The sequence below is a fragment of the Peromyscus maniculatus genome, chromosome 5, assembly GCF_049852395.1.
Source record: "Peromyscus maniculatus bairdii isolate BWxNUB_F1_BW_parent chromosome 5, HU_Pman_BW_mat_3.1, whole genome shotgun sequence".
Taxonomy (NCBI): domain Eukaryota; kingdom Metazoa; phylum Chordata; class Mammalia; order Rodentia; family Cricetidae; genus Peromyscus; species Peromyscus maniculatus.
In genome coordinates, this window is record NC_134856.1 from 77,076,109 (window position 1) to 77,181,422 (window position 105,314).

The 105,314-nt window shown below is 40.5% G+C and overlaps 1 protein-coding gene across 1 annotated transcript; it reads right to left on the minus strand.

Moving 5' to 3' along the window:
- Positions 1-2,329: 2,329 nt before the first annotated feature.
- Mrc1 (mannose receptor C-type 1) lies at positions 2,330-93,938 on the minus strand. The gene is made up of 30 exons (XM_006989943.4): positions 93,648-93,938; positions 81,644-82,045; positions 76,571-76,744; positions 71,584-71,748; positions 62,838-62,951; positions 58,713-58,859; positions 52,895-53,080; positions 48,713-48,870; positions 46,695-46,805; positions 40,685-40,800; positions 37,128-37,276; positions 34,141-34,340; positions 31,968-32,095; positions 31,061-31,148; positions 29,711-29,855; positions 28,163-28,204; positions 26,675-26,838; positions 25,657-25,724; positions 24,010-24,110; positions 23,241-23,383; positions 22,406-22,520; positions 17,880-18,046; positions 16,322-16,424; positions 12,868-13,100; positions 10,520-10,685; positions 9,462-9,611; positions 6,590-6,703; positions 5,900-6,064; positions 4,591-4,632; positions 2,330-3,330 (listed from the first exon to the last, which is right to left on the minus strand). The coding sequence occupies exons 1-30, from the start codon at positions 93,706-93,708 to the stop codon at positions 3,080-3,082; spliced, it is 4,368 nt and encodes a 1,455-aa protein (XP_006990005.2). The 5' UTR covers positions 93,709-93,938; the 3' UTR covers positions 2,330-3,079.
- Between the last annotated feature and the right edge of the window lie 11,376 nt (positions 93,939-105,314).

Below are 105,314 nucleotides of genomic sequence, written 5' to 3' on the forward strand. Positions count from 1 at the left end.
ACAATTGTGAAAATCAGAAGCTAGTAAGGAGATCAAGAGCTTTGAAATAGCTAATCTCAGGGATAAACTTCCAGTTAAAGACAGGTACACACACCAAACCTGTGATAGCAGCCCCAAACATAAGTGAATGAGTAAGAAGATCCACACAGAGACTGCTCTTTTCTGCCCAATACCCACTCTGGAATGCACCTCTGATAACTTAGTGCAGTCTTGGGTGGGCACCTGCATACACAAAACTTACCTATTTGGTTGTGTGCTCAAGGGAAGGATGTGAAAGTGTGAAATACAATATTCAGCAGCTCTGTCAAACACAAGTTGTTCCTTAAAATGACAGTTTTATGGAGCTGTGATGAATGCTGTTTGTAGTACAAAGTATTTTCTATGGAAACATAACCCTGAATTACAATGAAATAACTTGCATTAAAAAACTGTAAGCCATGCTCACTTGTGTATTTCCCTGTTTCATACTTGCTGTTATTTTCATGTGCCTTATGGAGAATGGTGGGACAGGGACACATACACACAGAGAAAGGAATCTCACATCATTTCCCAACCACTGCTTTGACACCATGGCCATTATTTCTGTTGGAACATGCTCACTTGGAAAATGTTTCATTTTTTACCAAGAAAATGAAAAGCAGTTTGCTTTCTATTCTTTGACGAGTAGAAGGGAGTTGTTTGTGCCCAACATCATCTCCCACAATTCCCACATCTCAATTCCTGTCTCCTTCTTCCTGCCTCATGTGCTAGCTCGGGTACAGGCAACTCCAGCTCCATCACACCCCTACTCAGTCTCTTGCTTCTTAACCTTTTTAAAATTATGGGCTTTCTTGAAAACATAATTACTCTGTCCTCAAATAAAAACCCACAAGGACACATGCACACAAACCCACAAAATTCTCATTGGGTGTGGTGGTACATAGCTATACTTCCAGAACTGGAGAGATGGAAACTAGAGGACTCCAGCAATCTGAGTCCAGCCTGGGCTACATAGTGAGTTTAAAGCTAGCCCAAACTGCATAGTAAGACTCTACCTAAAAAAAAAACCAGAAACAAAGAAAGGAAAGAAAAGAATACAGTTTACATTGTCTCCACCTCAGTAATATTGGACAAAGAGGCTGTGCATGAATGATCCCTTAGGCAAGTGAAAGCGTAAGGCTGGTTGTGCAAGCACACTACTATAATCAGCACTGGGGAAGCAATGGCACCAAGAGCAAGAATTCCAGGCCAGGCCAGAAACATGTCTCTTGCCACCAAGACAGACTGCCTGAGTTTGATCCCTGTAATCCATAAGGTGGAAGGAGAGAACCAACTCCCATAAACGTCCTCTGACCCCCATATCTGTGCCTATGGCACATGAGTGAATGGGGGCACATGCACACACACACACACACACACACACACACACACACAAATACAAAAATATAAAAAAAATGAGAATTTGGGGCTGGAAAGATGGCTTGGTGGTTAAGAGCAAGTAGTGCTCTTCTAGAGGACCAAGTTTGGTTCCCAGAACCCATGTCAAGTGGCTAACAACCACCTGTAATTTCAGTTCTAGGAGTGGAGAATCTGACACTCTTTTCTAGACTCCATGGACAGACACACACACACACACACACACACACACACACACACACACAGAGTCACAAAGTCACACATATATACACATAAATACAAATAAATCTTAAAAAGCTAAACAAGACTTTGAAGATGCCCCAGGCTCCATGGTTAGACTCTGTCTCTAAACAAATAAGTAAACAAACAGAAGCAGTGGCTCTGGGGTAACTGTGGGAATTTTGAAAGCTACAAAATATTTTGCAATTGACATAGAACTTTTTTTTTAATTTAAGGCAGTATTTTTAAATAAGGAGAAATTACTAAAAGGGAAGAGGGTTATTTGGATTTCTCATTCCCAACAACGGTGCCTTTGATTGCTGGATTCTGAGTTGTATCACTGTTAAAGTGGAGGATCTCAGATGATTGTGTAGCTGTTATAAAAAAAAATTATCTTCCACTGGGCGGTGGTGGCGCACGCCTTTAATCTCAGAACTTGGGAGGCAGAGCCAGGCAGATCTCTGTGAGTTCGAGGCCAGCCTGGTCTACAGAGCGAGATCCAGGACAGGCACCAAAACTACACAGAGAAAACCTGTCTCAAAAAACAAACAAACAAACAAACAAACAAACAAACAAAATAATCTTCCACAGTATTCAGCAAGAGATGAGTTTAAGTTGGTATTTCCCTACAAAGAGTTCGCTTATTTTAATAGTAAAATGTAAAGTAACTAAATTGCATAGCCAAGCAAATTTATACTTAACAAGATCACAGAAATCTATTAAAAATAGATGTCATCTTTAATGTTTATTTCACATTAATTAGATAATAAATAATGTTATTTATTATCTAAGTACATCCAGTTATGCAAATTTACAGGTGTTTTTTTTTCTTCACATAGTCACCTTCCTGATATACATACAACAAGACACAGAATACATTTGCAACATTCAGCCTGTCAGACCTTGCCAGGGACAAACAAGATTCTCAGTAGCTTTATTATTTGACCAGTGGATAAATACAGTTCTCAATAATTGGCATGAATCAAGCCTGCTGAAAAAGAAACTGAGTACTCTTATTCTATCCGGGGTTATGTGCACTTGTTTATTTTAACATGGTCTTTGAATTGTTGAATTACAACTCAGTGCATAACTTATTTCTGGGAGGTCCTTAAAACACCCAAAGTAGCTTAGTGGTTATTTCTAGAGCTCTTGAAATCTGCACAGAGTTGACATGAGAGACCTACCACCAATGTAGCAGTGTTGAGACTGTAGTGCTGTGTGTTCACCTAGGTATTTTCCAAAGTGGTAATCAACATTGTTACCCCTCTCTTAAAAAAATAACAAATAAAAATAAACCTTGCCAGACTAGAAAATGAGCAACTGTTATTTCCATGAGATGAAGAAAGAAGACAGACCGGTGCAACCCAGTACTAACTTGAAAAGAAACAATCACACGGCAGAGACAAACGGAAGACTTTAGTTAAAACTTCATGCAATGAAAATATAAGACAGTCGCATTACGGTGCTAGATGACGGCGTGCTCGTTCTGTTCAATGTTGCCCATGAGATCTTTCGTGTCACTTATCCCTGGACTCCGATGACTGTCAAAGTAGAGAGTGTTCTCGAAGGTGGCCTCTTGAGGTATGTTCAGTGCACGCCTTTTCTTATAAAAGAAGTACGCAGCAACACCGGCACCCATCAGAATCAGGAGGACCACGATGACCACTCCGGCTGTTCTGGAAGACCTCTTGGGTGGAGGATCCATCTTTTGTTCAGCTATAGACAAACCATTAGCAAACAAGTGGGGGGGGAGCAAAGGTTTAATGCTAGGAAAAACAGTACAGCAGATCTTGCTGGGAATCTCTGATGCATAACTATTCTTTCAAATGGCATTTGTCACAAGACGTGAAAGCAGAAGTCAATGAGACATAGAGGACACTTTAACATGTTCAGATGGTAATTTAGTTGTTGGAAAACTTCATCTTTATTTAGTTGTTAGGATAGCTCACCTCTACCTGAAACACTGAAGGAGTTCATCAGTTGAAATTCACACATATACCTTGTATCAAGGTAATTGAAGGATGGATGAAGGGGAGGCTCAGGGGCTAGAGGCACTTAATGCTCTTCCAGAAAAGAAGAGTTTGGTTCCCAGCACCCACTTCTGACAGCTCACAACTGCCTGTAACTCTAGCTCCAGGAGATCTAATGTTTTCTTTCTCTGGCTCCTCCAGGTGCCTGTATTCACACAGACACAGACATATACAGACCCATACATACAGACACACATTAAAAAATTAAAAATATTTTAAAAATGAAATAATAATTTAAGAGTGCTTACACAAACATACTTTCAGAAGGTAAGAAAAATGGTGGTGGTGATTGTGGTTGTAGCAATTATAAACAAAATTTTAAAACTAGGGTCAAATAAGAATGAAAATCTGAACTCCTGAATGTAATTAATAAACAAATGTCACCAAAAAGGTTAATAAGATATCTACAGGCAAGCCATACCTCTCACTTTGAGTTTGTTTAGCAATCTCTACAATAAGTAAGATAGAATTAGTCACCTAATTCATGTCTACAAAGACCTAGAAAGACCTTGAAGAAAATTCCTTCCATGGAGAGCTCTCACGAGGCAACTTTTTGTAATATAGCAACATCTTCAAGGACTTTTTAAGATAAAAATACCAATCTGACTCCAAATCTTCTTTTTTTTTTTTTAAGTTTTTTTGAGACAGGGTTTCCCTGTGTAGCTTTGCACCTTTCCTGGATCTCACTCTGTAGACCAGGCTGGCCTCGAAATCACAGAGGTCCGCCTGCCCCTGCCTCCCGAGTGCTGGGATTAAAGGCGTGCGCCACCACCGCCTGGCTCTCAAATCTGCTTTTCTTAAACATCCTGAAAGGTGGTTTGTGACCCTAATGACAAAGGTTGGCATAAGCCATTCCACTGAAAGTGAAGGAGGAGAGGGATGGATATTATGGCTTTTTAAAAAAGCTGAATCGTATGGTGACCTAGAGATTTCATAATGATCTTACCTTTTGTTGTGATGGACGACTGTGTAGTTGCAGGGTCAGTAACTGTTTGAAAGAAGGAAAATAAATAGTAAAAATCCATAATCACTACATGTAAACAAATTGTATTTAGGTCAGCTATGCATGGCATCTTCCATCATTAAGTGTGATGTGATGTGATGTGATGTGATGTGATGTGATGTGATGTGATGTGATGTGATGTGATGTGATGTGATGTGATGTGATGTGATGCGATGTGATGATGGACCATAACATAGGAGAATTCATGGATGGTATGTATCTGTACCTTCAGCTACCTACTACCTACATACATATCTACCTATCCATCCATCCATCCATCCATCTTTCTCTGTCTTTCTATGCAACTCCAGCATCCTATACCTATGTGATGAGTCTGAATAAACTAGAATATTTGAAAATATGATCCTTCAAGTTTTATTTGAACATTGATACATCCAAATAGCTATAAAATCCACTTGTAACTAAAGTATCCTAGGCTAGGGGTTTTGAAATTGGCATACCCAAGTCTAAACTGTTACAAGACATTTGAATGAAAAGTAAAATAAAACACCAGCATTAGTTCAGAGGCTGTAACCACAACTTTACACCAAAGGGTGTAGAATCTTAGGCAGAGTTAAAAACTAAAAATCTATGCAGTTCCAAACAATAAGACCCATTGAGGAAATAGAACTACTTTATCCAATGTTTGGCCAACTTGCTTGATTGACTGATTACAGTCATGGGAATCAAAGTCTGGGTCTTCCCCATGCCAAGCAAGTGTTCTACCACTGACCTACACCCCTGGTCTCCTAATTCATTTACTTCTGATTCCAACTAATAGATTTCTCTCTCTTGGGAAAGATAATGTATAAGGCAGAATGGCATAAAAATGTCCCATCGGTAGCACACAGAGATTTACCAACTGTTTTTCCTTTTATGATCTACCATTCACTCACAGATGGAGATTGGGTTGGTTTTACATGGCTTAATCCTCTAGCTTCTTATGATGTGGACAAGTGGCAGCTTTCCCCCTTCCCCTAGCATGGTAAAACTGTGGAGATGGGCAGCCCAGACTGCTTGTAACTTAGGAAGACATTACAAAAGCACCAATAAACCATGTTATTTGGTTTATTCAAGTGAGAGCTGGCACCTCTCACTTAAAGCCACTGGTGGAGACCGATCCTCACTGCGGGATGGTTCTCACCAGTAATGGGAAAAGCTTACAAAGGGGCTGCACCCGCCGTAGTCCTGTGCCAGCATGTTACAGTCGAAAAGAAATGGAAATTACCATACTACAACATTTTTAACTTACTTTTTGGCATTTTACAAATGAACCCTTTGTAGGAAGTACAGTGGATGTTATTCCAAAACCCAGAAGATGAAGATAAAACTACACAATCATTCCGTTCACCAGAGGGATCGCCCGTGTTCCAGTTGACAAAGGAGACAGGATTATTATTCAACCAAAGCCACTTCCCTGGTCATCAAACAAACAAACAAACAAAACCACAAGTTAAAAACAAACCTTCTTATGTCCCCCCTTAGCACAAAACGTTTAAGCCTATTATTTTACACTAGAACCAATGGTTTCTGCACCTCGATTTCTACCCGGCAAGACTCTAATGAGGAATTATTACAGGGAAGAAAAACAAGATGTGTTTGTTAGATTACTTTAGTTGAAAATTTATTTCTACCTAATGGAAAAAATGTATACTTATCTCTTTCTAGAATCTTTATTATGGCAAAAGGAAAGGGAAATTGTTCTCTGAATATTCTTTAACAGCTACAGGAGAGTTTTTAAATTAACAACTTCTAGGACTGGATAATATGTGAGTCATTTAAACTTTTGGTTATCACAAATAAAAGTATGATTTTAACTTTTCAAACTCACTACAGATTAATCATTATTTAAGGCAAGAAAGGGTCTCTGGAACCAAAACGCTGTTTTATATACAATACTTTTTAAATACTAGTTATTAAATAATGGGTTTGTGAGAGTTACCTTCAACATTTCGGAACATGCCTATCCAAAAATTGGTTTTACTTTTAAGAGGTTCAACACGATATGACAGAAAACTGGACTCAGCAGCCGTTTCGATGGAAGCCAGGGAGGCCCCTGCAAAGCATAAGGTGAGGATGAGGATGAGGATAATGATGAGAGCAGCTGAAACTATTCCTACAAATGGTCCTGATGTTAGGACCAACAAGTGCCATTCTGAGCACTACTCAGGACACAGTACACTATAGAAGTTTTAATTCAGTGTTGTGCATAGAATGATTCAAAAAGGAAAAGGAAAACTGAACACTAGTCAGCCCACATACAATTGACAACTCACCATCAACCACCAGTGTTAGCTTTAATCCTACAGCATAGTACTAACTAATATATTTTAAACAATGACAGATAGTTTGCCTTGGACCTTAGAATCATTCTTCTGTTAAGTCTTTATAAGACCATATAACAGGTAATTTTGCTAACCCATTTTTTCAAATAAGAACAATAAAGCACACACATAAGTAATTCATTGCCTGGGGTCCCAGCACCGGCTGAGCACAGAATCCTGGAGTGATCTAGGCATTCTAAACCTGGAGAGGGAATCTATAACCACGTGGTATCTATCCCTTGGTGATTGTTAATTACGTGCTTATTTAATCCCTCAATGTATTTCACACTATTAGGCATTTCAAACGTTCATTGTTTTGATGAATGACAATCATTCCTTTTATCTGCTAGGTAACACACCTAAAACTGAAAATAAAGTTTCTGCATATTCATTGTAAAATTAAAAAAGAAACCCTTAAGCAACATGAAAGAATTTTTATTTTAATTCGAAAAGTCAAAGGCAGACTTCTGATGCCCTTATCATAAATAACAGAGTAAACACCTCAGAAAACCCTTTGCTTTGCAAAAGAGATGGGAACATTTTCTCAACTACAGGCTTGAGAAGGGGAGGGGAGTACACGCACGTGCGCATGCGTGTGTGTGTGTGTGTGTGTGTGTGTGTGTGTGTGTGTGCGCGCGTGCGCATGATGTTGGTAATAAAGGAGGCGCGCCATGGGTTTTGAATTGTCCTAAGTCCACCACTCTCATTCTAACTCTGCAGTACCTTTGAAAGCCCAAATCCCCAGGGCCACAATGCAAAACAGCAGCCCAGTAGCCACAAGGGGGTGTCAGAAGGAACCTGGAGCCCTTTTCAAGTTACAAAGTTGATCATAATCCTCCTGGTAACCACTAACAACATGACTAAACAGCAACTAGAGGTTCCTCGGCTTACAGTGGGGCTGTGACCCAACAAGGTCATTGCATGGTTCAAAAACCCTAAGTTGAATGAACCATTGAATACTGGGGACCACACATATAATGACAGAAACAGAGTTAAACAGTAGAAATGGGTTCTTAATACGAAAGAAGGCAATACTGGAGGAGTGGTAAACGAAGACATGAGACAAACAGGGAAAAAAAAAACAGAAAAATAACAGACATAAAAGCTCCTTTCAGTATTACACTAAGTGTAAATGGCTTAAACACAAACACAAAAACAGATCTATAGAATATCTACACCAATGAATCAAAAAGATCAAACCACATGCTGTCTAAAAAAGACACACTTGAGCTCCAAAGTCATAAACCAACTGGGAGTAAAAGCACAGTAGAAGATACGCTACACAAACAATCGCTTTAAAAAGGCCAGAGTAGCTGTACTAATATCAGACAAAAATGGTGATTCTTAGACAAAAATGATTATTCAAGACAATGAAGACAGTCTATAATGGTAAGGTTTCAATTCACGAGGAAAATACAATCATTACTGGCATGTGTGTATCTGACAACAACAGAGCCTCCAAACATGAATGAAACCCAAGTAAAGCAGGTTCCATCTCCCTCAGGACGTAGAGTGCAGAGTCAACAGTGGGTCTCGAATGACCGTGAAGGGAAGGAGACTGTAACCCCTGCACCCCCCTGTGAACAGAGAAAACTCTAAATGAGGACTGAACAAAAATGTAGTTTAAACGGTCGCAGCGAAACAACCAGTGGCATTTAGTCAAATGGCTTTTAAATATTTTCTGAGAAACCATCTTGTGCCAGGTGTGGTGGTTCTTAGGATACTTCAAGAAGATAAGGCAGGAGGATCATGAGTTCAAGCCCTGGCTAGGATGCATAGTAAGCCTCACAAAGAACTAGTTCTTTTTAACTTGGGCATGGTGCTGTATGCCCATTATCTCAGCACATGGGAGGTGGAGGCCGGAGGGAAAAGAGTTCAGTCATCCTCAACCACATGTCAAGTCTCACAGCCACTGGGATATGTGAGACCCTGTCTCAAAACAACCACAAAGCTATCTTTGCCGTTTAAAAAATTGAGTTTGGTTTTGTTTTTCTTTACAAATATAATAGCCAGGCATAAAAGCGTTTCTGTGAAGAATAAAGAAGACAGTTCCTGGTCAGCTGTAAAATCTAAATCTATGAGTGAGAATTAAGCCTGAAGCTTTGAACACCTGAGGACCAGAATCCTAAGAGTTTAGAACATTACGACAGAAAGAAAGATTTTATATTTTAGTAAATGGACTTTTTAACCTAAATTCTTCAAAGTTTTGAGGGGGTGTGATTAGAATTACATTTGTGGGAAATGATGTTAACTGTTCTATTAATAAACAATTATGTATTTTTTTAAAAATACACATGTGGTTAGGAATCCAGCTTAGGGGCAGAGTTAGAGAGCACTTGGCTAGCAAAGCCCTATCTATATGTTATCCCAGCACCACAAAATAGTAGAAAGGTACTTATATGCCTTATGTTTTCATGTATAGTATTATTAATACCACTGAACTAAAAATAGGTTATTATGGAATTTTCTTTCAGGAAACGTGACACTCACCCATTCGGAGACATTCCAGGGAAGCCTGGCCCCAATTCCTTGTAAATGAAGACTCGATATAGTAGCAGTGGCCGTGAAAAGGAATCCACGCCGTCTGCTCTGACTCCGGGCACTTACCAGGCAGTTGTGGAGGTTCAGTAGCAGGGGTTTCTGTTAATAAACCAGTATTTAAATCAGACTCAAAATAAATCATAAATCAAAGCTGGAGTTCCTGCAACCTGTGGAATATTTTTACAGCTAAGGAAAATTATATGCTCTACCATTTCATATAATTTACGAATGTCTGTCTTTTAGAGCCACCATTTTTCTTGGGTTTTCTTTGACTTTATTGTTTTAAATGTATTGCAATAGAAAACAGTGGCTATGAATCATATTCCTCATCATTTATAATTATCAATATTTAGATTTCTGCAATAATGCTACAGGTTTAAGTTGGGAGTGGTGGCACATGGCCTTTAATCCCGGCACTCTGAAGGCAGAGGTGGGTGGAGCTCTACATAGCAAGACCCTATCTCAAAAAAGGAAATAAATACAAATAATGTTGCAGGTTTAACAAAGTACTCAAAAATAATTAATAAAGTGGATTTCCTTTTCGAACCACTTCTCTTTTTCTGAAACTCTATTTCCTCTTAGCTAATGACAGATCCTGGGAGAGAACTACTGTAGCTAGAATTCTAAGACTGTGTCCACAGCATTGCTGATTCAGCACTCTATACACTTTCTGGGGTAGCTCTGCTGAAGCAGATGTGCTGTTGACACCCAAAGTAAGCCCACTTTCTTAGAAACTCTGTCACTGTAGATTCAGAGGACAACCTCAATAACAAATATTCTGAGATCTATCGTGAGCAAGTAAATCCTAGAAAAATGTCTATCTCTGTCATTTCGACCTCTACGTATTGGTTGATAGCCACATCAGTCTTTTTACTAGGTTGAAGGCACTTTCCATTTTATTCTCAGCAACCCAAGATACATGATTGGTAATAAAGTCAGCAGTGATGCGGAATAGTTTATTCCAGAAAACTTGAGGTTCCCCAAACCCTTTTTGTATATCCAATTACCGTCTGATTTTTTGCAGAGAAAGTAAAAGCTTTCATTGCAGTACGATGTCTTCCAGTAGCCATCAACATCCATGTAAACGCATGCTGACTTCAGCTTGGGCTCATCAGTACCCCAGTTAGTGTATCTCACCCTCCATTTATCAGTCCACGTATACTCATTATTAGTCTGCCCAAATAAAAACAATCATGACCCTTCAGCCTTACTTCTCATAAAAAGCATGAAGGAAACAAGCAAAAAATAAGTATGATACTTAAGGTGGTAATTTGACATGGAACATTGAACACTGTAAAATTTAATAAAATTGTAAGTCATTTCTACTAACTCAAATTCATAAAAACATCCTTTCTTAAATGTGACTATTTCATGAGGGCCTTAGGTCTAAAACCGGGAAACGATTTTGGCAATTTTTGTGTTATTGGTTTTCTGTTGTTGTTTGATTTTCATCTTTCTTTTTCTTTTTTTTCTCTTTCTCTTTTTTTTTGAGAGGAAGGGAGGGAGGGGAGACAGAGTTATGAAAGATATGGGAGAGAAGAGAGAGAGAGGGTGAGAAGATAAAGTTGAGTGGGTACAGAGGTGGAGATGACCCCTGGATGGAAAGAGTTGGAGATAAAAAACATGATCAAAATATATTGTATGAAAAATTTGAGGAAAAAGTTACAACTAATGATAAAAAAAAGAAAGAAGGAAGAGGGAGAAGAAGAAAACTGGTAAGAAAAGACAATTATTTAAAAATGTGTCTTATTTTATAGAACTGCCTTTGTTTTCAGGCTCTTATGGCCAAAGAGAAGTTGGATCCTTATAACAATGAAATGTACATCTTACTGAAATGATAATAAGCATTAATTTCATTGAATCCCTGAAAGAAACACTTCTTGTCATGATCTCATTGTTCTGCTGCTGACATCAATGGCTAGTGACAGCTAAGACCATCTATCCTTGTAGACTCTAAAGGAGCTAGGTGTCTTAGTACCAAATGGGTAACCTTTCAACTACATGGATCAAAGCTAGTTGTTTTGTTCCATTTGCATATTTCACTTACTTTCTTATTAAATTTAGACAAATAAATATATGACCCCATCCAAACGAATTGGCGACATAAAAAATACCACTTGTCAATCATAGTACCCAATCAAAAAGTGGTTTTATAACTAATGACTAAGATCAGATATAAAAATTAACCAAGAATAAATAATTTTTTAAGGTTGCAATTCTTTTCTCATTTTAATTCCATCAAGTTTACCAAGACAATTACTAAAGATCCAACACCAAAATTAAAAGCACATGTTATTGCAAAGTAAATTGTACCACATTCTCCAATTTACACAAATAATTCTTGAATATCATTGACTTTGTAGGTGTCATAAAAATAGCATTACTCTTACAATCATGAATATCAGCATTGTAGGAAAGTACTTAATCTTTCTAAAAGTATTTGATGGCCTATTTGAAGCTCATTAGAGACGTGTAACCACATCTATGAAAAGAAATGAATTATTTATCAGATATATTAATTATTTAAAAAATAGTCAACTGAGATATGAAAATATCTTGTCTAAGCTCAGTCACCAAAGCCATTTGGGGCTAATTATTTTAAATATTCACCATCCTATTCAGGAAGTACCTAGTACATAATAAGTTTTCATTGCCACTTCCCAACTGAAAGCTCCATAAAACCTGACCCCGGTCCACTGTCCAATCCTTACATTTTTCTTTCCTTTACTATCAAGCCCTCTTGAGCCACTCCCCTGCCCCAAGCCCTCTGGCAACACTGTGTGCTGGTTTGCTAGCAACTGGGTGGGTATAAGGAATCGGAGAAGATTTGTCTCAAGGGTCTCTTTACTATTCTGTTGCCTCTTTTTGTTCAGAGCCTCATCCCCCACTCTGTCCTGGTTCTCTACCAACCTTGCTCTCTCTGCTGTGGAATAAAAGGACGAGACTGCAGTGAAACACTTCTCACACATAGATGGAAGCTCCGTAAGTCTGAGACCCATTATAATTCTAGAATGCTTTGCAACAAAAAGTAAAGTACTCCCACCCCCCCACTTCCTATGCTCCTGACCTACTTTCTTAATTCTCATGGTGCAGTTGTGTAACCATGACACTGGAAAGAAATAAACAAATGCATGAAGCGGATTAGATGTATAATTTTGGATATAACTATTCAAAGCCAGTTATAGTAAAATACCAGCGACTTCTCAGTTTGGTTTCTGACACATATCACTAGGTCACTAGATCACTGACAGCAGTGGAGTCCCATGAAAGTGTTCAGCTGAAGAAACAGAAAGAGAAACATATTGCACCATAAATGACCAATCATGCCAAGCTATTAATGTTTCTAGCATCTTACCAAGTTGCTGTTCAGGGCAATCCATATGGGTACATTAAACGGGTGCATTTTCATCCATGCAAATGCATTACTGTAGGGATCTAGAATGCTAGCAAGCAGGGAGGTATGATCCTTGCAGTATTTCTCTGCTTCGTGCCATGGTAACTTCAATTTCATGAGGGAATAGCTGCTTTTACCATATTTAACAAAGCCATCTGTTGGGAGTGTGGTTGGAGAAACAGGCAAGGAAGGGTCTAGAATAGAGAGATTATTTTCATTAGCATTATCAACGAGCAATAATTGAGCACCTTCAATATACAACTCCCATGCCCATCTATCATAGAAGTCAACACAAAAGCATAAGTCAAAACTGGCAGGGCTTAACAATATTTTCACCAGACATTTTACAACAGAAAACTAATTTAAATATCTCTGTGTATGGGTGCATATTCGTGTACATTCATGTGTACAGGAGCACATGTATATGCATGTGTATCTACAGAGCCAGAGGTCAACTCAGTTTTTTTTTTCCCTAGAAACCAACACCTTGAAAGGACCTCTTATTGACCTGGAATTCCTCAAACAGTGCAGGCTGGCTGGTCAGTGAGCCACAAGGATCCCCACTGCTGGGATTACAAGTGTGTGGCACTTCACCTGTCTTTTTTATATTGGTTCTGAAGGTGGAACTCAGGTCCTTACGTTTGTAAGGAAAACACTTTACTGACTGAACTATCTCCTCAGCCCAAAATGTTGGATTAAACCACTTCTAATCTGTATGAAATACATATGTATGCATGTGTACGTATGTATAAACATTCTGTATATGTATGTGTAATATATATACATATAAATATACACATATATGCAGTTCCAGGGAAGGAATATAATGCCCTCTTCTGACTTCCAAGGGCACCAAGCGTGCACATGATGCACAGACGTGCAAATAAGCTAATCACTCCTACACATATTAAATTAAATTATGTTTAAAGAATATATACACAAAGGAACAAGTTTCTAAGTAGAAAGACTTGCAAATCCACTGTGACCTAGTGCCACAGTTTCATGCCACAAACTAAAGAATATATATATGTCTTCCTCTTGTCATTAATTCTGCTTTCCTCTCATGGTCAAAAGTCACGATTAAGAGCATCTTCTGGGACCAGAGAAATGACTCAATGGCCGAGAGCATGTATGGTGGCCCTTGCAGAGGCCCCGGGTTTGGTTCCCAGCACTGGCATAGCTGCTCACACCCATCTGTGACTGCAGTCCCAGTGTATCTGATGCCCTCTTCTGGTCTTCTCAGGCACTGTATGCACATGATACACAGACATGCACATAAGCCACACACTCATAAATATAAAAATACATTATTTTCTAAGAGAATATCCTGTGGCCCCTTCAGCCCTTTCATGATTTCACCTTTATATCTCTCTAACTTTACCTGCAATACCCCTATAGGGACCGGGGCTGCCTTAGCCACACTAATATGGAGGCATGGAGCCCCTCTAAGACAGAGGTTTTTTCTAATGTTCTTCTCCCTTTTTTAATGTTCCAGCCTGGCCTTCTAATTGCCATTTTCTATGTGAACTCTAAGCCACTTAAGACACAGAAAGCAGAGGTTATTCCTATGAGCCTCGGCTGATGCCCCGGGGCAGAGACCAGCAAACAGGCAAAGAGCGAAAATCTGATCTTTTCTCTAAACTACAACTCGCTGGCAGAGGTAGGGGAGACAAACAACTAATATTTCTTGACGTTGTATGACAATCAAATCTGTGCCTATAAAGTTTTATTGGAAAGCAGCCACTTGCATTTGTTTACATAGGACTAACATTGTCCCTAACCATGACAGAGCGGAAGGATCTTAACAGACACGGTGTGGTCATCCCACCTCAAACACTTGAGTCTTTAAAGAAAAGTAATCAGTGGCCTCCAGTTCTAACTCCCCTTGCCTACAGGTTCTGTCTGGGCCAGTTCTCAAACCTGTTCCACATAAACATCATCCGTGATGTGCCTTACTCAGTACCTAAGAGACTGCCAAACTTTCTTTTGGGGCCGTGTGTTTTAACCATAACTCATTTTCAGGAAGGGAGCAGCCTCCCTCTCCTCTGCTGCTGCCATCTTGTGTTGGTAGGAGACCCTCTGACCAAGGGACCCTGCACAGGCTCCTTAGACTGTCACATCTTGTGTGGAAGTGTTATAACTCCCCGGCCTAAAGAGATCTGGGCACCATTCCATCGGAAATGTTTTGGACCATTAAAAGTGCTAAATAGAGCTTGAAGTGAAGCTAAAAAGAAAAAAAAAAGAAAAGAAAAAAGAACAGTTTCACAGAATTTACACACAATCAGAAAGTTTGAGTTTTCTGTCTAGTTTGCTTGTTCCTAACAATATCTGCAGGGACAAAAAAAGCTACCAAAATATTGAGAGGTTTTTTTCCATACCTCTTAGATCTTAGGCAATGTTTTATTTTTAATTTTATTTTCTGTGTGTAGGTGTTTTCCATGCATGCATGTCTGTATACCCTGTGTGTGCAGTCCTCACAGAAGCCAGAAGGTGTCGGGTCTCCTGGGACTGGAGTTACAGATGACTGGAACCTGAGCCTGGGTCCTGTACCGCTGCTCTGACATCTCTCCGGCCCTACCATGTGTTTTCCAAAAGCTCCATCACTAGCCCATGGCACTACTGGGAAGAAGAGCACTGGAGATGGGTCTTAATGGGAGAGAGCTGTCACTGAGATCATGCTCTTAAAGGGGCCAGAGCTCCTTTCTTCCTTCCTTCCTTCCTTCCTTCCTTTCTTCCTTCCTTCCTTCCTTCCTTCCTTCCTTCCTTCCTTCCTTCCTTCCTTCCTTCCTTCCTTCCTTCTTTCCTTCCTTTTCTTTCTTCTGTTCTTCCTTCTCTCTCTCTCTCTCTCTCTCTCTCTCTCTCTCTCTCTCTCTCTCTCTCTCTCTCTCTCTCTCTTTTTCTCTTTTGTGTCTATGCTTCTCTGTAGCCTGATCCATACTGGATTATGCATCGCCACAGGCCTGAAGGGATTGAGCCTAGAGACCAAGAAATGAAACCTCAGAAACACAAAACCAAAATAAACCTTTCCTACTTTTAAGTTGATTCCTTCAGGTATTTTCTCATTGTCACACACACACACACACACACACACACACACACACACACACACACACACACCTTACTGGCATATATTCCAAATTTCTAACAATTTCTTTTTAAGTTTTCACTTCAAATTTAATTTACACAGAACTTTCTGGAATGATAAGGGAGCAGACTCATAAATAAACTATACAAAATACAACCTCTTTGGGGAGGGGGAGGCCCCACTTCTTTTAACTGTCATGGGCTCATGTGGATTAAACTATCAAAGAAAAACCTACTGATATACAAGAAAATGGCCTTCCTTTTGAAGACACGTGTAAAAATCCAGCCCTTGCTGGTGAGGTTTGGTTCGGTGAGGTTTGGCAGAACTTACCAGGCTGTGTCTGGCATATATAGCCTTGCTTGCTGTCACAAGTGTCATCCATCCATGCCCCTGCCTCTCGAGACTTGCCACCGATCACAACAACACAGTCAGCCTGCACATTTGTGGATAAGGAAAAAAGGAAGCAACAAGTATAAATTAATGATTATTTAAGTCAATTCTTTAATAAGAAAACACACTCTCATTATTCCTCACTGACAATATTTCAGATAATCCTTCTGCCCAGTATATTCAATCCATCATCACTTTCCAATTGCTATCTCTACCCCTCACGCAGATTCTTCACACCTGAATGTTCACTTCATGTTGCTGTCCTGGTGTGTTCTGTCTATTTTAACCTCAGTAAGTTTTCAGCCCTATTTTACACAATCAGGATAAATAATTTCTGCAAAGAAAAAAATCACTTACTCATCAAGAGAATATATCTACCTTGGATATAGCAATCAAGTCAATGGTCGTAAGAGCATTGTTGGTCAGATCATTTCTCCACTCAGTGTTACTCTTTGCTCTCTATCTGACAACACCCAGACTCCATCATGGAGCATCAAAGTTCCTCTCAATTCTGCTTACTCCGAGCTTATTCCTACTTCTTTTCTAACATAAAACCCCCCACTGTTGCCAGAGACATTTACTCATTCCCAAACACACCTGGCACCTTTTCCAGGATGTCTTTGTTCAGCCCACTCACCTAGCATGGCTGCTATCTTCAACCTCATTAGTGTCCCTGATGTTATGTTTTAAGATTTTTGAAAAATTTCCCCACAGCTAGTTCTTTTCCACAGCCCTCCCCCATACATACATCGTGTTGTGCAATGACATTGTCTGACACAAAGAGCCCCATAGGCATGTGCCCACCAATAAAGTCACCCTTTCCATGATGCTGTATCCTCTCTCTTTCAGGATTGGGAAGCAGACTGTCCATGTTACACTCTGCTACCTTGTTTCTAATATAAGACTTGTGCTCTGGTCTAAGACTTTCATGAGATAAAAACAGACTCCTATTTTTTCATGCTGTTCTTATTCCCTAGGGTGATATTTGATATCAGCCAATTGATTATTCAATTATATAAAACTGTAATAGAGTTTTTTAAAAAAAGAAGGTAGAGAAGCAATAGTCTATATTGTAATGTATAGAGGCATTTAACATGGTGTTTGGCACAGATCAAGTACCATATAAATATAGGATGAGTAATGGTGCTGATGCTGATGATGTCTTCAAAAGTAGTGATGGCTTCCAGATCAGCATCACAATCCCTGCAAAAGCTATAAGGGATGGGGGCAGATGGCATAATCATAACCTTAGGTTCATGTCTTTGTCCTGGGTATCCAGTGAGGCTTACAGCGAAGCTGGATTTCTACTGCTTATTGCAGTTCTTAACTAAGCCTACAGCCCTTCCTTTAAGGTTGATTCAGCCTGAAACTGATAAAATCTGCAAAAACAGAACACAGAAAGGAGAAGTCTGGTGGAGATTTCACAGCAAATTAATCAATAAGATGACTCTATGCACATGGAGAGGCTATGGAGAGGTGATCTGAGAATTGTACTCACATCTTCGTAAGACAAGCTGCTTCTTCTTCCACCAGGGTAGCCTTTCCCCCAGTTTGTATAATGAACTCCTCGTCCATCTGTCCAAAGGAACGTGTGTTCTGAATTGACATCATTTAGCCCAGTCCAGGCATTAAAAGTGGAGTCTTTCATATGATAGGTAATAAAGGCTGAAAGAAAGTTATACAAGACAATTTTTAAATTGGTATAGTGAACAATCCAAGCACACAAAAAATATTTTAAATATGCTAATTTCAAAATATGAGCATATAAGCCAAGACTTTCTGTTACTATTTCTAAACAATGCAAAGCATTTAAAGAGCCACAGTCTAATCTTTGTATCACATCAGCAACTGAGTTTTGGACTTCGATGTGTTCCTAGGTTCTACATAACCACTGCAGACAGTTGGGAGAGCTGTATCCTAGCCAGGGGCACCAGAGAACAGGCTAAATGAGTCTCAAACCCATCCTATTTCCCCTCTTCATGTTAAATACCTCAATATGGTGCTGTGGCTGCCTACTATCCTGCAGAAAGAAGCATGCTCTTCTAATTCATTAAAACTTAGCCTATAATGTTATTTTGCATTTTCATTTTTCTTTTCTTTTTCTTTTTCTTTCTTTCTTTCTTTCTTTTGTTTTGTTTTTTGTTTTTTGTTTTTCGAGACAGGGTTTCTCTGTAGCTTTGGAGCCTGTCCTGGACTAGCTCTGTAGACCAGGCTGGCCTCGAACTCACAGAGCTCTGCCTGCCTCTGCCTCCCAAGTGCTGAGATTACAGGCATGTGCCACCACCGCCCAGTTTGCATTTTCATTTCTAAGGGTTTATTTTTATTGATGCACGTGTGTATGTGTGTGTGTGTGTGTGTGTGTGTGTGTGTGTGTGTGTGTGTACGCTTGTGCGTACTCGAGCATAAAGGTCACAAGTGTTGGGGTGCCTGCAGAGGCCAGAAGAGGATGTTGGATCCCTTGGAACTGGAGCACAGGGGGCACAGGACTGTAGTCCCAGTAATCTTGAGGTTGAGGCAGGATGATCACAAGTGCAGCATCCTCTGAACTACAGAATGAATTTAAGGTCAGCCTGGGAAACTTAACATGACCCTATCTCAAAAGATAAGATGAAAAGGTGATTGATGATATAGCACAGGCAAGACTCTGTTTTCTTTCTGTCCCCTTTACTTCTCCCGCTCCAAAAAAAAAAAAAAAAAAAAAAAAAAAAAAAAAAAAAAAAAAAAAAGTCCTGTAAGTTATCAGTTGTCCTGATTCTATAAATAAAATAATCTGGTGGAAATAGTTAGGAGAAGAGTTTCCAACCAGAAGGCTCTGAAAATCAAAGTCATTTATCAAAACAAGAATCACCCTGTTCTTAAAGTTTCTGTGTCACAGGATATCCAAGCAAGGGTTACCTAAGTGGGATCTTTCCAGGAAAGCAACTCATGGGGGCCACTGGCCACTTAATAAGGAATGTACAGACCCAGGCATCCTTAAGCTAAAGGGTTCATATCATAGAATTAGAAGATCTAGAGTATATAGAACAGTAAGGCTTTTTGTTGCATCAGTAATTTCTGTGGTAGAGAGGATAGGAACAAATATCAAGAATCAATGACAGATTTCAATGTCTGTATGCCCAGTACCTTCCCTTTAGTCTGCCCCATGCCTCTCTCAGCAGCTGCCTCTTGATCTCACCGTCCATACCTGACCCATGGACTGCCAGGTAGACAGAGTCTCTGTTTACTAGAGCAGCAATATATGTCCCCTGAAGATGGACAAGAAATGGAATGGCCCAGCATTTGGGTACTCTGATAGACAATGCAAAATAGGGGGCCAGCGAGATGGCTCTATGGTTGAGAGTGCTTGCTACATTTTCAGAAGACCCAAGTTCAACTCCTAGTTCATAACCACCTGTAACTCCAGCTTCAAAGGATCCAATACCTTCTTCCAGCCTCTGCAGGCAGACACATGCATGTGGCTTTCACACACTAATAAACATAATCACTCACTTGTGCATGAACAAACAATTCTGTGGAACAGCCAGTGCTAAATCAATACCCTGTTTTCAAATAGAAGAGCCTTGTTCGGATATTCTTTTTTCTCAATAACTAAAAATAATAATGCCCCCAAATGTTTTTCTTCCAGTATTCTTTATTGAACTAAGAGTGCAGATAGATATTCATTTTGATTTTATTTGTTTCCTAAATAAGATGGAAACATTTGTGAACAACTTGAAATGCGATGTGGAACAGCTCTATCTGGGAGCATACCGCAATGACTTCTGATGCCAACAGCCACATTAAGTATTCAACAACGTGTGTCTGTTTTGCCAGGAATAATGTTATTTTATCTGAAAATTGCTTCCTTCTGCACGTCTCCACTGCTCAGGTTCTAATTATGTTATGCCAGGAATCAGCACTTTGTGGTGAAGAGAGGAAATCCATTACCGTGTTTCTCTGCTGGGTAGCTGAGGCAAAAATGCGGTAAGCCAGCTCGAGAAATGTGAATGTTATGTTCTTGTATCATGTGTTGTGGTTTGACCCTTTGCTTCGGGTGTCTGAACAGCTGGTGAACTTGTCAAAGATTCTTGTGGAAGCGTGGTTGGATTCATGTGTAATGTGTTCTAAGAGTGTGTACATCTGCACAGTAAGAGACCAAGGCACTTGTGAGAGCCACACATAGGTTTCTAGGATCTTCTTTCCTGTACTTTTTCATAATTTTGAGTAGTGGTTTTGAAAACAAGAAATGCTCTGTGGCTGGAGATATGGAGAAGTAAGTAAGAGTGGGGACCCAAGTTTGGATCCCCCAAACCATACGAAAGCTGGATGTGATGATATGCATGCCTGTCATCCCAGCACTGTGGAGGATGGAGACAAGAAGGGCTGGCTGGATGCTAGCCTAGTTACAACTTCAGTAAGAGACCCTGACTCAGAATAACAAGACAGAGAGTCACAGAGTAGAGGACACCCAGTATCCTCCTTTTGTGTCCATATGCGAGGACACAGCTATGTGTACCTGCACACATAGGCATGTGCACATCATACACACACACACACACACACACACACCATCATCATCATCATCATCTATTCAACTAAAAGAGATGTTAGAGCATATCTAGTCTAATTTATTTTCTACAACCTTTTTATACATTTAAATACATAGCAAACCTCTATTGGACTTCTGTACACAACATGCTGGCCAGTATATGTGGCTTTATGGTGTCCTGCTGGGCATCCCCCAACTTAAACATTTCAAAATTCTTTGAAAACCTCACCCCCTCATGAAGCAATGTATCTCATCAGTTCTGGCTACTGAAATGGCTTCCCGATTTTGAACCTATATGTATTTCCCTGCAACTGTCACTCAATGGCCCAGATTTTCCTCTTAGGACCATATAAGGTAACCCTTCAAAGGCCATGTGTTTTCTTTCTCAAAGTGTTTAACCTAAGGGTCTCTGATCCATAACTCATTTGTGGTTTCCAAACTCCATAATACTTTAGTCTAAATCTCCCAAACTTATTCAACATCTTCCTTAAAGAACATATCATAACTTGAATCTTATACCTATTTCAGCAAGGGTAGTCCCCAAAGGATCATGCAAGAGAGGTCAATGCCTTTCATTCTGTGTAGAAAGAAAGAAAGTCTGTGTGTGCATGCATATGGGCATGTGTATTGAGACCAGATGTTTTTCCTCTGTGTTTTTCCTCAGGAACCAGCCATCTAAGAGTTTTTGAAAATGGGTCTCTTACTGGCCTAGAGACTTGGTTTTGTTAAGCTGGCTAGCCAGGGAATCCTCAGGATTTTTCCTTTATCTCCCAGTTCCGGGACTTAACATGTCACCACACCATGCTTTGAACACCAGTGAACTCAGGTCCCCATGCTTCTGCAACATGCTCCTTGTTGACTGGGCCATCTCCCCAGCCCCAGTTTCTTTTGACAGAAGAATGAACTTGAGGACTTCTGTCTGGCTGTGGTGAATACCAGACACTCCCATAACTCCAGCGTATCCTTGTGTCTCATCAAAAGACTTTTTCCTGCACTTGTTCAAAGTTCACATTAGAACCTCACAGTTTTGCTGTGTTGTAAACAATATAATCAAGAGCCAGACAGGGAGTATATGGAAAATGAGCAGCTGCTTGTTGTAGTCTCAGAACCACTCTCCCTTGGCTCTCTGCATAACAGGAATCGGGCAAAGGAATGGGATTTGCGCTGGCACCCAGGGTTTTGATTCCAAACTCCACCTTCTGACCAAGCATGCTCCTTTTCACAAGGCTCTATGAACATCACTTCCTTGTCCACAAAGTGGAGTAATAATTCTTGGTTCATAGAATTAAAATTGGAAAGGATTTTATGTAGAAAAAATCCCAGTATGGTATCTAACACTAAATAAAATCAGTCCTAATAAGTAATTTATATGATTTTCCACTACTGGCTCTTATTCTAGAAAAAAATAAAAAATCAGTTATAATAAGCAATAGTCTATCTCTCTAAGGGCAAATTCACATATACATTCGTTACTGACAGGAACATAGCCTACGCACCTTGCTCCTTCGCATTCTGTATGGACACTAAGTTTCCTTTAAACCCTATGCAAGTTTTTCGTGCCTCTTGCCAATTTTTTTTTTCCTCTTCAGCAAATCCAAAAATTCTTAAGCACTGAAATGGAAGGAGAGGACAAAAGCAGAGGTTTTAAGCTAAAGATAATAAACTTCACATCAAGAAATCAAGTTATTCATGAAAATTATAGCTAAATACAAATTTTCTCAGGACCAAAAGAAAAAAAAATTAAAGTCAGCTTAATGGTTCACAGATTTTCTTTGCAGAGTTTTATTTTTCCCTTGAGATAAAGGGCACAGCTCTTCGAATATATCTCAAGTATTTACTTTCCATTTAGAATTTGCAATGGGAATCTCCAGTTTTTCCTGTAAAAATGGTCCTAAAGTGATGAAGTACGAAGAAGGGGACTCTGAATGGTGAGACTGGCATCTGTCACTGCTCCACGAGGAACAACGCTGTTGGGGTTAAGTGCATCTGAACACTTGGTCCCCAGCTGGTGGTGCCGGGTTTTAAAGAGTATGCAATCTTTGGGACATGGGCCTGACTGGCGGATATAGGACACTGGAGGTAGGCCTTCAGGGGTCCAGCTCCTCCCTCTTCCAGCCCTTTGCTTCCCAATCCACTCTAAGGTGTGAGGAGCCTCTACCATATGCTTCCACCTCCATGGAGCCGTTTTTGCTCTACCTACTCTGCTCTGCTAGCCTCAGTCTTCTGAAATTCGGAGCCAAAATCTCTCTTGTTTCTATTGTATATTTTGTTACATCAACAAGAAAAGCAATTGTTACAAATGGCAGGACTGAGATTAATTTTCCCCAATACCTTGTTGTTGTACAAATGCCAACCTTCCTTGCAGCCACCCGGTGTCGGGGGTGTTGTAGGAATGGCAGTGGCGTTGATGCTGTTGTTATGCCTCTGGCAGATGAAGTTATTTGGAAAACCACAGTTGATGTCATTCCAGAAACCTGCAAAAGAGAACAGCTAAGGTGGATCTACATGCTCCTAGTTAAAAACAAACCTTCAAAGACACAGTATCTGAGACAGAGTCTCAGAATGCATTTTCCTCATTTTCACACATGACTAGAAGAGCCCATGCAATATCTATCTCACTGTTTCACTTAACTATGTGCTGAGCAGGCTCTTGGTGTTGCAGATATATTATTAAATTATTCATCACCCATAGTCAATCTAACAATACTTAAGTATGTGTTCATCTTTAGATGATACTTCATTTAATCTTGTCAACAAAAGACAAATTACATCAATATTCCCATTTTATGGAATGAAAAAGACTAGAGAGAGAGAGAGAGATAAAGGTAGTTATAAACATATTCTAGGTCTTTTCCTCACATAAGAACATTATAAATGTCTCACAATTTGGAAGAAATAAGATGATGTGTCATTTGTTAGCTTGCTCATAAACATCCTGATAAATTTATCTTTGCAAACTGAACCATTATGCTGATAAAATTGGGAGTCTCTGTTCTTTTCTTTATAAGTGCATTGCTTGCTACTTTCAACCTAAAGATACAAGGAATGCCACATATCACACCCCAAAGCAAGTTCAATAAGATTGGTGTATACAATCTACCTGAATTTGTGTACATCGTTACACAGTTTTCATCATCGTTTGCAAAGTTGGGTTCCCCTGTAGCCCAAGCCACAAAATCTACTTTGCTTCCATCCATCCAACTGGAAAAGAAAATTGAAGTATTTTTCAGCAATTCAGCCATTAAAAAAATGACTGGCTACAACTTAGAGATGGGAAAGGGCAAGTGTATCAAGATGAAGGGAGCATAGGATGCTTCACAAACAGAAGGGGAACCTGGGGAGATCAGCAGGAACTCCCAAATGCCTGGTAATTGGCATCCCTTGTGTTCCCCTGTAGTGACCCTGATACCTTCAGGTCAAGTTCACAAACAACCACAGTTAGATTTAATCTTGTAAGATACAATTTGTCTTTATTTGGGGATTTCAGACTCCATCACTAAAGAATCTACTAAGAAGATGCACCAGAATGATGTGAATACTGAATTCTGGTCTACCCTCTTTGCTCTCCTTAGAACAAGCTCCTGATAGACTTGAAGAGGGAGACACACATAGCCTGATTAGTCTGGAAGCCAGCAGCAAAATTCCTTCCACAGTACTCTTCAATCATGATTTCCACACAATTTAAATGAAATCACACAATTTAACTACCTATAAAAGGGGCAGCAAGTACAGAATTTCTCATTAGCTCCGTTTTGAGTCTTTTGCTTATTCTGTTTTTTCATAAAGTGGGTGAGCCAATGACTATTTTCATAAGTTACAGAAATTCAAGGACTCAGAGCTGGAAAGAAAATAAATCATAAAAATCAGCCCTCTTATTTTAGAGATGATCAAATGAGTGTTGGTCCATAAGGGCATCCAATGTCTCTATTCCTTAGAAATAACAAGCTTTGACATTGGTCAAAGACAGCAATCAAAGCCACACAGAATATATGCCACTAAGACAGCTGTATGAAGGATGGACAGACACATCTGCTCTTGAAATTCAGGAGAACATATTAATGAACATAGAAAGAAACTCCTAAGTTATAATAATTCCCTCCCTCCAGTACAGCCATTCCTGATCCTGGTGTCTAACAAAGCAGTAAGTCTTTTCTTCTGAGAGGAAAGTTTCACCATCAACTTGAATACATTGCTGTGAGGTAGGGCAAAGGAAAAGAGACATTTGGTACTATGTACCAACACTGGTCCAAAAGGATCACAATTTTTAAAATAAATTCACTATTCACCTCTATTTAACATACTTTCTTATTCAATGATTGACTGATGGCTGAGGACCCTAAAATAGAGACTAGTGACATTTTATGAGGTTAAATCCAATTTTGAGCTTTTTTTTGGTTTTGTTTTTGTTTTTTGAGACAAGGTTTCTCTGTGTAGTTTTGGTGCCTGTCCTGGATCCCGCTCTGCCTCCCGAGTGCTAGGGTTAAAGGCAAGCACCACCCCGCTGCCCAGCCACTTTTGAGCTTTTAAATAATTAACAATGCTGAAATTCTTAATATAATAAACTTAAATAGGTTTCCTTTCGTGTTTTATAGGGTTTTTGTTTTGTTTTGTTTTGTTTTCAGATTCAGAGTGCAAAGAACTTTTAATGCATTCGGCAAGAAAAGGTCTCGACAACTCATAGCTAATTTCATAGAGAATTTATCAGTTCTCTATCCTAAACCATGACACTTTAGCTTGATTTACTTACATGAACTTCTTATCCAAGCTGATCAACAAGCCAATAAAATACGGTGACTGTGCACCATTCTTGTTCACCTGGAACATGAAAATTTACAAACACAATTTACAGTCATCTACTAAGAAAGAACGTACACAATTTACAGTCATCTACTAAGCAACTTCTTGGGCAAAACCTATATATTAGTAAGGCAGCCTATTTATTCCTTATGCAGAAATACTGTAGAATTATATTTATAAAAATGAAAAATGTGCTCACAATGCAATAATCTCTGTTTATAAAGCAAATGCCTTAAGTCATTCATTATAATACAAATGTCTGTGACAGTTGGTAGCTGAAGAGAACCTTTAAAACAAAATAGGCAGTGGGATTTGTACATCAAAAGAAACACTTTTTCACACATAAGGATTTAATATGTAGCATCCACTCCAGACAGGCATTTGTGCAACATTAGGATATATCCTGAGAGTTTCAAAGCAAAGTATAGCCACGAAGATGCTAAGGATAAGCTATAGCTTCATATCCTTGTAGTCAAGTGAACTTTTCCTTTAAATATTGATAAATCCATTTTTTTATACTCTCCCACTTCCTCTCTGGCAAATAATAAGGAGGACCCGTGAAGTTTTTTGTTTTTGCTTTTCTTTTAGCAGAAAGGTACTCAGCAGGAATAGCTGAAAATTTGGGTACTACCGAAATTTTTATATGAATAATAAAATTGTACTGTCCACCAATAATTTGATCCAACAAACAGATCTTTTAATAAGTAATCATACTGTTTGTTATGCAAGTGGTCTGGGATTGAGACATAACAATTAGTTAGGATATAATCCTTGAAAACTAAATTCACCAACTCAAAGGAGTTGTCACAATGTTTAGACTTATGGCCCTATCTCAGAGCCTCTGGAACTTTTATCATTTACCCTCAACTTCAAATTTAGTACACAATTTGAAAATATGTTCTAAGGTACCAGTCTCAGGAATTATCTTTGTTTACAGCATGTCCTTCTACTCCTAACCATAATCTTACATATTTCCACAGGAACTTCTTTTCACTTTCACTTTTAATTGTAGCAAGATCACCAAAATTCTTCTTGCAAAATGCCCGTGCGTTGTCCATGGTATCCTTCTCTTTGCTAAAATAATACTGGTAGTCTTTGTAAATGACCCACCCATCTGCAGTAACTGGTGGATCTGAAAAAAGAAAGCCACAGCAAAAGGTGATGTTTGTATTCAGATAAATTAAAGAATACGGTAAGTAGAGGAAAGAGCTATGTCAAAGATATGAACAACTCTAGGACTCCAGAATATGCAGGATGTCTCAGTCACAGACAGACTGGATTATTCCAGGCCAAATATCTATTTCTACCTTCTGCCAATCCTACAAAGCCTATTTCTCTTCCTAAGCAAGATCCATGGGTTGCTAGTGGGTAAAAGAACTCCTGGCATTACTTTCATTGGCAGGAAAACCTAGCTAGGAAGACTTATACAGGTGTCTGTAATGTTTGAGGGCTAAGACATTGGGGCTACGAAAACTCATATTCCAGCCCACTACAAAAAAAAAGACTTCTTTTTTTAAGTTTTATTTATTTATTATTTTATGTATATGAGTGCTCTGTCTTCATGCACAACAGAAGGGGTAATCAGGTCCCATTACAGATGGTTGTGAGCCACCATGTGGGTGCTGGGAATTGAACTCAGGGCCTCTGGAAGAGCAGCCAGTGCTCTTAACTGCTGAGCCAGCTTGTTTATGGTAGAATTAGAGTACCAGGCAGTTCAATCATGAAGAAGGTGGCTTCTAAGATTTCTTTCAAAGGGTGGAATTTTATGTTTCTATACTGCAAAAGGTTACAAAGACCTTCATAACCTAATTCTAGGAACCTGCATACATCAGATTACAATGGAAAAGACTTTGTAAATGTGATTAAATTAAGGATCTTGAGAAGGAAAGATTATCCTGGATTATCTGGGTGGGCTTTAAATCTAATGCAAGTGCCCTCAAAGAAGGATGCAGAGAGGAAGGTCCAATACACAAGGAGGTCACATGACAGCTGAACCAAGATGCTACAAGGTTGGTTTGAAGATGGAACCAGGGGGCATTTAGGGAAGAATTCAAGGAATACAAGTAAAGGCAACTGACCAGAACCTCGGGAGGGGTGTGGTTATGTGAGTGAAGGTTTGTGTTTTGACTCAGAGGAACCAATTTCCGGTTCCTGACCTGCAGAACTTTCAGAGAATAACAGTGCTGTTCTGAGCCACTGAGTTACAAGTCAATATGCTCATGTGCTAAAGTAAACCTTAGACTGTTGGATTTGACTCCTAAACACAGAAATCATACTAGTGGGGCGACTGGTGTGTGCAGCCTGCTCATTGGAGACAAAACTCCAGCCCTCCATGAGATCCTCAGAGACACTAAGAACTCTCTGCTTACCATCCTCTCGGGATAATGTTTTTCATTATAAAAGAAAAGGAATCAGAAGGCTATAATGAAGAAATCAGAAAACACAGGAACACTTACTGTCTTGAGGAGCAGGTGTGGGCTCAGGTAGTAATGTTTTTCCTATAAAAATAAGGAAAAATATACAAGGTAATCAAGCATCTGCTAGTACCACTCCTTGTATTTTCCTGTGTCTATCAAACCTTGACATTTTCCACCCTTCCCCCATTCCTCCCTCCGACCCACATCACGCTGTGGTTAAAGAATGAAAGAAAAAGAGAGGAACTAAAGTTTATATAAATTGGATAGTGGCCACCGTAATTCGGAAGGCATTTCTAGGCCCAAAGAGTGCCACATAAAGGAAATAAAAGAACACTAATTTCAGAATCGTAAAGCCCAGCTTCAAATGCGAAACACAGGATTACACTGCTTGGACTTCATCTCCATCCCCTCCGATTACAAAAAGGAATTAACAGGGTGTATAAATAGGCAGGGTAAAAATTTAAATTTTTGGTATGTGGTCAGTGTTCACTACACCATTTTCTAAGGGGACATGTTAGCAGAGGCTATGAAATAATGTACAGTTTACTATCTGAAACTATTTAATGTGAAGTCACATATGGATAAGACACAAATATATTCTTCTTAAAGAATCTTATGCTTGTTAAAGGTATATCTTACTGGAATTTTTAAAAGGTATTTTTCTTTCGAAACAGTTAATATCTGGATTTTGTTGGAATTTAACAAGATAATGCATGTCTCCGAGTTACCACATTTTCTATCTACCGGAGTAAAAAAAAAAAAAAAAAGCTACTAACAACATAAAAAGACCAATGCGAGCCACTGGCAACAAGAGACCCTTTTAAAATACAGCTCGCTGATTTCTCTCTTCTGGAAACTCAGAAGGATGCTAATCCAGAATTAGGAAAACGTGTGCATACAACCAGCAGAGGGCAGCACCAGGTCTCTTAACTGCAGAATGGAGCCAGCGGCCATGCTTCCCCGACAGCAGAGGGCAATGTGGTTCCATTCATCTACTGCAATGGCGTCAAGGTACGTTTTGATCCAAGGGTGAGCTTCCCTGTTTCTTTGTTTCTTGTAACCCAGCTCCTCTGGCCTCAATGCCTGACCTGACTTTGCGCTCTTTTCTAAAATAAAAATAACATGGTGGGTCCCATAACACCAGGGCCTTGCTCACACTTCTGGTTCTTAGCGTGTGCTTCGAGCATTAGATTATTCCGACTCGGAGGGAGCGTCTACCTGAGTCAGGGATAAAGTAGAAGGTCAGAGGGTGAAAGTTCCAGAAAGCGAAACTGAATTGCCTTCCTACTGGACTACAGGGCAGGACTCCCACCCGCCCCTACAGCTGCAGAGTATGGCCAGAGTCCCGGCTGCTGGTGGGAACATTTCTGAGGACGTGACTCTTGTCCTGGATTCTCGGGTGGCCTTTTGATCTTCTGTTCCTTTGGAACATTTATCTGTACTCAACGCCTTCATTCTTATCCTGTGAAATAAGGGCCTGACACTTCCCTGATGTTGGTATTTTTGTTTGTTTGTGCCAGCAGAAGGAACATACTGGGGTGTCAAAAGGCTAGCTCTGTAATCTAAGGTGGGGGGTAGGGTTCATACCTTTTTGTATCTGACAAATCCAGTTGTTGAGGTGTTCACAGTTAATATCATTCCAGGACATACCAGGGTCTCCTTTCAGTTCACCGCAGTACTCAACATTTTGGTAATTATTTGGCTCACCATAAGCCCAATTTTCATAGGAAACCTATATTGGAAAAAATATACTCAATCTTAACCAAAATGCCAGGGTGCTATGCTGTTAGAAACATTAGGCTGCAGACATTAACCATGTATAACACAGCAGTGCAAATCCAAATGGAAAACTGGAAGAGGAGATGTTTGGATTTTTCATTCATTTGCTTTTCCCTTTTAGCTTTGGAAGAACATTTTATGGACATGGGTGCGAAGGAAACAGCTTTTATTACATGGAAACTTTTGAAGCTGACCAGAGTGGGGAATTGATTCTTATAACATTTTCTTTATTCTCATTAAGCAAAAATGGATCCAAGGGCCACAGAAGTGGGATTTATACATAGGAAAAAGTTAGCAAGAAACTTCCACTTCTCAGTCAGTAGTTGTAATTTCCTAAATTTACAGCCCATTCTTAAGGGACAATATTTCAGTAAGCTGTTGGAAGCTTTCCCTCTATTACCCAGGCTACAGAAAAAATAATTAACTCTTCTTAAAGAAGAAAAGGGGGCTTATAAAATGCAGCTAATGGAATGACCAGCCTTTGCCAAAATGAGCCATGGAAACAAACTGGGGCTCTGAGTTTGGTCGTTTGGGTTTTGATAGTTTTCAGTGAGCAGTCAGAGTCTGGAGGGTTTGGAAGTAAGCATTGCTATCTGCTTTCTGTAAATACAAACATGGAATCCAAACATCAATGCAGCTGCCAAATAAACCATCTCACTAAGTACCTTGAAAGATGCTCATGGGTTCTGAGAGGTAGCATTAATATTATAAAAAAAAAAAAATCCTTTCTCGTGATGCACAGGGCTGCTGAATGTTGGCAGCAAAAGCTAGAGCTCCCCAATTCTCAAATTTGGAGAAGTGTGCCTGGTTCTGGTGGCTACCAAAGTTGTGTCCAGTTTTGCTGAGCTAAAGGCAGCTGCAGAACAGCTTTGAAGATGGTCAACTATCTGCATGCTGGTTTTGTACGGAATGGAGGTATTTTATATTTTATATAAACTGGTGATACGGCTTTTCATTCTTTATGTTATTTTCATCCCCTTAGCCACTGCTATATTTAGAGTACATGGAGGCCAGAGGCTAGGCAGTGAATGTATACTGCACTTTTATTTATTTTGCATCAAAAAAATCTTAATTACTTGCCTTGATAAAACACCAATTAAGCCAAATGATAATAAATCTATTATAAGATAAGAAAATGATATATTTAAAACTACTTACAGGAGAACCATCACTCCAGGTGAACCCCTCTGAAGGACTTCCATAGGTCAGTCCCAACCAAAACAGCTCATGGTAGCTTCCACTGGCCCTGCAACATATAAAGAAAGTATATGCTGTGTCCTGAGAGGGTTTAGTCATTCAAAGGACCATCAAGAGTTGATAGGTCCCTCCGAAACACATATTAGATACTGCAGAGGCAAAGAGAGTAATAACTAAATCTAAGTGTCCTACAAAAACATGTCTTTGAGGGATAAGTCTCATTGACCACTTGATGACTCTAGAATCATCTACCAAACAAGTCCCCGGGCACACCTATAAGGAATGATCTAGATTATGGGTGTCTCTAGGCATGTTTGTGAGGGATTATCTTGATTAGATTGACATGAGTAGACCCTAAAAGTGGGTGGCACCATTCCCTGGACTGGTGTCCTACTATGTAGAGTGATAGCTAGCTGAGCAGCCCATTTTCCTCCTGTTTCCTGACTGCTGATGTAATGTGACCAGCTGGTCTTCCACTCCTGTTAACATGCTTTCTCTGCAAGAATGGCATGAACAACCTCTCAAGCTATAAGCCACAATAAGCTCTGTCACCTTTAAGTCATTATCACAGCAAAGGTGACTATGAAAATGTGAATTTGGGTACCACTCATCAATGCCCTGAAAACTGACAATTTTGGGGGTAGGGGGTCATAGTAGAGCACTGAAAGACATTCATTCATTCAAATAAGCACTGAACGTCTTGTGTATTGATAGAGCGATTGACTGCAGGATTTATAACTATTAAAGGATTTTGAAATGAAAATCAAAAAGGACCTATGGATTTGGGGTATGACACAGAAACATGAGTATTTTCTCAGCATCCCCAAATAGATTACAGACAGTGTTGCTGTACAGAAAAGGGACTTACGTAATCAGCCTCCATATCACCTGTTGCTCATCTTTATTCTTAATACTCGCCAGCTCGCCACCTATAGCTCTGCAAAAGTCTCGAGACTCAAACCATGTTTTCTTCTCATGTTTTCCCTTTGCGTACAGCTGAAGAAAAGGTTTTGGAAATTATTTTGCACGTAGTAACTTATCAAATCAAGATAAATAAATCATCTCCTTCCAATGGAGTTCCCTTTATAGAGAAAGTAAGCAACGCGATGATTCCGAACAGTGCAAGTCTCTTGGTTGAAAATCAATTTACGAGTGGCTATTTGAATAGCTAGACATGGGCCTAGGGGTGGGAGGTACAATTTCATGGAGAAAGCCTTAGAAAATAAAAGCAGTTTAAAGCAGAGGACAAAAATAGATTAAAATATTGGAAGCTGGAGACATGTGGACTGGGTATACAGCTCATTGTAAGAGTGGGAGAGCAATTTGGTTAAGTATGAAAAATTGCATGGGGACACAAAAATGTAACAAAATTTTGATACAGAAAAAAAATAAAAATGAATAAGCAAAATGCTGTTCCCTTTGATATCCTGTTTAGCTTAAACAATGAATACCCTGGCAAACGTTCAACAGTGTTGGTGGTGTCCTTCAAAAAACGGTCGTCTCTTTTCCTTATGTTTGCACATTTTAACAACTATCAGAACACATGCCATAGCAGACTCTCACCTGACAGAAAGGGGTGACAGTTAAACCAAATGTTACAAACTATGTAACTAAGTACTAGGTCTTAGTACTTAGTCCAGAGGACTGTAAATAGGACCCACACTAATTCAAATACTTCTGAAACCACATAACTCTTACTGATGCATATGCACATAATTGAATCTGATGAACATCTGGATTGTTGCTATTGGAATCCCTAGTTCACAGCATAGCTACAGACAATTCTGCTGTGATAAATCTCTACAGCCTGTTACCTTCAAGCATTTGTATGGTGGTAGATCTGGCATGTGAATGATAATGTAAAATCTCCAGACTCCATTTTATAAATCCTCTTTTGTCTTGGACCCATATATTCCCTTTCAGGAGAATTATATATTTAGCTCTGACTAGTCAAACTAAATTAAATAAGGCATGGATCCCCACTGCTGCTAATAGAGATGACCAGCTCAACTAGACACATCATGCCCTTCTTGAGTTAGAGCCCAGACAACTTCATCTTCTCACAAGTGATTTTTTTCTTTCTTCAGCCCTGGAGGTGGAACCCAGAGCCTCTCACACACTGAGCCCTTGGGCTCTACCCCTGAGCTACATCCCTAGGCTCTGATTGAATTCTTCCTCTATCCTACCAAACTGTCTTCTGAAGCATGTCAGGGTCATGTGCCTTTGAAAGGGACTGAACAAAAGAGGTCTTGAGCATAAGACTTTATCATTAAGCAGTAGATACATTTCTGTATTAAAATAAATCTAAATTTTTCTATGAAGATTATAACAAAGAGAAAAAAGGCCCAAATCCTTATTCCATTAGAGCTGTGATTTTTTTTTATTTGTTTGTTTTGCTTTTGTTTCTGGTCTTGTTCCTATTTGTGTTTGACAGGTTGACTACTGGTGAATTTGATTGCAAAAAGAGAAAACAGAGGGTTCAATCTAAGAATACATAAAATAATGGCAGAACATTGAATCCTCGTATAAAGTTATTGGGGGCTATGTATTTGCAATACTTTAATCTTCCATCATTCTAGTCATTATGAGTTAAATAAGAAATGAAGCATGAACTCTGTAATACTGACACAACATAACTGCAGACCAGTTTATCAATTAAGCTAGCAGAAAGCTTGGGCTTGAAAGCCAGGGCAAAAATGAAATGCCAGAACTTAGAGTAAATAGGGGCAATTCTTTACCAAAATGAAGACGGCAAGCTCAGAACAGGGTTAGAAAGCCATGGGAAATGGAGGGGAAGCAGATGGGATGATAACAACAAGCAGATGATGTAAGAGGGAAGGTCCTACTTGTCTTGTGGCCTGTGTTTGTGGGTCTTAGTTCATGAATCATTTATCTATCCAAGGCACGGTCCATCAACAAAATTAGATTAAAATTTCTGCATGTGGAACCTGAGCTGTGTGGTTTTTTTTTTTTTGTTTGTTTGTTTGTTTTTAGTTACCGGGTATTTCAAATTCTTTATTAGTTTAGCAAGTTATACTTACCTTGAAGCACATGCTGGTTTTGCTGGTGGTACCCCAGTCTTCCGGGCATTTGGGCTCGGGGGTTGTTGTGGGCTCTGGTGGGCGAGTCACTCCTTCTGCCCAGTGTTTGCACACAAATTTTGCCTTTTCTTCACATTTCAAAATGTCCCATAAACCACCTGCCACCCCCGTTTTCATGGCAACACATCCTGTCTTTCTTCCTGCATGAAACACAAAGTAGAACTCAGTCCACAGGTACTTACTCAAGACCTGCCATGCTCAAGAAAGGCAAGGTGGTGGAGATTGAGTGGCACATCCTTGCATGTGATAAGGAAATTCAGCATTTGGAATTTGGATCACCACCATATCTTTGCCTTTTATTTGTGAGTTTTATACTCCCAACATGACCATCATAAGTGTAGCGAGTTTTGAAGGCATTTTTATATTTTCCACATCTGGCTGGGTGGCCCACATTTAGACATTTAATAGTAAAATATTTCTGCTATAATACAACGATCATAACATAATGGATTTTCCTTCCTGCCCTCCTGCCGGCCTTCCTCCTTTCCTTTTTACTTTTCTGAGATTTCCCTCCTCCTGCCATGGTCCACTCCATGCTTCAGAACGGAGGCCCTTGATAGCTTTCCAAACAAGACACATCTGAGTTGGAGGATTCGGGTAAGTTACTCAAGCTCTCTTCCTTCCTCATCTTAAACTGCAAACAGCAGGCTCTATTGTGCAGGGTTGGGTTACAGGTAACAAAGGAGTTCATAAAAATCAAACAATGATCACAGTAGGAGTAACACTTTCTCATTCTCTTTTGTGGTCATTGTAGCAATAAGTAACACAGAGGTTTGAAAACATCAAGATTCTTGCTGCGAAGAGGAGCTAGTATTAGTAGTTTTCAAAGGATATTGGGTGCTTAAAAGTTTAAGATATCACTTTTCTAGAATGTTTTCTCTAAAGAGAGTCCTCTCCCTTCCACTCAGTCTTGTGCTGACACTGACTACTCTATGACGGATGACAGCTGAGGCTCCAGGGACCCACTGATCCCAAGAGTCATTCCTCTTTCCTGACACTCAGGCTGGGCACCCAAATGCCCTGCCTGTTCCTGAAGCTGTACACTCTGGCACTCAGCCAACATCTCTCGAGCCGAAAACATCGTCTTTCTGTCCAGTACCTAGGCTGTGGTGGGGCCTGATGACAAGAGCTATGCGGGGTCCTCTTTTCCCTCTGTTGGTCACCAGTGTGCAAGGGCCAAGGGGCAGAAGCAGCAATAGAAAGCTTTGGACGCAGCCTGGGAGCACAAGTGGAGACAGCCCTCCGGGAGACTACTTCTGGCGAAATAGCTCAACTTTTTTCCAGAGTATAAGGAATATATAGGATTGGAAAGCTGAGGGACAAACCCTAATTTGCACTAAGTGGCACGATCCTATCACAAGGCTTCGTATGTGGCAGTAGGGTCCTATCAAAATGGCTAGAGCACTTGCCTAAGTACCATGTGGGTCATCAGGGGAAGAGCATTTGCAGGGAACTGTGTCAAGGGTCACCCTTGAGATAAGTCAGGCATCCTGGACTTAGAGACAGCCTCCAGATAAGGCTGGGTAGAGAACAGGAAGCTTTGCTGGGGAGGGAGGGAGTTTTCATGTTGCTGAGCTTTTGGGGTAAGCTGCCAGTCCATGAAAGACTGCAATGTCAACCAGTCAGCAATGTCGTCCAACAGGGCTGTGACGTCAGCACATGGAAGGCTGAATCAGGAAGATCCTGAGATTAAGGTCAGCCTATACAGTGAGCTCCATAGGGAGTTCTACCAGCTACCTCATCAGTTCCTGTCTAACCCTGGACTACACAAGAGACGTTGTCCTCAAGACTCAATGGTCACAGCTGAGTTATTGTTCCAGTTTAATGAATTGTTATTCTTAAAGGCATCCCAGGATTCTTCACTCAGAATCCTCCTGGTACATAAGTAACAGAGACCAAGCAAAGCTCCGTAGGAAGAGTTGTGACTTTAACCAAGACTGAAAAAAAGAGAATTCATTTGTTTACATGCTCTGGGATCTCACAATTCCTATAATGCTCAATAATTTCATAATCAAATAGCAGTTGCACAAACAATAAGCTGATTAGTGACATCTGTTCCTCACTCAAAACTGAGGATGCAAATTCAAAACACTGCTGGAAATTAGGATGTCTCGGGCCAAGTAGCAAATCCATACATAGCTGTTATCCCTCTTTTAGTTTTGATTCCGGCACAATGACTTGTTTTCTGTAAAGGGTGTTGACTTTCCAAGTGACGTCATATTCAGCAATATCATTCACCAGTAATACCAGTGTAGAAAAATGATAAAGGAGCTTTCAGTGTCTGTGAGAGAGGCCACTTACAAGCTTCAGTTAGAGAAAGCAAGTCACAATGGAGGGGCAGCTGGTTGGTTCAAAACCAAATAGCTCAGACTTGATGACTAACCAGATAGTGTAAATCTAGGCTTGGGCAGTTCTAGTCCTATAATTTATGAGTTCCAATTTCTCATCTTTTAAATGAAGATACTTAAATGACCCTTGTCATTCTTAAAAGGGTAAGATAAAATCCAAGGCATGTAAATGGCTAAAGATAAAGATACACAAAAGAAACCAGAATAATGATCCCCAGGAGTTTTCTCCTTGAGCCCATCATTCAAGAACGTGAATATTCATATTCAGCCTCACCAAAAAGTTTTACATCTACTTCCCATAGAGTCTTAAGTTTTCAGAAATTGAGCAAATATTCAGAACATCTGTGAGTACTTGGAATTTTGCATCTTTTCAAATACACCAAGACCAAATTACTTAACAATTTTCTCTTCCTTTTTGCCCTGGAATACTGCACCTGGATGGGAAGGAAGGGGTAAAGAAGTGTAAAAGTTACTGGAAACACGATTGGCTTCCACAGTGCATTGGGAAAGGTGTGTGGAGGAGTTTCAGGCTCCCTGAGGGAACGAGAGAATGACACTCTGAGCTCAACATTCCCATACCTGGCATGTCGGCATTCCAGTGTGTGAACTGCACCTGCTCTTCCACGGTCCATCGAAATGTCCCTTTGCTTTGCACATCTGAAAGTCCTGTCCAGAAATATTTTTCAGGCCTCAATCCAACCAAACTAGTCAGGAATGCTTGTTCATATCTTTAAAAAAAACATTAAATTCAACTAAACTTCAGAAACGCTTATGCAAATTTCTTAAAATATCAACATGAAATGTATTTTAATGGTATGTTTGAGTTATGATTTAGTCAATAATTCAAAAATATTGCATTACTGTTCTGGAGCTATTTCCTCTGGATGCTAACATTCTCTCTTGATGGGAGGAGACAGCACGCAGATCCAGGAAGCAAAAGAAACAAAGCTCATTGGGTTTGGGAAAGTTACAAAACTCACAGGGCCTCTCCCTGAGATTATAGACATAGTAAATACTGCTAGGGAGAACAGATTGTTCTATGGAGCTGCCTATAAATTGATCAGGGAGCATCCGGGATGCAGCCTTCATGAGGCATCGTGCTGGGGTGGGCTTTTCTGTGAGACAGCTGTCAATGAATGACTCATGGTCATCTATGTAAGCTTTCCCTTACGCTCCTCCCCCTCTAAGTAACCCCATAAACTCACTGATTCACCAAGCTGGACCTGGGTGGAGTCATTTTATTTGATGCTCTCAAGCAAACAGACATTTCACATCTTCCCAGGAAAAAGTCACACAGTAATACAGTAATCATAGTTTTACATCATTTAAATTATAATGTTTTTTTTTTCACTAAGAAAATGTAAACTTATAAAGAAAAAAATAGCCGGGCGGTGGTGGCGCACGCCTTTAATCCCAGCACTCGGGAGGCAGAGGCAGGCGGATCTCTGTGAGTTCGAGGCCAGCCTGGGCTACCAAGTGAGTTCCAGGAAAGGCGCAAAGCTACACAGAGAAACCCTGTCTCGAAAAACCAAAAAATAAAAAAAAATAAAATAAAAAAAAGAAAAAAATACCATCTAGCTGAGTGGATCAATCCACTCTGGAAGACTCAAATCATTCTTCTCTGGTTCTCATATTGGCCTCTCTGGCCTTCACAAAGTTTCAGAGAATTTTGAAAATACAATGGAGGACACTATAACAGTTTTAAAAATTATTTGCAATAATAGGTGCACTTTTCACACAAGCCAAGTGGCCTGCTCAGTTGTGGGTTATCCAGGTAAAGGGATAGTAGGCTTATCAAGGACAATTACAAATGGGACCATCACATTTACTTCCCCCTCCCTTTGATAGTCAAGGCAACAAAGACCTGTCTTAGCTGAAACTTGAAACAACACAGGCAACATGGGTAGAAATGTCTCTGGGAAGAGGCTCTCAATTTTCAGGAACACAGAGAGCCTCAGAGTGAACAAAGAGGACCGTGGACAATGCTAAGAACAGCAGATGTTTTATTTAATCATAGTCCAAATAATTCCAGATGCCTAAATACAGTAAACAAAAAGTCACAAGGGCAATTTACTTTTTAAAACGTGAAAAGCAAATTTAGTGAATTCTTAAATACAAATATCATAGAGAACACATGAAGAAAAATTCTTCTTTTGTACATGATTTGTTAACCAACCAATCACAGAGCAGTCCAGAATGTATATCCATGGTACTTAAATGATTCACTTCCCCTGTCCTAAAATAAGCTGTATCTGGCTTCTTGTGGTCAGATGTTTATATTAGCATCTCATTGCTGTGCGAGGAAGATGAATGCTGAAATGCAATCCCCTGATAGCTATTTTTATCACGGGATTTTTAGTATCAGCAGGACTCTGTGGATTTTGATTCTGCCTTGAAGCACTGAAACTATAATAACTTTTACTTTTTTTAAAGTTTCTTGAGTGTATAATCCAAGCTATGCAAAGAGTAAATAAAAATAAGTAAATAAATCTCAAAGACGGATGAGACCTCAAAGGTTAAAGTTACATTTTAAAAAATCCTCTATTTTCTTTTGATTTTCTTGACCTATCAGTCTATTAGCCAAACCAAGCAAAAACTTAATTGATTAATTAATTAGTTAACTAAAATAAAAGGAGAGAAAGAATCAGTAGATTATTTGCAGATACTGTGATATATATTTGGGAGGTTGGGGTCCTAACTTTAGGCCTCTAATTCTGACCTGTCTTCTTTAATAGTAGGTGATATGACACACACTAGCAATGCCAGGGGGTCTGTATACCACACCCTGGAGGGAGGGAGGCTGCACAAAGACACAGGAGAATCTTGACAGGTGCTGTGTTTCCCTGAGCAGACTGTTAGCAAGCACACTCAAGGAAGGGTGTCTCTCTAACAGCTCAAGAACATAGTGTTCAGAAAGCTCCCCAGGGCTGAGCAGGTGGAGACTCCTGGAGGATGGCAAGACAACAGAGAAGATGGACTCTCCATTCGCCTTCTCCTCCACCTCACCCTGGGTGTCCAGAGATCAATGCTGGCTATCTTCCTTCCACCTTGTGCTTTGAGTCCTGGTCTCTCACTGAACCTGGAGCTCACCAGGCTGTCTGGCCCATGACCTGTAGGAATCCTCTCTCTGTGTACACTACAATGCCTGGCTTTTTACCTGGATGCTGGGGGTCCAAACTCACGTCCTCATGCTTGTGTGGCGAGCACTCTATTCACTGAGCCCTCTCCCCTGGCCCTCTCCTTATGCTATCTGTCCTTCAAGTGAATCAGGAAATTTAAGGGCTTCCCAGAGTTCTTTGAGCTGTTCAAGCAAATGAATGGAACTCGGCCTGGGGTTGTAAGATTGTCTTTCTATAGCTGGTCATTCGGAAATGCAGGCAAACAGCTTAGGGCTTGCAGCCTGGACCTGACACGGGTAAGTTACAACCTGGAGGACTGAACCCTTGGCCTGTAGGGTCTGTTGGCATTGCCAAGCAAATAGTGTAGGAACTGAATTATATTAGGGGACCCTGGGCTGGGGTCACTGAAGAATTGCTTGCTGGGGGGTGTGGGAAGTCTTGACCCCTTTGAGATCACAGAACTGATGGAGTTGTGAGTGTGTGTGAGGAAAGCATGCATGTGAGCTGGTCTCTCCTCAGTCAGTCCTCTCCATGCTTCTCCTCCACAGAGTGAGTGGTAAAAGTACAGAACAGGGTGTTAGGTGGACAAATCTTACATTTTTTGCTTTAAAATGTTGACAACTAACAGATTAGAAAACACTAGATCTGCAACATACATCCAGTAGATTCGCCATAAACTGATGCCGATCATGACGGCTCACTCAGTTCATTCCAGATGTGAGTTCAAGGCCAGTCAAATCTATATAGTAAATTCAGGCCAGCCAGGGCTACACAGTGAGACTCTTTCTTAAAAATAATGTTTTAAGTAAAACAGATGCATAAAGTGACAAAGTAGTTTTATAATGTTTTCAATGAAGCTTCCAAATAAGAATATTTTAGATATCTCCACCTTTGTAATGCATGACTCAAGATCATATACAACCTACTTCAAAAGTTATAACCTGTTAATTCTTAGATCTTTTTGAACACTTTTCACTATTTGACATATCTTAGAATGGATTAAAAATGGTTACATACCTGTCTTCAACCGTTGTTAAATAAGCTTTCTCATTTGTGCATGTCTGGTTTGCATCAGCAAATGTTGCAGGGGCTTGTCCAATCAAGTAGCAGTAAAAACCATGCCTTTTCCAGCCCTATGAATGTCATCAAGTAACAAAAATATGAGAGAATTGTTAGACATATTTATTAAGGAATATTTTTAAAATGATTCCTTCATGAGTTGATAAACAGGGATGTCTAAAGAACACAAATCAGAATGATATTAAATGCAATAGAAATTGTTTGTGCATGTGAATAAAGAGAACAGTACAACATGGTTCCTCACATAACAAATAATGGCACTAAATGAAGGGAAGACTGGCCTCTTGCATTCTAATGCCTCTTCCAAGGAACACTGCTTGTGAAACAATTCCTGAAGACACTGAATGATAGAGCTCAGGATTCATTTCACATGAGCTAATCCCAGAAAATAAGCGAGGAACTGTAACCTTAGATGTCTACTGATGTCAAAGGTTGGTGCTGAACATAAAACCGTGCTGCCTGGCCATTGGAGAATGGGCATCAAGTCTCAGACAACACAGCTTAATGACTTTCCTTTCCCACATTTCAGATACACAAAGTACTACTTATGATCATGCAAATAAAATTTTAAGTTCCCAGCAAGAGTTTGAGAGGAAGAGAGGAACTCTTCAGTTACAAAATAGATAGATAGATAGATAGATAGATAGATAGATAGATAGATAGATAGATAGATAGATAGATAGACAGACAGATAGAGATAGACAGATAAAATAAAAATCTTAAGGTGAAAGTTAAGCTGTGTATCAAACACAGACTGAGGTCTTAGGGCAGGGTCCTCCCATCCACACAGAGCACAGTGTTTGACCTTCTTCTATGGCAAGAGAAATAGAAAGTTCTAGCCACACAACTCCAAATTAAGAGGCCTGTTATCTGCTTGGGGTGTTAGATACAGAAAAGAGTCTTAAGTTTCAAAATAAATGCCATCCAGGTATGCCTGTAATGCTAGTACTTGGGAGACTTGGAAGTTAGACGTCAGCTTAGGCTAAAGATAGCACGGCCTTGTCAAAAAACCAAAGGTAGGAGAATGTATCTCAGTGGTAGAGTGATTGCTTAGTGTTTTCAAGGCTGTGGGTTTTAAGTCCAATACTGCAAAAATCAATCAATCAGTTCCCAAGACTGTGCTACAGATAGGGTCCAGTTCCAACTTTGTAGACACTGTGTGAGAATACATGATCAAATGACAAAGTAATATTTGGTCTCCACAAAGAGATTCTCTTAGACAGTCTAAGAAGAATATAAAACTACACAATAGAGAATTTTCCACACACCAAGCCATGGAGGGTGTGAGCCCCTATGATAGAGAAATGTAGCAACTAACTAACAAGCAAAAGTTATAAACCATGTGAAAAAACGTCTTGTTTTAGGTGAGAATCACTGAATTCACATAATAGAACAATCAGAAAACTGTATTATACAAATAATCATGTTTGAGATGATTTAAAAACCAAAGAAATAATAAAGATCAAAATATGAGAAGTTTAAACCAAAACAGAACTTCTGGAATTGAAAAAAAAATAGAGAGAGAAATGAAGTTAAAAATACAACAATCAGATTAAGTATAGTAAATAGAGTTTCAGAGAGAATTATAAATTGGATAGCGGGATTAAAACATATTCATAGAAAATATAAACACTAATACTAGGGATAATGTACTTGCTGAGCAAGTGTGAGGACTATAGTTCAAAACCCCAGGACCCATGTAAAAGTAAGGCCAACGTGACATCCACCTGTAATGCCAACACTCAAGAGGCAGAAACAGATGAGCCCCAGGGCAAGAGGACCAGCTAGAGTAGTCAGAATTAGCAAGCTCCAGACTCAGTGAGAGACCCTGCCTCTGCAAGCAAAAATGGGCAATCAAAGAAGACACACAGCATTAATTTAGGACACACATACATACACACATGCACACACACATACAAACACTCCTACAACTACACACATGTGAACAGGCATACACACATGCATGTGCACCACATACACATACAAAACAAAGAGAAAAAAACAGACACTAGGAGACTGAAAACCTACCCAAAACATGTCCCAGAAGTTCAGTGAATAGACTGAGTGAGTGACATACTTCTCAAGAATAGAAAGGTAAATATAAGTCCTCAAAATGAAGAATTCCACACAATAACAACAACAAATAAATGGGTCAACAAAATCAATATGAATAAAATACACTTGGGATTACATCATAATAAAAACAGGGTTTTAAGCAGTGGTTGATCCATGGTCTCAGTTCTGCCTTTCTTTCTTATTAGCATTTAAAACACATGCATTATCATGTCAGATTCATTAACTCTCCTGCATGAAAATCTTGATAATGCATTATAAGTCGGGCTCAAAAGTTGTTCAGAGCCACTCTGTGTTAACTTCTTTGTTTAGCATTTTCCACTCTGGTAGCATAGAATAGAAAGTGGAATCTCCTGAGGCTGGTGAGACAGTTCAGCTGGTTCAGTAGACACAAGGACTTGAATTCAATCCCCTAGGACAAAAGACAGGTCTCCTAATCACAGCACTGGACAGGAGGAAACAGGAGGGACCCTAGTGTTGACCAGTCACTCTAGCCTGTTTGGTGAGCTCCAGGCCAGTGAGAGAACTCGTCTCAAGAAACAATGTGGGGTCATTATCAGAGAAGCTTCCTCTGGCAGCAGATGGGAACAGATGCAGAGACCCCCGAGCCAGACATTGAGACATTATGCAGAGAGAGAGAGTCTAAATGGAAGTTCTCCATCAAATCTTTCCACTTGAAGCTCAGGGAGCCTCACAGAGGAGGAGGCAGAAAGAGTGTAAGAGCCAGAGGGGATGGAGGACACTGGGAGAACAAGGCCCTTTGAATCAACTAATCAAGGCGAATATGGACTCACAGAGTCTGAACCAGCAAGCTCAGGGCCTGCATGGGTCTGCACCAGGTCCTTTGCATATTGCTTTTTAGCTTAGTGTCTTTATGGGACTCCTGAGTGTGTGAAAGAGCGGGGCTCTGATTCTTGTGCCTGCTCATGGGGCTCATTCCCTTCTGTTGGTTTGCCCCGTCCAACTTTGATAGGATAGTTTTTGCTCCATCTTATTGTATTGTGTTTCGTCATGTTTTGTTGTTAACTCTTCAAAGCCTGTTATTTTCTGTCACTAGAAAGTGACATTGAGAGACAGAAATGGAGTGGATCTGGATGGGAGGGGATGGAGAAGAACTGGGAGGAGCAGAGGGAGAGGAAACTGTATGAGAAAAGAATCTGTTTCAATAAAAGAAAAAATGGAAAAACAAGTAAACAACAACAAAAAAAAACAGTGTGGGAAACCTCCTCATTAATGATGCCATTGGTTGTTGAATAGCCTCTGGTTGCATACACATATGTACACAAACATGTGAACACATACATATGCACACATTCATGTACCCCAGAAATGAAAAAAAAAAAAAACTGGAACTTCAGACCAGTGTAATGGGCTTCTAGTTTTCAACTTTCAGAAAGAAGCCTGTAAACCATGCATGTCCAGGTACAAAATGAGCTTTATTATATCTCCCCCATACTCTTCCCAGCGTCTTGAGGAAGTCACTATTCATGGCCAGTGTTTTCTTTTCCCTTTTTATTCCATGACATAAAAGTACATAATTTTAATAATTTTGTCATGGCACCTTTACAATTTTAGCAACAGTTCATGATGTAGTGATGTTTCCAGTGCAGGTAGGTCAAAGTATATTAAGAAATTGTAAATTGAAGTGAGAAATACACTTTTGGTCCAGTAAGTCAGACTGTTCTCAATATTTTGAGCATCTCTACAGCTCTGATGAGCTGGAGAATCCTACAATATACATTCTTTGCATTGCAGTAACCATTGCCCTCCCTGCTTCTTTCCCTAAAACAAATTGGTTCTGGACATGCATTCAAATAGTCTATCTCAAGCTATGGCATATGTTTTATTACATGCAATTTTAAAAGATTATTGCAAGGAGTTGACTCAGTGCCATCAATGTTGAATTTGCCCACATGGATTTCTCTGAGCACCAGGTTCCTGTTCTTTCTAAATAAGACTAAAATAGGTTTCCTGTATATTCATTAGAACCTAATAATAATTGTACTTGATAAATTATTTCCTTACTTTCTTATTACCATCTAATGATTAAACTGGATTATCAGATTGTACATATGTGGCAACTGGTAAGAAATGTGTATAAAATATCAGTTATAGAGAAGTAATGTGTTCATTATGTTAAAAAATGACAATGCCGTATGATCTCTTACATATGTGTATGATTACACAAAAACTGTAAGTGTCCTGGTAATGAAACAAAGTGCATTGGCTTGGAGACAAGGGCCTGGAGGCTAGCCTTGCCTCTGTTGATGCACAATCTTTACCAGAGGTCAGCTGGTAAAGTGCTTGGCAAGCATGAAGACCTGAGTTCATCCCCCAAACCCACATAATATCTAAGCTTGGAATATGGTTGTAATCTCAGTGCTGGGATGGTAGAGGAGACAGATGGATCCCTGGTACTCACTGGCCTAGTCCTACTACTTGGCTCCAGGACAGTAAGAGATTCCATCTTACTTAAAACACTCACTCTCTCTCTCTCTCTCTCTCTCTCTCTCTCTCTCTCTCTCTCTCTCTCTCTCTCTCTCTCTCTCTCTCTCTGTCTCTCTCTCTCTCTCTCTCTCTCTCTCTCTCTCTCTCTCACACACACACACACACACACACACACACACACACACACACACGCGGAGGGGGGGAGGGGATTATACATAGTACTTGAGGAATGACACCCAAAGTTGATCTCTGGCCTCCATACACACATGTGTACACAAGACACAGTACAAACACCAGCACACACATGTGCATCCACACGAGCATACACACAAATCAAAAGAAAAAGAAATCTTTATAACTTCTATGGCTAAAGTTCTGGAATGGAAAATTAAGAGGAATTTGACCATTGTTAAGACCCTTCATATATCTCTCCCGTGCTGTGATATTTTTTTGGCTAATTGCTTTGTTTTTCATTACAGCTTATTTGTCCTATACCAAGTTATATGTCATAAATTCTTGTCTTGTGGTGTTTGCTATCAGGTCATGTGACCACAGCAGAGCACTCTTGAAAAGACCATTAGTTCCCACTTTGCCTTTAGTTCAGGAGAAGTGAGAAAGGACAAAAAAAAAAGGAAGATGAGCTACTCAGCAGACAGGAAAATAATAACCATAAGCCTACAAAACTATGTCTGCAGTTTCCTTACGCTTTAGAAATCATTTGCAAGATGATTTATTTCAGCCTCCTAGAATCTCTGTTTGTCTCTGTGTCTGTGTCTGCCTCTGCCTTAGGTTCTGTCTCTCTTCTCTCTGTCTCTTCTCTCTGTCTCTGTCTGTCTCTCATGCTCCCCCCTCCCCCGTGTGTGTGAGAGTGTGTGCGTGTGCATGCAGGTGAGGCAGAGACACCATGGGCTTGTGGGATTTTATGTAATCCAGTTACTCAGCACAAGCTGGAGGCTAGGTACCCTGCCTCTTACTGTAGTGGTATCCTGAAAAGCTTCCTCCCGGAAGAAAACTCATGAAAACACTTTAAGTAGGAACGTGGCCAAGGACAACTTGCTCTCAGCATGTCAGCATTCAAGATTATTCACTGGAAATGTTAACTGCCCATAGGACCACAGACTACACATTCCTGCCCAGCACTTTCTTACGCAGCCTGTCTTCATCACCCACCCCAGGCTCTTTTAGGTGCTTCATTTTATTCCCCGTCAGGACATCCTGAATGGAGCCAGGGAAGAAGTGCACCTCCCTATGAACCAGAGACTGCCCAAGGAAACTTCAAGAACGACAGGGCATCAGACACAGTAAGGCACTGAATATTCACAGCTGGAACGTTGGTCTTGGATGATAAGGAAGCACTGCCTCATACAAAATAAAGCCCACTGTACCAAATGGCAGTTTTCAATCACTGTGCACAGCCTGTACTCACTTTCCGGCAGCCTCTTTCTGCCTCTGCTGGTGCTGGAGCATGGGCTTGGGATGCCATCTTACAGATGTAACCAAGTGGTTGCTCACAGGCTCTGTCTGCCCAGTATGCATCCTACAGAACAAAAAGAAAAACAAATGGTTGTCTTTTTCGGGACCTTGCTACATTTGTTTCTTTCTGGTACTGAATCCAGTCCACATGCACACTGGCTAGGGGAAGCTACTAGCATCTACACACAAATGCCAAATTCATGACTTACATGTAAGCAGCATGTTTGGCTCTAACTACACAGATGCAAAGAGATTTAGTTTTGATATGATTCTTCATCTTGAATACTTAAATCCATTAAGTCAGTATTAGTTATCAGTTAATGCTACCTTTTAGCCCAGTGATTCTCAACCTTTCTAATGCTGCAACCTTTAAATACAGGTCCTCGTGCTGTGGTGACCCCAACCATAAAATTATTTTCATTGCTACTTCGTAGCTATAATTTTGCTGAAGGAGGGAGCTGAAGAAAAATTTTAAATACTTTCAGGTCCTTAAAGCATGATGCTCACCGATGGTTTGTATGTAGCCTCCTCATTGGTCTTCAGGTTAACCCAGTACATGCAACCCATGCAAGAAAACACCTTGCCCTGACAAACCAAACTACAAGCAAACATGAAATTACAGCAGTTCTTCCTTCCTTCTCCCTGGTTGATGAGGGTCCTTGGAGATCAAACTTCCACCTTGTTTAAGAGTCTACCTTTCCTACTTCCTTAGACACATCAAGTTAAGATCTCCTTGTTTCCCTTATTGACAAATATTTTGAGGATTTTTATATATTGTACTTCTTTAATTCCTCATCTCTAATTCGCTACAATCGAGTTTCCAACCCTACAGCCAGAGCAACATTTATAAACTGCAGATTCTTCTTCTGCTCTTAAGATAATATCACTCTTATTTCTTGAGCTTCAAGGCTTCCTCTCCTACCCACCATCTATCTCTAACTCCAGAATGTTACTCTCTGGCTTCTTCCATCTGCTCTGAGTGAATCATAACTATTCTGTTCTCAGGATTCCAACTAATTATAATATTTTTAAATAATAAAAATAGGTAATATTTATTAACGACACATTTGGGCCAGGAACTGTGCATAATATATGTATAAACCTTTTTCATCATCATTTCCACTTGTGGGATGCATACAATTATTATCCTCTATGCAAATGAGGAAGGGAGTTATACAGAAAGGCCCATAGCTATCATCTATTAACAGAAGAAAATATATTCATTGATTACTGCAATCACATTTAAAACACAGAATGAATCATTTAATACAAAGCCTACACATAATCTGAAAAATCAAATGTGGCTCCTCAGCTACAGATTTTAGGGTGAGACTCAAGATAGGATCAACTAGGTCTACATTTTCTACTCAGAGCAACCAGTTGAAGGAGTAAGCAAAGCTCTGAATTGTTGGATCAAATCGTATACACACATATAAATGTATACATATATACCATGTTCTAAATAGTACTGTATACACATACACAACATGTGCACATGTATGTATATACTTCAGAATTTAGCAGAGAGTCAGTATTAGTTATCAGTTAATGCTACCTTTTAGCCCAGTGATTCTCAACCTTTCTAATGCTGCAACCTTTAAATACAGGTCCTCATGCTGTGGTGACCCCAACCATAAAATTATTTTCATTGCTACTTCGTAACTGTAATTTTGCTACAGTTATGAACTGTAATGTAAATATCTGTGTTTTCTGATGGTCTTAGGTAACCCTGTGAAAAGGTCATTTAACCCCCAAAGGAGTCCCAATCCACGTGTTCAGAAGCACTGTTATGCATCATTTATCTTATGGTCTTCTTGGCATTGCTAGACAATGGTGAGACACTCGAGAAACTGAATATGAATTGTGCAGCTTGAATCTATATCAGCAACAGAAGCAATCCCAACAGATAACAATCAAGGCAGAGAAAAGAGGCTCCCAACACCATCATCAGGCCTCAGCAGAGCACCTCACCTTGCCCTTCATCACCACGCAGTCCTCCTGCCTGTTGTTCTCATGGCTCGGCTCTCCACGAAGCCATTTGGTAAATGTCACTGGGGTCCCATCACTCCACTCAAAGAACATTTGAACCTTGATGTCGTTTAAACCAATCCACAGCTCATCATGTGGCTCTACACAGGAAGAAAAACACCCAAGGAGTTGATCACTTTCCAAGGTCAGCAGGGTATCAGAAAAGAGGGCTCTAGGCTTGTCCACTCTGCTGTGCTCCCTTGAGCTTACAGAACCATCATAACAGATAACCCTCTACATGTATATTGACTACATGTCATGAGGTCAGTTGTAGCTTTTTCAATGTTTTCTTTCCTTTGTAAATGTGACTGTATTTTTAGTTATAATAATGTATTTTATGGGAGTTGTAAAAATGAAATAAGCAACCCCAACCTTGTAAAGCTATGTTATTGTTTGGAACTACAGTATCATGTATCATGATGTATATACAGTATCATGTGTGGATATATATATATATATATATATATATATATATATGCATATCACTAAACTTGACTATCACTTCATTATTGCTAAACCTTTTGAATACTTTAGGATAAATTTTAAGTCACTCCTAGTTTATTGGATGCTACTATTAATAACATAAGTACTTCTGTTAATGTTTAATCACAGAATTTCAAGTGAAAATTACCTAGACAGTGATAGAAATTTAAACTAAGGAGATAGGGGAGGAGAAATGGCATGGTGGTTAAGAGAACTGGCTGATCTTCCAGAGGACCCAGGTTCAATTCCCAGCATCCCTCTGGGGGACGGGAGAGATGGCTCAGTGGTTAACAGCACTTGTTGCTCTCACAGGGGACCCTGGTTCAGTTCCACACACATAGTCACACACATAGTGACTCATAACTGGCTATCACCCCAGTTCTAGAGCATCTGATTTCCTTTGCTGGCCTCTGTGGGTATAAGTGGTACACAGACATACATGCAAGCAAAACACGCATACACATGAAATAAAATACTAAAGAGGTAGGCTGCCAACTGACATCTGGCACTGATTCACATAAATAAAAACATATTTGATAATTTTCACTATAAAATGTTGTACAATACTAGCAAAACTAAAAATTCAAACTAAACTCACAACAAAACAATGATCTAAAATACGATCACTTTATCTTGACGTTCTCTGAAGGGCATTATTAACTCTATGAGCAGTAACATGCCTAAGATATAAATGTCACACCAATAATGGAACAAAGTTGTAGTGATCGAAGAGATCAGGCTACAAAACAAATATTCCCAAATTTAAAAATTAGATGCAATACAATTCAATAACTGTTTAATTTGCTTAACTGGGAATAGCATTTACTGAACTCTGATTCCAATCTTTGAATGGTAAAAGACAATGACTTCAAAGGGTTATAAAGATGATGCTTGGTAGAAAATGAGGAAAACATCCTACAAGAATTTCCCTAAGTGGCGGATTTTCTTCCTCCTGAAAGTTGCCAATCAACTTTTGGAGAAGTCTTCAAATGGCCTTTTGCCAGCTCTAGCAGATGTTTCCAGCATCCTGAAGCATGGGGATGGTGCCAGGATGGGCCTCTCTTCCTTTCACTTGGGTTGGCAGTCAAGTGCTTCTGAGTAACCAACACAGGCTTCAAAAGATTTCATGTACCCTCAAGAACCTTAGGATGCAGACCAATGTAAAACTACACAATTACATGTAAGAGTGCTCTGTGTATATTTGTTTTAATTAGTTTACAAAGAATTGAGCTTTATTATGGTATTCCCATATACATTTTTCTTACTAAACTGTTTTCCTGTTAGATTGTTTACAGTTCTACTAATATTCTACAAATACACACACACACACACACACACAGAGAGAGAGAGAGAGAGAGAGAGAGAGAGAGAGAGAGAGAGAGAGAGAGAGAGAGAGATTTCAAGTTTTTAAATCAATTTTCATAAATCAGTTAAAGAAATTGTATGGACTGGTATTCATACCTTGTCTGCTCAGGCTCCAGACTGTCTACTTACTTTATTTCCACGACTAATATCTAGCATGACTAGTAAGAGCTTCTATCTAAACTAACAAAAAAAAAAACCTTTGAAAAGTTTTTATTTAGTTGCAATAATCTCAATATTCTATCACCTAACTTTTATCAAGACTATTTCATTCTGTTAAATAAGGAAATAGTGTCTGAAGTAGCATAAATGATATAGTTTAAATGCTTTGTTTTTAGTAACTTCTTTCTTTGATGTATTTATTTTCTTTTTATGTGAATGAGTTTTTGTCTGCAGGTATGTCTGTGTAGCAGGTGCATACAGTACCCACTAAGGGCAGAAAAAGGCATTAGATTCTCTGGAACTGGAATTACCACAATTAGCAGTTGTGAGCTGCTATCTGGGAACCCAGGTCCTCTGCAAGAATAGCAGCTACTTTCAACAGCTGAGTCATTTCTCTGGTCCCCGAAACTCCCTCTTTCAAGGTAAGCTCTCTAACTCGTCCATTTATCCTAGGGCTGATTTGAGATGAAACCTTGGTCATACAGCTTTCCCAGATAATGATGGCAATAAAAATACATGGCTCTGCTGTAGCTTTATCATGCCATACAGAGTAGAACTGACAGTTCTTTGCATCTTAACTAACCTGCTTCCAACACTGGTCCATTTGCAAGCTTCCCAATAGGTCATGATACACGTAAGTGACTGTTAATTAGATATTCTTGTTATGATTACAATCCCATCACTTAATCAGAGTTTCCCAGGCTAGATGAGCACAGAATAATTAAGATGTTGTTTACATGATAAAGAGGCTATTTTGTGTATGTGTATGTGTGAGTGGGGGTAATACAAGCATGCAAGTGTGTAAGCACATGAAAGTAGGAGCTAGAGGACAGACAACCTGAGGCATCCTTCCTCAGGCTCCATCAACTAACTTACCAAGTAGACTGGGCTGACTGATTGTCAGGGATTGGCATGCCTCCATCTGCCTACCACCAGGGCTACAGGAAGGCCACCACACCCTGGTTTTATTTATTTTTAGGAAACAAACAGGCACTTAAAGAATAATAATAAAACAAAAAACAAACCTGAATAGGACAAAATAAACAAGCAAACAGAAGAAAAAGAGCCAAAGAGAAGCACAAGAAGCATCAGGTTTTATGCTCATTCTGGGAGTCCTCCTCATGCTACAAACTATAGAGGTATCAACCTTGCCCTGGCGAGCCTCGGGACCACACTCAGTCAGTTCCTCAGAGACACATGGTTTCCACTGGACCTGACGCTAGGAACAATAGCATCTGCAAGCTTTTGACATCTTTTTCTGCTCCTCCTGTCTTTTTTCCTCGTGTACTTGCTAAATGCCTTTTCTTCCCCTGCACCCTGGTAACTTTTCAGGCAATAAGCGCCAGGAAGTGAGGTTCTCCACCACCGTCATCCATTTCCTCTTGGTTTTGCTGGGTGGAAATCAGGAACAGCTGCAGTTGCTCAGCACCCCACCACCACCCTGCACCAGTGAGAGATGAAAATGAGCATCATTTAATCAGCAGGGCCTGCTGAGGGCCGGGCCTTCTGTCTCTTGGCCTGCTTCTTTTCAGAAGTGTTCCCAGGTCATTTGGCTCAACTGGCATCTTATTTCTGGTTTTGTACATTCTCTATATAGCCTTAAAACTATGTGCCTAAAATTGATACGTAAATTTCTCTCAATGGTTTAGTATAGCACCTCTCATAGTCACTCACTTCTTACTCTGTGTGACACCCAAGTAAAGAAAAGAAAATCTCAAGTGTGAGATGGTTCATTTACGGACATTTCTTGTGAGCTATATATAATATTGGCCTTACAAACACACACACACACACACACACACACACACACACACACACACACACACACACAATTCCAAATTTTACACTGTGGCCAAGTTAAACACAGACATCTCCAAATCCAGATATGTGGGGAAATAATACTGAAAACTACCCATACAGAGAAAATGTTAAATTTCTTAATGATATACTTATTTACTGTATAATCTTTGTTGGCAGAAGTATCATTTACTTACATTTACATTGTCAATCAACTATCAATTTAAATTAATTAGACTGAACATTTATGATTATATTTGCTAGAGATGGGTGGCAAGGAGGCAGCCACAATGAGCTTAGTGTCAAGAGGAAGTTTCTCACCGTATCCTAGCTGGGAGAAGATGAAGTCAAACTCCTCGATGCTGTGGATACTTGCCAGGTCACCTCCTTCCTTGCGACAGGCTTGCAAGGCGTATCTCTGGATCTTCTTCTCTTCCCTATAGATCTTGTAGCAGTAGCCTGCATAAGGCCACCACTGACTAGGGCAGCCAGTGGGTACGTCACTTGCTAGAAAGGAAAAAGAAGTTTAGAAAGCATATGAGAGAAGTTTATTTAAATTTGCAACAATGTTTTCAAGTACTCTGTATGTAAAATATTTTTATTATATATCTATATACTACTTTACAATTGTAAACATAAAGATAACATTCTTCATTTTATGGCATACACCTTCACAAAAAAAATATATGGGAAAGGGATATTCTATTTTGCTTATTTTGTTTTAAAACAGGTGATTTGGGGAAAAAAATCTTTTACTTTAAAATGAAGTCTGATACCTTAGACCATTCGGCCACCCTGGAAGCTATTGAAGAGAGTTCTTAAAAATTGTGATAAAGATGCTAAGATGTGGCTCTTCCAGCTGCGGCTCCGGGTGGTGGATGGGGTGTGGGGAAGGGCTCAATTATCTTTAAGGGACTGGCAACTGGGAGTTTGACCGTGTTCCAATGAGTATATGGACAACACAAATGGGACTGGGTGTATTTTCTTTCTTTTCCTGAGGAGGGCATAAGGATGGGAGGGTGGACCTGGGAAGAATGAGAAGCAAATGTGATTGGGGTAGATGGTATGAAATTCTCAAATAATCAATAAAAATATTATGTTGAAAAAAAATAAAATGAAGCCAAGGGCTGAAGAAATAAGCACAATGTTACTGCATGTGTGAGACCCTGGGTTCAAATGCCAGGGCCTAAATAAATAAAATGAAGACAAATAAGAATACTATTTTTAGAATGTGTTCTTACAACAAGACTATACAACAGATCATCTAATTTTATCTGTCCTTATCACCATCAAACCTTAACTAAACATCTGTGATACATTAACTGTGGGAAGCCTGGAGAGTGATCGAACCTCTGCAACATTGCAATATATTTTGTTCCCATGGACACTAAGGAGACTGTCATTCATTAGAGAAAGAGCAATACTCCTAAAGCAGGTAAAAGAAGTATTGAAGTAGGGAGGAAGAGGGGTATGGACGTGAGAGTCACAAGCCTGCCACTTGTGCCTTTAAATTGATCCAACACCATTTATTCACTCCCAAAAGATGCCGCCTGTTATAGTGGCCATGACAGCAAGTTAGGCTTAGAAACTTTTGGGGAGAAACCTGAATTTGCCACAAAGAGGTTGTAAGGAAGTCACAGCATATGAATCAAAGTAGCCACGTAGATTTTTTTTTTTAAGCAGAAACCATATTAATGCTAAATTACCCATCCTCACTGTGTTCTGAACTAGGAAAGAACAGAGACTGCACTTAATAGACAATAAGCCACATGAAATCTTTATTATTTAAGTATATCAGTGTTAAACATCTCATTGTTGTTATGAGAAGCTGTGGTCAAATGTTGTAACCTTAATTACATGTTGCAAAAACTTTAATAGTAATGAGCCATGGAGGAGCTATACTGAAGATGTCTGAAGGCAAAGACACTCTCTATTTCCAAGGATGCCCTTGAACACAGTAAGTGCAATGAATGTTGGTTGGAAAAGAAAAATGATACTTGATTTGACATATAGCAGCTTCCTTTTGCTGTTTTACAGATCCCATCTTACACAATCTTGACGTTGGGTTGGTTTATATATTTAAGCTAGATATTAAGTGATCTCAAATGTGCTGCTCACTAAATGCCTAAATGCCTAGGACAAGTTCCTTTCTTTGGCACCTGCTGATTTAGGTGGGGGCGGGGAGTATGAAACAGGGTCTGGCAGTAACCAAGGATGGCCTTGAACTCGCTTTTCCCTGCTTCATCCTCTCAGCTGCTGAGATGACAGGTAGACACTCTCAATGTCTTTTGTCATTCTTTGAATCAATGAGTCCCATTTGTCCTTAAGAGCAGAGAGTGTCTGAAGCCTCTGTGTGCATGGGTGAAACTCAAGCAAGTTCTAATTGACAACGCCCTAAGTGGTACTGTTGTAAAACAAAAATTTGTATTTAAAAACTGTCATCCCTTAGTACAATTTCAATTCTGGATACTTTCAGGGATTGCCAAAAATTTAAAAAAAAAAAAAATGGAAAGGTTAGTGAGATTTGGAGCCCTCTGGTGGGATGCTTTCATTTTTCTCTCTGGGCAAATGACAGGCAGTGCTGAAAGCTTCAAAAGCTGAACAGATGAGCCTGAAAAGCACTTTAGAATGTGTTTACTGTGGCTCAAGCTCGGTGGTAGCATCCTCTCTATCATGCATGAGGTTCTGTGTTCAACGCCCAGCAGAACAAAGCTCACAAAAAGTCTGAAAACAGGAAATAACCAGCCCAAGTGAAATAAAGGGGAGTCCCTTGGAACCACCACAAAGGACCCCTGTTCTTCAGGAGGACCAGCACTGCCCACAGCGTAGCTGCCGAGGTAAGCCACATGCCTCGTTTTAGATTTGCGGTTAGCCATAGTTGATAAAAGAAAAGTGAAATGTCAGTGTCAATAATATAATTTCAGCCGATATATCCAAGATATTATCATTCTGATACATGACCAACTAAAATGAGATTGTCCATTTACTCCGTGCTAAGTTTTGGAAGTGCAATGTGTGTTTTTTATACCTGCAGCATATCGCAGTCACACTAACACATTTCATTTCAACAAAGACCCAATGGTTAGTAGCTACAAAGGTACACAGGATGGCTCTGAAGATGTGGGAACTGTGAACACACAGGAGTATGGCAAGGATTAAAGGGTGCCAGGCTGGATTCTTGTCAAGAGGGGTCACCAGTCAGGAATGCTACAATTTACTCAGGTGTAGAGTGGGGTGGGGTAGGGGAGGGGGTATTAGTTTTTCCAGACAGTGTTCCTCTGTGTAGCTCTGCTGTCCTGGAACTCACTCTGTAACCCAGACTGTCCTTGAACTCAGAGACCCACCTACCTCTGCCTCCTGAGTGCTGGGACTAAAGATGTGGGCCATTACATCTGGAAAATGCTACACATTTAAATCTCTGCTTATAGGGTCATAGGTATACAGTAGAACAGTCCCGACAGCATGAAGATGTAAGGTATAGATGAACAAATGAATCAGGGGAAGTAGAGAATTTAGTAATGCAAGCTTGATGGTATGATTGAGATTTTGCAGGAAGAAGAGTTACCCACATTCATACTTTACAAAGGAGGAACTTAAAACTGGTGGATTAAGCAAGAAAGCCAAATTATAGAATTCTGCCTCCCATTCCAGAGAAACTTAAATATAACTTTTCTCTACTTCCCCAAAGTGGCAACTGCAAGTCTCTGAAGAACTATAGGAACTCTCCCAAGAAAGATTTAGCCATCCCTTCTGCAATAGCAGTAGAAGAGACAAGTCGAAAGCACAGTTGACGTATCCACAGGTTTGTCCACAGTCACTCTAGAAAGTCTGCAAAGTGGAACTGAGACCATGAAGCAGGGGCTTCCACCCATATCCATCAGAGGTTATAAACCAGAGCCTACCACCATATCCATCAGGGATTATGAAGCAGGGACCCCATCTACATGCATCAGCAATCATGAACCAGGGCCCCCTCACCATATCCATCAGCGAGCTTGTCTGTATCTCTACCTGCTAAAACTGTAAGTACACCTACTCTCAGATGTATCAATTCTACTTCCAGGAATACAGAGTCTGCAAAATGGCATACATATAAAGTTATTCAACTTCACAAAAGATTAGAAGCAAACTAACAATCAAGCCTGGGGGGTGATAGCTCAGCTGGGAAAGTGCTGTCTTTTTAAGCACACGTACTTGAGTTTGAGCTCCAAAACGCATGCTGAAATATAATATATGTACTTGTAATCCCAGCCATGGGGAGGTGGAGATGGGAAGATCCCTGGGACTTATGAGACAGTCAGCCTAGCCCACTTGGTGAGTTCTGGGCCGATCAGAGACCCTGTTGCAAACAAAGTGGACAGAACAACTGGGAGCTGTACTTGAACCTCAAACACATGCACACAAAGTAAATAAACAAAATCTACTAACATAGGACTGATCTTTCCATGCAATGCCCGTTATCCAGCCCACACACACACACACACCCCACACACAATGTATGGAGAATCAATTTACATACAAAGTAGAAGGACAAACAAAACTGTTGACTAACAAAACCTAAGGAGGACAATGACATAAAAAAAGATGCTGAGATTTGTACAAAACAGAAAAGTAAGCCACTGTAAATGCATTTGCCTATCCACCACAGAAGAACCAACCAAGGAAATACATACTTGGAAGCAGGGATCTTCCAGAAAACAGGCCTGGGTGGCAGAAATAAAGCAGTAGCAAGGGGATATCACTGTTGATCATTTAGTGCTTTTGAATTTTTTTCTTTCTTTGGTTTTTTTTTTTTTTTTGCCAGGAATCACGCTATATGCTTTTGAATTTCTAACCATGTCAATCATGTTTACAAAAAAATGAAATTGCTTCCAAGAGTCAAAGGATAAAAAGTCAAAAGTGGGTTGTTTTAGTTATTTTTGTTGTCATGAGATATCATGACCAAGGCAACTTAGCAAAGAAAGCATCTATTTGGGGCTTATGATTTCAGATGATTAGAGTCTATGACAAATGTGGGACCATGGCAGCAGGAAGGCAGGCATGGGGTGGGAGCTGAGAGCTCACATCTTGAGACACAGCCATTAAACAAAGAGAGACCCAGTCAGGTGTGGCGGCGCATGCCTTTAATCCCAGCACTCGGGAGGCAGAGGCAGACAGATCTCTGTGAGTTGGAGGTCAGCCTGGTCTACAGAGTGAATTCTAGGACAGCCAGAGCTGTTATACAGAGAAACCCTGTTTTAGGGTGGACAAAAAGATAGAGAGACCCTGGGAATGGCACCAGTCTATTGAAATCCAAAGCCTACCCCCAGTGGTACTGCTTCCAACAAGGCCACATCTCCTAACCCTTCCCAAACGGTTCCACCAACTGTAGGGTCTGAGTATTCAAAAATTTGAGCCTACGGAGCCATTCTTATTCAAATCACCACATGGACCATCAAGTTTCCCAAGCAGAAAAATAAATAAATAGATAGATGATAGAGAGATAGAGGGACAGACAAACTCATGTAAAGCATGAGTCATCTTCCCAATGGCTGTAGTGATGAAATGAAGGTGGTCATTCAATACGTTGAAAGGACAATCCATTACTGCCTTAGCAGATGAATTCTTCTACAGAATTATAAAACCACTCATTATTTAGTGTTCTATTGGAGCCTAGCCTGTATACATGATTAGGTACTATGTTTGTTTTTGGAATCATTTATTCCATTGTGTAAAGATTTCAATGTAAGATGCTACATTTAACCCAACCTTATCTGTGAGGACAGAATAAAATCATCCTCTCCAGATATCTATTTCTTAGTTTTAATTCCAATTTTGTCAGGTGTACAGGAGGTATATAGCCTATGAATTTCTCTTTCCTCTTTTATAACATGGGAAAAGAATACCTATTTTATAGAGCTAGAAAGATAAAAATTCTTATTTATATCAGAAGTGTCGTACAATGTTCAAATACTTCTTTATGTTCAGGAAACACTGGCAGACAGTAGCACCCACCAAGGAAAAGGACTTTAAAAGACATGTGATTATATTTACCTATAAACACCAACAAACTCTCTAGAACTATTTTAATTGAGTTATAGTTTCATTTATCTTTAAGTTCTAATATTTTTATACATCCTGATCAAAGAGATCCACTTACCTGAGGGAATAATAAATGGATTCAAAGTGTTGTTGCCCTTTTTACAAATGTAGCCCAGCTTCTGAACACATTCCAGATTCTCCCACTTTGCATTTTTTCCAGGGTTTAGTGACACGCAGCTCTTTCCAGGTTCAGATGATGGACTTCCTTCAAGCAAATTACAAAGTTAAAGTGGGACTACTGGAGTTCTCATAAGTGGATGGCTTCCACCTCCCCAACCACCACACCTTACATCGTCATCCTTGGGATTTAATGGATCCCCATCTACACATTCACATACGGATATTTATTGAGTGCAGAGCAAAAGGCATGGTGGGTATCTATTTGGTTTCTTATTGCTGGATTATTCCAAGGCTTAAGATGCTGATTACACTAGTAGAGTGCTTGAAATAACCAACCCCAACAATGGGTAATATTAGACCTTAAACTTTAAACAGCTTTGATGATGATGATGATATCCTGTGTCACAGAGAAGGACTGAATGTGAAGAATGTACGCTGCTCCGAGTTGGCCATATTAACTGAAGAAATAGGTCAAATGACCTCTGTTAATCTTCCCCAGTTAGAGACCAAAGTGAAAGGTAATGGGAGGGACAAACACAAGGGAAGAGCGATCTGGAGGCCAATGTGCCACATTCCCAGAGGCAAGATTCTTGGTGCATTTAGTTGAGCTCATTAAAGAAAAACTTTTGGCGCTATCTTCTCACCCATTTCATACAGGAATCCAGTTAAAGAACCAGAGTAGGTTGACATCTACTGCAAAGAACAGATGCATCCACCGCTATGTCCTCTGATGTATAATTTATTGACTGAAAAGGATACATGCATCCACCTCTACATCCTCTGATGTATAATTTATCTATACTGCAAGGGATATGGGCATCCACCTCTACTTCTTCTGATGTATAATTTATCTATACTACAAGGGATATGGGCATCCACCTCTACTTCCTCTGATAGAACATTTATCTACTGCAAGGGATATGTGCATTCACCTCTACATTCTCTAATAGAACATTTATCTGCTGCAAGGGATACATGCATCCATCCCTACATCCTCTTGTATCATTTTGATCCCAGTGCTCCAAAAAGTAATTTCATCTCATTCCTGAAGTTTGACAAATGAGCTACACACATTCTGTTAAAACCTTTATTTTGTGACCTTTGACAAATGTTTATCATACATCTGAATTTCACTCTCCCAAGAAGGAAATCATGTCACCTGCCCTTAGAAGTCTTTAACAGACACATTTTGCAGGTTGTGTAAATACTACATAAAAGAAAATATCATTAGTATAAGTATAAAGAATTTGTTTTTAAATCTGTTGCTAACATGACCAAGATAACAGGATAGTGAAGCTCACAGATTAGATGTTAGTACTAGAAAAAAATGCTTCCAAGAGACAATAGCACATTTGATAGATACTAGTCTTAGCTAATCTGCTCATTAGTAAATCACATTATATACTCATTTATTAATGCAATACCGCTGCCAACCTTGGGACAATTGTTAGTGGTCTTTACTGATCTTTGACTATTACATACTTGAATTTATATTTATTCATCATTCACATAAAATATTCTTAATTGAAATGCAAACATAGCTTAGCAGATGCATTAGTTAGTAAGACTTTAACTGAAACACTTGACTGGGTAATTTGTACATAAATAATTTAAATTGTTGCACAATGTTTCTAGTTTTAATTTCAAGAAACTCTCATATTATTTAAGAAGGTAATTTAGTGTTGAATCTGTTTCCCAGGAATAAGAAAACATTTTTCCTTTCCTACTATGCCTTCACCTAAGTTAACCCTCAAATTCTCTCAGTGAGATATAAGATAACAAGGGATTGGATATTAAACTCTTTGTACAGAACTGAATAATAGAGAAAATGGCCTGCCTTATGTTGTGCAGGACTTTACCCTCTAAAGAGAGAATGAATTGTAGTCGTCTAACAAATAATTGGCATTGTCTAAAGCTTCTGAGCCCAGCTGTGATTCTCCAACTTCACTTAAGCTCAAGAACAGCAGATAGATGATATCTTCATTTATGAAAATAAAACAGATTATTATTTCAAGACTCAAGTCATGGGGCTAGGGATAGCTCAGAAGTAGATTAATCAGTCATGATTTCTAGTATGAAAAAAAAAAGCCTCAAAAATAGCCTTGTGGTCATCAGGCAGTGAAAGAATACATTAAGAGTAAAATTTCAAAGTAAAATATAATCAATACATACATACATACTATTTTTTGCAGCACTGATAATTGGATCCAGAGCTTCGTGCATGCCACGTGAGTGCTGTCCCTGAAGCCTATTTAATTTAAGTCCATATGTAGTCCTATAGACTCTAAAATTCCCTCTCATGTTTAAGTACTTTTAAAAACACTATTTTTTCAAAGTTTTTTTCTTTTTAAAAAGTAAGTCAAGATATGAAGCAGAAAGTTTAACATTTTTAAGCCTAATGCTTTAAAAGGGCATTTAGTGGCAAAAAAAAATTGTGAAGTTAGGCATGGCGGTGCACACACGTGTGGTCAGTTCTAACACTCAGGAGGCAGAAACACAGGATCAATTGTTTGAGATAACCTGGGCTATAAAGCAAAAGCAGGTTGGGAGTAAGGTTGTGAGGAGAAGAGGGGGGAAAGGGAGAAGGAAAGGGGAAACCTCAGCTGTTCAAACACTATCTCAATAGTGTCTGCAGCAAAGCTGATAAACACATGACTAATGTGTTCCTCCTCTCCTTTCCTGCTCCATGGCAGACATCACTAATCATTAACTGCACTCTTCTACAATAAGTCAGGCTTGGTAGTGTGCTGGAGTTAGAAAGGCTGGACTCATACTTAACACACCTCAAGTAGCTACTACCCAACAGACAAAAACATTCAGAACTGACTTTTATGTTTCTCTGAAGAATCGCTTCATATGTACAACTTACATTCAATAATCGTCTCCTTTTGTGTTCTGTCAACTTGTATGTTATGACAACATGGAAGTAATCCACTCACTCTACTTTCTAACTTCCAGATAATCAGAAAGCTGCTGGAGTATCTACTGACTCTCATTTTTACAACTGTGTGTTGTTAAGAAAAGCACTAGTAAATGTTCATGCTAGTGTGGAACTTTATAATCTGTGGCTGAGATAGCATTTTTAATTCAAGGCTATTCTATTTTAAATAGCAAAAAGAGTATCTTTAAGATCTACTTATATGGTAATAGTAGAAATATCTCATGACCCAAGATAATGAGAAATTCACTAACCCAAAATATTCAGTTCTCTTAAATCCATAATGTGTATTTGTAAATATTAGTAGACACAAACATATATGTATATCCAGACCTCATGTCACTGAACTGAAATCCCAGATACTCAGGAGGCTGAGGAAGAAGGATCCCAAGTTCAAGGTCTTTCTGGGGTAGAGTAAATTCGAGACCAGTCTGTGTAATGCAGTGAGTCTGTCTCAAAATTAAAAGTATATAGAAGGCTGAGGACATAGCTCAGTGCTTATCTAATGTGCACAAGGTCCTAGGTTCCAGCCTTAGTATCCACCCAAGTGTGTAAGATCATTGCTATCTGCATAGCATTGTATATATTAGAAATATATATGTATCTTATATATAAGCACTCTCTTACTGAATTTTAAAAATTCAGGTAGGACAAGAGAGTCACAAAACCCAAAGAAGACAATGGTCATACAATAAGCTGAAAGCACTTAGTCATACTTAATAATAGTCATGTGATTTCAAGGACAATGACCAAGTTAATATAACACAAAATATATATTAGTAGTAATAATTCTATTATCTTTAACCATACTTAAGAATAGCTACAAAACATCCTTTTGAATGTAAGAACTTAACAAATCAAAGCTATTTGGAAAGTGCAGGTAACAAACAGAAACACATATTGACTGTTTCGATTATCCTGGGAAACAAGTCCTTACCCCAGGAAGCCAGCCCTGTGTAAACACATATCTTTAGAATATTCAAATCCAGGCTGCCAATTTCAACGCATGGTGAGAAATAGGCTATGTTCCATTAAGTCTCTTTGAAAGATATGTGTAAGGAGAGGAAGGTCTTTATATCCCAATGAAATATTCAACTAGTAATACTCAGGCAGGTTTAACCTTACCTGGTAGCCAGTTCAGATATCGGAATGGGCTGCCTCCGCTCCACTGCCAACCACTGTGGAAACTCAAGCTGTTGAGTCCAATCCAGAGTCCTGAGCTCAAGGAACTAGTCAATCCTACATGAAAAAAAGGCACAAACACAAAACAGGTATTCAGAAATGACAGTGATATTAAATATGTTAATCCAAAATGTGAGATCAGGTGATGGAATAATGGCTCAGTGGGTAAGAACACATACAGTTCTTTCAGAGGATCCTCGTTAGTTTCCCATCACTCATGTTGGGTGGCTCACAACCATTTGTAACTGCAGCTCCAGAGGATCCAATATCCAATGCCTCTGGCCTCCAAGTGCACTTGCATGTGTGTGTGTGTGTGTGTGTGTGTGTATGTGTGTGTGTGTGTGTGTGTGTGTGTGTGTGTGTGTGCACAATAGATAATGATAATATCTGTTTTTTAAATGTGAGGGGTGTAGTGATTAACACAGCTAATTCTTTTTCTAATAATCTAAAACAAGTAGAACCATGACCTTCACTTATGAAATAATGACTTTCTTATGTCCTTTGAAAGTAAAAGTAAGATTTATTTTATAAAAAAAAGCACAGCTTCTCTATGACAGAAAATTTTTATTAGGCATTTTTACCCACATTATCATAACTCATTACCTCAACTTTGTATTTCAGAACGTATTTTGAGAATTTTATGATGTTTAAAATCAGTTTAGCTACTTTAGAAATGGTTATTAAACTGAAAACGATGTTCATGCCAACACGAGCAATGTTTTATTTAAACAGATAATAAATAATAATTACAGTGGTTTAGTATACTGATGCCTAATATGGAAATAAAAATAGAAATGCACATGCACTACGTAACACGAATATTTCAACCTCTTACTGTAGGAATTTTCTAATCTCTCCAAATTGGTTGTTAATGGGAAACAATTTTTAATTCTATGCTTTTGAATTATTTTTTAAAACACTCAAATCTGTATACATGTTAGAAAATAAATTTGCCAGTTTATGCTCACTGGTTAAAAATGGTGGAATATTTTCCTCAGTAATACCTTTTAGTGGTGAGAGTCAGCAGTTAAACACTTACAATAATTAGAGCCTCATACTTGCCCATTTGTTTCCAAGGCTAAAAGCAACACAGAAGAGGAGGCAGAAAGGATGTAAGAGCCAGAGGATGGGGTGATGTTTGACAGGAAGAAGTCTTCTGGACATAGCACAGCCACTGCACTTACAAGCTCACCAGGAAGACCGGGCTGATCTCAGAATCACAGAGATCTGCCTGCCTCTACTTGCCAAGCACTGGGATGAAAGATGTGTGTCACCTTGCCTAGCTCGTACTATGACTTTTTAGTATGAACTAATCTGAGAAAAATGAAAAGAAATTAAATACTGATATGTAAATTTCAATGACAGCTAATTCAAATTCACTTATTTTCTTAATGTGTACAGGTAGTTGGCCTACATGATGTCTGTGCACATATATGTGCCTGGTGTCCAGGGAGGCCAGAGGAAGGTCATTGGATCCCCTGAAACTGGAGATTTGGTTGTGAACCACTGTGTGGTTTCTGGGAATTGAACCTATATCCTATCCTCTGGAAATGCAGCCAGGATCTTAACTGCTGAGACATCACTCCAGCCTTCATTTATTCTTTATCAGGAATTCTAGAAGAAAAAGGTTGAAGAGCTAGTGTAGCTTTCTGAGGGACCTTATATTTGGGAAAGTATCTAGTCCAGTTCCTTTATGGAACAGCCAGGACAATCTACTGTGCACCCTAATAAATTTGCCTGAAGATCAGAGGACAGAGCAAGCCACTAGATTAAACATAGGGGCCAGGCAATGGTGGCACACACCTTTAATCCTAGCACTTGGGGGGGAGAGATCTGTCTGGATCTCTGTAAGTTCAAAGTCACCCTGGACTACATAAGATTGACTCAGTCTAGGAGAGAAACAGAGCCAGGCCATGGTGGCACACACCTTTAATCCCAATACTTGGGAGTCACATGCCTTTAATCCCAGCACCAGGAAAGTTGAGACAGGAAATGATATGGGTGGGCAGAGAAAGGTATATAAGGTGTGAGGAGACAGAATTGAAGTCTTTGTGCTGAGGAAAGCTTTTCAGGCTGAGGAGTCCTAGAGGTAAGAGGTGGCTTGTTCATTTGTCTCTCTGATCTTTCAGCAATATTTCACCCCAATATCGGGCTTTTTATGAAAAGACCACTTAGCAATTCATGTTACAACAATCAAAGATGGACAGGCTGAACACCTTGCTGAGAGTTACATGGTAGTATGGGTCAGAACCAGAACCCAAGTTCAGTTGAGTATTTCCAATGGATTTAGTTCCTTTAAATTTAAATTTTCAGGGGCTAGAGAGGTAGCACAGTGATTAACAACACTTAGTTGCTCTTTCAGAAGACCAAGGTTCAGTTCCCAGTACCCACATGACAGCTCACAACCATCTGTAACTCCATTTCCAGGGGATCTGATGCCCTCTTCTGACCTCCATAGGCATTAGACACATGTGGTGCACATACACACATAAAGGCAAAATTCTTATACACATAAGGTAAAATTAATAAATCTAAAACCAAAAATACTCAGTTAAATTTCCCTGTAAGTAATTCCAAGTGCCAGCAAGGTACCTTTACATGAGGCACAGTGACCTAAGCAGGTACTTCTGATCCATGACCTCTGTTCCTGGCACTTTGTGCATACTGCTTCTTGTTATGTGACATCAACCAAAGACTCAGTGCTAGGTTTTCAGGGTTAGACTTAACTCTAAATTATAACATTATTTCTTATAAAAACTTGCTAGAAAACAATGTCATCAAGATGGGAGGGCTTCACTTAGTTGTAGATCTGTGTGATAATTATCATTATTCATTAGAATAGATAGTGGATTTGTGTAATGTCAATTTTATAGTTTTCTGTGCCATCATTAGCTCCTTTTACTTTATGTTTCTATATATTATTGAAATTATTTTGAGTAATGTATCATCCCTTTAGGATGAAGAAACAAGCTAAAAATTGTTGCCTCACCCTTCATGCAAGAGAAAACATGTCTCTAGACTGTGCTAAGAAACATTTGGGGATCAATAGTGTATTGATATTATCCTTTATATTAAGACAGTTACTGCTGAATGTTATATTTTTTCACAAATTCTAACATAAATAAGGTTATACTAATTTGAATAATAATCACTCCTATGTTTCCAGAGGGGTATAGGGAAATGTTCTATTAAAGTAGCATTTCAAGTTAAGCATGATAGTGCAAGTCTATAATCCCAGCACTCAGCATGTTGAACCAAGAAGTATCAAGAGTTAGAGGCTTAAGGTGAGTCCCAACTAGTAGCATTTCAAAATGATAAATATAGCTTACAAAAAGTAAGTGCTCTAAAATAATTAAAAGTATTATCAACTAAAAAGTTAAGAGCTAAGCATGATAGTACATGCCTATAATTCCAGCACTCTAGAAGCAGAAGCAGGAGGATTGCTCTGTGTTTGGGATCAGCTTGAGCTATATAGTAAGTACCAGGCCAGCCAGGACTACATAACAAGATTCTGTCAATAATAATAATAATAATAATAATAATAATAATGTGGTTTTTCAAAACTATGAGAAACTCACTGATTGGTGAAGAATTAAAGTGTGTTTTGTATAAGGTTCGAGTTAAATTACCAGGTCTGGCATGATGAGAAATGACTCGGGTGTTTAAGGAAACCACCTCTGGGATCCCTAAACCCCATACCCTGTACTCCATAACCCATACCCCATACCCCATCAACTCTATGGGGCTTCTGAGCTCGAGAATTAAATCGATACTTTTAAAGCTGGACCTACAAGATAGCCATGGGTCCAGTAAGTACATGTGATGGCTATCATTTCCATGACTGTTAGCAGCTACACGTTGAATTTAGATTAGTGATAGTGTGATCTGGGACAAAATTCAAGTCTTGTACTAAGTGTGTCGCTTAAAAGTCTGCCATCTGTAAGGTTCCATCCTCAGTACAGGGGGGAAGAAAGCACCCCTGAAAGCAAAAGAGCATCACCCTCTCTTGTGCATGTGTGCAATTTTATAAAGGACCAGACCAAGAATTTTTATTTTAGCTATCCAAGGCATCAGTTATCAATTCCACAGGATTTTCTTTTATTTGGGGTACATGCATTATATAATAATGCACACTTTCAAGTCTACTTTTGAACCTAGTTGTGATAGAGTCTGCCTATTATTACACTGGTACTTTAATTTTTCTTTCCACATGTATATCTCATTTGTTTTCAGGCAATACAATACCAAAGGAAATCAGTTTACACACACACACACACACACACACACACACACACACACACATGCATGCGTGCACACACACCTGGTAACAAGCCAAATTTCACTTCCTTTCAGTTCTGTAAATGATCATTGAAAATACAGTTATGGATCGTGTTCAGGGATTGAGGATTAATGGAGCATCCTGCCGTGTTTCCGGGGAGAAGATGAAGAGAAGAAGACAGAATGGCAGTGGGCCATGTGCAAACACTCATCGGGGTGAAAGCATGCCACCCTAAGGACAGCATGGAATCAGATTACAAGCTAGAAAGACCTTTACTGGCACAGGGAGATTTTGGTGAGTAAATTAAGGTTCTCCCTGGAGCTTTGGGCATGCCAGATACATCCTCATTTCATGAGTGAGACTCGGGCAGGGTAAAAGAGAAGCCAGAGATGGACTCCAATTCAGTCCTTTTCATTCACTTGAAACATGAAACAACCAACTTCAACTTTAGCCCACTGATCTGTTATCTCCTCTATAAAGTGGGATAACATTCATTTAAAAGATTGATGTGCGCTTAAATAAATTCCAGTGTCTGGCACATAGCCCCTATCCAATAGAGGACAACACACTTGTGTGTTTGGCTGTTTATGGCAGTCTCCCTATGAAGTCCACACTGGCCTCAGCTGTGGTTGCCCCACCTCTGCCTCCATCAACCACCACATGCATCTTAACAAGTCTTCAACTTTAGAGTCTTCACTGTGGAGTATGCGGTTTTTAAAATCCTGCTTACTTAAAGACTCTTCTCGCAGAATATACTTTACTTTATATCTGAGTTGTTTTCCATTTTGAGGGCATATTTCTCAAAACAGAGCATATCCCAAACGTCAGTCCACCATGCCATTCTTTCCTAGAGTCTTCCTCAGTATAAGTCCATGGATATCAAATACTGTGAATATCTTTCTTCTAGAGAAAAAGAATGTCTTTCCTCTGTTGGAGATTTTTTTTTTTTCTTGCATTTCCTGTCAGATAACCTTTCCTCATGGCATGGTATTTTTGACTTACAGAAAGGCAGGAAGTGCCCCAGCTCTCCCTAGAAAAGCTACACACATCCAGATCCTACTGGAAATACACTGACTGCAACTCTAGAAGTTAAATAAGATTCAAAGAAACATGGGAAGTAAACTCAGCTCTGAATCTCCGGGGCCTGCCTGCTGCCCTGATGAAAACACTAACAGCACCTGCTGATCAGTGTATCTATGTGAACCAGAGTCCAGGCTCAGGTCATGTAGAGTTGCTATCCCCATCTGCAAATCACCTGGGATACAGACAAAATGCAGGTTGCTGGGCGCTCTACTCATCTGGACTGGGATATAGTGGAAGACCTCCACCCCAAGTGATGATAACGATGGGTAACTAATTTCACTTTTAAGAACTCCAACACCGGGGCTGGCAAGACACCAGTTGGAAAAAGTGCTTGCCACCAAGCTTAGGAAACCTGAGTTTGATCTCTGGAATCCATACAGCAGAAGAAGAAATCCAGCTCCTATAGGCTGTTCTTTGACCTACACACACACACACACACACACACACACACACACACACACACACAGGCACACAGGCACACTAAACACATAAATATAAAAGTAAAAATGAAGAACCTATTGCCCTGTGTTCTTGCTATCAACTAATGGTTCCATTGCTCAAACTTTAGGGTAAACTTCTAAAAAAAATTACCTTTGCTTTTTTCAGTCATCATTTGTCAATCATCAAACATTGAGACATTTTTCCTTGGAAGGGTCTGTGTGACTCTCCCCGGATGGGAGGCATCCCCATCATGAGCCTCATCTCCAGCAACTTCCCTCACTAGCTCATTCTCCATACTGTTCTCCCCATTGCTTCCTATCTCTGTGCCTGGTCACTTCTTGATTTTCTTGTTTATATCTGTTTTCCCTGGGGAACTTTAAGTCCCATGTCAGATCAGCTTGAGTATCTCAGAGACCTCACAGAATGCCCACTAGAAAGTTTTCGATAGGAAGCCTGTTGGGAAAGTAAATGAATAAATGTGGAGGGGAAATCACAAGAATTTAAAGTGTTTATAAATACATTATGGGATATTTGAGAAAATAACTATTATAGAATGGCAATAAGAAGGGCTGCTGAGATAACTTCGGCTGCAATGTGCTTGCTGTGTTATTAGAACAAATTCACCAGTAACCACATAAAAAGCCAAGTGTGACTTTAGTCATATGCATATAGTCCCAGTGCTGGGGAGGCAGAGACAAGAGGATCCCTGGGACTTTCTGGACAGTCAGATTAGCCTAATCAGGGATCTCCCAGTCCCAGAGAAAGGCCTTGCCTCAAAAAACAAACAAACAAACAAATAAAAGGCAGGGTATATGGCTACTGAAGTATGTCACCCAAGGTTGATGACCTCAGTCCAGGACAGGACCCACACCCAAGAGTTACTGGCCAACACAAACCGGATGCCATGGGTTTCGTTTTTGCTTTTGTTTTTGTTTTGTTGTGGTGGTGATTTTATTTTTTTGAGTGAGAACATGAAGATGGGTAGGTAGGGAGGTAGGAGAGGATCTGGAAAGAGTTGGAGCAGGGGAATGAATATGATCAAAATATGTTGCATGAAGTTTTTAATGAAGAGATAAAAACATTATTTTTAAATGTGTAAGGTGTCTGGCTTCTGAGGTACGTCATCCAAAGTTGACCTCCAGTCTCCACAGGCACAAGTACACGTATGTACACAAACCTGTACATACACACAAAGTGTAAATAAATAAGTCATAAAAGTGCTAGTAAGATAAGAGAGATGGAGTGGATTCAATACTCACTGTGTAAAGTTTGGGAAATTCTAGGTTTAAAACAGTGGAGCAGAAAATGTGTCAGAGAGCATTATGAGACAAGCCATGCCACCCACGAGGAAGCAGAGACCTTTGCTAAAAGACAAAATGGATGAAGTGGGGATTGGTAGGTGGACAGATGGCATCCTAGAACCAGGTAAAGGTGTTTCATGATAGAATCGTAGGGGACACTAAGTGTGCTGTCAACACAACAGTCACAGGCCCAAGATCTATTATGTACCAGTAACACCAGTCGAACTAGAGGAAGTGGGCTCTGGCAATGGGGAAGCAGAGATTTTTTTTTTTAATTTCCTGATATTTGGCTCTAATATCTGCTTCCCCAAATGTGAATTTTATTGACTTTTTGCTTAGTTTTATATTTGAGGGAGGTATCTTGCAGCTCAGGCTGATCTGCAACTGGCTATGCGGTGGAGGATGACCTTGAACTTCTGGCCTTCCCACCTCAACTTCCTGCATGATGGAAATATAGGTGTGCACGGGCAGTGGTTGGAAAGAAAAGTACCCCACCCTCACCCATAGGTCTGTTTATCTGAACATTTGGTGTCCAGTTGGTGGCGCTGTTTGGGAAGATTGCGGAATCTTCAGAAGGTTGAGCTTTGCTAAAGGAAATACGTCGCTGAGGGTGAGCTCTGAGATTTTATAGACCAGCCTCACTTCCTATTCCCTCTCTTTCTCTGCTTCTCCTGCATGCATCACATGTGATCTCTCTGTTTCCTGCCTGCCAGGCCAGTTCCTGCTTCTGCTGGCCTGACTTACATGCCATGACGGACTCTATCCCTCAGGTACTGTAAGGCAAAATGAATCCTTTCTTCTGTAACTTGCTTTTGGCCAGGGTATTTTTCCCTGTGGCATAACCATGCCCATTTTATACCTTTGTTGTTGTTGTTTTTAAGAGATAACAATGAAGTTGGGTGGGTGGGGAGATGGGAGGGACTGCTTGAGATCAAACCCAGACCTTCTTACATGCTAGACAGGCTTTCTAGCAATTGAGCTACCTCTCCAGGAATTAGAGCTATGGATTAAATATATATTCTTTTCTCAAATACTAATTTCAAGACTTTATAACAGATGTTTTTAAAAGCCAAACAATACATTGCAGAAATAAAACCTGAAAATACACAGATGTGGGGGTTGGAGAGACACAATCAAAAGGGATCCAGATTTGCACAGGAATTATTGACTTGGCTCTGCTGCTGATAGTTTATTTCATGTTATCTATCATCTTGGACTCTCTGGTGCTAACAGAAAACCATTGGATCCAGGTTAGACATGGGTACCACCGCTGGAACCAAAAACTATACCACTCATTGATATTGACTCCCTTTGTTCTTTGCCCAGGTCAGTCCTCAGAACCCTTCTCAACACAGACCCCAAAGACAGACACAACTGATAGAACAAAATCCACTCCAGGAATGACAATTATTTATCATCTCTGGTACTGTTTTCTGAACATGGATTTCTCATATGATCTGTACCAGCTGCTAAAGGACCAACTTTTTTGTGACATTAATAATTCATTGTATTATCTACTCCAAAGTGGCATGATGTGGCAATCAAGCAATCTGCTTTTACTTACAATTTTGAGTTCTGTCATTACCTGTCAGGTATGTTTGCTCGTGGATCTCCGTGATGCTCAAGAGCTCGGCATTCTGCTGTTTGCAGCTCTCCCTTGCCTGATGCCAGGTTAATGCAGACCCGGAGTTTATCTGGTAAAGAATGCCGGTCAACGGGTCTTTAGTCCACAACCTCTCGCTGCCCTCAACTGAGAAAGAAGACAAGCAATTAGCTGTGCTATTCATGGGAGAGGCTTCCAGGGAAGCATTTTAAAAACCATCCAGTGCCCATCATCACATCTTCGTGGTTGCCCTTTGACTTCTCTTTAAAGCCATCTGCACTTCCGTCACTCCTGAGGTGAAGAGTAGAGGTCTCGTAGCCAACCACACCTAGAGTGTTTCATGTGCCTAAGACAAGAAAGAGACGCAACTTCTCCCTGTTTCCCTGCTGGGACATTTGGATAGGATAATGTAAGACATGAAGCAGACACAAGGCAGAAAAATCAGGACACCAGCCCAGCGGTGGATCAGTGAATCGGTAAGGGAGAGAAAGTAAGTGCCTGGTTTCTCATGGCAAATGGATCTGTTACCTAGTTTGGTCCTTTAAGAAGTTAAGGCATAAGAAGAATGTCCACAGACTCCTTTAGACAAGCTGGTTGCATCTGAGTCTGCCAGGTAGAGAGTAAAGTGACTTTCAGAACTTCGTTTTCTCATACCAGGATGCATTCAATCTAGATCTTAGCATTAGAATATGCTAATTGTTTTAACCAAGGGAAGAAACCCTTGGTTAAAAAAAAAAAGGCCACTTTAGCTTATATTGGCCCTTTACTATTATATGACTGTAAATATCTTTTATAAACTTAATGAAAGCCCAATAGTATCGATACATAAGTATTATTTATAGCCGTTTACATATAAGATGTTTGGAAGCTAGCAAATAAAATGCTTTTCTATGTTTTATGCTATGAGAATATTCCTTTCTTGTTTTTTAATAACACAAAATTCTGCTTACAACCCTGGGAAAGACAGCACAACCTTTGCATTTATTGATAAGGAAAAGGAAAGTGATTCTATAATTTTTAAAGTTTCCTAGAAAGTATTCAGCTTGCTAAATTGTCTATACCATCTCATGTCTGGCATTGTAATTCCTAACTCTAGATCTAATTGTGTTTCATGTGTTATGAAGAAGTGGCAATCAGAATGCTCCCAGTCACACATGCATAGCACACCCTGTGATCTGACACTTGTAACATGACATTTCAAAGAGGAAGGAAAAAATATATTAGAACTTGATTCAGGCAATAGCATAGAAATGTCCAAAGTTCATTGTTGTTGATGACGATGTTGTAGATGGAACCCAGGCCTCTGCTGTAGGTAAGTGGGCACTGGACTACTGAGCTACACCACAGCACTAAAATAACTAGAAAATCACTGTATGCTTACAGAAAAATAAATTTCAATTACTAGTATAAAACTTATAATGATCTGATATCTGAAAAACTTAGTGTTTGTGTAAATGTGGCTTTTCAGTGAGATTTATTTGGATTTTATTTGAAGACAAACATTTTTAAAAATACTTTATGATTATGGGTTTGCTTAGAATTGAGACAGAAGATGTTACTATTGATTTAAGGAAGATATTTCCTTATTTGGGAACAGTCAAGAGGATGTAACAACCTCAACACAAAATGAAGTAACTCTTCTCTTTATTTAAAGAAAGTTTGTCTACATTTTAAATCAAAGGGTTAAAACCTATCTCTCGATAAACACACACATCTGCTGACTGTGCAGCTCCCAGAGCTCAGCTTCCCACAGTAAACCAGGGAAGCTGGTGCTGCAAGCCAAGGCTGCAAGCTACGGACAATCGGGAGAACGGGGTCTCTTCCTTTTCCTGTTCTCATGATACGTGAAATGAGTGTCTAAATAGAAGGAAAACATGACAATAAACAACCCAAAGGACAATGGAAGCATGTGTCTAATGTCACTAGGTCAGTAACCAACACCTCTTTGTGCTGTATCAATGCTACTGGGCTTAAGGTGATTATAAAATAATAAAATTATAAAATAAAATTCTACTTTGAATGAACCACAAAACAAAATTAAAATTTTATGCAGATGGAAATAAAACAACTTTTCTACAGTCACTTGCCTTTTATATATGTTTTATATTAAAAAATATGTCATTTGGCTTTGAACATACAGAATCAACAAGACTAAATATTGTACTGGATACATATGGAAATTCCATTCCTACACATATCCAAGGACATCAAAGTCTTTATTATTGGTTTTCCAATTGTTCTCCACACTTTATCCACCACACATCCAACAAGTCCTCTATCAATACCACTTAAACGGAGGATACTAGTTGGAACCATGATGCACATATCCCTATGAAAAATGGTGACAGATTTAGAAAATATCACTCCTACTAGGTGAAGACAACTCTTCACTAGTTGAAAAATAGGCATGACTCTTTATAAAAACTTCACTTTTTCAGACAAAAAGAGTTCTCATTCAAAACATTAGACAGCTATAAACCTTAAATTGAAATCGAATTTCTAAATGTTGATATAAGAGAGGTAATGTATCTACCTCCATCAAGGCTAGAGAATTGTACCATTGTGGACTTGAAGCCTGTGAGCTTCAAGTGTTGTTATAAATGCATCTACCTCAGACAGGGCCAGAGCATGGTATCATTAAGGACTCAAAACCTATGACCTTCATGGGCACTCACCAGATGCTAAAGAGGCAATTACAATGCCATACAGAGTATGAATTCAAGTTTACTTTCATAAGATGATTGGGAATTATAAAGCCAAAAGGTCATGTAGGGAAAATTCTCAGAAGTCTGGATCTAGTTTGACATTAAGAAATTTTGCCAAGTTTTACTGACTTAGATAGAATATTGGCATACTAAGAATTCTGATGTGTGAATTTGTGGTCACAAAAATCTTAGGGGGAAACAATGGTGTTACAGTGCAGATAATTCCATAGCAGTTCTGGACCACACTGGAGTCTCCTCTCTTGCTCAGTTTCCTTTATGGGGCAGCAGAAAACCAGTCCTGGGTGATATGAGGAGACATGCTGCAATAATCTAGCAATGGGTGTGAGAGAGGTTGGCCTCAAGTAACTTAGTTAGGAAAGGGCACCTGACTGCAGGAAGACTCTTCAGAGAAACAGAAATAAAACAAAGACTTCAACCTCTTCCTCCTTCCTCAGCCCTAGCTCTGTCCCCCCACACTCCAGCTGTCCCCCACCCCCAACCTCACCTAAGACCTGTCACACACTTTCTTACTGATTCTTAAACATGAACACAACCACAAGAGTTCAAGCTCTGGTACTTGATATGGTCTTGCTAGTTCTAGTAACACCTAAACTTCCATTTTCAAAGGGCTTCGAAGCATAAATCATTCACTTCCCCTGATATCCAGTTCAATCAAATTCCACCCTTCTGACGTTGAGTTTCACAGGCCTCCACCAGTATCCTTTTCACAGCAAGGAGCTCCAGCACACACTGACACAAAACATGACAGCCCTCATAGTCTCTCTCCCACCAAACATACTTGCCATGCCATTTAAATTCAGGTTTCTTTCTTTCTTTTTTTTTTTTTTCTTAGTATGAATCAACAGTAAATATCATTCATTAGAGCTGGTGACTCGCCACACTCTGTGCTGTGTGACATTCTGTTACATCTGTGTATGTCAATGTCATTTAAATCACTTAAATTTACCACATGCAACAAATAAACAAAAAGACATTTCTATCATATCCATATTTGCTTATACCACTATTCTCCCGTTATGTCCTAACATGAACAGTGAAATGATAAGATAAGCAAGTATGCATCAAGGGTTTATTTTTTTTTTTACTCATTCAAAGCTATTTTTAATATAGCATAATAGCAATTGTACTAGTTATATTTCTTTCTATCTTTTTTTTTAGTAAATTTATTTTACAACATCATTAACATCATTTAGTTCAACATAATAGCCACAGATTCCCCTGTTCTCCCACTCTCGCCCCCCTCCCCCTCCCCCCACCCCACCCCCCATTCCCACCTCCTCCAGATCAAGGTCTCCCCCGAGGACCGGGATCGACCTGGTAGACTCAGTCCAGCCAGGTCCAGTCCCCCTCTCCCAGACCAAGCCAAGCGTCCCTGCATAGGTCCCAGGATTCAAACAGCCAACTCATGCAACGAGCCCAGGACCCGGCACCAACACACAGCTGTTTTATAAAGCTGAAGCATTTGGGGTTTGGGAGAAGATGCCTACCTCCAGCATTAAGTATATATAATACTATACACAATATAATTTGCCCTAAAGTCTCAACAAATAACTGATAGGGCCAGGGTGTATAGCTCAATGGTAGAGTGCTTGCTTAGAATGTGCAAGGTCAGGTTCAACTCTTAGCAGAAAGACAGATGGGGAAGGAGAGAGATTGAGAGAGAGAGAGAGAGAGAGAGAGAGAGAGGGAGGGAGGGAGGGAGGGAGGGAGGGAGGGAGGGAGGGAGGGAGAGAGAGAGAGAGAGAGAGAGAGAGAGAGAGAGAGAGAGAAGGAAGGAAGGAAGAAAAGGAAGGAAGGAAGGAAGGAAGGAGAGAGGGAGGGAGGGAGGGAGGGAGGGAGGGAGGGAGGGAGGGAAGGAAGGAAGGAAGGAAGGAAGGAAGGAAGGAAGGAAGGAAGGAAGGAAGGAAGGAAGGAAGGAAGGAAGGAAAAAGGAAGAAAGAAAGAGGAAAATTAAAAAACAAAGAAAAGTACAAGATAAAAATCAGGGGGTCATTCCATACAAGGAATGTTGGGACAATGGGAGTGCTGTCTGCTCTTCCTCCCCAAATCTAAACACAATGGTCTTCAGCCACAATGATTCATAGCTCCAGAAGGGGAGCTATGGCATCTGTAAAGGGTTAGAGTGGGATACTCTGGAATAGTAAGCATGAAAACATTGGGGGGCCATGTTCTATGCAAAGCCGAGGTACTACCACCTTGTTGTCATGGTGAATGTGCCAAGCAAATCTTGATCAGTTACTTACATTGCAATGGACAAAATCCAAACAGCTTGTCAGCGTCGTAGTCAGTGGTGGTTCCACACCAGAGCCATCCATCTGAGCGCCCAGCGCTGGTGCAGTCTGCGTACCACTTGTTTTCAAACTTGAACGGAAATGCACAGATGGCCCCATTTGCATTGCCCAGTAAGGAGTACATGGCTGTAGGGACATAAAGGGTTTGAATGAGAGTGACACAAGTCTGCATGCCGACTTCACAGCGCACCCTGAAGGAGTCGGTCTTACTCCTCTACCCTGTGGACCCGCGTCCCCTCTGCCTCCATGCAGTCTTTTGCTTGGCACTGCTTGCAGCGTGTACTTAGGAACAACTCTAGCTCCACTCCTTTCCAACCACCTTTTGGAATGGACTATGTCCCTTCTACTAAAGAAGCAAGGGCGATAAGTCCTTGGGAAACCAGCTTTAACTTCTGCCTCTCCTCCAAGGCAGGTGGAGGCTTTCCTTCCTCTTGGGTAGAATTATAGTCTCAGAAACTCTTTAGGTTGGAAACAACCCTAAAGCTATGAAGCTTGCCACAAGTGAGGATCAGAGTTTGGATCCTGGGGACCCATGTAAGTGTGAAAATGGAACCAGATCTCCCCTGAGCAAACTAGCTAACTAAACTCACCGAATCAGTGAGCTCCAGGTTCAAGTGAGAGATTCTGACTCAGTGTATAAGGTAGAGAGTGATGGAAGAAAAAATTCAACATCAACCTCTGACTCATGTGCACACACATCCACAACCACATGTTTATCCACACACATATAAACATGAATAACACACACACACACACACACACACACACACACACACACACACACACAGCAATGAAGTCAAACCACAGGTGATGTTCAGATCCCCTCCCACTACTTCTGAGCAAGTCAGCCTCTAAGTAATCTCTCAGCAGCGACTGTGTGTGTGTGTGTGTGTGTGTGTGTGTGTGTGTGTGTGTGTGTGTGTGTAGCGGGGAAGGTCGGGGGAGGTTGGGTAGGATCAGCAGAGTTCTCTAATCCATGTCCTAAAAAGAAGCCACTCAAAACCCTTCGGCAGTATTTACTGTCGATACCTTTCTTCTTTAATTATGAAATTTATTTATTTTGAGACAGAGACTTACTGTTTAGCCTACAGGGGCCTCAGACTTAATCCTCCTGTCTCAGTTTCCTGCACGCTGAGATCACAGGCATGTGCCACCATCATTCCCAACCACTTCTTTGCTGTTTGTTTTTTCCCTTTTACCCATTACACTTATTTCATCTGGATTTGTTTTCAATTAATCAAAAATTACTTTATAGTTAGTTATCAATAACTTCAAAATGCTATTCTAGCCGGGCAGTGGTAGTGCACGCCTTTAATCCTGGCACTTGGGGGGGCAGAGGCAGGTGGATCTCTGTGAGTTCGAGGCCAGGCTAGTCTACAAAGTGAGTTCCAGGAAAGGCACAAAGCTACAGAGAGAAACCCTGTCTCGAAAAAGAAAAAAAAAAAAAATGCTACTCTAGCTTTAGTTCTGCTAAGATATAGGTCGAATTTTTTTGTCTTGTTCTGTTTTTTTGTAAGGTAAAGAGCATTGTGTCAGGGTACACATGAGGAAGTGAGAGGAAACTGGTGGGGTAGGTTCTCTGCTTCCACTGTGTGGGTTTCAGGAACTGAACCAGGTCAGTGGGCTTGGCAGCAAGTGTCTGGACCACTGAGCCGTCTCTCCAGCCCCAGGGCCAATCTTCACATCATACATTCGTATAAGGAACATGCAAGATTCGGTAAGAACTGGGCCAACTCTCCATGCCAAAGATGCCTGCCCCTTCCCATAAGGAAAGTCCATGGGAACCACAGCACCAGTGCCCTCTTCAGTAAGTCAGAGAACACATTCTCCTACTGGATTTACAGATGCCAATCAGAGGGGGCTCTTCCAAAAAAAGATGTTCATTCAAAAATAGCCACAGAAGAGGTCCAAAGAACCAAACTCCACCCTGCCCACCTCATTTTTAAAAAAAAAAAAAAAAAAAAGCACAAAACTGCCATCAAATTAGTATTCCTTTTAGAGCTCAGACTTCCAGATAACCCTTTAAATCATCCAAGTCTACAATTCTGGTACTATTTTTCTAAAAACAATCTCTACTATCAACCAGTTTTCCAATGAAGTGTCTTCAGTTCTAGCCTATATAGCACTAAATGAATTTAAAGGTTACTCTGGGGCCAGAAAGATGGTTCAACAGTTAAGAGCAGACAGTGTTCCTGCAGAGGATTCAAGAACTCATGTCAGGTGGCTCACAACTGTCTATAACTCCAAGTCCATGGGATCAGGGGATCGGACATGTCTTCATGACAGATACTGACTACACCCATACTCACACAGAAATTCTCTCTGTCTCTGTCTCTGTCTGTCTCTCTGTCTCTTTCTCTCTCTCTCTCTCTCTCTCTCACACACACACACACACACACACACACACACACACACACTTTAATTGTTTCTAAATTAAAGTCATTTTGAGGGCAAGATAATTTTACACATTGAAAGATCATCAAAGTGTTGGCAAAAGGTAACCGGTGGGCCATCTTCAAAACTATCACCCAATTCTTCATAATAATTCAGACTCTGTGTCATCCTCGTGTACTAATTCAGAATCTGAGTGGAGGACAGAGCTTGCAATCTGCACATTTTTACAAGTTTACCGGATGTTTCTTAAATGCATTGAAGTGTGATGGTCACTACCCTAAGTACTATGCACGTTTGCCTCAAAGCAAATGGCAGAACAGGGGGCTGGAGAGATGGCTCAGAGGTTAAGAGCACTGGCTGCTCTTCCAGAGGTCCTGAGTTCAATTCCCAGCACCTACATGGTGGCTCACAACCATCTATAACACGATCTGGCGCCCTCTTCTGGCCTGCAGGCATACATGCAGACAGAACACTGTACATAATAAATAAACAAATCTTAAAAAAAAAAAATGGCAGAACAGAAAGATGGGGACCTACTACTGTGTTTTTACATAAAATACAGTAGGCCTGGTGGTACAGACCTGTAATTCCAGCTACTCAGGAGACTAAGGCAAGAAGACTTCAAGTTCAATGTTACCTGGGCAGCAAAGTAAGTTTTGGCCTGGGCAACCTAGTAAGCTTGAGACCAGCCTAGGCAACCTAGTGAGACCCTACCTCAAAATAAAAAGCAAAACCTAAAACGACTGAGGACAGAGCTCAGCAGGAGAGCACATGCCCAGAATGTGTGCAGCCTTACATTTAACCCCCAGAACTGTAAAAAAGGAAGAGAAGTAAATAATAAGTTCAAAGAGATGACCTCTAACACTATTATCCTCAAATTGAATCCCTCCACTTGACAATTGTCCCCTTCTTAGAATTGGACACAATCGAGTTTGAGTAAGCCTGTCCTGCCCTCTGAGTTTTCTATTGCGTTTCCCCTGGTAGGTGCCGTTAGTTGGGTTGCCTCTCTCGGAATTTCTAAGTTTATATCATGTTCAATACATCCCTAGAAATAACTCTTTTCTGAACTCGACCCTGGGCAACTTCAGTTTCTACTCTGATCTTCTCTTTAGATGGACAGAAAACAGAAAGCAGACAAATAACCCCTTTACAAGGAACTGGCTTCCTGTGCTGTATCACTGTGATAAGCGAGGTTCAACCCATCTCGGCAGCCCCAGCAACAAAGTCGTTTTGGAATAAGTTTCCCCTGCCCCCAAAGGCTTGTTCTTCCTCTGACCTTGACGTTGTTCTAGATAACGTCGCACAATAGCCAAGGATCCAAATGTGACATGGGGTTGCAGCATCATCTGACTCAAGAGAGCAGCCTTTGTAAAAAGTTTGAGCCTCTTTCGAACTGTCTTGTTTTACTGTCTGATTCTGAGTGAATGAAATTTGACCAAGACAGGGGGAATGTGGTGATACTGTGTCCCCCAATATATTGTGCCCCCTAATAAACTTATCTGGGGTCAGAGAACAGAACAGCCACTAGATAGACATGGAGGCCAGAAAATGGTGGCACACACACCTTTAATCCTATCACTTGGGAGGGATCTCTGTGAGTTCAATGCCACACTGGAAACCACCAGGAATGGTAACACATGCCTTTAATCTCAGGAAATGATGGCAGGAAGCAGAAAGGTATATAAGGCATGAGGACCAGGAACTAAGTTTGTTAAGCTTTTAGGCTTTTAGCAGCAGTTCAGCTGAGATCCATCTGGATGAGGACACAGAGGCCTCCAGTTTGAGGAAACGAGATCAGCTGAGGAATTGGTAGGGTGAGGTTAGCTGTGGCTTGTTCTGTTTCTCTGATCTTTCAGCATTCACCCCAATATCTGGCTCCCATGTTTTTTATTAATAAGACCCTTGAAGATTTGTGTTACAGGGGAAACTAAAGACTCTGACTTTATTTCTCCTTTGGTAGCTCAAAGAATCCACTTCAAATAAAGCAATTATCTTCCCTGATCATGCTGTCTCTTTCCATGGCAGGTGACTAAATATGTCTGCTAATTAATTCATAAGCCAGTTCTTCAGTCTGAATAATCCAGAATAATTATTGTCTCTAAATACCCCAGTGTGAGAGAATAAATTAGAAACACTCAGAGTTTCATTCCAGGAAATCTGAAGTAAAAAATGTTCTTAGGATCATTTCTCCAGAGAGATCTTAACCTTACCCTGGAGGTAAGGAAAAGTGTGGTTAGAGCTAAGGAGACAATCTCTTGTGTCGAATAGGAGGCTTCTGGTCAAAGGTCACAATGAAACACTCCCGAAAGCTAGAACTCATAGCTTAAAAATAAGTAATATGAAGGCATTCAAGGTAATTTTTACTATGAATTCCCAATAACTAATGGTTACCGGGAACAGTTTCTCACACTTATTCACTATCATGTCTGTTTAGAACACAGAATAATTCAAAAGCTCCAAGTAATGACTTAACTGTTTTTTGAACAGACCACACTAGGGAATGTTTATTTCCTTCAGTGTCAAACAAGGAGACAATGATAAAAGATAAAATAATAAAATGATAAAATAAATAATAATAAAATGACAAAAGATAAAAGCTGATAAAAGATGAGCTGCTCTCTAAGCCCTTACCTTCATATCCCCTTGAGCACAAGTCATCTGTGGTTCCGTAGACCTTCCATCTGCTCCACAAACCGGAACCTTTATAAAGCTTGATATTCTTTTCTTGCCTGTTGCCGTAATTAAAATACAACTCCGTGCCCTTGATTCCAAAGAGTGTGTCGTTTTTGCACTCCCACTTCTGAAATTCACTTTTCGAGTCGCAGGCATACAGAGTGACCGAGGCCCAGTCTGTTTTCGATGACACACCCAAGCATAATTTGAAAGAGACACTCATAACCTGTGATTCCGACACCCAGCGGAATTTCTGGGATTCAGCTTCTGGGTTGCAAGTTGATGTCTGAACGGAGCTGGTACTTAGAGCATCCACACAGCGCTTGTGATCTTCATTGTATATTAAGAACTGCCTCGTGTCTGTTCAGAAAAAAAAAAAAAAATGAAAGAAAACATGCTTAAGGATGTTCACATAATGAGGGCAGTATTTTAGGACAAAAGTTCCCAGACTTCCATTTCCCTGAAGAGTTATAATTCCAAGGAAACTGGTCGAGGTAACTGTATCTTGGGATGCTTATTTCCCTCCTGGAAGCTGGATGGAGAGACTGGAGGAGGGAATTAGTAGTTGACGTAAATGAGTCCGGATAGCTTTGGCTCATCTTATGTGGCTGATCAAATGGGACTTCCTTTGATGGGAAAAAAAATCAAGAAAAACAATTGGTAAGCACAAATTTCCCTCTCTATGTCAAGGTCTTTCTTTTCTCTTGACTTTTAAAGAATATACAGGGAAAATAAAAGATGGATTTTTTTTGACAAAAATGTACACTAACTACTTCTTGTGACATTTTCCTAAATTTCTTCTGTCTACTTTGTACAGTTTTTTTCCAAATGAGCTGGTAGGGTTGTAGGTTTCTGAGAATCTAAAAAAAAAAAAAATGATCTCAGTTATTCTGAATCAAACCATCCTGGGGTGGAAGGAGGGAGGTGGAAGGGGAAGGGAAAGAGAGCAGAAACACCACAATCAGGAGAGTCCCTCCCCATTTCCAGAGTGTTTTCAGAAGAGTACTTCTGTTCCCTCTTCTCAACTCCCCAGCGCAGTTGGCACTACCTACACCGTGAGGTCAAGTCTAGGACCTTTGCCTTAAAGCCTATAATGAATCATGGCCTCAAAGGCTATTGTCTCCTGACACACTTGCTCCTCTCTCTGTCATGCCCACACTGGATGTGACCCCCTGCCTCTCCTCACCCAAATGCCTAACTCTTGCCACTCTCTTCTGGGGTGCTTTATGTCATAAGTACGTTATATGTGCCATATGCTATAAATATGTTAAGCTCCACACCACATAGATCCAGAACATATGTTACCACTTGCTTCTCTGGAGTTGATAACTGTCCCCAACATATGCCACCCCTGACTAGGTCACCTGTGTAGACCTAGTTCCCACACCTGTGTTGACCTCCTTCCCACAACTGACCTCACTTTGTGGCTGCCCCTGAGTCAGTGTGACAAGATGAGTTACTTTCTTCTTCAACAAAAATTAACCTTTTACAAGCAGGGTGCTTTGCTCATGATAAAACACAGGAGAAAACGAAATAAGACTTTTTAAAACCCACTATGAGCATTTATCATCCACGAACACTAGTTAACCTCCTCTAATTTGAGCACTCTGAGACTCTTCCATTTAACTTAGTTCTTCCCCCTGTGTTTTCCTAGCTAGTCTTGCCCTCCGCTTTTGAGAGCGTGGCTGGGTGTAATCTCAGCATTAATCACACATCTATCTTTCACTTCAGATTTCAGCCATTTTGAATGGACTATCGGCTGGCCTTATTAAAAACCCTTATTAGAAGAAAAGGCAAACCAAGAGGAGACAGCCATTCATTGACAGTAAAGGATAGGAAAGTCTGTACATGGAACACAGCCTCCTTTCAGAGGCCTTTACTTTTATGTGCCTAATTTTCATCTGTAGTTTATCTTAATTTCACTCTAGTCACAGTGGTGTTAGTCAGGTTTCCATGATGTCGTAAAACACCGTAACCAAAAGCAACTTGGTGAGGAAAGGTTTGATCTCAGCCTTCAATTCTTAGGCCACACTCCATCATCCAGGGAAGTCAAGTCAGGAACCAGAGCAGAGAAAATGAAAGGACACTGTCCTGACTTGCTCCCTTTGGCTTGCTCAGCCTGCTTTATACAACCCACGGCCCCGTGGCCAGGGTCAGTACAACCCCAGTGAGCTGGGTCCTCTCATTGCAATCATTAATCAAGAAAATTCCCTTCTAACTTGCCTACAGGCAATCTGATGGAGGCAGTTCCTCAATCGAAGTTCCTCTTTCCAAATAATTCTAGCCTGTGCCAAGTTTGGAGAAGAAGAAGAAAAAAAAAAAAAAACAGCCAGGGAATGAACCAACATCCAGTCTTTTCTTTCTCAAGGCATCATCATGCACCCAGATTCACAAACCAAATCCACTAGTCACCCTGGATTCCCAGCGCTCTCTCTCTCTCTCTCTCTCTCTCTCTCTCTCTCTCTCTCTCTCTCTCTCTCTCTCTCTCCCCCCCCCCCTCTCTCTCTCCCTACCCTCTTTCCTCCCCTCTCTCCCTCATCCACCCCTGCAGATTCTGTGTGCAATCTGCGGGGGTGGACGAGGAAAGGCTGCAGCATACATTTCCTCCTCCATTCTCTCCAATGTCATTGTCACCAATCTGTGTCATGCCATCATGGTCTTGCTCCACTCTCAACTCTTTTTTTTTTTTTTTAATTTTTTTTCTTTTCAACCTCAGATTTTTTTTAAAATTTAATTTCTTTTTTATTTTATAATTTAATTTAATTTTACATATCAGCCACGGATTCCCTTGTCCTCCCCCCCTCCACCTTCCCCCCAGCCCACCCCCCATTCCCATTTCCTCCAGGGCAAAGACTCCCCTGGGGATTGAGTTCAACCTGGTAGATTCAGTTCAGGCAGGTCCAGTCCCCTCCTCCCAGGCTGAGCTAAGTGTCCTTGCATAAGGCCCAGGTTCCAAACAGCCAACTCATGCACTGAGGACAGGTCCCGGTCCCACTGCCTGGATGCCTCCCAAACGGTTCAAGCTAATCAACTGTCTTACTTATCCAGAGGGCCTGATCCAGTTGGGGGCTCCTCAGCTATTGGTTCATAGTTCATGTGTTTCCATTCGTTTGGCTATTTGTCCCTGTGCTTTTTCCAATCTTGGTCTCAACAATTCTCGCTCATACAAACCCTCCTCTTTCTCGCCAATTGGACTCCTGGAGCTCCACCTGGGGCCTGGCTGTGGATCTCTGCATCTAGTTCCTTCAGTAATTAGATGAGATTTCTAGCATGACAATTAGGGTGTTTGGCCATCCTATCACCAGAATAGGTCAAGCTATACTACCCTTGGGCATATACCCAAGGAATTTCAATCATACCACAAGGGCACTTGCTCAGCTATGTTCATATCAACATTGTTTGTAATAGCCAGAACCTGGAAACAACCTAGATGCCCTTCAACTGAAGAATGGATAAATAAAATATGGTACATATTAGCCGGGCGGTGGTGGCAGCGCACGCCTTTAATCCCAGCACTCGGGAGGCAGAGCCAGGCAGATCTCTGTGAGTTCGAGGCCAGCCTGGGCTACCAAGTGAGTTCCAGGAAAGGCGCAAAGCTACACAGAGAAACCCTGCCTCAAAAAACCAAAAAAAAAAAAAAAAAGGTACATATACACAATGGAATACTACTCAGCAGAGAAAAATAATGACATCATGAGGTTTGCAGGCAAATGGATGGATCTAGAAAAAAATCATCCTGAGTGAGGTAACCCAGACTCAGAAAGACAAACATGGTATGTACTCACTCATAGGAGGATACTAGATGGGAAACAAAGATGATTAGACTGCAACTCACAACTCCAGGGAGGCTACCTAGAAAACAGGACCCTAAGAAAGACACAGGGATCGCCCAATGAAAAAGAAATGGATGAGATCTACATGAACAACTTGGATGTGAGTGGGGGTAATGAAGGGCAAGGTTCGAGGGAAAGAGAGCTTAGGGGAGCGGGAGATCCAGTTGGATCAAGAACAGAGAGGGAGAACAAGAAATAAGAGACCATGATAAATGAAGACCACATGAGAATAGGAAGATGCAAAGTGCTAGAGAGGCCCACAGAAATCCACAAAGATACCTCCACAATAGACTACTGGCAATGGGTGAGAGAAAGCCCAAACTGACCCATTCTCAACTCTTTTTGAAATAGAATTGTGAAGACATATAACTCCTGATGACCCAGTTTCCTTTGAGGAGATGGTCCTGACATGACTCTGTACTGCAAAGCCTTCCCCACATAATGGTTGTTGCATCCACTGAACCACATGGAAGAGTGGGATTATGTGTATGCTTGCCATCTCTTCACTGGATTGCCCTGCATGCATTGTTCTGGTTGAATACTCACTGGTTATCACAGTAGTTTTGTTTCTTTTCTATCTTAAGGGGTTGGGAAGAAAATTTGTTTCTAATTAAAAAGTCGGTTTTCTAACTGCAGAATCCCTTCAGGACTGGAACCACTGAACCCAGGAGAAAGCATCTGTCTTTCCTGGACAGGGAGCCATCCAACCATGACACCTCACTCTCACTCCTCATCATTCAGCCCCGTGGCCCCTCACCCTTTGCTCTCACCCTCACTTACCACCTTTAGCTCTGGGACTTTCTGTTACTCAACACTCCTGGCTGGTTGCTAGTTTAGCTACTTCGTGGTCCCATCTTAAGCGTCAGTCCCTCCATGAGCTGGCCACCCTCGCTCATTTTATTCCTCCCTTTTCTATATGATACCCACAAACATCTTAAAGCATATGCTCTCCTTTTATTTGTGAGTTTTGTGCAGGTTGGGGATTTTTGAGACAGCCTAGCCTTGAATTCTTTACAGCACAGAGGCAGGTCTCGAACTCCTGAACCTCTGGCCTCTGTCTTCCAAGCACTGAGATAACAGACGTGTACCACCCAATCTTGTTTACTTATTCTCATTGTGTCTGGTTTTGCTGTAACATAAATTCCATGAGAAGGACCTGGCCTCTCTGGTTCAATGCTATCATCTTTCTTCAGAAAGCATAAATAATTTTTCAATAAATCTTAGTTGAATGAATGACTCCTGTAACTGAAGTGCTTTTAGTCAGACAAGTTATTTGTTCAACAGTGGGTTCATGATTACGGGCTATTTTAAATGAGTATTCTTCCCTGCAAACTTATCTTCCCCCAGACACATCTGTAAGTGCTTGGATTCCTGAGGAGAGTGCTGGCGGAGCTGCTACTACAATACACACTTCTCTGTGCCTGTTTCCTGTGCTTCTCCTTTGCCGTTGGAGCAGAGCAAGTGTGATGTCGCTGCTATTGGACAATGCCAGGAAATGCAACATTATCACTCCATGCTGGCAGAGACACAGGCTTCATTCTCCCAATCGTCCACACACAGTTTCTCTTTCACCATTGTCTCTGTCAAATGCCTCTGATTTAGAAAGTCGTACATCTTCCTCCCAGAAGACGTTTAAGACCTTGACCAAAAGTCAGCTTGGGGCACCATTGACATTTCTAAGCATACCAGCGGAACACATTTGTAAACATTCTTATTCTTGTCCATACAAGCTGTGCTTTTGTAACAGAAATGCCACAAAGGTGACCACAGAGGGACAGATGGACAGCTGCGGTCATTTCTCTGCAGTCTCACTATGGACCAGGATATCCTAAGATTTTCTTTAATACTTATAGACTAGAAACATAAATATTACAAGGTTCTCCATTCATCTTTATCTTTCTCATCTCATACCTGCTTTACAATGAGTACTTGGCAAACATCTCCTGTGCTGAGTGTTGTACTGGTGACAATATGAAGAATTCAAAAACATTCATTTCTTCCCCACACCAAGGACACAAGCTGCTGTGGTTATTTCAAGGGCCAAAGATGAATAAATGTAAAAATATATTTTGGAAAGCAGGTGATAAGTTTCAATAACAATATCTCAGACAAAATAACAACAACAATAATAATAATAACTTAAGAGGGGCCAAACAGATGAGTGAGGTGGGTAAAGTTGTCTGCATCCAAGCCTGACTCCCTGAGTCCGATCCCTGGGACCCATGTGACATAAGAAAAAAATTGATTCCCCCAAGTTATCCTCTGACCTCAACCTAAATTCCAGGGCAAGCACGTGGATAGCAGAAGACTAAGAACCCAATAAGGTGTGAGTTTTCTTCTAGGCATGTTTTAAAATTATTCTATAACATGAAACAAAGTAATTAATGTCAAAATCTACCAGCAAAGAAATGCAGTCCTAAAGGGGGAGTATTCGGGGATAGAAATATAATACACGATACTCCCCTAATGCACTTTTAGATTTTCTATACTGTCGAGTAAAATACTGACACTAAAACACATAGGAAAATAACTTCTGGAAGACAGAGGAGCTGAATTAGAAAGGATAGAAAAGGACTCTGTAACAGGTATTATCTGAACCATCCTTTATTTCTCAACTTCCACAATGTTCTACACAGTGGCACAAGTCCCCAAATGTCAGGAGGATCTCTCTGCCTGGGGACATTTTATGACAAAAGTCTGCACACAGGGCAGATTTGGTGGCTCAGAGAATTCACGTCCCCTGTAAGGAGTGTATCCCCTGACTTGTGGGAAGGCATAGACACCCCATTGCTGTGGATTCTGGAGGGCAGTGGGGATCCTGTTACAGTGCCACCCAGGTCTCCACTGCAAATCTGAGTTCCTCACAGTGGTCACAGGCATAATTACATTTTTCCTTCCCATCTCACTTCCCTATTTGTACAGGCAGTGTTTCCTGAGATGGCTTCTCAATAAAACTGCAGCTATCCAACATCATCTTCTGCAAGAATCCAGACGGAAGACAGACCATGTGTCTGTTAACCCCAGTAAATCAAGTTTAAACCTACAATACCAACCACCTCCCCAACCCTAGAACCAAGCGGGAAATGCTCGCCACGCACCTCAAATACACAAAAGGCTATGCTGGAAGAGGGGAGGGGGCAATGACTGAGGCTGAGCAATGTTGGACGAAAGGGTGAAGGAAAACGAGTTATCTTATTCTTCACTTTGATCCTTTTCATTCACTAGCAAGTCATAGAGATTACTAATTTATGTCACTCCCCGTGGTCACTTGGAGAGGCATAAATTAACAAAATCGATTCTGAGCTCAAAAAGAAAAAAAAGGCATGAAATTTTCCAATACCCTTCTTGTTTCCCTAAAAGTGTAAGTTCTACACCTTCCCTGTTACTTAGTCCCATCTTGCAGGAAGGAGGCCTTCTCCACTGCCCGATGATCCCTTGTTCCATCTGTGTCCTGAAGCCATCCCTTCAGACTCCACTGTCTCCTAACCCATCAACTTCCCAACAGCAGCCTCTTCCCAAGCTTAGGAACAACAAATGCCAGCAGGTATGAAATTGGCTCTGCATACTGTTTTGTTTTGTTTTTTGTACATATAGTCAAACCGACAGACTCATCTTGGGTATCCACCACTCAGTACATAATCAGAGCGTCAGCACTTGCTAGCAGAAAATGAGAGTCGGCTGCTCACCGGCTTTGTGAGTTTGCTAAGTTTCTTAGTTTTCTGTGCTCTCAGACTATCAAATCAACAGTGAACCATAGAGTACCTACTGTGTCTGCAAGAATTAAATGAGACTGTCTAAAGTGCCTAGAACAGTTCCTGATGCAGAAATGACTCTATACATGTTCCTTATTCTCATCAGGAGTGTGGAGAAAACAGGCTTGAGTAGGGTGTAAGGCAGTTCATCACAGGATGAAACCGGAAACAAACAAACAAACAAAAGAGCTGATGAAGCAGCTAAGCAAAAGGACAGCGGAAGTTTGAAGAAGGTCACGTGGTCTGCAAGGGGTGTGTTGGAGGGTCTGTGACTTCCTGTGTCAAACTCATCATTTCAGCCTCAACATCCTCACCTATAAACTGGGGTTAATATTCTCTGATGGCGTCACTGGGAACCTCTCACTGACAGGCTGCAAGGTAAAGCACCCACAGGGCCTTTCTTCCTACAGAAAACCTAGTAAATATTGATTCCCTTCTCCCCTCTTGAAAAGAAAAAAAGTTGATGTAAATCCGAATATCTAAGACCACCTTTTAATGTACTGTTGTTTTGGATCCCACATGTCTTTCCTGATTAAAACAGGCCAGCTGGTCACTGATGTCACCTCTCTGCCTCAATGCCAGAAAGCCATATTCAGGAGCTGAGTGTCACTGGCTCACTGACTTCTGAAACTCACTTACTCTTCAAAGTCTAGCTGTTTTCCAGGTAGTAAAACATGCTGTCACTTTCCTTTCTGCTCTATGTGAAACTAAGGCCTCCAGCTCTATGCTGTGTTTTAGCTCCATTAGTTGTGTGCATATGTGTGTATGTTATGTTTTATAGCTATAACTATACAAACTATATACATATAGTTAAACTATATATAATTAAACTATGTATATTATACATATAGTTATATATATAACTATATATAAAATGTTATATATGGTGCTATTATAATATTATATTTGTGTCTAATCTATATATAATACCTATAGATTAAAATTTAAAGTTATGGGACTGACCAGATAGCTCAGTGGGTGAAAACACTTTCTACCTGAGGGCCTAAGTTTGATCCCCGGGACCACCAGGGTGATAGGAATGAACCAAATCCTGGAAGTTGTCTTCTGGCCTTCACATGAATGTCATGGCAAGACCAGGTCCACACACAGACACAGACAGACATAATAAATAAATTAAAATGTAACAAAAAATATGCTTAACTAATATCAATCTGGCCTAGGTATCTATTCCAAGGATAAGAGAAAATGGGCTCTCACACAGGAATTTTGAGGAATCTGTGGAAAAGATCACAGGAGCAAACAAATAGAAACCTGGAGAATGTTTACACTAAATTGAACTCAAGTAAATAAGTAAGCTTAAGCATCCATGTCGTAAGAGATGTATTTAAAGTGAAATCAAAGTTTGCAGGGACGACTGTGAGAGTGGACACTGCAATCACAACATGACAATTAGAGTCATTCTTTTCCTGGCCTTAGATGAAGACAGTGAAACAGGACACACACGAGGGCAAATGCCCCTGCATGACGTCAGTGTCAGAGTCACAACGGAGCTGCTTCCCATCTACTGCACCCTCCCCACATGTTCCAGCAGGGATGACCTAACTCGCTCACTTGGCTTCATATGATGGCAAGAAATCAAGGGAGCTGGAAGAGCAAGAGTTGAAAGTGAATAGCATCCTGGGTTGACTTCTACCTGCTAAACAGTGGCCTTCTAGGCATTTGACTGCCCACGCCTATGGCCATCATCAGAATGCACCGTTTCTAAGGTAGCACTTGTGCTAATGAATGACTCATGACCCTAAGGCTTTTCTCTCATACCATGACTTCCTCCCATTTTTATAGCTTGGGCTTCCCATCATGTGACACTCCGCTTTGCTGTGTCCTGAGATCTGGGAAGTTGCCCTGTTGCTTTGTGGCACCAGCCAGCTAGAATCTGTTGCTTGCTTCTCTTCCTAGTTCTGCTTCGATGGCCTCAGGGTGGTAGTTGGAAATGAACCATGGTGGGATTATTTACTCGTAGTGGGGGTAGGGGAGAATCAGCAAATGCCATGGATCAGTTAGTGTTTTATGTTTGTTTTCTCTTACAAATAATTTATTCAGTTTGCCAGCACACCATTGTTCATGAGCCAAACCTACCAAATTATATTTCTCTGCTTAGTCCAAATTCAGTTCCCAACAGCTCTCACAGTGTCTCCACTATGATCAGGACTCCCCACATACAAACACTGGCAATAATGCTTGAGAGGCATCAGGCCAGCCAGCAGAGCAAGGAGGACAAGGGGGGCCCTGTATTAAGCTCCCTAGACTCCCGAGGCATAGCGAGCCCATCAGTGGCATCCGGACACAGATGGGTAAAATAGTACTGGGGTGGGGTGGGTGCTCCCTTGGGGGTGAAGAAAAAGTTCTGTGTCATCAGGTAGCAAGGAGATCATCCCATGGGTCTTGTGAGTTGATGGGAAACTAGAAAAGGGGGTCCTGAGAACTTGGGTGTCCTTTAATTAGCTGCCAACTAAGCGAGTGTTCTGATTTTACCCTTTGGGACTTGGGCTATAGGGACCACAAAAAAATAAAAGAAGCCTAGCAGGCTCCTAGGCCAGGGATGGCTCAGTAGGTCAAGGTGTTGGCTGCCAGGCCTGACAACTTGGATTTGATACCTGGGACCCACATAGTGGAATGTCTTCTGACCTCCACATGAATTCTATGGCATGCTCAATAAGTATAAGTATAATAAAACTCTTTTGAGATAAATAAATAGTAAAAACAGGCTGGGGCATGGCTCTATAGCAGAATACACACCTAGAATCCCCCAGTGAGGGGCTGAAAATCACAGGCTCTGGTGTAACACAAAAATATCTGGATCTGGAAGGGACTCTGGTGGCCCCACTTTTTGTTTCTTTTTTCATTCTCTAGAGAGACCTGCAGGACCTCACACTCCATGTTCCCGTATCTATGCCTGCAAAGAGACCTACGGGACACTCTGTCCCGGTATCTGTGCCCAAAAAGACCTACAGGACCTCGTGCTCTGTGTCCCAGTATCTGTGCTCCAAGAGATTTGCAGGACCTCACACTCTGTCCCAGCATCTGTGACCAGAGGGACCCGCAGGACCTCACACTCTGTCCCAGCATCTGTGACCAGAGGGACCCGCAGGACCTCACACTCTGTCCCAGTCTCTGTGCCCACAAAGAGAAAGGCATTAGGGAGGCATTCTGCTGTCTCAAGGAGGGAAACATCCCTCAGAAAATTGAGGAAAATTTTATCAAACAGCTCCCTAGAGAACTTCCTGCATCAGCTGTCACAGCAGGACATGGTCTAAGACCAAGGGTACAAACTGTGTCCAGCCGGCATTAGCTGTCATCTGATGGAAATGAAGGGCGATAAGAAGCCAAAATAGTCTCAAAATAGACCTGGGAGTGAAAACTTTCCCAGGCCCTCTCGTTCTGATGCTTCAGTCCAGAGAAATGCCGACTCAACAATGCCCTTGAGCAGCTCCAAAGCCCTGGTCATTCCTAAGGACACATCGACCACCATCTTTACCATCAAACACATCCACTTCTGAGACAGTCTGAACAGTTCTGGATACAGATCAGGATGGACTTTCTAGCAGTAAAAGTTATGAATGAAGATCCATGCATCCTCCACCCCCCCCTCAAGGGCCTTCCTTGTTACCTAGCTAGCCTCTCTATGTCTGTGGACTAGGGCATGGTTATCCTTTACTTTACTGTTAATATCTACTTATGAATGCGTGCATGGCATGTTGTTTGCCTTTCTGGGTCTGGGTTACCTCACTCAGCATGATTTGAGAAGGCCTGTCCCTTTCTGAGCAAATATGGAGGAGGTGGGTTAGGAGAGCAGGAGGTGGGGAGAGAGGGGAGGAGGCTGCAGTTGAGATGTAAAATTAATTAATTAATTAATAAACTTTAAAAAATATGAATGGTAAGGTTCACAGGAAAAGCCAATTGTGAGAATCCCAGAGTCCCCCCCCCCTGGGGGGGCAATTCCCCCTCCTCATCCTTTTGTATCAAGGATGAGGGGAAACAACTTCTTCTTTTCCTGCCAGAGATGCTCAGAGGGCATGGGTGGGCAGTGGTATCAACTGAAAACCAGAAGTGGAGCAAACCACAAAACAAGAAGCCATTGCACAAACCAGATAGAAATAAAAAGACCTGAGAGATACCCACAGGACAGAGGTGCTGGGGGGCTTCGGTCTAACACTGGAGGGCAGGCAGCAGCATTGCCAGGCTCCAGCTTGACTCCCACACTGGCTGCCGGGCGGGCGGTTGTGGGGGCAGGGGGGGCAGGTGCAGGTAAAACCGCAAGCATGGTGTGCTCCACTCCTCCTCCAGATGTGCACAGAACTCTAAGCATCAACTCCAAACAAAAAGGTGTGCAAAGCCCCCACCTCAGAACATACTTACCCAATAGCTGAGCAGGGAGCGGGATGGCCGAGATAAAAGCCAGGAGCAAGGGAAGCCTCATGGCCCTGACCCTTGTCTTCCTCTGATGGAAGGGAGGGGAGAGGAAAAAAGAAAGAATACACCCAGGTCTCCCGGTGGCACCTCTGCCTAGTCCCAGCTGAAAAGGAGGACAGGGGAAGTTGTCCCTTTTATAGGACTCCTGAATTTAGGAAAACCCTCCACTTGAGAGATATCCTGTCACATGGGGGCGGTTAGAAAAACAGGAATTCAAAGTTACAACTTTGCTTTGTAAGCTAAGGCACAGGGGGAAGGGGAGAGAGTCACACGTGTAGGAGAGAGAGGAGTGAGCTGCAGGATGTGGGGAGAAGTGAGGAGCCAGGCCTGGTCTGTGGGAGGGAGAGGCAGCCCAGCTGAGCGTCCACAAGTGCTCCACAAGTGCTGGGTGGTGACCAGTAGGAGGCCATTCCCCGGGTGGGGAAATTGCCGAGGCAGCTGTGGAGGCTCCCATAGCATGCAGCCTCAATTCTAGTCAGGAACGGTGGACTCTGCAAAGGAGAGAAACATTTCCTGGAGGTGCAAAACTGACCCACGCCCCCACCACCCCTGCCACCCCAATCCTCTGTATTCCAGGCATAGAGTGCGCTCTCTCTCTCTGTCTCTGTCTCTGTCTCTGTCTCTGTCTCTGTCTCTGTCTCTCTCTCTCTCTCTCTCTCTCTCTCTCTCTCACACACACACACACACACACACACACACACACACACACCTTAGAAAGGATCAAAGGTATGGCTCACAAAGAGCTTTGCTCCTGTTGCTAGAAGGAAAATCAAAGAGACCTTCTAAGACACAATCTCAGTGAGGCCAGGAGAGACAAAGTTCTAGAAGCCTTTCTCTAGAAAGCTGGAGGAAACAATGGCAAAAGTTTTGCAATCAGCTTGCGGCCCGGCCTCAACCATCACAGTCCTCCGGGGTTTGAAAAGGGAAGACCTCTTATTTGCAAACGAAAACTTGGTTTGAGTCCAAGAGATACGTACTGCTTGAACGAAAGTGGAGTTCTGTTACAGGGTCACTCACTAAGCACCACACCGACCCACCCAAACTTGGATTTTTTTTTTTCCAGGAATACAACAAGAATTAAGAGTATTTTGAAATGGATACTAGAGATTAGATAGCCTGGGGAAGACCTGAAACTGGAGCATGGGAAATGTCAGTGTTCAAAAAGAAGCTTCTAGAAGACTGGAGATTCAAAAATATTAAATAAGTTATCTGTTTTTGTTTTTGTTTTGTTTTGTTTTTGTTTTTTTTTTGTTTTTTTTTTTTTTTTTTTGGTTTTTCGAGACAGGGTTTCTCTGCGTAGTTTTGCGCCTTTCCTGGAGCTCACTTGGTAGCCCAGGCTGGCCTCGAACTCACAGAGATCCGCCTGCCTCTGCCTCCCAAGTGCTGGGATTAAAGGCATGCACCACCACCACCCGGCTAAGTTATCTGTTTTTAAATGAAAAACTGTTAAGCTCCACCAGCTCTGGGGCAAAGTTACACACTTAATTTCCTAATAAAAGCTGTGATTTCTCTCATTAATTTTCTTTTTTAAAAACCTACATTGAGGAGGATTCTGGGAGAAGACGTAGAGAGGGGAACCTGCCGCTCTTTTTCATTCTGCCAGGACTTAACTGACAAACTTCCTCCAAAACTGGTGACACACAAATGTTTCATTTTCAAACAGTGCTTAACTGACTTACCAGAAGAAAACTGAAATACATTCTTGCTTTCTAGGTCAGACTGGCCTTGAACTCTTGATCCTCCTGTTTCAGCTTCCTGAGTGCTAGGATGATAGGTGTGTCCCACCATGGCTACTCCACAAAAATGTTTTCATTGAATTATTTAGGTTTTTTAAATGCAAGCCATCCAAAGAGTTTTGGCTAATTTAGATTTATGTTGATTTCAGAGTGAAATACAATTTAATTATTATAGACATCCTTATAGTCATGGTTGTGAGGGACCAGCCTCCACCTTTTTCCCCAGGGTACTCTTGAGGAGAGAGGGATAAGAGATTTAGATAGAAATATAGAGGGGAGAGAAACAGAAACACAGGATAGCCTCAGGAGGGCCTGAATACTAATCCACCAGCCCCTTCTGTCTCTTCTACAGGGCCTTTTAAAGGAATGCCAAGGGGTGGAGCAAAAGACCTCCCCCTAGCACAGCCAAGTGCAGACCCTTCCAAACACCTGGTAACTACACATGTGATCAATCCATCCCCTTATGCAGCCCTGCTGGGTAAAGCAAGCTCAGATCTCACTAGGAAACCTCTGTGGGCTCCCACAATGGTTTTATTATTCAAATATGTCATACATGCATTTTTGTGAATAACAATCAGATTCAGTAATAAGACCCATGGGTTTGAAATAAAGTGAAGCCCACTGTCCCACAAAAGAGTTGTCTCCATAATCTTTATCTTATTGGAACAAAGATTTATCAGGTTAGAAGAGGTTAGTTACTGAGTCCGCTCAAATCCATGATTTCAGGTGATGGTAGAGTAGAAATTTCCATTGGTCTCTTCTTAAAATAATCTTTGTATTGCCAGGAACTGTTCAAAGTAACACACTTGCACTCCTGGTGTCTCTTCAAAAACTTAAAGCATCCAAGTAAGAACTTGACCAAGCAGACTACAACCCACAGCTCCAGAGAAGCTAGGAAACAAAGAGGACCCTAGAGGGACAGATATGAATAGATCACCATGGGAAGGGAAAACAGATGAGCTCTCCATGAGTAAGCTGGAGGTGGGTGGGGCATAAAGGAGAAAGGGTGAGGAATGAGAACATAAGGGAACAGGATGGTCAAGCTGGGGGAGAGATGGAGTGGGAGAACAATGAAGGAGATATCTTGATAGAGGGTATCATTATGGGGTGAGGGAGAAACCTGGTGCTAGGGAAATTCCCAGGAGTCCCTAAGTATGACCCCAGATCTGACTACTAGCAATAGTGGAGAGGGTGCCTAAGCTGCCAACCCTGGTAATCAGATTGGTGAATACTCTGCCATCATAGAGTCTTCATCCAATAACTGATGGAAGCAGATGCAGAAATCCACAACCCATCACCAGGCCGAACTCTTGGAAGTTCAGTGGAAGGGAGGGAAGAGGGATTCTATGAGCAAGGGAGGTCAAGATCATGATGGGGGAAATCTACAGAGACAACTGAACTAAGCTTGTAGGAACTCAACGAACTTTAGACTGACAACTGTAGAACCTGAATGAGACCAGACAAGGCCCTCTGCATACAGAAGACAGTTGTGTAGCTGGGTCTGCTTGAGGGGCCTCTGGCAGTGAGATCAGGATCTGTCCCTGATGCATGAGTGGGCTTTCTGCAGCCAGTTACCTATGGCGGGACGCCTTGCACAGCCTTGATGCAGGGGAGGGGCTTGGACTTGCCTCAATTGAATGTACTAGGCTTACTTACTCCCCCATGGAGGTCTTACCCTTTTTGGGGGAGGGGATGGGAGGTAGGGGAAGGGAGGCTGTTGGGGAGCTGGAGGAGGGATAAGGGGGGGATCTGTGGTTGGCATGTAAAATGAATATTTTTTTTTAATTAAAAAAAGAACTTGATTAAAAAGTTGGTTAATTGGGGGTGAATTTCAACCCTTCACTTCTGGAGACTTCCATCCTCCATCCCTCTTCTGTCACTCCTCATGACTTGCCTCTCAGGCAGCTCTCAGTTTATATATATATATATATATATATATATATATATATATATATATATATATATATATATATAGAGAGAGAGAGAGAGAGAGAGAGAGAGAGAGAGTATCAACTATATAAACCAGCATTCAGAGAACCAGTGTGGATAATAAGGACCTTATCTTCCAAATACCAGACTGTGAGCTCTGAGGGATGACTGGATGACTTTGTAATTACTTCAGCAATTCTGTTCAACTTTAAACTAGAAGTTCTAGTCAGAGCTATTAGGTAAGAAATTTAAAACTCTAAATTGGAGAGCAAAAAGGGAACTTTCATCTGTAGATGGCATGACTTTATATGTAGAAAGTTCTAGAACTTCCAGAAAAATCAATGTAGCCAATGAACTCAACAAAGTTGCAAGAAATATGCAAATATCAATTATATCTCCATACTCCTGGGATGAACAACTCAAAATGGAAATCAAGAAAACCATTCCAACTATAATGATACCAGTGGTTGTTAATGTAACCAACGGTCTTATTAAATAAGAAACACAGAAACAATGTAAAAGAGAAAGCCAAGAGGTCAGAGCTCAGAGCTAAAATCTCACCCTTCCTCCTCTGTGTCCCAGCTTCTCGAAAAGAGAACTATTTCCTGTCTGTTCTTTTTTTTTATAGTATGTTGTTCTGCCTTCTCATTGGTTGTAAACCCAAACACGTGACTGCCTCGTCACTGTCTGAATGTACAGCCCCCTAGGTCTTAAAGGCATATGTCTCCAATGCTGGCTGTATCCCTGAACACACAGAGATCTATGGGATTAAAGGCGTGTGCCACCACCACCACCACCACCACCACCACCACCACCACCACCACCACCACCACCATACTCTGTCTATGGCTCTAATAGCTCTGACCCCCGGGCAACTTTATTTATTAACATACAATCAAAATCACATTTCAGTACAATTAGAATACCTCCACAAGTGGTTTGAATCAGAATGCCACCCTCCCTGGTCTCACATGTTTGAATGCTTAGTCTTCAGTTAGTGGAACTGTTTGGGAAGGACTAGAAGGTGTGGCCTTGTTAGAAGAAGTATGTCACTGGGGTAGGCTTTGAGGCTTTAAACACCTGTGTCATTCTCAAGTAGCTCACTCTCTGCCTCATGTTTGTGGGTCAGCTTTAAGCTCTCAGCTGCTGCTCCAGTGCCATGCCTGCCTGCCTGCCTATCTGCTGCCATGTTCTCCACCATGATGGTTATGGCTCACCCTCTAAAGCTACAAGCCCAATAAACATTTCTAGTTTCCTTGCTCATGGTGTCTTAGCACAGCAATAAAAAATAAGACAACATATAAAGAATAAAATACTTAGGAATAAATTTAACCTCAAAAAATTTATCCTGTAAAAAAAATATAAGACATGGCTGAAAGAAATTAAAGAACTAAGTAAGTTGAAAGATTGCCCAAGGTCATGGAAGACTAAATATTTAGAAGAGAGTGAAAGTACTTGAGGAAATAGGCAAGTTCAGGCAATCCTTATCAAATCTCACTGCTTTACTTCAGATATAGGGAACCCTATCCCAAAGTCTACATGGACTCTCAAAAGATTACACACAGCCAAAGCAATTTTGAAAGAAATTAGAGGACTCATACTTTCTGATTTCAAATTTTACTACAAAACCACAATTCAGGAATATTAACAATGTGATACTGACCTAAGATGGATTTCTAGGTCAGTGGACTACAACACAGAGCCTAGATAAAAATTCCAACATGTGTGGCCAGTTGACTTTTGACAAGAGGCCAAGACTATTTAATGAGGAAGCAATAGTGTGTTCAACAGGAAATGCTGGAGAAACTAGATACCCCCATGTAGAATGACATTTGGTTTAAACCCCACATGAATCAAAGGCCAGCACGTAAGTGCTAAGGCCAAGGAACCCTCACAAGAGTCAGGTAAAATCTTCATGACATTCGATTTCATAATGACTTACTAGCTGTAACACCAAGAAAAAAATAGACAAATTGAACTGTCTCTAAATTAAATTTTTGTTTGTTTGTTTCAAAGAACACTATCAGAAAAGTGAGCTGTACACAATGACACATGTCTGTAATCCCAGCACTTGGGAAGCTGAGACAGGAGGATGATAAGTTTAAGGCCATCTTAGGCCACATAGTGAGATCCTGACTCAAAAGGGGGAAAAAAAGAAAGAAAGAAAAAAGAATGCAGGATTGGAGGTAAGGGGCGGGTAGAAAAGAAGAAAAATGAAAAAAGAAATAGAGGAAGGGAGAAGCAGTAGAGAGACACAGATTATTAGAACATATTATCAAAGCACTTATTTGCTAAGAGATTATTAATGCTAATGATAGAACCACAGACAGTTAAGAATGAACACTGGTTCTGGGCTAATATTTCTCCAAAGAAAATCTGTGAATGGCCAGTGAGCATAGGTAAAGAAGTTCAATCTCAACAGCCAGTACAGAAATGCAAATCAAATTACAAGATACCTCTCCTCCAAAAGGATGGCTCTTATCAAAAGCAGACGTGAGCGTTAGTGAGGGCACGATGAAACCAAGACCCTTGCTCCATGAGAGAGTTAAATGGATTATTCCATGTGGAATACAGCTTGGCAGTGGTTCAAAGAGTGAAATAGAGAATTATCATGATACATCAAATCTATTTCTATTATACCCATAAGTGAACTGAAAATGGGTATTTGTAATATTCACAGCAATGTGATTTATAAAAACCAAAAGACAGAAGCAACCCAGGTGTCTGTCAGGAAAATTAATACATAAACAAAAAGTGTTAGGTATATATAATGGGACATTATACAGCCACAAGAAAGGGATTCTGATACCTGCTGCAATATGAACAATCTTTAGACATGCTGTTGAAGTGAAAAAACTCAGACATCGAAGGACAAATACTATAAAAATCCAATTACTTGTGACATAGAGAATAGGAAAATTCATGGGGACTGAAAGGAGAGAGATTGATAAGAGATAGAAAAGCTGGAAGTGAGAGAAAACAGAGTTAATTTTGGGTTTATAGGAAGAGTTTGGGAGGATGGGCAGTTCTTGAAAACACTGCCAATAGTTAAACAACACCAGAGTAAACTCAACACTTCTCAGTTGTATGGTTTAAAATGTTACTGTGGTAAATTTTATGTTATGTATATTTTAGCACAATTCTTTAAAAATCCAACCTTTGACATTCTCTTTGTATTTTTGAACTATTTGAGTTCTGTTTCTGTGGCTAATTATTAATGATGGTGTCTACTTACCTAGACCTTCCTCAAGCTAACAGTAAAGGAAATCCTCATTTGTAATGGGCAAGATAATTGCTGAACTCTTTCATTTCCTCCCAGACCTTCCCAAGCACCAACCACCTCACACCCACTGAATTCCACATACAATGAAGTTGGTGTCTGCTTTGCTTTGAAATGGTTCCCAGAAAATTAGCACAACAAATTCTTTGGTAACCTGATTCAGTCATGTCTTGGCCAGATTGAGATTCATTCTCAGACCTTCACAACAAACTGACTGCTGAAATACAGCTGGTTACACATTCTTAAAAATTTCCCATACATAGCAATAATGACTGCAGAATACATAGACCATTAAGTTTGTAATATCATCTTGTCTAGAAAATGCATATACCTTCATGCTAAAATGCTTTATTGCTAGGGATGCTAATGGCCATGTGAGCCCTTTGGAGACAAAGGCAAAGCCCTTATATAGTGGTGGGTCCTGCCTCTGTGTTGATGGGTTCCAATTGCTTGGAATAGCAGGTGCTTGTCTTAGTTGTCATTCACACCCTAGGGACAAAGTGCCTGACAAAGAACTTCGGGAAGAAGAACTAATTTTGGCTCACAGTTTGATGATGCAGTCCAGCACGATGGAGAAGGAGCATGAAGTACCTGGTCACATTGCGTCTGCGGTCGGGAAGCAGAAAGAGCTGGACACTAGTGCTCTCTCCTATTTATGTAGCCTGGGACCCCAACCAATGGAATGGTGCTGCCCACATTTCAGTTAGGTCTTCCCACCTTAGGCATATGATACACACATATTAAACATATGTAGAAAAATTAAGGATAAGCTACAGAATACATTTATAGTCTAAAAGTGATGTGCTTTTCATACATGGATGTCAAGACACAAAAATACTGGATTGTTACTTAGACACTGAGAATATATGTAAATCTATCTGTAGTTCTTAATCATTTGAATATAGATTTTATCCATTCATATGCTCTAGAATATAGATGCTTTATAGCATCTAAAATGAACTTGGGGAAAAAAAAGGAAGAAGAAGCCAAATATGATGGTAATCTAAGCCCACGATCACCCAGCACAGAAGGAGGCCGTAAGGTCATGGTCAGCATAGGCTGCGTAGTATGATTCTGGCTCAAAAAAGAAAAAACTAATGTAGAAAAGAAAGGCATTGTTGAAAGAAAAGGCATTCCTGAAAACACTATTTAATATTCCCAACTCAATATAGAGAAAAGTAAGAGCTTTTACAAAAGCACAATTTAGAAAATGAAAATTTGCATAAGTATAAATGTCAATTTCACATACATATTACTATAGTAAACATTATCCCTAAGTTCATGTTAATTAATTTGTGATATAGACTAAACTCCTTTTTAAGGTAATTCTCCAGATGTTCACACAAAACACATTCTGACCTATGATGGGTTCTCAAACTAGTTGAATGAGTGAGCTAATAAAATATTTAGAATAATTAACTTCAGAATTGGAGCTGCAGAGATGGCTCAGTAGTTAAGAGTGCGTACTGCTCTTGCAGAGGACCTGTGTTCAGTTCCCAGTTTCATGTCAGGGGCAGCTTACCACCACTTGAAACTCCACAGTAGGGGATCTAATGCCCTTTCCTGGAACCTTCTGGCATCTGTACTCACACATGTGCGAGCAGACATACACACACACACACACACACACACACACACACACTTAAAAATAAAATAAATCTAAAAAGAAGAATTATCTTCAGAGTATATTGGTAATGGGGTTGGAGAAACAGTGGGTAAGAGCGCTTGTCGTTAAGCTGATGGCCTGAATTCATTTCCCAAGACCCACAACATGGAAGGAGAGAACTAACTACTGAAAGTTCTCCTCTCACTTTCGTCCACATGGCAAGACATGCCATTCTACATTAATATGATAAATAAAAAACATAATAAAAATGAAAATTTTTAGGAAAAACATGGTGATATACCCATAAGCTATTCTAAGTTATTACCCACAAGTGCTCTGGCTTCACTTCCCAGAGATCTTCAGCTTGAGTCAGACTTGGTTTGAAGGGGAGCTGTCTGCTAGGTCAAGACCATTATATATGGCTGACATGACAGATACACCCAGGAGTATGATTTCAGGTTCGTGAGCTGAGGCCTTTTGTATGGTCTTGGAGCATTTTCAGAGGGTAGCTGGATTTGTCCCTGTGTGCTCATGTGCATACACCTTTGTTTCTCTGTCTCTTCCCATCCTGACTTTGCTGTCTCTGTGTTTGGACCACATGACTATACAGCTGGAAAGAGGGATGATAGGCAGACCGCCAGGCAGCTGAAGGATGAGTAAACACACCCTCCCAGAATGAAGCAAAGCTCAGAACCAAAGAGACGCTTAGTCATAGGATTTTAATTAGACAGTCAAGTAACTGGGCATGGTGGCAGACACCTGTAACCATCCTAGCACCTGGGAGACAGAGGTAGAACGATCACTACTGGCTTGAGGACAGCCTGGATTATGTGACAAGTCCCAAGAAAGCCATAGCTATACAGTGCAACCCTGTCTATAAATAAACAAATAAGAGAGTCTTTAAGATTAAAAATGGTTAAAAAAAAACATTTTGTTCCATTTGTTACACATTTTCATTTTATTTTTTTATTATTTCCTCTAGGGCATAGGGAGCTAGATACCATACGTTCTTGGATTTTTTTAAATCCAATTTAACATACTTTTAATGTTTATCAGGAAGAAAAGGCTGTTGGGGAATTCACTAACAAGTCTTGCTCCACATAGCCCATATTCTGCACACAGCTCATGTCCTGCACACAGATTGTGTCCTGCACACAGCCCGTGTCCTGCGCACAGCCCGTGTCCTGCACATATCCCGTGTCCCGTGTCCTGCACACACAAGCTTCTTCCTTCCTCTTTAGGTGCTTGTACCTTAGGAGAACAGCCACACAGTGAAGTGGAGTGCTCACTGTAGAACTCAGGCTGTAACATTGCCACATGTAAATGCAAACATAAACTTGCAGAAAGAAATAGCACTAGAAACATTAAATTTTTATAAAAATAGATTTTATGAGTTCCCTCACAGATGCATTTTATGTGTCTCAGCAATTAACCTTATATGAAGTTGACATTTAATAAAGACATAATTACCATGCAGCTCCAGATTTTATTTGGAGTTAAATACAGATCTGGCATTCACACTTTACAGCAGAAATTAAGCTTTTTATTAGGACACAAAACCTTAATATCAACAACTATAAAAAGCTATGAGAATTACAGTATAACTTAGTAATATAGGTTTTAATCACATAGTATAGAACTATCAATACCGCATTAGCACAATTTCTTATCTCTTAAATACCATGGGCTTGAATTTTATAAACATCTGTATACTCACTTAGGTCCCAGGATCAAGGCTTTTCCTGCCTTACATGATCTGTTTGTTATACATGCCTTCATTATCTGTGTAACGTATTGCCAACATCCCCAAATATCAGGCATATTCATGTTCAACTGTCAGATACAAAATGCAGGCTTAGCCAAGTTAATACTTCAGAGTTCACTGAGTGCCACTCACTCTAAATTGCAAGATAAAGATATATACATTAATGTAAATGAGTTTCACATTTATGGATATTGTAATTTAGTCACTTGGTTATAGGCATTTCTTAATTTTAAAAGATACATGATATGTATGTATGTTAGAAATATTGGTGGAGATAGAGGTGTGGCTAAACGTGTCACTCTTAGGCTTTCTTTTACAGGATTGACAAGTTAACAAGGAACCAAGAAAAGTGAATATATAATAAAAGGTTTTCAAAAACAAAAAGTGCAGTCTGGGGGTGTGGCTTAGGGATAGATTGCTTATGTGGCACTGGTGAGGCTGTGTTTAATCCTCAATGCAAAAAAGTCCCTGTGTTGGGTGGGTGGCACATACCTGTAATCCTAGCACTGGGGAGGTGGAGACAGGAGGGTGCTGAGTTCAAGATAAGTTTGAGCTACACAGTGAGTTCAGACCAGCCTGGGCTACATGGTGAGACCCTGCCTCCAAAATAAAAATGGAAATAAAAGAAGGAAACAAAGTGCTATAATCTGGGTTATTTGAAAACTCGTAGACATTCTGTTCAAATGGAAGAATGAATTCTCACATTCACATTCATCTAAATATTGGGGTAACCTTAAGATCCTACATGTTATGTCCCACAAATGCCAGGTATAAACTATTATTCCCAGAGGGTGGGCAGGATGTGGGATGGTACCATTAAATGCTTAGCATTTGTTAAGGTGTTATTACTTATCAGACACCGTATTGAGAGTGCCCCAAATCCTACATTCACCCAACACTATTAAAGGAATATTTATATTGTGTTCATCTATTACACAGAGCAGCAGGGGCCAAAGCATTCTAGGAAACAACCCCAAATCACAGAGCTGGCAAGCAAGGCTTAGTAATTATGTGTAGACTTTCTCTACAGAGTGGGAGCCATAAGACACAATGGGAAAGGAGCCTGTGGGCCTCAGTGCAGAGGCCAGAAACACTCAGAATTATCCGTCTACTCATAAGCTATTTGTTTCCATGGGTCAGGGGGGAGATGATAATGTGAATCATTGCTCTGCACTCATAAACCTCTTACAACCCACTCTTAACTGAGACCCTCTGCTGTGGATACGATATCTGTGCCAACAGAGCACCTGCAGAGTTCGTGACTGTGTATGACTATCAAAGCACCAAGACATTCATG

Excerpts from the sequence above, each read along its gene's own strand:
- Mrc1 (XM_006989943.4), bottom strand. The coding sequence starts at position 93,708 with ATGAGGCTTCCCTTGCTCCTGGCTTTTATCTCGGCCATCCCGCTCCCT. Across the intron at positions 53,081-58,712 it reads TCCATTTATTATTCCCTCAG|CAAGTGACGTACCCACTGGC; the intron begins GTAAGTGGATCT and ends TTTCCTTTCTAG. Across the intron at positions 32,096-34,140 it reads AAACCAGCATGTGCTTCAAG|CTGTACGCAAAGGGAAAACA; the intron begins GTAAGTATAACT and ends CCTTTTCTTCAG.